This window comes from Seriola lalandi, unplaced genomic scaffold (assembly GCF_002814215.2).
Source record: "Seriola lalandi dorsalis isolate HSWRI2012SDOR001 ecotype SW California unplaced genomic scaffold, Sedor1 jcf7180002054412, whole genome shotgun sequence".
NCBI lineage: Eukaryota > Metazoa > Chordata > Actinopteri > Carangiformes > Carangidae > Seriola > Seriola lalandi.
Window position 1 is genome coordinate 791,188 of NW_019524965.1, and position 144,179 is coordinate 935,366.

The window sequence follows — 144,179 nt, forward strand, 5'->3', positions numbered from 1 at the left end:
CATTATTGATTACTCTCCTGATTAGTTTTTCTATTAATTCATTAATCATTTGATTTATTATATATAGCAAAATAAAAATCCTCTGTTTTGTCCAATAATCATTCCAAAACTCAAAAATATTCAATTTACTGTAATAAAAGATAAAGAAAACAAAGCAAATGTGTACATTTAGGAAGCTGGAAACATCGGATGTTTGACATCTTTGCTTGAAAATGCTTCAAAATAGTTAATTTTCTGTTTATCAGCTCATCATTTTATTATTCTCATTATTAATTAATCTGTTGATTATTTTTGATTAATGATCATCGGAAAATGTCAACAAAATATAGCTACAGAACAACAACACCGATTTAATGATGAGTTGGTAATGTAAACTGAGTCACTTGAGCAATAGTTTATAGTATATCAAATTAGGACTGTTAACATTAGGTGTTACTGGTGCTACAGCCATCTGATTGGGAGTTTCCTGATTTACCTGTTCATAGGTACCGTCCCCTCATTGTCACTGAACGGGCTCCTCCCAGCATCCACGTTGACAAAGTGCAGTGGAGGCCACATGATATTCACCCAACCTTAAGACTGGCTACTTCCTTCCTTGTTTAATGTTTTACCTGGCATACACTAACTTGTGTGAGCTCTTACTGGAATTTAAAGTAATATTTAAGATAGAGGCTTGGATGAAGGATCTGCTGACCATCTGGATTGATTTAGAGGTGGAGATAGTCTTCTGATGGACAGTACGTAAATAGGATTACATGGAGTTTTATTATTTAAATGTCAGTGGTGCTTTGGTGTTGCCATGTTGTAGGCTAAGTTAGAGAAGGATTGAAGAGAAACTTGTTTGTTTTCAGACAACTTACACTATTCAAAAGTTTAGTTGAGTTTACTTTTCTTTACATTATAGCCTACTGCCTTATTATGCATTTTTTTGTTTTCACAGTTAAGGGGCATGTACTACAGGATTAAGGAATATTGAATGTTGTTCTGTCAAATTGTGGTATTAGCTCACAAGGTAAAAGCAGGTGTAACAAGTGTTTACTGCCAAGTTGAGTAGCCCAGCGTTATCTCTAACACTCAACCTTCTATGAATGATGAACTGTATTTTAGACAAGAATTACCATATTAAAGCGCGACTGTGTAAACACTTGAAAAAAGAAATAACACATTATTTCTTTTACAAATAAAAAAGAAATGTATTCATAAGCAGGAAAACACATCAATATTCAATTCAGTACACACAGGCGGTTTGCTGCTACAGCCCTACTTGGCCTGGTATGACCATTATTTTCAGTTGCAAAATGATGGATAATGTAATATAAAGATATTACTCTTTAACAGATCTTACTTTGTGACTCTTGACTTTTCCTGTTGTTACATTAATTTTGGCATTTACCATTGTTCTGTAATTGTTACAAACCGTGTGACATTTACTCTGGAAGAGGCTTGGTAAGGAACCATATATGACAAAATCTTTTTTAGACAAATGGACATAGTTTAGATTTAGTTGTTGTTGTTGAGAGCAAAATGTTCCTACTTGCAGAGCTATGGTGGGACCTTAAATATAGATAAGTAAAAACTGTAATCTACCACAAATGAGGCTTCACCTTTTCTTTTTGACAACCTGCTGCTTTCTTGAATGATCTACAAGTGGACATTACTTACATCCTCTCTCTCTTTTTCCTTAAGGTCAGTCCAGACCTCCGTCCTCCATGCCTGCTCCCCCAGGCTTCACGCGACTGGAGCAGAATGAGCCTATGAACTCCCTGCGTATCTCTGTAGGAGGCCTCCCCATGCTGGCTTCCATGGCCAACGGCACTGACCCTCGTTTCCGCCTTAAGTGGAGGCCAATCGTGGCCGTGGTCGGCTCCCTTACCTTGCTCCTGCTGCTCTTCATGCACTTGAGCTCAGGCTTTCGTTCCCACTCCTCCAACTCACACGGCTGGAAGGCCAGTCACAGTGACACAAGCCAGTCCGATTCCCATTACAACGACACCTACCCTCTCAGTACGCCTGAGCGCACGCCGCAGGGCACCCGCTACCGCATTGGAGTCATTGCCGACCTGGACACAAGCTCTCTTAGTGACAAGAAGCTGACGTGGTTCAGCTACATGCGGCGAGGGTACCTGATGGTGTCCCAGAGTGGTGACAAGGTGGCGGTTGAATGGGACACGGACAGAGTGCTGCTGGAAAGCCACTTGTCGGAGAAAGGCAGGGGTATGGAGCTATCTGAGCTGGTAGTGTTCAACGGGAAACTCTACAGCGTTGATGACAGAACGGGTGTAGTCTATAACATTGATGGCAATAAAGCTGTACCCTGGGTCATCTTACCTGACGGTGATGGCAGCGTTGCCAAAGGTCAGAAACATACATTGTATTTTATGCATTTATTTGACTGTAAAAAATGTTACTTTGAAACAGTGGTTTCTGTTAAGAGATCCTTTCAGATGTCTATGAATTGTTAGTGGTTTGACCTCTAAACATTTCAGATGGTTTCATTTAAATAACTGTTAAAGGCCTAATGAGGTGAAGTTATTGAGATTAGAGTACTGTCTAAAAGATGAACACATGAATATGAATGATGCTTACATTATATATTCTGCCTGTCATACTTTTGAACTTTAACTTTTGAATGCCGGACTCATGCTTGAAGTAATTTTACCACAATGCAATGGTACTTTTACTTTCTCCTGTTAGGGTTCAAAGCTGAGTGGCTGGCAGTGAAGGACGAGCACCTATACGTCGGTGGTCTGGGGAAGGAGTGGACCACCACTGAAGGCGAGTTCGTCAACAACAACCCAGAGTGGGTGAAAGTAGTTGGCTTCAGAGGGGATGTACAACATGAGAACTGGGTCCCCAGGTACAATTCGCTGAAGTCTGCTGCAGGGATAGAGCCTCCAGGTGAGGATGTTACTCTGGTCTCACTCAGAGTGGCTTCCATTTCTTTCACTTTGCTTTATTCTTTACCATATTCCTCTGGATCTCCGCAGGTTATCTGATCCACGAGTCAGCGGCGTGGAGCGACACCCTGCAGCGCTGGTTTTTCCTCCCCCGCCGCGCCAGCAAGGAGCGCTATGAGGAGACGGCGGACGAGCGCCGCGGCACGAACCTCGCCCTTAGCTGCTCGCCAGATTTCAAAAACATCATTGTAAGTCGAGTGGGTCCGCTTAACCCCACTCACGGTTTCTCTTCCTTCAAGTTTGTCCCCAACACGGACGACCAGATCATTCTGGCTCTCAAGTCAGAGGAGGACGCAGGAAAGATCGCGACATACATCATGGCCTTCACACTTGACGGACGCATCCTCTTACCTGAAACTAAGATTGGGGATGTAAAATATGAGGGCTTGGAGTTCATATAGAGGGCACAGAGACTGCAGGACTTGCTCTTGAGGCCACTGCACCGTGGTTCTATTTTGTTTACAAACCAGTCACTGTTGAAGTTAATGTACTTGCTGCTTTCTCATAGGGTTTGTAAAAGACACAACTCCAGCTCATAAAGGATCATCTTCAGTACAAGCAGAAGAACGACTGACTGAGACTGAAATGTTGTCCAGTTTTGGGTTTTGAGAAACTGTTGGTCAGACTGAAGAATGCCAGCATGTCTTGTGGCGCATCATCTCCTTCCCAGGCCAAATGTGGCCCTCAACAGTACTGTAGCCTTTCTTATAATGAATGTACAAAAGACTGATTTATCAGACTGTGATTTTTTTTTTTTTTTTTTTTTTCCTAAAGCATACATATTCATGCACATACTGTACACTCTCAAAAGGTCAAAGGTTTTCCCCTTTGCTCCATGTTAAACAGCATCATTCTGTACACACCAATCGTGTTATTTTCAGTGGAATAACAAAAGCCTGTTTTTATTCTCCAGAATAATCATTATCTGAAGGATGTTGTGGTGAATAATGAATTGCTATGTGTAATGTTTTTTGGAAGGTAGGGGGCCTGACTAAGTAAACCATTGATTCCTATATCTGAGTCTTGTCATGTAATTCACATTGGGATTGTGCTACAAAACTGGTTCAACAAAACTCACATATTGTCCTCAAGCAAGTCTTGACTGGACCAAGAAGAGTTGTGCAACAGCCCAATTTCCTCTTTAATGTAAAACGAAACTTAGGCAAAGCAACAAGAGAGGAAAAGTGAAGCATACACTCCCACTCCTCACCCCCTCCCTATGTAGCAAGACCTCAAAAGGAGGTACATTTGTGTCACAGGCTTCAAACAAGAGATCACATTTGAGGACAACACTTTATAACCAAAGAGAAGAAGGTAATGGGGCTTCATTAAATTGTCTTTCAAGTTTGACCTATTCGTTTTTGTGCACATGTTCAGTGTAGTCATTTTCAGTTGCGGTAGATGCTGCATTAAATCTTGCATTGATCTTTATGCAAAAAAGCCAAACAAACAAAACTACAGGTCTAGGTTTGGTGCAGCTCAAAAACATGCAAGGCATAATTTTATGCATATTTGTGATTCTATTTCTCACACTTCTTTTTATTATCGTCTGTCTGTGTCAGAGTCCATAAAGTGGCGAATGGAAATGCTCACATATCGAAATGTACGCACCCTGTGGCTGCTGCTACTTCTCAATGTCTCTGGAAATGCAAGCAAATTCAACCTGTTCAGTGAGTCATCTCAAGCACTTTGTGTGAAAACTAAGAAAATACTTATAACTTTGCCTTGAAAATAATACATGCAAATGAAACGATGCTTATACTGTAGTCATGTAAATATTAATGATTGTGTGAGTACACTATGCCATGCCTATGTTATGCACTTTTACAAATTTATTCTAGCCATGCTCATTTAAAACGATGATCTGGAGATTATGTGAATGTTTGTATAACCTTGGAGACCTTGGTGGTGACCTGCCATGTCCTTTGTGAATATTTTACCCGTCTCTGCATATAGGACGAAACCCTGAGGCGCAGGAAGGTGACATAAGGCTGTTTGGCTCTAAGAGCATTTCAGAGGGCCGTGTGGAGGTCTACCATGACGGGAAATGGGGAACAGTGTGTGATGACGGCTGGGACTTGGCTGAGGCCCAGGTGGTGTGTCGTCAGCTCCACTTCCCCGGAGCAAGATCTGTTGTCATTGGACAAGACTATGGAGAAGGTGCACTTTACTTCCAAGTATTCCCCACCAGAGGGCAGTGAAATTATTGTTATTGATGAGGAATTGTGATTTGAGTTTCAACATACAAACACCACAAATTCAGCTGAATGGGCTCTGTTTAATGTGTTAATCACTATGACAATTAACAAATGCATTCCCTTTCATTTTACATCATACAGTAAAGTCTGGACTCATTTGGCTGGATGATATCAATTGTAATGGAACAGAGTATCATCTGTTGACTTGTGGTTTCAAAAACTGGGGAGTAACTGACTGCACCCACAAAGAGGATGTTGGAGTTATCTGTGAAACAGAAAGTAGGTATTTAAACAAAAGTAGATTCTGTGTGATTGTTGCTCTTCATACTCATTTTCTATTAAATATTCATCCCAATGATTTGTTATTCCAGGCACTAATGTGACCAGCAGTGATTCTACGCACACGCTGGACCACAGTTTCAGTCTGTCTAATGACCTTGGCCAAATATTTGACAGTGGAAATGGCTGTGACTTCCTGATCTCAGTCAAGAGTGCCACTGGAAACAGACTGGAGGATGGGAATATGGAAATGGAGGAAACAACAATCTGTGTACACAAAATGATCCTCTTGAATTTCCCGCTCTTTAATGCCCTGGAGGGGATTAGCAATATCAGTGTCAACATCAGAGAGTCCTGCCAACCATATGTCACCCCCTTCATCAGGTATACTGAAACTACAATGATTTGTATTGTTTCGAGATATAGAATTCATATTTATATCACCCAACATAGATAAAATCTAATAAATATTCTACTATTTTCTTCTCAACAGGTACCTTTACACCCACAAGATAGATGTGACCTTCTCCTCTGTGCAGTGCCTCCACTGGATGGCTTCTAAGTTTGGGGTGAAGCAGCTAATGGAGGACACAGGCCGGCTTCTCTCTAAAGTCCTTCCAGAGGACGCTTCATTCTTCACCCAGGTGTCCATTTACAAATATGCAGAGGAGACTGGGGACATGGTTCTTCAGGAGAACTGTATCCAGTACCTGGCCTGGAACTTCGAAAGCCTGACCAAATCTCCAGTTTGGGCCGACCTATCTGTGGAAATCATAGGAGCCCTTCTAACCCGCTCAGACCTGGTGGTGCCAGATGAGTATTTTCTCCTCCAGACAGTAGAGAGCTGGATCACAAAGAAGAGCGAGTTCGTCAGTTTGGAAACCCAGGTTTACCTGTTGAATCGCATTCGTTTCCCTATGATCCCTGTGGAGAAACTGTACGAAATTGAGTCCAACTCCACTGTTTACAGCACTAATAAGAAAATGTATCAAGAAAACATGTTGAAAGCATACCAGTTTAATGTTCTGCTCTTCAGCAATCTTTTGTCCAACCCAAAGTTCAACAGAGATGATGACTACCTGCCCAGGATCTACACTGCTAAACCATGGAGCACTGTTATTGGCCCTCCAACCTCACCGGAGCCAACCCGAACCGTGTATCGAAATTCGTACAACAGGAGACAGTATGGCTATGATAATCCCCGTTCCTATGTATATGGTCAGACCACAACTAAGTCTTTCCACACACCTGTCCACAACAGCCTTATCTTTAAGGACAACAAGATTAACTGGGAGGCAAATGTCTTCAAGAGTAACTATGAATGTTCAAACCGAGGGGTGAGATGCATTTCGCTCCCAATGGCAAGGCTGGTTCCCCAAAGCCACCTCTCGCAGAGCAACGTCCTCTTTCGTAACCGGCTCCTGCTGTTGTGCCAAGGCAGGTACATCTGTCAGGTTCAGGACTTCAAGGACAATCTGGTTCATATTGCTTCAAATAATACCCTGCTTGCCTATCCCTGTCCTGATGACCAGTACGACTATCACTTTGTAGTGAGACCAGAGTATGTCTGAATCTGATTATTTCTCCCACTGGGTGGTCATTCAATAGATTGCAGTCAAATGCTTACAAGATTATCTGTGTGACTGATTTTTCTTTCATGAATCTCTTGTTGATTAACTACAAATGTATCACCTGGTAATGATTTCATTCATATCACATCAATCAATCATATCTTTATCTGCCTTCTTAAAAAAATAAAAAAATAAAAATTGTTATAGTGATTTCAAGATCTCTCTAGATTTTTGTGTGTGTCAGCACTTTTCTTTTAAAAGACCCAATCTGTCCCTCACAAGACCAGCAATTTATCCAGATAGGAGACGGATGAAAAGACAAGTGTAAATGGGGCCAAGTTAAATTAATCATCAGTCTGATTTATAACTTTTCTCCCCTGGATGTTCGCTGCATTAACATTGTAATATATACCAGTCTGCCAGAGGTTTTTGCCTGGTCCTGTTCAAAATATTAACCATACTGACTTTGACATGAACCCTGCTGCTTTAATAATATCTGCTGTCATAACCTCAACCATTTAGCTGCTGTCCAGCTCACTGAAGGGGAAGGGTTCATATGCATATATCATTACTATGAGTAGTGGAATGATAAAAAGGAGATAAAATGCCTTGCAGTTAAGTGTTGGAAGGAGAGTTAGATGATACAATCAATATCACTGTAGTGTCCAGTCTGCTCTAAAGAAGTGCTCATCAAAGGGTTATTATTGTAGGGCTATTGTAAACACAAGAATGGTTGAAGCTCTTGGCAAGCAGCCATCACCACCATTACTCCTGGTAAGATATTCAGCATGGTTCGATGGCAGAGAAAACTTACAAATAGCCCCTTTAAAGTGTGAAAACAACAATACACCATGCAAGGGGTTATTTAAAGGACTATATCTTGGCTGCAGAGTCTCTGATGGTTGCCTGGCAACTGGTAACAGCCAAGAAATATTCTGGCATTTTCTCTATGTAACATGGTAACTAATTAGCTTTAGATATGCTGGTAGGCAGATGTAACTTTATGGGCAGAGCCAGTCTCCACTAAGGTAACTAGGTAATTGCTGTAGCCATATGTTTAAAAAGAAAATGAAAGTGGTATTCATCCTCTCATCTAACTCTTCACCAGGAAGTAAATAGGTGTATTTCCTAATATTTCACAGAAATATTCTTTTAATTAAGTTTTGGTTCTGGCTGCAATAATCTTCTTTTTGTGTGAAGTAACTAAAAGTCATGTTTATCATCACACTTACCCAGATGTATGAAAACAAACAGCATACTTCAAACATGTTGGCTTTAAGATACAGAATGTGAAAGGGGTTTGTGTTGAGAGGGTTTGATTTAGGATATGAAGTTAGTTTCCTTTTTATGAATCATGAAATCTTTCCAAGCAATTGTGTTTTTACCACACACCAGACAAGTGCCCCTGAATTTCCGCTTCGCATGACTGACAGTCACACTCTGACAACATGCAGGCCTGCGTGCCTGGGCAGGTGGACTAAACAGCCACATAATAATTCATAGTGACTCATGGGTTTCTGAGAAGTGTGTCCGTCTGTGATGGATCAGTTATAAAGATTACATGATAAGAATATATTTAAGATGATTCCTCCACATGCACTCATGGTTCAGTCTTGCACAAACTCACAGCATTGGTTTGGTTGGACACAGGAGTGAGTGCTTTCATTCACAAGTAATTTCATGTCATGCTGTGAGCTCAATGTAAAATAATGTGTTCATCATGAGGGAGCATTTAAATATTTCATCACAGGGTAGACTTGTTTTGTTGTGAGTAATATCTTGCTGTAATTTCATTGTTGTGTAATTTTACCAATTAAATAAACCCCACAAGTTAGAACATACTTTGTTTATTTGGTTTGCCCCAGAATTTTGAAATTCTACTTTGTGGGTTTATGAACAAATACTTAAACTCTCATTCAACCACTTAACCTCTGATGCCCTTCTGAAATTTCCCAGTTTCCCCTTATGTTGAAAAAAAAATAAGTTTGTTGTAATAACAAAAACATACAACAAAAAGTAGCAGAGTAAAGCCTTTAGTTCATTCATACACAAAGGGAACTGTGAGCGCTGGGTGATGTGGGGTCATGTATGGCGGAAGATGTATTATGTCTTGAGAGAGGGATTCTTAAGTGCAAATTAAAAAAAAAAGATGCCACTTTTCACAGATATGTTATTGTGCAGTAAAATGGAAACTTTTAATTGTTGTTTGTGTCCTTTTATAGTCATTTTATTTGATTTGGCATGATGTATTTGAAAAGTATGGGATATTAAAGCTGCACTGATGTCAACAATGCATCATGTGCAATGTGATAATGATGAGTCCACAAAGAACTGTTAACCAAATCTGCAGTTCTCCTCGAATTTACGAGTAGCATCTCTCAATGCAGAGTGTTGATTTTTAGACTTACAAGTTTACTGTTCTGTTTCTCTGTCACCACTCTCGCCAGGCTCTCTCGGCCACAGCAGGCAGCTGTAAAAGCAAAGAAAAAAAAAGCTCTGAACTTGAAACAGAGCTTAAAAGTGTGAGTGAATAATGGACTAAGATGGACTAAGGTGGACAGCAACACAACTTCAAATTATTTTTTTTTATCCATGTTTGCAATATCTTGTAGCACATTATCCACACGTTGCCCCAGACACCACAGTCACAGACTGGTAACATTGTGGCTGTACAATCACTTACTAGTTATTTAAAAGTAAGAGTTTACACATTTGTTACTCATAGTGTTCCAACAATTCCACTGAAACTTACTCTTATAATGTTCACTGGACAGTTAGCAGGAAACTCATGGTGACTGTCACACTGTGAAACCACGCTGTAGACAGTTTTCATTAAGTCATGAAGATGAAACAGGTTAACTCCTATTTCACTTTCTTCTTTAAGTCAATGCATTTTTTCCATAGGTCCCTCTGAAAAAGGAAACGTGTTCCTGTTCATTACGTTCCATTTTCTGAGACAAATCGGCTTCCACTAACACTTACTATAAGAAATTGAAATATTCATGATTTACCAAAGTTAAACATCAATTTCTTTATGAGCAGAGAAAAAAATTACAGCTCCCAGAAAAGACTACAAGCATGGTACTTATATCATTGTAACTTGGTTCCATTCATATCCATAAAACTCACCAACCCTCTCCTCTAAAGCAATTTTTTTCAACTTTCTATTTTTTAGTCCTCTCTGTTCTGCTGTGAAGAGGCAAGGAACAGACTTTCCTCCTCTTTCGAGCCATGATGTTTAGCCTGCAAATGTGTAGGCCTTATGGGAAACGGTGTTCGCTAAAGGTCGTTCACTTTGAACAATGGTGTGACTTAAATGTTTTCTTGTTTTTTTATGTCTTTCAAGCAGATGTTTTCCTCCCCCTCACTGTCCCTCAAGCGATTTCTGTAATGCTGATTCACTGTCTCACATTGTCACCAATGAAATGTGAATAGCTGTACTGATGAATGGAAAATGATGGGAATTACCAGTGGGCCGTGGCTGGGTCACATCAAAACAAAGATGGTAAAGTGGAGGAGGTGGACATGCATCAGGGGATAGATAGTCGAAAAGCTACGTGGTGGTCAGGTCATATGGGATGTGTGTGGGCAACAGGGCAGAGGAGGTGGGAGTCAAAGGATGTGGGTCATTGCCGCAGCACCCACCAGTTCCCACAATGAGACCCTCTTTTTCTGCCTTACCGGGCACTTCCTTTTAAGAGTATTCCTGGCCTTGCAAGTCTGTAATTTAGGGGATAGAGGTTCGGACCATTCCTAAGCCCCTTTTGACGTTTGTAGTGGGTAATGTACACAGGGGGGCTGCTTACATTGCACTTCTTTGACAATTTTGCCCTCTTTCAACAAATTAAAACCAAATGTTGATACAATAGTCCAGATCTTAACTGGCAAGTAAAAACCCTGTTCTAAAGGGAGAGTTGTAGTTTAGGAAATAGCTCAGAATGGTCATGCTGTGAGGTCATTTGAAATATGCTCAGGAGCTGGGGGCACGGCTTCAATCTGAGCAGAGCCCACCACATCAGTCAGCATCTCAGTGCAAAGGAAGCTGACTGTTTGGACAGGGGGCGGCAGGCTTTGCCCAGAAGAAGGCGCCTGCTGTTCCTCTCATGCTTTTTGGTAAATTGCAGAAAGAGACGGAAGCATATTTCCACCGGTTTCGTCTTGGATGTGTCACTTCCTTTCATGTGTCTTAATTGCTGTCCCACACCCAACATCTGCGCTGTTGTTGCTGTTACGTCTTTTGTGTCTGGTAACTTCCACTTTCCATTTAAGAGTCATACTGTCTTGCAAAATTTCTAACATTGTGGAAATTTCCTTATCTAACTCATGGTATTCTGACTCCAAGGTAAAGACGATCAAACGTCCAAATTCCCTTCAGCAAAAAGACGCAAGAGACTTTAGTCATTACAGATATGACATTAAATCGGGTGTCCCATTTTCCTCTCTGCTCCCTCTCTCTCTCCCGGCCTGTTTTTACACAGACATCAGAGACCTGTGGAAAAGCAACCAGGCAAAAATGCTCAACTATGGAAAAGAGTGGAAATATTTGCCAGAGTGGCCAGAAGACCAACAGTCGGTGGCCAAATATGATGTCAGGGAGCGAGGCAGCCACAGCAGATATAGTCCCTCACTCTCTCTCTCTCTCTCTCTCTCTCGCTCTCTCTCTCACTCCCTTTGGTCCTCTTCATTATTCAAAATCAGCTCTAATCATCAAACACACCATGCCCTCACTGTGATCTCTCCCTTCTAAGCCAGAATCAACACGGGAGGCCACAAACCCAGAGCTCTCGAGATCCACAGTTTCCTGAGGTGGCGTTGCTGTGGTGAACATTCCAACAGAACAGCTATCTATTTTTATGCAGGAGTGAGGGACAAGAAATAACGAAAGAATTTGACTATAGCATAATGTTTCTCTCACAGAAGGGCGGAGGAGTTTGGGTAGCTTACGCTGGGGGAAATGCCGCCAGATTGGATCTATTAAGTTTAAGGGGATGATGTCACTTTTCTCCATCCCGCCACACCTCCTCCACTCATCCTTCATTTTTCCTCAGTGTTTTCATGTGTTATAAAAAGTGTTTTGATAGTTACTGAAAGTGACTGTACATGCATAGCACTGAAATCAAACCACAGGTAACTGTGCAGTGTGATCTGAGGATTACTCAGCAACACTCACACCAGACTGTTTTCACTTGTGACTTATTGTTAGCACAAACGTTTAATTAATGTTTACCAGCCGCAACAGTGGGGCTGTAATTGCTTTGACCTTGTGAGTCTGTGTGTTATTATGACAAAATATGGTCCTGGGGACACCTACAGTAGCGGGAACTACCATAGAGTTCATAGGTCTGTGGACAATTTGTCATTGCGACAGCATCACACTGGGCAAGTTCCAAAATTTTACAAGTGATTATTAAGTGACACTGAGATCAAAATGACAGCCGAATTCAAAGATGGGTGTGGTCTGACCTATGACTACTGAGTATTCATGTGATGATATAGTAATAACTACTGGGTACTCATGGGTTGAATCATGGGTTGATGGTATCGTGGGTTGATGGTATCTATGTTATTATAAAAATGCATTTTTGTATGTATGTGAATGTGACAGTGGGACCCCAGCAGAAAGATGTTGGACTCCAATGACTCTAACATAATTTTGGTTGGAAATGAAAATTTGTTTGACATCAAAACCCAGTGCTGGCTACTTGACATTCTGATGGTAAGGAGACATTGGATTTTGCTCATGACTGGAATATTTTATATGTCAAGGTGCTGTTGGCATGAGACATTTGGAAGGTGTTGGATTTTGGTTATGTAACAACGCAACTTAAAACCAGCAAAATATAAATGTCAGCTGTCGTTTGGTTTCTTTGTCAAATTGAGGCTGGCTTTAGATGTTGTGTTGACATTGAATTTTGGTACCAAACGTCACAACCTACATTCAACCAAATATCACTAGCTGCTAAGCACCAAATGGCAGACAGACACAGTTAGCAACCAGCTGGTGAACATAGAGAAACATTTAGCAGCTAAAGAGCCAGATACTTCCCTCTAGAGTTGGTAGAGACCAAAATAGAGCTAAAAGAAAGTGTTTATTGGACTTAACATTCATCAGGTGACTGGGAATAAGAGTCCAAATGAATGATAATTACTGGATGGCTAAAAAGGCAACTCATTGATAACAAGTTCACCATGATGATATGTTCTCTGCCCCCATGTAGTCAAAAGATTCAGTTATTGCAGGGATTATATTGCAAAACTATTGAGAAAATACACACACACACAAACACACACACACACACACACACACACACAAACACACAAACAAATAAAAGAAATAAAGAAAATAAGGGAACTATCCTTTCTTTTGTAAAAGTGGTTCAACCTGCAGTGTGACCACAAGTATTCTGAAATACTGTGTAAAGTGTTGTAAAGATACTGTTACTTTTACTACAGTCAGTGAGGCCAAAGGATGAAGGTCAGATGGTGGTCAGTCCAGAATTCACCTTCACAGCCACTTGTCAAACTTCCATTAAAGGAATGGTTGAAACATGAAATTCGCTTATTTGCTCTTTGGGAGAGAGTTTGATAATAAGATTGATACCATTCTCTTGGCTCAGAGGAGCCTTCAGGTTAACAGACATGACATGTTAATTAGTGAGCTTTAGACCTGCAGGTATCCAGGTTTTGTTTCCTTTGGACAGAGCCAGACTAGCTGTTTCACTCTTTTTTTCCAAGCTTTAAGCTAAGCTAAGATAACTGGCTAACAACAGTAGCTTTATACTTTCTCATCCTCTATTTTCTATAATTTCACTTATTTTACTGCAGATGTCCAGGGAGCGCTCCTGACCTTGGTGATTATCCTGACCTTTACACTAGCTCAATCATGAGGCCAGATTTCTACACACACACACACGCACACACACACACACACAAACACACACACAAACACACACACACACACACACACACACACGTACACAAACCTACACACACACACACATACACACACACACACACACACACACACACACAAGAAACACAAAAGAAAAAGAAAAAGAAAATTAGAAGACCCACACCTTGTACAAAACAACACTTTCATAAATAAAGAAAATAAGGGAACTATCCTTTCTTTTGTAAAAGTGGTTCAACCTGCAGTGTGACCACAAGTATTCTGAAATACTGTGTAAAGTGTTGTAAAGATACTGTTACGTTTACTACAGTCAGTGAGGCCAAAGGATGAAGGTCAGATGGAGGTCAGCCCAGAGTTCACCTTCACAGCCACTTGTCAAACTTCCATTAAAGGAATGGTTGAAACATGAAATACGCTTATTTGCTCTTTGGGAGAGAGTTTGATAATAAGATTGATACCATTCTCTTGGCTCAGAGGAGCCTTCAGGTTAACAGACATGACATGTTAATTAGTGAGCTTTAGACCTGCAGGTATCCAGGTTTTGTTTCCTTTGGACAGAGCCAGACTAGCTGTTTCACTCTTTTTTTCCAAGCTTTAGGCTAAGCTAAGATAACTGGCTAACAACAGTAGCTTTATACTTTCTCATCCTCTATTTTCTATAATTTCACAAATTTTACTGCAGATGTCCAGAGAGCGCTCCTGACTGGTGATTATCCTGACCTTTATATTAGCTCAATCATGAAGCCAGATTTCTACACACATACGCGCGCACGCACGCACACACACACACACACACACACACACACACACACACACACAAATCTAAAACCGTGACTAATTTGCTATGAATTAAACTGAGCACATCCACAGTTTTTTTTTTTTTTTTTTTGCAATTTTCCTTTAATAGTTGTACTGGAGTGGCAAACCCACGGAATAGTTGTTTGCTGATTTTGTGAGCCCCAGATGTACTCACAAAGATAATAAGATAAGGAAATACCTCAGACATAATGACATTATTTCCCCAGTTTTACTAAGTAAGTTTGAGCTTATTATTTGTTAAGGGTTAGATTTTAATGTGAGGTTGAAAGTGAAGTTGATGTCAGATTTAAATCTAGTTGTTTTAGGGGATTGTGGATTCGGATTTGGGGAAAGTTAAGGTAAAAGTTGAGGTTAGTGACATTTTACGGGGGTGTAAGGAAATGAGTCAGTTCTCACGAAAAGAGAAGAACAAATGCATTTGTGTGTGTGTGTGTGTGTATGTGTGTGTGTGTGTGTGTGTGTGTGTGTGTGAGTGTGTGTGGCGGGGTGAGGGTGACTTAACAGTTGCATATACAGTATGACCCCCGTTTTATGATGTAAACACTTATCCATCTCTTCCTGCGATAGGATTGTGACAGACGGTGACGGGTTTGTGGGTAGATGTGTAAACTTTTGGGAGCCCCTGACCTCCACAGTCCCGCTGTGCTGACTGGCTGAGACCACAGCAGGGGAGGAGTCTGCTGCAGCCCGCAGGAATAAAAGCGGCTGCTACTGACGATAGTGGAAAACAGATCGAGAGGAGTTGTCAGGGTGTAGGCTTCAACAGGAATCCTCTCCCTCTCATACCTTGTGCATCTCATAGTTTGACAAGTAGACCGTCTTTTATTCTCTTATAGTTGGAGACTTTTTTAAGTTCATATCCTTTTAGGCGCACCGGACTGCTCAGCTGCACAACAGCCTTCATATTTTTCCCCCCTCTAACTCTTTAATTTAAACAGCGTAAATTTTCCAAGATGACCTGGACGGTGAACAGTTGTTTTGTCACGCTGGCCATCCTTTTTCTTTGGCGAGTGGAAGAAATTGCAGAGGCCTGCAGCTGCTCCCCAGCGCATCCTCAACAAGCGTTTTGCAGCGCAGACGTCGGTAAGTTGATTCTCTCACTAAAATGAATTAATACAAAGCAGCATTTAGACATTATTTGTTTGAATATAAAATGCAGACGATCAACGTGTTTATCCCTTTGACAAAGAAACTGTTGTTGAGAGGGAAACTTTGCAAACTTGCCCTACTCTTATGTTTACAATTACAGGGGGAGGAGGATGGAAATTTCTGTCTCTCAATCTTTCTTTCCACTGCCCTCCTCTCTTTCTCTGTAATCATCTATTGATATTCTTCAGTCTTAATATATAGCCACATAGCCTAATACTTCATGTACTTTTTTGCATTTAAAAAAAGAACCATAGTTTAGTCTACAGTTAGTTACTATAGTTTAATAGAAGTAAAAGAAAATAAAAAGAAAAGGAAAATAGGTTTTACAGTATTTCATTTGAAAGTTGTTTTTTTTTTTTTAATAACCAGGCATCCAATCAGATAAGCACTTTTAACACATCAGTGTCTGCTGCTGATCAGGGTGATCAGTTTTCTTCATTATTATTTGCACTTCTTTGATTATCATTCATGCAGTTTGTTTACCATCAAAACAGCATGTAAATATTAGAATTTGTAGTATTTTCCAACTCCTACATCCACATGACTAAACTTTGAAACTGATGACTGATGCACTTCCTCAAATCCTACTGAATGACCATTTAATTTACTCTTACTCAAAGGCCATGAAGATAGTTTCCCTCTTATTTTACCTATTACAAAACACTACTTGTTGCTGCCTTCAACATAGGCCTTAAGCTAACGAGAGTCTCAACAGTGACCAGCTTGTGTAGCTATTTAAATTGGGGTTTTGCTGAGGGTCTTTTTTCTTGGTTGTGAGCTGGCTGAGTGTGTGGCATGTCTACAGAAGCTGACTTATTCAAAGGTTTCTCTTTACCATTGGATTCCATGGCACTGGAGGGTGAAGAAACCACATTATCCTGCTGGAGAGTTTACTGTAAAGGAAAAGCAGAGTTTTTTTCTTTAACCTTCTTATTGAGATGATTTTAAGTTGACACATCTCAAATTCAGCCAGGTAGCTAATGTAAGAAACATAAAGAGAGTGAGGGAAATTAAAAATTCATTAGCTATTTTTGAAGGTTTCATACATCTTCCTTGCACCACAGTAGAAAGAGGAGCCTTTCAAATTAACTCTGGGTGCACTTTCAGTCATTTGGTCAGGTATACATGAGCAGGGCTCTGACTATATTGTGGATTGTTCAAACCTAGACTGAAGGTGCTGATACTCATCTGAACTTCCAGACTGATTCATTTTATCAGTCTTTGAGGTCAGGTCCTAACATGACCTTAACCTCCCTCTGCTCCTGCTTCAGCACCATGGATAGACCCTCCCACCAACACACACCAATATTTTGTCAAGGAGATCAGCCTTTTTGGCCAAAAGGCTTCTTGAATCTGCCTCACCAGTAGTCTTGATAGCCATATCAAACTGTTACTAACAGTGGGGTTCAAGTATTTAAAAAAAAAAAAAGAAAAAAGAAAAGACTATCTAGAGTTCACATTGTGTTTTTGTCACAGCAGAGTTCAGTGAACGTTTGTGAACTTGCACAACTCTAAAGCCAAGATTCTGTGATAAATCTATGTGATTCATTGGCGTATAAAGTCACTGGCTGCTACATAGACAATGAATGAGTGGATGAACTACTAGAGTGATAACATAGTAGGCTTATGTTGAGATGGCACATTCAAAATGAAGGTTATTATCTACCATTGTAGCGCCACCTTAATTTCTTATGCTTTTTTTGGTTTAGCTAAATTATGTTGATCTTAGTTTCTTTTCTACTCTTCTTTGATCTGTAGGCAGTTGGAAATTGTGTTATATTAAAGCCATGTTATTTGGATTAAACATAGAGAATGAAATATTCCCATGCTGTCTCTACATGGCAAGACACTGCTTTGAAGAACCCCTGCTTAGTGTGAAAGTACTACTTCAGTTGCACAGAAGTAGGGTCAGTTAGAGTGTCTGGAGTCAATGGAAAATTACTCAAGAAGAAGAGTAGCTTGCAGTTTCTGTTGCAGTGACTCAAGTGCAATTCTTTAAAAGTGGGAAGAACAGTCAATGTTTTTGTCACGTGTCAGCATGTCCATTTTGATGATGATTCACTGCATTCAGTTTTCTTTGTGTGAGGCACAGTCAAAATGCAGGGAATAACAGACGTTGAAACAGAGACTTTGAAAGATACTAATGGAAAGTTTAAGTGGGTAGCAGAGCAGAACCATTAATCTAAAAGTCTGATCAAAGCAGACTGTAGTTTTACAGTTCTCCTTTTCCTTTTTTTTCTAACTTTATTTTACAAGACCCCTGGCTCATTTCTCTCCCTATTCCTGTAAACAAAAAGAAAATAACCAGGTCAGCTTTAGTTGTAAACACGTAGTTCCATTTATCTTGTCAAAACAGACAGAGCAGGAACAAAAAAAAAAATCTTTCCTCATAAATCGAAATCCATCCCTTGGGTCTTTGGCTGAGGCAGAGGAATGCCGCGCAGTCATATGCTGTGCTCATTATGTATTTGCAGTTTATTTCACAATTCTTGGTGATTACAGAGCGTACCTGTTCTGCTTTTTTTTGAAGAAGGGAAAGCGAATCATTTGAGACCTTGAAAGGAAAGCTGGCTTTGACGTGACTTCCGGTATAAACACAGCCCTGCAAGCTGTGTAAACAGAGCTGACATTAAAACCAGATTTCCCTCCTTTGAGCCAGCCTGAGTGTGTGCAAGCTCTTGCAACAGCTGCTTTAAACTCCAGCATCACCGGCGATAATGCGTTGGATCTAGCAGGTTCATTTCAATGTGCCCACTGAAGCAGAAATCACTTTATTGCAGAGCAACTCACTTCTCGAACATTTGTGTGAACATTTGTACATCATCATAAATAAGTTTAATAGTATCATTTAGGTGCCAGAAGGATATTTAGGCTGATGAGAAGATGGTGGATTAATCTGCATATCATTTGAGTGGATCAGTTTGAATTTGTAGTTTAGTTTTTCTCATTCAAAGCCGGACTACGTTGTGGCTTCTCCAAGAGAAAAATGGATCTACAGGCCCTGCAATTACATGACATGCATTTGCTTTCTTCTCTTTCTCTTTTTGTTTTTTAAAGCACTCCCATGACCACAATACTACATACAAAATAATGTGTTTATTGTTTGAGTAACTGGAAAATTAGATGGTTCCCTCAGGGAAACTTATCATTTTTTTCTAAACTTTTTTTTATAGGGCTTGGTCAGCCTTTTCCAGCAAACATCATCATTTCCTGTGAGAATTAGGTATACACTGTATATCAGATCAGAAAATTAAGTTATTTTTCTCAGGTACTTCAACAAGAGGACACACACTGTTACCTTTTTAAAGGAGCTATTTGTAAGTTTTGCTATCGCTACATAGCTAGTGTTAGCATTAGCAACTCTTTACTTACCTGTCTAGAAAAAACATCGTTCAGCAACAAATGTCATTCCTTTACTCACCAAGAGCTGTCTCCAATGGTGGAGAGCAATGCCAATGTTAACTCTTGTCTCTATCATGTCTTTGCTTCTACTGAAGTTAACATGCTAACCAGCTGGCCCGGGCCCGTCTTGTCACGTTCCCATAGCGACTTGCTGTAGCCTCCAATCTGCTTTGAAGACATAGCACTGCTCAGAGGGCGTATTATAAACTCTTGACTTGTAAACGCAACAATGGCCAAAGCTCTTGTCAAGCGACAATGACCACCACCCGCTACCAGCAAGAAACCTCGTTCAGCAACAGAGAAAACTTACAAGTAGCCCCTTAAAGCAATAACAGTGAGTGCTTCAGTGGAGTGGGCGTGGCAAAATGGGAGCGTGTTTTGGACTTTTTCTGTTCCTCTTCAAATAATGAATGGGTGAAAAGACACATAACCTTAATCTGCATCTTCTTCTTGTAATTTGTTTATTTTTAGCATATTGAATACATTTTGAAGAGAACACTCTAACCCTCGCAAAGCTGTTTTTAAAACCCAAGTGCTCAAATGATATATTATCATTCACATAAGTTACATACTGTGCATATTTTCACCTGCCCTACTTTACACCAGTGGAAGGAGAAGTGATCTGTGTGTGATTCTGCACACTCAGGCAAAGGGGATTACCACTAATCCACTTTGTAGCCAGAGAAGTTGGAGAGTTTCTCAGCACCCGCTAACTCAGTGTGTATCAGAGTGTTTGAGGGAGTTTGTGATTTGTAAACCAGAAACATCTTGACTGGTGTAGATTATCACTGGGAGCAGTTTGTCATTCTAAATCATGACATGTAAATTATTTGTCAGTATATCTGCTACTTGACAGCAGCTCCAGCAGCACACAGAAAAGTTTGCAGCCTGCACAGCTCGGTGTTTTGCACATTTTCCTGGCTAAGAACTAACCCCCCCCCCCCTCCCTCTCTTGTGCTCTGTAACTCCTCCTCCCCCTGTCAACTTGTATGTTTGTGACAGTATTTCAGTATTGCTTTGAAGGGCTGTCTTAGACAGGACACTGTTAGGCTAATACTGCCTCTGCAAAATGCCTGCTGTTCCTGTCCGTTCCCTCCCTGTTTGCAGAATGCAGCCATCCTCATCACTCCATCACTCTCTCCTTCTGTGCACACACTCTCCTTTTTTCCCTGTTTTCCTTTTGTTAAAGGTCGACTCTTTAGACCCTTAAAAGGAGATGTTCTCTAAGCCTCTATTGTCATCGAATTAGGGCGCATATGGCTCGCAGCTTCATACCTCCATCATATAAAAAGCAAATAAAAAAAAAATAAAAAAAGAGGCTTGATCTTATTTGGTAAGGAAGCAGGCTCGTGATGGTCTGAGGCAGTCAGTCAGTAGCTGCCACCTTGGGAAAGAGAGGACTGAACTGGGACTCCAGAGGGAACATCTGGTTAACATTAGCTCTGTCGCTAGTCTCCTTCACTTAAAAGCTTGATTTTTGAATGGGATTTTGTAAACCTAATTCACAGAAGTAGTCATGTGAATTTACAGTAATCACTGCAACTCGCGTGATACAAATAATCCATAGGTATTTAGCTACGACCGGCACATGCTATACTGTACTTCAACATTTGGATTCACATGAAAGAAGCAGTGTTTGCGAAACACATGAGTCATTTTTTGTTGAACACTCAGTATTTGAGCTCAAAGGCTCATCCGTATGGCTCTGATAATGTTTTTCCACTTGAACTGTTATATTTTTTTCCCCCATCCAAACCTCTCTGAATCTGGGAGCTGGAACTTAAGAGCGCAAAAGAGAGAGAGAGAGAGAGAGAGAAAGACAGAGAGAGGGAGGGAGGGAGAAAGCAAGAGAGAGAAGGGGAAAGGCTGCAAACGAAAGAGAGGTTGATTTGCATGTCAGCACCTCTATCCAGACAGAGAGGCAGGCCGGCAGAGAGGCCTGGGGGCGAGGGGAGCGTTTCTAGTTCAGCTTTTCAAAGATTGCTGACTGGCTTCCTCCTGTGTCGGCCCAGGAGCCTGGGAGCAGGCAGCACACATTCCTCCCTCTGATTACAGCTGATGAAACACTCATGTGCCTCTCTGTCTTCCCAGCACCTGGCACATGCAAACTCCACGGATCCAAGCCGCAGCAATGTGTTGTGGCCAACTCCGGCATGCCAAACCTGGGCAGGGCTTAGATCAGACACAGAAAAACCCAGATAGAGTTCAGTTTTAACATGACAATAGTGTTTGAAACTCGGTCTTCAAACGCAATGAATTCAAATGTGGGTTGTTTTGTCTTTTTCCAGTTATCAGGGCAAAGGTGGTTGGACAGGAGGAGGTTGACGTCGGCAACAACATCTATGGAAACCCCATCAAACAGATCAAGTATGACATCAAACAGATCAAGGTACATGGTGTGAAGTTGTTTTTAATTCTCATTTTATGTTTGGGTATAAACCCAATTCCTATTTGAATTTGAATTTGAATTTTTTCCCTCTGTTTGAAATTTTCAGATGTTCAAAGGTCCCAGCCAGAATATTGACGCCATCTACACTGCTTCCTCCTCTGCAGTGTGTGGAGTGACTCTAGAGACTAATGGCAAGGAGTATCTCATCACAGGTAAAATTGCAACCACATTAGCAATCACACATTATGAAATAGAATAAAAATGGTTCCTTTAGGTCGGTTTTCACATCATCTCATTACCTCTGCTTTGCTGTCCCTCAAATGCAGGCAGACTGGAAGCTGACGGGAAGATGCATGTCACACTGTGCCAATTAATTGAGCCCTGGGATACCCTGACTGACACCCAGAAGAAGAGCTTGGTTCAGCGCTATGAAATGGGCTGTGATTGCAAGGTAGAAAAGTTAAAGGATAGTCAGTAGTTAAACTAGAATTTGCCACAAGCTAGAAGAGGAAATATAATCTTGGAAGATGCATTGCTTGTTGTAAGCTCACTCCCTGATCTTGGTCTCTTCTTCAATCCTCAGATCACTCACTGCACCTCCATCCCCTGCATGATCAGCAGCCCAGCGGAGTGCCTGTGGACGGACTGGGTGATTGAGAAGACAGTCAACGGAGAGCAGGCCAAACACTTTGCTTGTGTCAAGAGGAGTGATGACTCTTGTGCCTGGTATAGAGGAGCTGCGCCGCCCAAAAAGGACTTCCTGGACATCGAAGACCCATAACTCCACCACTGTCCTATTGTCTGAGGATGTCTGCAGTTGAAATATACTAAGATATAAATACCAAAAACAGAAATAAATACACGATTCAAATTGTTATTTTGTTTTCTTCTTATTAAGAAAGCTGCAGGGTGTGTGTGCTATGTGGTGAGGTTGGAAGAAAAATTGAATTGTTATGTGTTTTAGTTGCAGGACTCATTATGTTTTTATTCATCAGTCTTTTGAATTCAGCACCTTCTGAAGCTTCTACCCCAAAATCTAAAGCACTTCCTCATAAACCACTTCTCCCTCAGCTGAGATAAAGGGATAATCATCACAATTCAGTGTTAACTCCTCACAGTACTTTTGTTTCTGCGCTAGCGATTTTTGTTTTTTTTTTAACAAAAGCTATTGTTTGACATGAACTATAATTCTATATTGAAACACATACATGCCTAAAACTCAAAGTGTAACAATTCTGTGAATCTGTGTGTTGTTTAGTAACATTAGCTGGCAATCGGCATCCTGATTTGTGACAGCAGAGCTACCACAAGGAATTAATGCCACCTCTTGCCTGTCCTGCTTCATATTCTTTCTTGTGCTGAGTATGCATATCTTTTCACTTCTGTTTTTTTTTTTTTTTAAAGGTGTGGCAAACCTGTTTAGAGTAAGAGTGGCACGTCAATGGTCAGATTTCAGATGCCAGCCTGTGCACACAATCAGTGTTTTGTAATTGTTGTCTTTAAATAATCCTGAATAGACAAGAATGCACTTTGAACACAATGGTCACAGCAGTCATAATGTCTCTAATGAAAAATGTCTGAAAAAGAGGATTGAATCCTCCATTTTGTATTTTGTATTTTTTTATATTACAGTTCTTCTCTTTATAATGCTTTAGTAAGTGTAAGAGCATATTTTATTTAAGGAAGTTGTATGATTCATCATAATTATTGAAAAACTGCCCTCATTTTGATACTTTTTATGACAAATGACACATTTGGTTTTGTATAAAGAGAAGACCTAGTATTTTAACAGTATTAGCAAAATACACACATTTTACATGCATTAAAGGTCAAATTGTAGTCTGAACTGTTACCTGTCTAACTGGCTCATCCTTTGTGTCAGTGAATTAAAGAACACATTTTAACCAATTATCAGTTTATTGCAAGAGCAATGGGAGTGACCATAAAAGTGTTGAACAGATGTCATGTGACTTAATATGAAAATTAATATGAGAGTGTAAAAAAATTCTTCATTTGAAACTGTAGTCAAGTATAATGTCTTGTGCTGGTTTCACATGGGACTTTTGAGATAAGATGATTTTTGCATGCATGTCCAACTGAAACAATACTGTACATTTGACTATTATATTAAATGCCAAACCCTGTTTTGATTCACTTTGCACTGGTTATTTTCACATCAAAAGGCTCAGTATATGGAGACTGAGAAGACTCCAGCATAACAGGCAGCACATATTCTTAAAAACTTTAATCCAGCAAAGAATCGGAGTTGGTAAGTAGTTATGTAAATAAAAAAATATGTATTTTAAGTGAGTGCAGCAGAAGCATAACTCACATAGCATTGGTCCAAGCAGGCATACATGGTAGAGGAAGAACAAGACCTCACTTTTGTTCAAGGGAGGCAAAAGTCAGGCAACAGAATAAACAGTATAATACACTTAAGCATGAGGTATCATTTTATGTTTCTTAAGTAAGTGTTTAACATACTTTACATAGGCAAGGACAATAAAAGACTGCTTTGAGACACTTCAACAGCAATCTGCTGCCTTCTAGTGGAGACAACAACATGTGACATTCACTTACATTCCTTCACGGGCCTATCCATGTGAACAGATGTGCAATATCAAATCTGATACTCACACTCACTACAGGATGGCACAATAGCTACTTACAGTATATAACAGTGCAATTGCATTTAAATCTGTTCAATGTTGAAGTGCAATTACAGTAAACTACTAATATTTTTTTCTTTGATGGACTCCAGCAGCATAAAGTTAAATTACAAGCCTTTATGGGAAGTGATATCTAATATGGATGAAATCTGCTGACATTTTACTTGAATTAAATATTTGCTAAATTCAGCAGCGATGGGGAAAATTACAGGATGGAGGCGATTTAATTTCTCAAGTTATTTTCATACGATCGAGCAGCGGCTTCATTCCAACACAATGATGCAGGTCTAACATGTACAATGCCATTTCAGCGCTTTTTGTTGGAACATTAACAATTATTAACATGTACCGTGTCGATTACATCAATGGTAAACAGCGCTGGCTGGAAGTCACGTGTGGTTCTCTCTCTACAGCTCTACGTCAATTGCAGTACTGATTGGCTGAACCCTTCAGCGACGGCATGGCCTGCTCTTTGATTGGTCTTTCATCCCTGTCAGTCAACGTCGTCACCGCCCTCTGATAATGCAGCATGGGCGAAAATACCAGACCCAAGAGCTACAGCTGAGGAAGCAGACCCCTCTACTGTCAACGATTTTGGACGACTGAACGAAAGGTAAGTGAACAAATGCCTACTGGATGTACCCGTCATGTGTTAGAATGCATTTCCAGGATGACGGTGTTAAACCAACAGGTAGGATGTGGCGGCTGGGGAATGTTAGCCACCTGGACGCCGAGATGCTAACACCACATTGCAGCATTGAGGGAGGCTGGAGGCTCTCGCCACGTTAAGTTAGCTCGCTTGCTAATTTGCTGCTGCCGCTGTCAAGCGTCAAAAGGCAAAACACGATACATTTGTCAGCAAGAAAAGGCAAATAATTAAATATCGAAAGGTTTACGTATTTGCCAAGGTTATAACGACGTTTTATTTCTGAACCTGAGACCCTTCGGGTCGTCATTAGCTGTGCTTAAGGTTAGCAACCTAGCATTTAAGCTATGATGACTGGCCCGAAGAGTTGAGTACTGCTGGTGTGGAAGAGGCGACCCAGCTACTGCATGGCGTTTATAATGGTAATTGCGGACCGGGAGAACTGAAACCCCGTGTAATCGAGCAGTTTACTAGTTGTCCAAACAAGCTAAAATGATGGAGGGTTTTTAGAAGTGACAGCAATACGGTGCTGCCTTCAGGTGCTCCCCCTAAAGTCCATCGTTCATATTTCTAATCCACGAGTGAATACTTGTAATTTGAGATTCGTGGTGGTTTTCATATAAATAAAGCACGTTGTAGGAATATGTTGGCTTTTTGGTTGCTGATAGATATAGATATTAAGTGTCCAGTAGCATTTGTACCAGAAAAATAGTTGATGATTAAATAATTTGCCAAAAGAAAGTTGTAGGCTACTCTTATAAATTAATCGAAATGCTAAACTCTTATATGTTCTGTGTCTGGACAAATGGTGTCTCTAAAAAAACTCGGGATCGCCATACACATGGTTCACTTTGTTCTGTTCTTAATCGTTATTGCAATATTTTTGGGAGCCCTTGAAGTCATCACATGTCTGCCATCCATCATTTAAGTCATCACTTTCCTGTATGATCTGAAGTGATATATACATAACTAAAAATAAAATGAAGTAAAATGTTTAAAATGCCCACCAGAATTTACCAAAGAGTCTTAAGTGACTCTTTGATGCTCTTGTTTGTCCAACCAACAGTTCCAAATAGATATTTAGTTTCCTGTCAAAATTTACAACTATGGATCAACTTATTGTTCTAGCTCTAATCACTACTACTCAATTTACTTGCCCAATTTTGCCAGCAGATTTATTGATACATATTGACTCTTGGAGGTATTACGTTTTAAATTAATTTTTAGCATGTAAAAAATGTGTTGCATATATGTTTGCAAATTATTTATGTTGCTCAGCTGCTATGGTTGAGTTACAGGGTAGAGAATTGTGACATCCAACACGCAAGAGTTGGGCTTCTATAAAGCACTGTATTTGTTGAGATAACTTCGGTTTGCACACAAACACACCATTCTACCGGTCTTCTCACACTTTCAGATGCATTTTCACATTTCACACTTCAAAAGGGAATTATATAAAAAAAATACAAAGTAAAAAAAAAAAAAAGTCTTCTTGGGTATAAGCAGATGTATTTGGTTTTGCCACTAAAATAAAATCTATATATCGGAAACACACTTGCACCATTTAAAACTAATTATAATTAATATTTTTGCTCTTCTAGTAGAGCGGTTCCGAGTCAGACATTGATAATGAAGCTCCATGAACATTTCTCTAAGATTAACATTTAGCCTGTCTCATTTAGCTTGATACGCCCACGCTGTCACTTTCTTTACCACCCATTTCTGTGTATTTTACCTACTCATACACTGTATATAGGTCCTGCTGTGATGCACCTATGCACCTTTACATTTACCAATATTATCTGTACCTCGAAAGAAACTGGCAGTTTGGTTTGCTAATGTTTGGCCTCTATCTTCTTCATCAGATGTAGGATTTAGGGTGATAGCTAGCGCATTTCTACAAGACAAGTATAGTATTGACACCCAGCTAGCTAAAACAGTGGAAGATACAATGCAACATTTAAAAAAAAAAAAAAAAAATATCAAGACAGGTGAATAACTCGCATCACTTTACAATATTAAAAAGTTGGAACCTGTAGTGACAGGACTTCAGATAATTGCTCATTGTCAGCCTAAAATGCAAATGTAAACATTAGAAAGTTTCAGTGTGAAATAAAAATGACAAATAGTTAAGGCACAATAATCAGATTAATCACCTGTGTTTATTGTCATGACATAATAATCAGATTAAACACCTTTGTTGTGGTAAGTGTATCAACATTGCTGCCTGGTCTAGCAGTTGCATCACTGCGGTTAGCTGTGTCCCTGCGGGCTGTGTCGTTTTTGGTTCTATCAGTATCAGCAGCACACGAAGGTCACAATGCCCTTGTGCATACAATGCATTTTCAGCCCTCCTTCTCTCCTCATGACGTCACAGGCCACTCTGATTAGCTCGACTCTCATGGCACTCCATGCCTTTGGTGTTTTTATTGTGGTACTGTAACATCTGGATGATGTAATGCTTTCACTCTGAGGAGGGTGTGCTGTGTTTGGGGCACCTCGGATACATCCTGAGTAAATTGAGGCGATAGGTGAATGAATGATTGGTTTACTCACTACCCGGTCAGCACCAAACACATTTTGCCAGCTGCTGCCTTTTGTAGAAAATACCACGTCAGAAGTCATTCACTGGGCTGACTCTGGCAGAGGGTTGTTGTGGAAATGTGCACACACTATTATCTATACTGAACTGGTCCTTTTTAGTACTCTCAGCTCCAGTGTATTTAAAGGGACAGCAGACAGCCAATGCAAATATATTTTTTTCAATTAACATTTATCGTTGAGTTGATTATCTTTTTTATCTCTCACATCACCAATGACAAAATTTGATGAAGAAACGTGCCACGTTACAGAGTTAAGATGACAATGGAAACACTGATGCAGGCATAAAATGATATGTATGAGAATTTGACTTGGCAGTTAACAGCAGCTGCTTACACCTCATGTGCTCTAAACACTCATCCTCTCCTATCTCATACACACTCCACCACCCTCTGTTACCAACGTCTGATGTCTTGCATAACTGTGGGGACAGCTGCCAAGACCCAGCTGGCTCCTCAGATGCACTCAGTCCCTGTATCTATTGTGGAGCCATGTCAGGATATGTGGCCTGCAGAGGTACATATTGAAGCACAAACACACAGGGGTGTTAATAGGCACTTAGCTGGGGGATAAATTCAACATTTATTTGATTCACATGTTTACTGTTGCTCTTTGACAGAGACAGTAAAGGTACTGAGGTGCCTTTGAATAGGGTGTAGATGTGTTCAGGTGACATGTTATTGTTCACTTTGGAGAAATTGGGTGAACAAGTTTTATTAGATGTTTTGTGCAGCCTCCTCTGTTCGAACAATTTACAATACTGACACCCAATCTGTGTTTCTCCGCAGTGATGTTCCAACAATGCCGATAGTGGATAAACTCAAGGAGGCATTAAAACCCGGTCGAAAGGAGACAGGCGATGAGGGTGACCTCAACAAATTGTTGGCTTCTTCTGCCAAGAAGGTCCTTTTGCAGAAGATAGAGTTTGAGCCTGCCAGCAAGGGTTTCTCCTATCAACTGGACAGCTTAAAGAACAAGTATGTGATCCTCAATCCCAGGAATGAGGGTGCTACAGGGCAGAAGGCCACAGAGCCTGCCCAAATAAAGAGGCAAGGTAAGCTTTAAAATTGAACTGAAAAATTAGCAGAGTTTGATAGTTATACATTTTCCATATTTATCTTTTATCCTTTGATTCTAGCTCTAAAAGCTCAGATCCTGTGTTCTTGTGATTAATGTCACAAAATTGACTGCACTCCTCATTCAGTCTCAGAGAACGTGGTCGGGGGCCAGAGCGATGGGATCCCTGCCCCACAGAAGATGCTCTTTCCAGGGAACAAGCTTACCCTCAAATGGGAGCGTGTATACAGGGTGGGAGCTGGCCTCCACAACCTCGGAAACACCTGCTTCCTCAACTCCACGGTGCAGTGTCTCACCTACACCCCGCCACTTGCCAACTACTTACTCTCAAAGGAGCACAGCCGTGCCTGTGAGTACCTGAGTCATGCTCTTAAAAGCTGCCAGAGTCACAGAATTTACACTGCCATTCATTTAAATTTTTACTAACACTGCGCTCACCCAAACAGTTTTAAGGTTGGGGAAATGACTGTAACCCCACTACGGTTACTCTAAGCGCAGACACATGTGCCTGAAAGTCACTGTGGAATGCAAGCCAAGGCAGCTGAAGAAGAAACACAAACAGCTGCTTCAGTGTGTTCACAATAAGTTGTATTCAGGCTCTGACACACTTAGCAGTCTATGATCATTTTTAAGAACCAAAGATAAGAAAGACTCATTGACCTCTAAATAACAGAGCTGAAAGTTAATTTGTAGTAGTATGGAACACTCTAAATGGACAAAAAATTTCTACTACTACTAAGACTACTTTGGTCCAGACCAAGCTGCAGATGCATAAATTAAATACTCCTTTAATTCATCCAGACTTATTACAGGTGACACAGACATTGAGATCTTTAAACCTTTGAAACTGCATCAAAATTGCCCATATGAGGGACAAAACGGCTTGATATAGGCTTGTCAACTATTGCATTGTCATACATAAAATGCAAATGTGAGTGTCATTATTTTCAGTTTTTACCAATTATCACTGAAATAATGTTTTTTAGTTATTTTAGTTCCTGATTTCCAAAAGTTTTTGCTTTTTGTTTTTTTTCTCTGCTGCAACAATACGCTGTTCAATAGATATTACAGTAATTGAGGTGCTCTTGCAGCAGGCACAGCTCACAATATGTTTCAGATAATAGAATGTGAAAAGATGAATTGTGAAAAAACGAAAATAAGCTGCTGATCTCTTCGAGTAATTATCATTAGTCCTTCAAACTGAATTTTGCAAATCATTATTTTACATCCAGTTGTCACCTTTTAAGTGCCAATACATTTTGGAATATTGTTATGAAAAAATAAAATCAGAGAATGATCAGCGTGTTGTTGCATGTCTGTGCCATTATTCCTGTGGATACCATTACTGTGATTCTAACCTTCATTTTTAATCAGATGTTTTGACTCTGTAATTACTGTGGATTTTGAGTTGGCTACTGTGTGATAGAGCCACATCAAACACAGATTATTATCCCTTTGTGATGAACACTAATGTTTTTCTGAATCTGAACTGACTTTAAGTGATATAAAATTTTTCTTGGGATAGGAATTGAATAAAAAATATCTTTACCATTGTCTGCATAACACATTTTTGTGCTTTTCTTTTGTGAGTGACTCTGATTCCCTTATGCTGTTGTTTTCTGTGTTTCAGGTCACCAGTCAGGCTTTTGTATGATCTGTATAATGCAGAACCATATCATCCAAGCCTTTGCCAACACAGGCAATGCCATCAAGCCTGTCTCCTTCATCAGAGACCTGAAAAGTAAGAAAGCTACCATCCCTTAACGCTGTGTAATTGTGTGTGAGCAGTTTGTGCAGAGTTTCAATGTAGGTTGTGTCAGGAGTCGCAGCCACCTGGGTTTTTTTAATGGTTGAATATTGCCAGAGGCAGGGTGACGCAACGCTGGCCACAGTGTCCCATGTGACAGCAGGCAGTAACTGCAGTACATAAGTGGAGCGGTGAGGCTGCAGGCTGTGAATGAACATCATGTAGAGCGTAGGGATGAGTTGTGAGTAGCACCTTGACATGGTGAGGTACTGTGCTGTACTCCCAGAGGAGCCCTCCCTACCTGCCTGCTACTTTCTTATGTGCTGCTGCAATCATGTCTCCACCTCCTGCGCCTCTTTTTCTGTCTCTCCCACCCCCTCCCACACTCTCTTCTTCCCTCCCCAATGCCCTCTCTGTCTCCTTGTGACTGCAGGCTGAGAGGAGCAGCTTTAGCACAAAAATGTACAGTCTTTCTTTCCCCCTTTTTTTTTTTTTTCGTTAAAGCAGGACTTAGATATACACTGCATGTGTTTTCCCTCTACATTCATGTATTTGTTGGCCTCCCTGCGGTTAGAAATGTGCCACCACAGCTAGAACAATGTAAATGCATACAATGAAAATTCAACATCTGTGTCTCTTGCGCAGCACGCACACCCTCTCCCAAAAAATACAAATACAGCGCAATGTCATCACATAAAAATCGAAAGAGCTTACTGCAACTGATGCAGGAATCGCCCCAGGATCTCATAGCCGGGGTCTCACAAACACAATAAAACCACAACCCTCCAATATACAGGAATACCAACAGATTTCAAATCCTCAAGATGTCCTCGTCTTGTCTGAGAGGTGCCCTGAACAGGTCATTAGTGCGTGGTGTCTTATTCCTTTTTCCCACTCAAGGGTGACTCATTGTCGTAAATCTGCAAGGATACTATGCTGGGAATGTGGTGATGACCACATTATAATTCTAGCAGCTCATACTTTCCCCCTTTTCCATTAGGGAATAACAGTAGAGGCAAAGGGTTTAGAGCTACATTAGCTCTAATGTGACACTGTTAGATGAGACACCAGTCTGCTGAAGTCACTAAGTGACTGTAAGCTTTTTATTAGATCATTATTGAACCGCTTGTCTGAGTTGCATGAGGAACCAAGTTTAGACGGCAGTAAACCATGAAAGAATACTCTTTAAACTTTACAACGTATTAAACTATCTTCACTGATTATTACTTTATAAATATGCTTATTGGCCATGTATACACATCTTAAATAGTTGAGACTAAGCCGCTACTCTATATTACTGCAGTATGAATTGTGTTTGAAATGAAGCTGTGCAATAAGTTGTCTAGAGGCCATAACTGTGTGGCCACTTGTTTACATACTTTTGCGTCCCAGGTTCTGAATTGGATCACTTGTCTTTTATTGAGCCTCTGTGTTGTTTTGCAGAAACATATTTTTAGAGAATACAAGTGTCAGCAGAACAAAGAGTTGGTAATAACGCTGCCTCTGGCTGCCACTTTGTTGTCAATGGATTGTCTGTCTGTGTTTGAGCTGCCAGTGGTTAACATTAATATAATAAACATTTGCCTCTGCTCTAAATAACACACTGTAACTCTTTATGAAACTCACTACAATGAAGATTAGTTGCCAGTTAGAGATAAATAAACATTGTTTCGCGCTGAACTCTTCTGTCTCAGTAAGTGGATGTGGCCAATAAATGAAGAACTGTCACAAAGCACTTAATGTTTCGGAAGCACTCAGTGTTGGAAACCTTGAACGAGCACAAAGCTAACATGCACTTGTGTCTCCAACAGAAATTGCCAGACATTTTCGCTTTGGAAGCCAGGAGGATGCCCATGAATTTTTGCGGTACACCATTGATGCCATGCAGAAAGCCTGTCTCAATGGCTACCCAAAGTAAGGCTTTTTTTAAATTGTTTCTCTTACATGTTAAAATATGATATGTTTTGTATGAATATTGTTTTTATGGTCTTTTTTTCTGTTTCCTTCCTGTGTGTAGGCTTGACAGGCAGACCCAGGCCACAACACTGGTTCACCAGATCTTTGGAGGTTACCTCAGGTCAAGAGGTATTTGGCTGTTTTTTTTTTTTTTTTGACAGGGAGAAATGTAGAAAAAAATGTTTTCTGTTTTTGGTATTGCCTTATTGATCCATTTCCCAGCAGACTGGACTAAGTCTAATGTCAGTGTCAGCAAAATTTATATCGCTAAAACAGCCGGATGTAGTTCAGTGCTCTTAATCACAATGCATAGAAAAAGAGGTGCCATACTGTACATCTGTATCTTTTCATGGCTTAAGATGCCTCTGGTAAAAATGTTGTTAGCAAGGCTTTAGGGGAAAAAAATAAGAAGTTATTCTCTAAGCTCCATATGCTTTTACTGCTACCAAACCAAATGTGAGGTATTTTTTCAGATGCTCAAGATTATTTTAGTATCACCTGTAAATCTTAGAAATCACATTGTGTATGGTGTGTTGACTGATGAAATTCACTATTTGAATTATTTCAATTTCTTCAGTCTAAATGAAGTTGATTGTAAGTTTAAGCTTAAACCTGTTTGTACGATGCTACTTGTAAAGATATTGCATAATAATTATATCAAACTAGGATATTTACCTGGTTGCAGTGGTGTTAGTTTTGTGCAGAAACTAATGACACTCAAAAATGTCACTGGTGAAATGGAAAGAGTGTTGAATGCAAAGGTAATTTCCCTAGATGTTTGATCTGAGAGTCAGAGGCAGTTTTTGAGGTTTGTGATCGTTTTGTGTTTACAGGAAGTGGAGCAGGTGCTTGTTTGAAATACTCCAGTAATGGCTGTTACATTGATGATTGTAGGATTGTTGTTCTGCAGAAATATGCCCCAAGTACAGGAGTCAGATTGTGTTTTTGTTTTTTTTCTTTCAGTGAAATGCTCTATTTGTAAAAGTGTGTCTGACACATATGACCCGTACCTGGACATTGCTGTGGAGATTCGGGTAGGTTACAAGATCTTAATGTGTCTTTTATTTCCATGGAAATATTAAATGTATATTGTTTCTCTAAACGTCAGCTGTGCTGAGTAGATTTCTGTCGTTGTCTTTTAGCAAGCAGCAAACATCGTGCGAGCCCTGGAACTGTTTGTTAAACCAGATGTATTAAGTGGAGAGAATGCCTACATGTGTGCCAAGTGAGTGCCACTTGTCTTGTCTGGCAACATACATTCATAACTAAAACGGCAAGACATCACTCTTTCTGTTCTTCTCTCCAGGTGCAAAAAGAAAGTGCCAGCAACCAAGCGTTTCACAGTCCATCGAACATCTAATGTACTGACCCTTTCGCTGAAGAGGTTTGCCAACTTCAGCGGAGGCAAAATAACAAAGGTTAACAAAGAATTCTCACACCAATGGCTGTTTGAAAGAGCTGCCTGATTTCTCAGTGTTTCTCATTTTTCCATCTGTCTTTTGTTTCTTTTCTTAGGATGTTGGATACCCAGAATTTCTGAACATCCGCCCCTACATGTCTCAGAGCTCAGGTGATCCTGTTATGTACGGCCTCTATGCTGTTCTGGTGCACTCTGGGTACAGTTGTCACGCTGGACACTACTACTGCTATGTCAAGGTAAGGCGACCAGATGCAAATCTTATTTCAAGATCTAAGGATAAACACATTGAGATGAGCCACCTTGTTTTCGTCCTCTGCCACAGAAACATTGACATTAACACACCAACACACCAAAGGCAGATAGAAACAAAGAAAGAAAAAAATGGCTCCACCATACCTGGTCATACTATTATTAGTTGCTTAAATGTTGCTTTAATTTGATATCTTTTTTTAAAATATCTGCTTTTAAAGGTAAGTGTAGAAATCTGCAGTATGGATATAATTTTCCATCTCTGCATTCATAATTTAAATAATTTTAATTCAATAATTTTATATCACAATATCAACATCTATACTAAATTTATTGAAAATGTTTATATTATAGTAACTAGTCTGCTTCTGGTTAATACCTGTAAAAGTCAGTGTACTGTATCACATTGTTGCATCCTGTATTGCCATAAAGCTGTCCTTTTCATTAATGTGCTCATGGCTTAATATATAGCCACTTATATTAATGACTCTGTATCAATGTCTCTGTGACTCTCAGACTGTGTCAGGGCCGTAAAGTCCCTGTCATTGCATTCCTCTTTTATTGATATGATTGATATTGTTATGGTGTGAAAACATCTTAAATTAAACGACATTTACCTGCATGTAAATGCTTTCATCTGAACTTCTTTCTTTTTTTTTTTTTTTTTTTTTTTTTTTTTTTTTTTTTTACTTTTTCATAGGGTAACTGTAAATAAATAAAAGTTAAATACATTTCACAGCTAAGTACTATAAAAGGTTAGAGTTATGGTAGCCCTTTTGTTATCTTTATTTTAAATGTTGATCTCTTCCTTGTTTCCTCTTAGGCGAGCAATGGACAATGGTACCAGATGAATGATTCAATGGTGCACTCTAGTAACATCAAAGTGGTCTTGAATCAGCAGGCTTATGTCCTTTTCTACCTGAGGTAAGACACAGGAGTCCTGCAAGAGATCAAAACAGGTGTTGTCTGTTCCTCCTCGACTTAAGTCTTTATTTGTATATTAAAGGATTCCTGAAACCAAGAAGAATGCTGATGGGCAGACCACCAAGCAGGGGATGTTGCACCCTGGGAAGAACAGTGTGTCGTCTGAACAGATAAAGCGGGCCAACCTGAACGGGCCTCTCTCCTCCCCGCAGGTCACAAAGGTATAAGACAAGATTTTTAATATGACACATATTGTAAAATGATGAATCCAGTTTTATAACCTTCAACATTTTGGTCAAATATAATTTTACTACAAGTTCCCCTCCTCTTCCCCTCACAGAAAATTGAACCTGCACAACTGCGAAAGATCCAGTCTGTGGATGGTGGCTTGGGCCTGCCTATTTCCAGGAACGGTGTAAACACTCAGCCACAAGCCAGACTTTCCAACTGGACGTCATCCTCCAATGGCCCACCGAAGCTGCCAGGTGGACCCACGGTTATCGAGGAACCTTTCAAGAAGCTGAAGAAGCCCTCCCCACAGAGCCAAGTGCAGTCCCGCAGCACCACTCCGACCCCTTCCAACAACGGGCTGAGCAGGACGGAGGGAGATAAAAAGCAAGGTGGCGAGGGCAGAGGCATTGCAGCATCTACCTCATTTAAGTCTTTGTCTGACTCTTCCTCTGCCGACACCACTGACTCAAAGGTAACACTAGAAGAATTGATTGATTGTTGATCCGCACAAATGCATACGAGCTATTTAACGACACAGGGAATAGTGAAAAAGCAATGCTGACAAAAACTGTCCAAACTTAATTATCAAGCCATCTTCAATGTAAAGTCTGATTTGCTTAGTACATGAGGTAAAATGTGTTAGTGGCTCAGACATTAATACAGATTTTGATTGTGGAGTTTAATGAGATGCATAACAGCCATTTCAGGCCACATGTGCGTGCACAGAAGTGTAACCACAGCCTATGATTCACTTCAGGACTCCGTGGGTACCAAGAGCGCGCCAGTAGGAGAGACGCCCTCCACCCCTCGAAAAAGCTCCAATGGCCTGGCATCTCCAGCCAAGAGCGTGGAGCGCTCTCAGAGCACGGAGGAGCAGAAGACGGCGAAAGTAAAACCCCCAGCCCTCAACAACATCACATCTGAAGCCACCAGCACCATGTCACCTCCACCTGCCAAGAAACTGGCCCTGTCAGCCAAGAAGGTGAACTTCATTCCCATCCACAGCAGCAGCACCACTTCCTGTCTTAGCGCAGGCTCATGATACCTTAGTTTCCTGTTGCCCCACTCCACACTGCTATCCCAGATTTGACCATTGATTTCACTGAGTAGTTTTATTAAGGCAAGTAAACTCTCCTTTTCTAGTTTATTTTCTGCATTATGTAACATGTTGTTTATCCAGTGTGCCTGTCTAATCAACCACATGGTAGCACTTGTTTAGAGTTTGTCTTCTTTTCCTTTAGTTTGTTCTTTTTTTCTAACCATTTCTAATTCTTCTCTGCCATACCCTTTCCTCCTTGTTTTCCTCCTTCCATCTTTTCCTGCCATCCCTTTTAATCACCCCCTTTTCCTTATTTGATTCTCTTCCTTATTTTTGTCACATTCATGGCTATTTTCTTTTAGACCACCAAGTTTTTATTTATGTCGATAACTGCAGGCTCGCAGCCGGAGTCCGAGCAACATTGATGCTCTGCCCCCTTTGTCACGCCAGCTGTCCAGTGACCCCACACATCAAAATCAACTTAACCCCCTCACCTTCGCCTCACCTTCTCACACTCACAGGTATGAAGTATGAACCTTACATCACATTGGAAATTCAAATAAAAATGTGAAATGACGATGGCAGTGTAAATCCAGATGTTTTCTTTTGTTCTGTCCCCAGAGCTGGTCCATTCCATTCACCTAAAGTCCAGTCATCGCCTTTTGCCCACTCAAGTGGATCCTTCAAACAGCAGAGCCCTCAGAAACAGTCCCTTCTCTCCACACTGCAAAAACCAAACGCCAGCCTTTCTCTTAAAACCAACGGGCTTCACAGTCCCAGCCCAAAGAGCCCCAAGTCTTCCAACAACCTCAGCTCCGCGGTCCAAGAACCAGACCTCAGCAGCCCTTCAGCTCAAAAGATCAACCAAAAGAAGAAGAAGAAAAAGAAGCGGCGCCATTCTGAAGTGGAAGGTGACGCAGAGCCAATCAAATCCCCAGCTACGGTGACGCAGGCCAACTTTGCGGAATCAGCGAGTGAGAAGAAGCGCAAGAAGAAAAAGAAAAAGCGAAAGAGGGATGCAGAGGATGGAGAGAAAGCGAAGGAGAGGGAGTGTGTCCCGTCTCATCTGGACACATCAAACCAGGAAGAGGATTGGTGTCAGGGTGGCATATGGAGTCTAACATCCAACCCAGAAGCTAAGCAAAAGCCTCAGTTAGCTTCTACAACCCCAACGCAGTGTGAGGCAAATCAGAAAGAACAGGGAAGGGACTCTGTGTCGTTGAAGAAAAAGAAGAAAAAAAATAAGAAGATGAAACTGTTGGAGGCTCTGCAGGAAACAACATCAGCATGCTCTGCATCAGAAAGGTTGGTTGAGGGTTTGCAAGTGTAGTTACATGTCTGTCTTTGTGTCTCTGGAACGATATATATCCATGATTCTTCATTTTGGTTCAAAAAGTGCTGTCACAAGTTAAAAAAAAAAGACAGGGCATATGACCTCAGGCTCTTTGATTGAACTGTGCTTATGTCCAACTGTCAGACACTTATAGAAACTGTCACAATGCAGCCCATGTGCTACATCCTTACAACAGTATAAGAAACAAATATGTAACAAACAAGTATGTGTTACTAAAAGTGTTTTCATTATTAGTCGGCTTTCTGTAAAAAAAAGATTTGACAGAAGATTTGCTCAGCCTTGTAAAAATTTAGGGTAAAGTGCAGGTAAAGCAGGTGCTTCATTACCTTTTCATCTATGAACAAACCCGCTGTGTGCAAAAAGAACATTTACTCAGCTGAGTTAAATTTTCTTTTGTTCCCCAACAGCAATTCTGAGATGAAGGCCACAGCCGTTCAGAATGACGCAGGAGATTTGATAATGTTGAAAAAGAAATTAAAGATGAAGAAAAAGAAGAGGCTGAAAGAAGAGGTGAGACTGTGGGAGGAGAGCAGGCGATGTTCTGACGGGCAGAATGATAAGCCTGAAGCAGCGGAGCCCCCTTCAAAACAGAGCACCACAGAGAACGACAAAATAAGCAAACGAAGCACAGGTACGTGGACATGGATTTGCATGCACATGTAGTAAATGCAATAAATGAATGAGCATTCATGCTATGCAAGCTGCAGTGAGAAATGCGCGATCTTGCTCCCATGCCAACACGAAACATACCAGCACCCTTCTATATGGATTGGACCTATTTGCAGAAAATCACTGTGCACCACCACAGCCTTTCAGCCTTTCCTTTGAGTGACCAGTCATTGCACCAGTATACTGAGGGAGCATGACTCATTGTATTTTGAGAATACTGTATTTAATCACCATTTTATTTCTGTCTACTGATTGTTTTTCCACATCCAGCCACAGTGGTAGTGTGGGACAGCCAAGTGAAGGATGGCTACAAACGCAGCCAGGCTCCAGCAGCTGATGGAAGTGCATTAGGAGACAACACCCCGGCCTGCGCTGCTCCTGTGGCCTGGGATGGAAAAAAGACAAGTGGTGTGGTAGAGGAGCTGCTCAGGAACGCCACAGATAAGGCCTACGGAGCCAACGGTGAGACACTGAGTTTCTTTGTGCATTCACACCTTTTGTATTTGTTGCAAAAAATTAGCATTTATAGATTTTGTTTGTCTTGTCTAGTTCTCAGTTGGGATGGTGAGGTCTCTGCAATCAGTAGAGATGCCATTGAAGATGTCCGCCTTGCAAAGAATGACACTGTCATCGATGAGTGGGATGAAGACTTTGATAGGGGAAAGGTGAGGAAACGATGAACACAACATATAATGCCTTAAATGTTGGTGCTTCTTAGGTATTAAAGCACAAATGTATTACTGCCAGTCTTATTCCTCATTGTCCATGCTCTACAACTTTCCCCTTTTCTCACTTCTCAATCTACAGGTGAAGAAAATGAAAAACTATAAAAGAGAAAAGTGGAGAAGTGGCAGCAGCATCTTCCAGAAGATCCAGGACAGGAAGAACAAGTGGTCTGTAACACCCGGAGGGAAGAGAGTTTTTGGAGTGCGTCGCTGAGAGTCCAGAGTGCTGTTAAGGTCATGCTGACTGGAAGTCAAGACAATACTGTATACCAAACTTTTTCTCTTTTTTTAATTTTTTTTTTTTTTTTTTTATCCATCTTGTGTTCACTTCAGACCCAAATTCAAAAATAGGATTGAGCCAAAAACAGCACAGCAGACTGCATTAGCTGTTTGACTGACAGACCCTTCAATCCTAGGTTACTAACCAACAAGAAATGTTGTCTTCATTGGCCATCTGGATTTGACCACTCATATCCCTTTTTAATTCAAACGCCACAGTAAGTGGCATAAGCTTTTCTATGCATGCAGTATTTAACAGAAAGCCCTTACACATCCATGTCACGTGTATTACTGTATGTTGGCATCCTTACGGCCTTAGTTGTTGCCCTGGAACTCTGAGCTACTATGAAATTAATTACAGTTTACCATATTTGTGAAAGATATTGCTAATAATGAGGAAGTATATCTGCAACTCTTTGGTGTGTTTTATCAAAACCAGTGCACAATCTCAGAGCATACTATGCTGCTTTTGCAGACATAAGGGCTCAGTAAGTTGGACATTAAAGAAGTGACCTTTTATTCTGAAATTACTCTATACTAAATTACAAAGATCCAAAATTGTTAGTCATTAAAACTATATATTTTTATTTTATTTTATACCTTTATCTCCTACGTGGCTTGTTTTTAAGGACCAAATTTTGCCTGCGTATTGTTGGTAAAATTAAGGTTTAAAATTGCCACCGTTTTCTAAATGTGCATGTTTAAATTGGTTCAAAAATGTAATACGATAAATTTTGTTTTTAGTTCTGCCATCTTGGTTGTGCACCATTTTTTGTTTTATAAACACCACAGTTAATTTCAAACATAATGCCAATACATTTAAGACCACAAATAAGTGCTCAGCTGATTTGTATAAACATTTTGACTGTGGAAGCGTTGACGTGGATAGACTTCACATTGGAAACTTTTACTTTAATCATATCTGTATGTTTACCTGGAAACTTTGAGAGCTCCTAGTGCAATATGCATTTGCAGAGTAGAGGTTGTGGTTGTTTGAGGAAATCAGACAAAAGCAGTTATTTTCTACTGTGCAGCTATTAAACTCTGTAGCTCATCTCATCAGTCCAATGTTCAGAAGCTCTCAGTCTGGAGATTTGACCTTTCCATTCTCTGTAACAAACCTCACCACATACTGTTCTTTACCAATGTACTGAAATAAAAGGGTTGAATTTTATACTTCAGGCACTGTGTTAGAATGGGACTGCCACATGCTAATAATTTCTTTTCCCCTTGTATCTTATATCTCTATGCAATTTTCTGATGGTCATGCTGGTCACCGACAAACTGGGCTAAGACTCAGGAACCCAGACATCCTGTATCCCATCTTCATCTCTGATCAGACTCCCCTGTTTCATATCAGAGTAGTCCCTCTGCCTGGACCACCATTTTGCATCCTGTACATCTTGTAGAAACTATTTTATACAAACTATTTCAGGTGTTGAAACCATGGGATCATCTTGCACCAATCCGGGCACAGATGCATAGAGAAACTAACGTTATAACAAAACGCTTTGCTGGTGTAGAAGACTGTACAGTCCATCTTGTGCTACCTGTGTCTCCCTCAACGCTGTAAAGATCTGCCCATGCATTTCTTTTCATTCTAGAGATGTTGCCTTGAATTGGCTATAAAAAAGCATAGGATTTAATGTTATAAATATATAATTTAAAGAAGAAAAGACACAGATCTTTAATGTGCTACTAATACTTGGATCAGTTGGTGGATGTTAACATGAGAATTTATCTGCAAATGTGTTTGTTCATTTGTGTAAAAGAGAGTTGTCTGTTTTCATGCAAGACCTTCCCTATGTCACTGTAGTGTGTACAGTACAAGAGAGGCGACGACAGTCTAATTTTCATAGGACGTGTTTGTCGGCTGTGAAATCGACATAGGGTGTTGCTCTCAAACTGACACGGAGGAACATTAACCGATGTGAATGGACGGTCCACATGTTTGCATTCATGGTTCTATATTTTGCACCACCTTTTCTGACCAGGCAAGAGACCTTTCATAATGAAAGTGGCTCTTACCACACTATAGTTAACTATAAAGGTGCAATAAAGTTGTGACTTTTGGGAGCTGATTGTGCATTTTTCTGTCTTCTACTGCTTTGAATTGATTTTTTTGTTCTCGTTTTAATTTAGATATTGTAAATTTAGGATGGCAGTTGGCGTAGTAGAAATGAGCTAATTTGATATTTTACTGCAATGCAGACTCAAAACCTTATTTGGTCATTGTGAACTATGGTGAAATAGAGAGGGGTAAATCCATTATTTGTTGCATTATTGTTGCACCAGTTGAGCTGGATTAAGCTAGCATTACATTTACACCATGAGCTGATTCAGAAGGATGAAAACTGCTTCTACACTGTTAACTGTCTGTAATTTGCCTTTGGCCACAGCCAATTCATTGACGTCACCACAGGAAATTGAGTCCAAACACCTCATTCAACATCACTGATTGGTCAGAGGTGCAAGAGATGATGGATACAGAAATTTTAAAGCGTCTATGATCAATATTTTTATAATAACTATCAAATGACTTAGAACGATATGGCTAAAAGCTGTTGTTTGTAGTGATGAGCTGATGAATAATCTGCAGTTCCTCTCAGTTTGCAGCAGCTTTATAGCAACTTTATAGCCTGCAGCTTTAAAGTTTTGTGTCACTCTCACTGCTCTCATATTGTTGTTTTTCGGACAACAGGTTTTTTCTTTCAGAGAAAAAGCTCTAAAAACCCACTATTCATTTCCTGCTTAACACTAAATGGCAGACAGACAAAGGTAGTGACTGGCTGGTGAACACAGTTCCGCATTTAGCAACTAGAAAACAATAACAGAGCTAAAAGAAAGTGAACATTGGACTTGAGCTCGGACACGACCAGAGGGTAGGTAGGTACAGGCTGCCAAGGTCATCTACTAATGTGATGTCACAATTTGTTTGTGCTGCCCTTAAGTGGGAAAAAAAACAGGTTTTAAGGGCAATGCAGCATTTTCTGCCCATTCTTAAATTGGTGTGGACTTTTAGAGTAAAAATTGGTCATTTTTCTGAAAGTGTATAGATTTTGTTAAACAAAACTTTAATCAAACGTCTTTATTTGGCTTTAAAGCTTATGGAAAGTGAGTTTTTCTCTCACGTTTAACATAAATACAAAATATTATATTGCTTCCAGGTTTTTTGAGCAGTGTCTTCAGTCTACACTGTAAATCACATAAATCGCACCAATATTCAGTAAAGTTGTTGGTCGAAGAGAAGTTAGAGCGTGACATCACATCTGGGATGGGAGGGGCCAGCATGTGCACAGGCTTCTCTGGATGCGTATCAACTGCAAGCAGCCAGCATACACACTCACACGGCAAACACACTCGCACATGCAAACACATCCTGAACGGCAGCTGCGGGGGACAAACAAAACAGCAACAAGCTAGAAAGTAGCACCTTAGAGTGAGCCTGCAATCAAGTTGAATCCTGGAAGGAGGGCGAGGGCAGGGCGAAGAAGAGCCGAGAAAGGGAGGAAGGAAGGAGGAAGGTATCCGGATTACTGCGGGCGCTTGGCGAGAGAGACATCCCCGGACAGTGACGCCTGCAGCAGCATCAGGACCACCAGGATGGAGGGGGAGAATTACGGTATGTCTTCATCTCACCCTTACATAGACTGCATGGCATTTAGTGGATGCTGTGATCCAAGCTCCTGCTTCTACCATGAGTTCATGTTTTTTTTTTTTTTTTTTTTTTTTGTCTTTTTTTTTTTTTTAGCATTGGTGTCTAGTGTTCGTGCTCTGCTGTGCCAAGTGATCAGAAACGACAGACTGTAGTCCACCGACTGAGCATAGATGTTCATACTCCTGCCAGTCATGTTGCTTTGTGGGAGTGTTGAAATGAGAAGTTGAAATGACATACAGCAGACTTAGCTCCTGCACTACATTATGTCATAATTTACCACGTGTTTATCTGATTTACATGCATGCACATGAAAGGATGTAGCCTACCCCTGTTGGATTTTTTATAAACCAGCTCAAAAACAGGTGGCCTCTGTGGTTCTCACAGCCAAACGGATATAAAAAGATATGTGTGATGAATTATTAAGCAACACACTGCAGCTATGGCAGCACCATGGGCACCATACAAATCCACATATTTACACGGCGGTATGCAGTGAGATACAGAAAAGTTCCTGCTCTTATGGGAATGATCCAAACTGATGTTGGCGTCTATTCTGAGATGCATAGGCTCGTTAGATGACAGGTTTTTCCTTTTTACGAAATGCCTTCTTACAAACCTGCCCTCATTGCCAAAATCAACCATCTTTACAGGAAATTCAATGTCCTGACATCATCTAAGCTCATGATGTCAGGCCACGATGAGCTCGCTGATGGGTAGCTTGGGCTGTGATAGAGTCTTCATCTCAATTATTTAGCAGTTTAGTTTTTTCTGTGATCTTAATGCATCTCAAAATAGAACCACCAGCAATGGCCTCATTGCAAGAACTCATGCTCTGTTAGAAGGAGGGAGGGCTTTCTGTGAGTCACGTATAAGAGATAAAAAAAAAGTTTTAGTCTAATCTAAGTAGAAATACACCTTTGAGATTATTGATCTGCACTCAACCTCTGTCAAAAGAGAAACGTATACAAATGCTTCCCTTGCAAATCTACAGTCTTGGCCTTTTCATTGAGTCTTTGTCATGTCAGACACTACGCTGTAGGGTGCACAGTAGTCCACTCTGAACAGCCTATACAACATGTTTGCTCTCAGTCCCACAGCTGGATATTCATATTTATTTGCAGTCGTCTTCCCTCGTCTGTACTTTCCTATTTGCAATTCAGCTGAAGAATCAGTGGACGATTATGTAATTATCTGCTAAAGTGCGAGGCATAAGAGAAGGGACGTGCCGAAGCTCCCAGCACAGTCAAATAACACTCTCACTGTCCCTGACACCTCCTTAGTCAAATCGACTGCTTGTGGATCTGAATGAGTAAGTACAAGTCATATCATCTCTCCTGTCCCTGAGCACCGTGACTGTTCTGCATAATTGAAGTCTGAGGAGGAGAGAGGATAGAAGTAATCCATCCGCTGTCAAGACTTGACTCTGACAGACTTTATTTTGGTACAGCCTTGTTTTTTTTCTTTATTTATTTTATTATTACTGTAGACTAGACTTATGCAACAAAAACTGTCATATTCGTGTGTTTGAAGATAATCTGTATATTTTATAGCCTTGCTGTGATATATGTGCAGTAACCTTCTGAAATTTAGGACAGGATTAACATACAGTGTTTTTTCCACTCTGTTCCTGTGATGTTGCTAGGTGTTGGTGCCCGAAACCAGCTATCTTGGGATTCAGTGGGTGCAGCTCTGTTTCAAGACTCACTTCAAAAGCTTTGAGCTGCAGGGTGTCAAAATATCTTTGTTTTATCTACTTTTTTTTCCCTCTGCACTTTTGCCATCTACCTGCACCTGTCAGTGCAGCTCAGCTTCTCCTTGCATAATGACATGAGTACACACAAAGGAAACAGTGTGCCTGTTCGCAGGCGTGGTGCACTACAACGCACGTACGTGTGGTTGCTGTGGTTATGGGTGTCATCTCTCCTCTCAGTCTGACCCCTCCTCCTCTGCGGAGTGATTGACATGTCAGAGGTATCGTTGTTATCTTGTTTTCTTGCTGTGTCCTGTTACTCTCAACCCATGTGATGATGAGACAGGTTTACTCCAACACTAAGCTGCTCTCATGTTAGTACACTCGGAGACAGACAGCGAAATCTCAGTGGACTTATGCAGTCATATCTTTTTTTAAGAGTAGAAAAAAAAGAAAGAAATGTGACATCAAAATCCCCAAAAAAAGAAAAAAAAAGAAGAGAAGTTGAAATCTGTCACTTCAAAGTCAATGCAAATGTGCACTGATGCTGAAATTCATCTTCTTACTCAATTGTGCAAGATATCAATCTAAAAATAGACATTTTTAGAACAGTGATAACAAACTTAACCCTTTGTTTGTCATCATTAAATCTACAGCAATCACAAAGGGAGGCAGACAAGGAGACGTAGACAAACGAGGGATATGAAACCTTTTAACATTAAAAGCAGCTGAAAAGGAAAATTGGGCAATGAGTGCTGAAACTTTATCAGGAAGATGTTGCAAGGTACAGTCGGTCTATATTGAGGTTGATAAACCTCATTCTTTGTGGAGATTATATTCAGTTGAGCTGTACCAGCTGAGGTGCTTGTTCTGCTCCCACCCCAGCCAGTTGTTAGTCACTGAAGGTGATGCTAACATTAGGCTGCTATGTAGGAGTTCCACCAACACAGATCAGCAAGCTCTCTTAAGGTTTATATCCAACCGGGGAAACGCTTTCATCACAGAGGACTTGTCTGCCTACCTGACAAACGTATAGCTGATTTTCAGCTCTCAGTCTCAGACTGTCCTCTCTGGCAGCTGAAGGTTTTCTGATTGTAATATTTGTACATGGGTCCTCCACTTTTAGTCGTTCTACCCACGTAAATTTCACAGCTGAATTAAAGCCAAGTCTGCTGTTCGGTAAACTCCAAAAACCTTCTGGCCTCTTTAGTGAACTAAGAATAAAGGTGCTGTTGCGTGCTATGTCCACCTGGTGGCATGTATGCATAACTGCTAAAGGAGAGTTTATTTGGGTCCGGTTCAAGGCTCTACTGTACACAGCACCACGCAGAGGAAATCACGTATCTCATCAGCCACTGTTCCTGCTGAATGATGATGTTTGCACCACGATAATGGTGCACATTCAATCTCATACAATAGTTGTGGCTGCACCAAATGATTTTTGTAATGTGAAACTTTATTGATTGCTATGGGAAAATTATTTTTACACCAACCTCCCTCCACCTGGAAGCACAGATTGCGGAGTCAGCTAATAGAACAGCAACTGTTAAAAGTTGAGCTCATACAGTATTAATGCTGTATTCGTAATATGTTACTGTGATATAAGTGGCTTTTATAGATATTATGCTATGCTAGGGAATAGACAGAAGTATTTCCCCTTGAGTTTCTTTCTTCTTCTTAGTTCCATTGGAAAGCTGTTGACCTTTTACACTATTTTGTGTGTGAATGTGCCCAAAAGCAGTAGTCTGTAACTTTAGAGGCTGTTTAAATTTAAACCCAACAGTTTTTTTAACACTGTGTTTGGACAGTGGTGGAGTTCCAGAGCAACATGAACTCTGTGTGATTTAATAGTCATTCAGAAGTCCAATAACAGACCTATTGTACTGAATAATTGATCATTGTGTATGGGCAGTTTAGGCACCTTTGGGCCCTCTCCTTAAGGGCTGTCCAAGCTGTTCCAAGTGAGTACTACTGGTGCTGTAAGTCTCTAAGAGTGTTCTGCACTTTACTTGAAATAACACATAAGTCCTTATGGTAATATTAAGCATAATGAATTGAAATTTGCCTATATTGCTTTCAACTGCCTTTATTGCAGTTTTATCTTTTTTCAACTTTGCATGCAGGGAGAACCAGGTACAAGGCTGCAGAGTGCACTCTACACACCTACTCTCTATCTATCTATCTATCTATCTATCTATCTATCTATCTATCTATCTATCTATCTATCTATCTATCTATCTATCTGTCTGTCTATCTGTCTGTCTATCTATTTGTCTATCTATTTGTCTATCTATCTATCTATCTATCTATCTATCTATCTATCTATCTATCTATCTATCTATCTATCTATCTATCTATCTATCTATCTACACCCACCTGTTTACAAGTTAATATTCTCTGGGGGTTCTCTGTGAGTTGCTGATAACACACTCGACACTCATTCAGAGAGGTACATTAAGGTGGAGCTGAGCAGTGGGGGAAGAATATGCATACTAAAAAAGAGAAGAGGCACATTTGTGCTGACTTCACTGTGTCCTCTGCTGCTGTTCCTCCCGTGACAGAGCTGCTCCTCTGGGTGATGTGCAGCTGCAACATTTTAAAGTGGCCAGGACTGACTTTGCAGTTCAGGCAGGGGTCACTATGAGGCGCTCGGCCCTGTAGCAATGAATGGGGCAATGATGGCTACATCAAAAGTGATTTCGCAGCCATGCAAAACCTATATGAAGCAAGTGCCAGATCCACCTTATCACAACATTCAGCTATTGCCACCTAGTCTGTTGCTAACATGCCGCGCCGCCCTTGATGGCGTGAATGATTGACAGAGAGGGCGGAGTTAAAGAGCTTATTAATGACTGACATTGAATGAGAGATTGTTGTTGAGGAGTGAGAGACACTTTGTGTGATTGACATGTAGGCTAATTCAGAGTGGCAGACGGAGTGGTGCTGGTTCAGGAGTGGAGGTAAATATTTCCGCTTTATTCCACAAGAGGAAGTGATCGATTGTCGCTGGTTATGAACACATCTGTGGCAGAACCAGGCCAATTTATTTTGTTGTAAGACTGTGTGTGTATATGTGTGCGTGAAGAAGAAACCCATGTGTGTTACGTGACTCCAAGACCACAAAATGTGATTTTGTGGTGGTGAATAACTCTCAATAGGTGTGAAAATAATCTAATCAAAACAAATGGCTCACAGTGTTTTGCCCAGGAGCAATTCATTTCTTCCACTCCGTTGCCAAGCAACAATGAAATCTTGACTTTATGTACAAGGCTTTTGAAGCCAAAACTGATGAGTGACTGGAAGCTAAAAGAAACAGAGGGTAGAGATGGAACTCAAAAACTGCACCACACAAAACAAAGCGACATGCTGTTGACAGGCCGCCATGATTCTCGCGCGCAGTAAAACTTTGAATTTCTCCTTATTCTCCCATTGTTTCTTTAGTTGATTTTCCCAATGATGGTGGTTTTTAAATGGTGCCAGGCACACTTGGTTGCAGCAAAAGGAAAACAGACATTTGTCTTGGGGGTACATTAATAAATGATTTGAAATACAGCCTGGCTTTTGTATTTGTATGTGCAATGTGTTAGGTCTAAGAATATCTGCTTGAATTAATATGTAAAGTAGCAAGAGAGTGCAAGTGGGAGAGAAGGAGACAGAGAGAGAGAGAGAGAGAGAGAGAGAGAGAGAGAGCAGAGGAGGATAGAGGGAGGCTGAGATAGCGCAAAAGGGGAAGAAGGAGAAAGCAGAAGTGATTTCAGCGTCCTAGCAAGTTGCACATTCCAGTCAGGGGGAAGAGAAAGTAGGTGAGTTTGAGAGACTGGCCTCTGGGAGTGGAGAATTCATCCAACTGGGAGATTAGGTGGAGCAGAGTGACACATAGCAGGACCTGACAGTTGGAGTCTCTCTGTGGACAAGGGCGGCTGGGAGCTCAGTGACTGCCAGCAGCCTCAGCGGGGGAGTCTGGGCCTTCGCAACTTCCCCTTGTTCTCCATCTCAGTCAGACTCGTCGAGAGGGAGCAGCTTTGGACGTTGGCACAGCCACTGACAGAGACAGACCTTCACACACAACACACACATTACACACTGGAGCTATGGGGACAGTGAGTGAACTTTGCGTGTCAAGCCTTCAAACATTCTTGTGTCCAGCTGTGAAGCCGCCCCAGCAAGGTCCAGGTAAAGTAAAGTTGGGACTGTGGGCCTTGTAGTGCATGTTCCATTGAAGTTTTTTGTTGTTATTGTTGTTGTTGTTGTTTGTTTGGTTGTTGCCATGTGTTTTAGCATTACTGTCACCTTATAGCACTGAACACTGTGGCTAGAGCTGATCATTACAATTACACTTGACTGACTTCTCTCTGTTAGATAACCTGTTGACTGACAGTGTCATTGTGTTTAGAGCGTACTTGTGTGGCCGCTGGCACAAACGCACGGCTCCGACAGAGATGAAAACAAACAGTTGGACAGAAATAGCGGGAGCTTCTTGCGGCTTAAGGAGGCTCTCTCATTTAGCACAAGTTAAAACCTCTGCCCCGTGCACACACACACACACACACACACACACACACTGAGAGAGGGTGAGCTAATGTTATTACTTACTGAGCGGCTCTAATCTTCAGCAGGTCTCACACACATCCACAGCAGCCAAACTACTTTGAACTGACTGTGTTCATGATCATCTCACATCTGTATTCACACACATATAGCAGATCCACAAACTGACCAAAGTGAAACCTCCTGTTTCTGCTCCTCTTCCAGTCGCAAGTTGTTGCATCCTTCAATAACTGGGACAGCAGTGTTGTGTTTACTGGAGATCACCTCATAAACCTGGATAAACAGCTCTCAGTACTTCCCTGTTTAATTACAGATGGAGGAGTAGGCAGGAGTGGAGCTGTTTAGGACTGTGTTTATACTCACCATCTGTCTCCATTTGTCCAGATTTGTTCCTTCATTCTGTGTGTGTGTGTGTGTGTGTATGCAGTTCATTGTTTTGGGCTGGTTGTTAAGTGTTGCGATTGTATTACACTGCACTGCAGGGTAGCGTGCGGGTTCCCATTGGAAATGTTGACATGACTAAAGCGGCTTCACTGGGTCCTGGTGAATCAGCTGACTGAGTGTGTGGCTAGGGGAAGCGGTGCTGTCTCAGTAGTTTCAAAACACCTGAATCAGCACCGGGGACGTGTGTGAAAAGACAGGACTTCAGTTTTGTTATGAATATTCAAGAGGGGAAGTAATCTGGATCGTTCTGGTGACAGCAGAGTTTCACAGATTTCTGTCAAGCAAACAAAAAGTGGCTGACATGTTGGGTGGAAGTGAGGAAAAAGCATGATGAGTTCTAGTTAAATGTTGGTTTGTTATTTGAATATTCAGCCTCCAGTCCTGCACATGAAGCAATACATTCCCAGGCTTCACTTCATCTGTCACCCGCCCGCTCATGTCAGGTTTTTTTTTTTTTTTTTTTGTTGTTGCTTAAACTCTAATAACACTCATGTTGTGATGGCAGCCATTACATTCTGGGCCCCTAGTGGTGGGAAGAGATTGGGCGGTGTACTGGAAGTGTTGGTGTTTCTGTTTTTAATCATGAATCACACAAGTGATTCATGCGTGACTCATCTAATGGTCGTCCAGCAAGTTCCCATTGTATCAGCAGAGCTATTTCATCACTCCTAAAATATAGCCGAATGCTGTTTGACATGAGCTAGTGCAAACATGAGTGAGGAGATTTAAGAAAAAAAGTCACTTGACTTCTTCAATGTCTGACCTCAGCTAGTGACATCTTATTTCTTAAAGTCGTCATGTTTCTCAGGGGACACAACCTGATGTTTCAATCTGCTCCTTTGCATCTCAAATAAATGAAGCACATGTCCAGTGTTATGTTCCTTCACACCTTCAAATGTTACTGTGAATCTAACATTCTCACTCACTGTGAGTGTGATTCAACATGCCATATTAATCTTCCCAGGACACAGACGGACACTGATGGCGGGCAGTGTATCACTTAAAACGCACGTGATAGTTATTTAGCTGATTGATATCAGAGCAGCTACATGTTGTCAGTCATGCAAGTGAGGCAGGTGTGCGTGTCCGGGTTTTTCCGGGGCTCTCTGACATGTAAAATTAGTCATGTGGGCTCCATGCGCAGTTGAGGACACACTGATCTGTTTGGGAGCATAAACAGTTTATAAAGTGTTTGAGAATATATGCAAAATCAGCTTGTTGTGAGGGAAAGTGTGGTACACTGATGGTTGGTGATGATGCTGAGCCAGTTTGGTTTGTGAGTATTTGAGGGTTGTTTTCTTCTTCTTCCTATCTTGTGATCCCCCAGATTTTCATTACAAGGACAAAGTAAAGCGCAGAATCATCTGTGCACTGATTATCAGTAAGCTTGTGTGCACACTTACATGAAAGAAGATTTTGGTGAGACTCAACTTTTTTTCTTTTTTTTTTCCCTCTGGTAACACACACTTGTGATCTCTGGTAAACACACAGTTTGACGCGTTTTGGATGCTGAACCACACCAGACAGACTCTGCCAGTGAGCTGCTTCCAAGAGGAGTGTGTGGGAATCCAAATAGAGAGGCAGATAAAATCCATACAGCCATGAAAGCCAAATGAGTTATCTCTTTTCTGTTGGCATGGGAGGATTCGCTTTGTTTTTTTTTTTTATCTTGATAAAAATGGCATGAGATGCAGCACGGCTGTTGGTGGACTGAGACATATTGTTTTTGCTTGTGTTTTTTTTTTTGGCTGTCTCAGACATATTGTGCTGTAAGTGCCGTTGTTATACTGTACATGTGCAGACATGCTCATCAGCTTTCATGCCTGCAGACACACTCCGTCTATGAGCAGCAGGGATTTTATTTTGCCATTCCTCAGGACTGCTTATTACTCAGTCTTATGCATAATTAATTACAGATGAGCAATTTCTTCATCACCCTGTAGTCTCCCAAGGCAGTGATAGTGCTTGTTGCAGTGACCATGTCAAGTACAGGAATGAGAGCAGTGCAAAATGCTGTGAGCCTAGCATGTGGAAGAGTGACTTCTCCTGGACATACAGGCTGTCAGCTGTCCTACTACATCGCGTGCTCTCTCTGCATTTCATACCCTCTTTCTAAAACTGATTTGCAAAGTCACAGTTTCTGACAGCAGTATTTCTGCATGTATATGTGTGGAAGTGGAAGTGAGTTCTGCTGTAGGCTGCTATAAAGGAAATTTGCTGTTCAGAGAATGTGGAGAGCATTCTATTTTTAAAGCAGAGCTGGCCAAGTATATTTTTTTCACCATCACAAACACACACACACACACACACACACACACACACACACACACACACTAGAGAAGTGACATGAAAGCTAGAGGTATTCTTGTATTTATTATATAACTCATGTCAGTAATTGCTCAGGTGTGGACTCCCTCTCAACCAGAAAATCATAGGGTCTATCGATCCAAAGGTGTCATTACCTCTGACTGCACCTGTAAAAAGAGAGCAGTGGTTTCAAAATCAGCTTGTGCAAATTAGTCATGCATGGAGCAACAAAACTCCAGCCAAAGCTTATGCCAAAGAATGTCTACCATGCATGCTGTAATCTTAACAGAGCCATTTTTCAAGCCTGCTTGTTTCAAGGAGGTGTGGGGACACTAACCTCCTATTTCTCAATAAGCCTTTTTCTGCGGCTGAATTTTGTTTAGATGTCAGAGAGGCAGAGAAAAAAAAAAAACAGGCATACCATTGCATAACATGACCCAACACCCTGCAGCTAACTAACCTCTAAATGTTTCGAAATGCCAGGCAAATATGTAAGTAATTGTTTGACAATGTCTGGGCCTGTGTGCAATGTGCGTGTCCTGATATTATTTATGAACTCAGTTAATGTAAAAAAAAAAGTTACATTTCCTTGCATGTTTCTTATTTCTGCAGGTAGTAACTGTAATTATTGTAAATGACCAGGAGGGGTCACTCTCAGCATCTCTTCTCATAGGATACAAGTTATTTTCATACACAGAAGAAGAAGAAGAAGAAGAAGAAGAAAGTTAGATTTAAACACAGCTTTACTATTCTATTCAGGCGAGTATCATCATGTTAAAGGTTCATTCCACTAACTGTTACAGATCATCATCACTTTACTGTTTCTTCGTCAGGAGGGTGCTCTCTAAAGTTTGAGAACATAACCCTAATGATATAATTAGATTTAGCTTGTGTTTGGAGACTACATGTTTTCAATAGAAAGCCTGCATTGTAAATGCAAGGAGTTCAAAAGACATTTAGAAAACATGGGGGAAATGACTGATGATTTTGGGAAGAGTCTCGGTCTCTGCTGCATCAATTTTGAATATTACATATATATATATAATCTGTGTCCCACAAGTCCCAAAAACATTATGGAGGTTAAGCACTAAATTACTGGAATTCCCCTTTAACTGCTGAATTTAGTAGCTCTCATCATTTTAAGTCAGAGTTGTCTCTGCGGGAACACATCATTAAAGTGTATGGATGTGACGTAGCCAGCAACACATTTTATATTTTTAATTATTTCCTCTTAGTCTCTCGTGCTGTTTTGCTGTTTAAAGTTAGAAGGCAGGGAGAGGCAGAGGCTTGTTACACTTTGCTTGGTGGAAGGCATCTTTCCCTGTGGCTGTGTCACTTCGAAACACACTGTAATCCAAAGGCTTAACATAGTACACTACTTTAGCTATTTCATATTATGAGTAAGGCCTCTGTCAAAATGTTCTCAGGTGTTAGTGAGCTACTTTCATCTTATGCAGGTTTAGCTGCTTAAAGATGTTTGCTTCCCATTGCTGCTGGAAAGTTTTAAAGAAAAGAGTCTTTCTCTTGGTTTTTTAACCAAATTACCATTCCCTTATTGCAGAGCAAATTCTCTATGTCCTTAAATAACAAAGAAGGGAATAATAGCACAGATATGGACAAAATAATAGCATCATCTGACAGTGATATCCAATCCAGACCTTGGATAAGGAAAAAAAGGTGTTGATCCATATTTTTGTAAAATTTGAGTTCATGGTGTTGTTGTTGTATTGTATTACTTTAAATTATCAGGTGTTCCTGTTATTTTCAAACTGATGCACACTGATTCATGAATAAAGCAGAAGAAAACTTTTAAAGAATTTCTCCAGCTCACTGAATCGCCTAATCAGCTGCATCTTTTAACATGCAGGAACCAAAACCTCTTTACACTCTGCAATCCAGTATGACGTTGATGTGATGTTTGCATAAACACTCCATTAACATCACCATTATTCGAGGATTACTTCTACGTCTTTGTGTAGATCAGGAAGTTGCAGACAACAATAACTTCATGTGTTGATATCAATGATGATCAGTTAAAAGGTCAAACAGCTCTTTGGCTTCACTTGCTCTAGGTTCTTTAGCACAGATTTGCAGCGGTGCTCATGGGGACGGATGAACTCATAACAATGAATTGAAACTTTGTGTGTACAGGGTTCAGTGCACAAAGGCTGCATTGTCAGTTGTTGAGTTTGGGCCACACAACTGAGCCATTCATGTCCCACAGCTTGAAGACAAGCCCCTTAAAATGAAGTGGCCGTGCAGACTGTTGGACTTTACAAAGATGTCTTAATGATTTTACTCTCTGGGCCAATATGGTCTTCAAACAAGGGGTGAATCCCAGTATTTGGTCTTGATTCCTGTGCTAGTACGCAACACAATTAAAGTGCATCCAGACCTGAAATCTTTTGCACATTTTTTCTCCTAGTGCATCCAATAGAATTGGAGAGAGAGAAAGATAGACAGAGAGGAGCTGTTTTCTCCCTCTACCTGGCCTCTTTCACTGGCTGTGAGCGCAGCATTCCTCTTGGCCCTCCTGTATTTATCAACAGGAAGGTTCAGGCTCTGCCCTCTCCTGTCTGACAGCAGCACAGTCGTGCAGGTGTTATACAAACAGCAGGCTGATTTATTTACTTTTAACAAGGTGATGGAAAGCTGAGTAGCTCTTCTGTTTGCCCTTACAGTTTTTCCTTAAAATATGCAGCCAAGAAATGTCTCCCTGCGAGAACAAAGAGACCCCGGTCAGATGCGTCTTTGATCACCGGCAGCATAAAATGTGAATATACTGTGTGTTGATGGGCCATGCTGAAATATGAAAGTAATAAATCCAGAAAGATGAGGCTTTCATCTCTGAGAAGATGATGGTTTGGTGGAGAGGAAAGTTGCATCAGACATAAAACAAGTTGCTCACTCTCACCAGGATTTGGTAGAACCAGTTTCGCCATTAATGACAAATCCAACTGAAAGTGTTGATCTGAAACTTTTACTTGTGTCATAATGTCAGTGTAATGTCAAGCAATTCTTTAGCTGAACCACTGAAAAACCCATAATGATAAAAAAAAAGAGCAGTATTTGCATTATAGCTTTTAGAATGATAGCTTTCAAAATTTCCACATGCAATTTCAAGTGCAAATAAATAATAAATGTACAAAATACCATAAAGGCCAAAAAAAAAAAATCATAGTTTAATGAGTTTCTGTGTTGATATGAGGCCTATAGGAATTTCAGTATTCAACAGGTGTTTGAAAGTATTATGCGTTTCCTCTGCAACAGACAGGTGTTGTTGCTATTTTCTAAAACGATGTTTTACATTTGTTTCTTGGGTAAAACTGACTGCACACACACACACGTCTACTTTCGGCGGATGTGGTGAATCAAATGCAGCAATATGCGCAAGATCAGCAGCAGTGAACTGTATCTGTGTGTGTCAGTCACACTCCCTGCCCCCACTCGGCCCAGTCCCAACAACGGTGTAGTGTGTGCGTGTGTGTGTGTGTGTCAGAGAGAAAGAGTGCGTGAGAGTGCCCAAGGCAACAGGGTGGAATCGCAGGCGGCGGACGCGTCATCTGGTCCATTTGCTGCACCTTCAGCCTGAGCTGCGTCAAGTCAGCAAAGACGGGACTGTTACCGGATATGGAGCACGCTTTCCATCACAATAAGTCTATAACTACACTTAAATAATGTTAAATGAGCCGTATTTGTAGTAGGCTACACCAACAGAACCTGTTTAGTCTTAATTTGTTGAGGAGGCAACTGTTGCTTCAGTGTAGTTTCACTAATGCAATTAAATGGGAATCTGGGTCAATTTGAGTATTTTATTTTAATCCCTATTTTTAATGGATATAATTTACAATACATGCAGAGTTGTTGTTGTTGAACTCATAACACTCACAGTAATGCAAAGTCAATTTCTCAACTCAAGATTTATTGAACTTACTGAGCAGCTGCCATTTTCCTTGACTGCAGGTCAAATTTCAATACACCACTGACTTTAATAATCTGCAAGGGTTTCATTTTACCACACATATTCTGTTTTCAAGGGAGGGTCATCATGGGACACATGGGTTACTCAGTGACTAGATTTAACCCCTGTGCAGCCAATAAAATTTATCTCAGTTGCATTTTAAAGCAAAATTTGGCAAATTTTTAAAATCACAGAATATTGAATTGCATCAGCTCATTTCTGGAGATGAAAGTGAGTTTTTTGTGCTTTCTAAAGTGTCTTGATGCAGATCACTAAAGTATCTAATTTGTAGCCCCAGACAAAAATGTGCAAAAAAAAGAGGAAAAAATCAAAATAGTAATTCTGATAAACTTAAATAGAGCACCCATCTTTTCCCGTCCTCATTGCAGTCAGGATGAACGTGCTACGTTTTATTATGAAAGTCTGGACGGGAAGCTCGTTGTGTATAACGCACGTGTTTTGACGGAGAACCGCGCGCAGGAAAGCTTGGCTGGTTAAAGTCCTCCTCCGACTCTTCAGACCACTCCTTTGAGCAGTCGACAGAGCCACCCTTCATTTACCGAAGATACCATTCCCTAGAGTGTTTGTTAATTTCGACACTAAAAACTAAAACAGGTCAATATATTAATAGATAGTTGTAACTGTTGTTGTAACAGTCAAAGTTTTGACGTTGTGGAAACTTTCTGGACTGGGACCTGCGAGGCAAAGACAGCATGGTGTTAAAATCAGAAGACGGGATAGGTGAGTGAAACAGTCGAGGAAATACATTTTACGTCGTGTGAATATCGTTCAAGTCTTCACGGGAGTGTGTGTAGTTGAAAACCGTCTTTATTAGACGTTTATTTGGCAGTATTAAACTGTGAGCCGTTATTTAAAAAGTTTTTCAAAGTAAATCTCAGGAACCAACTGTGTGTAGTGAAGGCTGGCTCGTCTGGCTGGCCTTGTTTACAGTGTTTACTACGCTGCAATTTGTACCATCACTGTTGTATATACTGAGTCAGCTTTGTTTTATATTTTATCAACCCCTGTGGTTTCCCAAAACGACTACACTTCCTTTGCCTCCTCTAGAAACATAAACAAAAAATTACAACGTTAGAATATAAAATATATTGTAATTTGTATTGTCAGTTCACAGTAAGATACTCTAAAGATACAAGTGGATCCAATTTAAACAATCATGGAATATTAAGATATTTAAAAAGAAAGTCATTTCTATTTGTTTTATGCATATTACATTAACTCTTCCTTTTCTATTTATTTTTTTTTAATAGGTCACTGCAGTTAAATATTTGTGAGTCTGTTCAGATATCTGTATTTCTAGATTTATTTTTTTAGTGCTGTGGGTGTCATTTCTTAACCACATGAATAAACAATTCAGTAACACATTTAAAGCATAGTCTTTCATGCAGTGGTCTGTCACACTGGTCTATCAGTTTAATAGCCTTTGGCTCAGAGGGAACATCATCAGTGTCATTTTTCAGTCTCAGCAGCAACAGGTGTGAGAGCAGACAGTTAACTCCTCCAGTGTCAGCAACGAGGCAACACATGATTTTCTATGTTGCATTCAAGTTTTCTTTATTATATCTGCCTTTGGGTAGATTTTCTTAATTAAAATCACTATATTATCCACGTAAGCCCTTTCTAATAGCTGTTATATTGTTCTGTCTTGTTTTGACACATGTAATTCTTCTTCATAAGGTTATTATTGACTGTATTATTGTATTGGCATAAATGCCTTTGAAGTCTGACAGAAAGCCTTTGTTTGTGAGCATGACACTTTCCTCTCTATGGCTTGGTTAGCTTGCAGTATTAATTAGCACCCTTAACTTGCGTCACTGTTAATCGTTTTAGAGAGCAGTCTGACTGACTGATCCTGTTACATGCTGCTGCTCCTTTGTTCTGCTGATGGATATAGGGAGAACCTTACACACTATCTCGCCTCAGTGGCCCTGCGTGAGCCTGGCTGGCACACAGCTGCATTGTTTGCGCCGGCAGAGAGATGAGAGAGAGGGGAACAGTCGATTCTCTTCGAGTCCATTTGTCTCTGCCACTTAGAGGTGGGTGGTCTGGGAAGTTAAAGTAGTTGTCACTAATGGTTCCCTAATGAGTGGCGCTGAGAGCTCTAATGGGCCCTCCAGAACAATGTGCCCTGCCTGGCACTAATGCCCCGGTGGTTTGATAATCGCCATCCTATCCCCATAATCATATTTTAGTCTTCTTTGTGCATCAGTTGCAGCCCTCCTTTCCACTCAGACCAGTCTTCATTCTGTATAGTTACTGCTTTAATGCAACTGGACAAAAAGTATCTACAGTTCAATGCATTGGGGTGTTGTTGTTGCTTCATGTTGTTGTAAGTTTTATGTTTGGTAGCTCAGCAACACCCAGTAGACTGCATTGCTGACATTTTTCAGGGCAGTATCACTAGTCAATGAAAAAGGCAATAAAACAAAGTTATAGTGCATTTTAACCACAGTGGCTTGTCACAGTAACAATAAGCTAAATGTAAGACTTTGACCATGCTATTCTATTATTCACCTTTTATTTATATTATTGTTTTCTTTTATTACTAATAATTGCCAATCATGGGTTGTCAGAGTCCAAAGTTTTCTCTTAAGACGTTTCATTAGCAGATAGATTAATGTATACATTTCATAACAATGGTGTTATCAGCAAATATTAGTGTTTATAGTTTCTAGAAGATTTAAAACTAGTTGATTAATTGTTCATGTCAAGCTGTAAGCCACAAGCAAGTATAGAAAAATAATTTCCGTGATCATATTATCAAGGCAGTTGCTATTAAGATTTCCTGTCCACAATCTATTCAAGTCTAAACTTGAGAGAAAACATTTAATCAATTAGTCTATGGTCAGTAAGTTGAATATCTTTGAGTTTGAAGTGTTTGTCAGACAAAACAATAGAAACAATTGATTTTCTAATCTAAATTATTAATTGATTAATCAAAGAAATACTTGACAGATTAAATGTTAATGAACATAACTGTTAGTTAGCCCAATACCTAGACTTCCTGTTTTCTCTCATGATGCGGCCTGTCAGGCAAACAGTAAGATGTACCTAAGGAGCTTTAAATGTCACTACATTACTGTTAACACAGTCAACAGTTATGGCCGATTTGCATTGAAGTTGTATAAACCTATCGTCATACAGGCCTGTCACAAGCCATATCCTCTGTGTTCCACAAATAGATCAGCTGTCCCCAAACATTTAAGTACATGAGAGGATACGGTAGATAAGAGTTTGCCAGCGACTCAGTCAGAAACGTATCAAGTCGCACAGCTTTTCTTTTCTCTGGGAGTCAAAATTGTATCAGTGTCTTCACTCTACTCATGTCTTTCTCTTTCTGTCTTGCACAGTTTAGCCTTCGGTTTATTTTCCCCTCTTTTCTTCCAGCACTGATTTGAGTGTCTTCCAGGTTTGTCTGCAGCAGGTATAGACATGCCTGGTTCAGGACAAACCTCTGTTATCAGGAAATTCAAAATGGCAGCAGGCGCGAGCTCTACAGTGAGCGCATTATCAAGGAGTGTGCTGATTTGCCTATCAAACAAATGCAGCTCAGGTGCCGGTCGGCTTTGGTTATGCTCTAGTAGTGCTTGCATTGTCTGCTCAGCAGTATTTGTTTACAAGTTGTCTTGGTTGCAGGGAAGTGATGTTAAACTGACAACATCATTGCACGAATATACATGCTTTTTTCTGTACATGGAGTAGCAGACATTTATCAGGTTTTTACAAATGATAAGGGATAGTTACAACTTATCTGTTTGTGTGTTATCTCTTTCAACAAAAGCAAAGAATACACTGTATTATGAGAAAGATCTGGCACCATTGTCAAAGAGGTGAACAATTGAGCCCTGCATGCTGAGTTCTATAGTTGCTTTGTTGGAGCAGCATTTTGCAACCCCTGGTTTTTGTCAACTATTCAAATCATGTTGTGATAGAGTTGAAGGATTTAAGTTGGACAGAATGGCTATGTTATTGCGTTTCCCACAGGATGGGTGGGTTTAGCCACAGTTTTCACTCCTCCGCTGATCTATCTACCAGTTCACAAACAGGAAGCTGAGAGTTTGACAATATATTTGACAGGAAGTGACATCCCACAGTTTGTGTGTGGGCTAAAATTTGTACACCGCTTTGCCCCAGAAAAGAGAACATAAAATAAAGAAAATATAAGAGAAGTGGAGATGAAAACTGAATAAGAAATTGATTCGAAGCACCTTCAGCTTTCCCATCATGTGTTTTCTAAACGTGTGTGTGCTATGTGTGTGTGTGTTTTACTGGCGAGAGAGGATGTTGACAGTAGGACAGCCCCGATAAGAATCAAGGCCAACAGCATCAGAGGACAAAAGCATGCATTGTGGGTAGAAATAGCACTTCCGCTTTTTAGGAAAAACAACGAGAAGCCTCCACATTGGCCTATCAAAACAATTAATGTTGATTTGCCTATAAAATGGAGATTATTAAAGAAAGCTGATCTTTTGTGTATATAATGTTGGATTGCATGTGTGTGTGTGCAGCTGCAGGATGTTTGAGCTGTGGAGTTGTCTGTATGTTTGCTTTACACTGAGGCAGTGTGTACGGTGGTAGGCCCAGCTATACGTTCTTCAGTCCCAGTTCCCACCAAGTTATATCCTCTGGTCCCAGCATTCCTGCGCAGCAGCTTTAACACTGCTGGCAGACTGACTGTGCTCTCTGTCGGGGATGTCGATGTGTTCCTGGGGTGAGACAGGTTCATGTTTGAGCAGCCTTCCTTTCTGTCCCCAGTGACTATATAGTGTGACTTACCTCCACTCATGTTAATTCAACAAGGCTAAATAGTTGATGTTATTTAATGCTGTAAAAACATGTTATGTTGTAATATTGACAATAATAATGAAACTAGCACGGCACTCTGACCAACCACCAACCACCAGACTTCAGACAAAAAAAGATCATAGTAAATTATCTGGATCTGCCCCAAACTTTAATGGGATCTTCCCTGGCCCATTCTCCATCCCTCCACCAGGTTCACTGCAAATTGGTTCAGTACTTTTTGTGTAATCCTGCTGACAAATAAACAGAAATGGATGAAAAAATAGTCGCCTTGGCCGGGGTTAAAAAAATTGTCTAGCTCTAACCCTAATGACAGTTAAGAGTGAAATACCAGTTACCTTCATCTTCTCAGACCGCTGTATTAAAACAATACATTGATGAAGACATGTTGTGTCCGGTGCCCCTGTCTTTGGTCTCAATGATTGTGAGGAAAAATGGTAGAAATGCAGCATTCATGTTAGGGAGTAATTCACAAGGAATGTGTGATTGTATGTATTTGATTGGCCAAATGCAGTGTGTCCCCAGGTGACGTTGTATTGTGTTCTTGTACTTCACCTTGTTTTTTCCTGCATTTCCCAGAACAACACACAGACGAATATGCCTGATCTTGAACTGCAGGGTTTTTTTTTTTTTATATACCTTTTTACAAATGTAAAGGCAATTCTGACAGTGATAGCAGGACAAAATCAACGGGTTTTTCCGATCTTATCCTTTTCTCAAAACACAACTCTTTACTTCTGTATTAGATTATTGTGTGTAGAGATGTCTGTAGAGAAATAGGTTCTTCAGCCTCTTCTAATGAATTTTTTCCTGAATTAATATGCACTGTCGGCCCAAGATGGAATTTTTTTTATCTTTCTGAGGTTTGTGTCTTTACTGTTGTCCATTTTGAGACCTTCTGTAGAAAGGCGTATTTCCACATAAATATCCTCCCTAATGCAGAATATTAATCATCACTTGTCATCTTCAACTCCACAAACACATGTATCCCACACTGAGACTAGTCAGAGGAAGCTCTGTCACTGTGGGACTGCAAAGTGCAGCCAGCACAGCAGAGGGCTCCAGGTTGACTCATCCAACTCCACACAGACATGAGTCTGCTCTGAGCTGCAGACATACCTGAGGCAAGTGCACACTCATGCTGTAAAAACACAACGCTTGGTACACGACAAGGAGGAATGCTTGGAATATCATAATCTTTTGGACAAGCATCATTGGCAATAGGATAATGCTCATGCGCTATACTCACCATAAAAATACATGTTTGTCTTCAGCACAGACTCCATTGTTAAACTGGAGTTTGGGGGTGATAATGATAGTATGACTGGTCATATGACTGGTCAGGACTGAGAAAACCTGACTTGAAGTGTTGACTCATAACAATAGCTCATACTAGAGCTTATGACTTCCTCTTTGTCTCTCTGGGAGATAATGGGGTGAATTCCTTGTATATATAGTTTACCTTCAAGCTTCTGTACTGTTTTATTTGTATTTTTTTTTAATATTAGCTCTGGGGTAACTGAGGGAAGATGTTTTTTAACTAGCTACATGTGACTTTGAATAAATCCTTTTTGAAAATGACCCATTTCATACATAAGGCAGTCTTTATGATATATCTGTTGGGCCTGTGGCTCTGGGTCACCTGATGTAGCATCTTGCCCTCTAAAACACTATGTGTGTCTGTAAATGTGGGTTAGAGCTCTGTGTCAAAATCAATACTTCTCGAGTAGTAAATTGTGTCCAGATTTGTGTTAGTTTCATGAATTCATGAAGGTTTCTCCCAAAAAAAATATACTTAGGAAAACATATGAAAATGGCAACTCCTGTAAGCTCAACAACATATACATCAGCACAGGACAACAGTCGTGGTTATTGACTTATATAGGCTCATATATCTTGCCCATATTGCCCTTCCCTTGTGTGTGTGTGTGTGTGTGTGTGTGTGTGTGTGTGTGTGTGTGTGTGTGTGTGTGAGGAGGAGGAGGAGGAGGAGGAGGAGGCGGCGGCAGCAGCAGAGAAGGGGATGTCCACTGGGTGGAGCCTCCATGGTAGTGACAGCAAAACAGAAAGAGAGGGAGAGGAGGGAGTGAGATAGTGAGTAAGGCTCCTTCCCCAATTGGACTGTGTCAGTGTCCGTGTGCTGTGCGCAGGCCGGGAGCTGATATTTGTGCTGTATATCTGAAACACCCAGCAGTATCTCTCTGCCTGACTGGAGGAGCAGGCTCCTTTTCTTGACATGTTGAGGTCCGGCTCGCCTGCATTAAACAGGAGCTGACAGAAGAAGGGACTGCTGGTCTTTTTTATATTTACATGAAGGTGGAGCAGGAAAAGAGAAGGCGCTCTCTGGAAAGACAGAAAAGTGACACTTTGGAGGATTTCTCAGTCAGGTTAGCAACTCAATTTGCCGATGCTTGTGTGATTTTGTGTAACACTCCACAAGGCTGTTTGTGTCGCTTTTAGTTATTGGAACTTGCTGTCATGTGGGACTTTGGTCAGTTTCCATTGACTCTATATCCACCCCCTCCACACTTTAACTGTATTGAAGATTAAATCAGTGAAGCTGGAGACAATGCATGCTACCGAGACTAAAAAGAGCTAGGATGAACGCCATATAAAGTTAAAATCAAATCATATAAATCAAACCAGGGGTGGTTTGACTTTCTGTGCCATGGAGGTATCTTCTGGGGTGCCATGTCATTCTCCTGCACTGGGCTATGGCTTGTTGCCTTTAAGGGCAATGAATGTAGCTCCTGACTGACAGTTGACATGATTGAGTACTGGTGCAGCAGGCCAGTGACAGGGCAGTATGGTAATGTCAGCGGGGGGTGAAGGGGGTGGCCAAAAGGGCATGTATTTGTTTGACTCTCTAGGATCATGTATCTAAGCAATTAAAGTGAGGAAGTTCATCCAGTGGTGGATTTTATGTTCATGGCTGACATTTTGATTTGAGATTTGAAATTTCACTTCATCAGGTGACTTCATGCGACAAAAGGGATGATTTTGATGTTTTCAGGAAGCTGCGATGGCCAACAAATGAATGTTAAGCCTGAACTTTGAGGTACAGCCAAGGATGCTTAAGCCATCAGTCCCTGTGCCTGGGCCTTGTTGAGGAATGTCCTGAGAGGCCACTTGCAGACACAAAGGGAGAGCTGTGATCGTCCCACTGCTCTTCCCACTGTCTCTGTGTTCTCCTGCCATTTGCCGTCCCACGCCTCCCCGGCCAAACACAGGGCTCCTTCTCCTGTTATCTCCCTTCCTCTGTCCCCCTTCACCTCCTCCTACCCTCGGGCCAGGTCAGGTTGGACGCTTTGTGGCTTTTTGATCCATAAATGGTAGTCCTTTTTGGTCTAGTTTGGGTTCTGTTTTTGTGTGCGGCAGCTTTGGACCGGGAGGTGAAAGGTGAACAAGTTCTTTTGGGTGCATGATGCCCATGTTACCAACTGGCATTCCTTCACAGCCCCTGCTCTGCTTTGTTATAGGCTGTCTGGTTCAGAGGCTGAAGGGGTGAGCGTGTGTGTGGGTGTGTGGTTTCAAATATATATGAGGGAGAGTCCCCTTGAGATTTGCCGTAGTAATGACATTCAGTCCCAGATCAGAGATCAGCAGATTAGGCAGTTGTGTTTTAAATGACCTTTTTTTTCTCAAGGAGCAAACAGCAGTAAAGATCAGAAACCTTAGAGCTATTTAATAGACCTTGGTGTGCCTATTTGTGTGTGTGTGTGTGTGTGTGTGTGTGTGTGTGTGTGTGTGTGTGTGTGTGTGTGTGTGTGTGTGTGTGTGTGTGTGTGTGTGAGTGCATGTATGTTTGCCCATCTTAGCTCACATAATCGATTATTTGTATGGGTGAGTTTTGTGCTGAATGTATTAAACCTCATCATGAAGTAGACTGCTTCATATTACAGCAGGCGCTCGTATTGGTTCGGGCAAGAGGTCGATTCATTGGAGACTAAAGGGACCTTGGGGGTGGAGGTTGTGTTTTAGCAAGTTTAAAGGGAGCTATCCATGTAACTATTAGGACAAAGGGTGTACAGCAGCAACAACAACAGCCTTGAGGCACTTGGGGGAGGGGAGAAGGTGGAGGAGAGCTGAAGAAGTGATGTTCTTGATTGTGTTTTAGAGATAGAATTGGCTAGAAAGGTGAGAGGAGAGATGATGGAGGAGCAAGAGGTGGAGGGTAGTGAAGTCTAATGGAAAATGTGCGAGGACCAAATGGATGCAGTTTTTTCCGCATAAAGATACAGAGGGGGGGAAAAAAGCTGTAGACACAGAACAGACGAAGAGCCTTATGCGGGGAGAGACTGCTGCTACCAGTGTCATTCATCTGCCCCGATCAGTCCGTGCACTTCATCAAAATGTAATTATGTTTCGGCACAGAAACACGTGGCTACAGAAATGGATGTGTATCACTTTGCATATACCCATAGTCAGCAGATCACAGGCCGCATTGTGGTGTAAATATATTCATTGATGTCTCCATCTGCTGCTGTGAAGTAGCAAGATCCCACTTTTGTGTAAAACCTCCATAGAGCGTCTACCCTGTAAAACATGAGGATATACAATAGGTGGAGAGAGAATACATCCTATGTCACAATAAACTGTCATTTCACCATTTAGATCGTGTTGAGCATAGAGATGTTTATAAGTACACCTGTGTGTGTATATTGTGACCCTCTTCACTCAGGCCACTGGGGGTGGCTTAGGTGAGGAGCTTATTTAGTTAGTAAGTTTTTTTTTTGGTCCTTGTATGCTGAGAGGAGCTCCCTAAATTGGGTCACATTTGCAGGGAGGAGGGGCAAGGTCTGAGAGATCCTCAGAATCCTAATTTCCTTATTTTCCAAGGAGACTTCTTCGGTGATCTGGGTGGAAATGAGACATCAGCCTCTTCTGCCAGGATGGCAATCACAATGTGTATTAGTGGGCCCTGCCGCTGTGGGAGAGGGAGCTATAATTGGTATCTCCCTCGATGTCACCTTCCCAGAGCTCTCTGCTGACCCAGCCCTCACTAAAAACTGCTTTGCCCATCAGTGAACTCAGCAGACACTCTTAAAGGCAAAAGATAAGGACACACATGATCAAAATATTAAACAAGATTTTGGACTCAAGCGAAGCAGAAACCTTAAATGCACCAAAGTTTCACAAGAAGAGGTTATGTAAATAAAATGTAGTTGTTGAAGGGGATGTGGATGCACCAGCTCAGGAGTGGGCACCGTGATTATACTCAAAGGGAGCGTATTGAATGTTTCAAGTGATAACTTCAGGTTAAACAGCACTCAGAAGTAATAAGGGCCAGGGCACGGCAAAACAAAGCTCAGATTATACTGTCCTGGATTTGGCAAAAGAGCACCTATGTCAGTACCTTACTGCAGGGGTATTGTCATATCTGCTCTCTAGTCACACATTTTCAAATCACTTTACACTACCTTGCTCTAGGCAAAGTTATTCAATTCAGTAAAAGACTTCATGTATTACTGCTCTTTCAAAAAAGCTAATGGGATGGGGTAATTTTAGGCTTCAAATGCAAATCATTTTTTTCATTTTCTGATACTTGAAGTGTCCTTCCCAGTTTCCTGATCCCGACTTTGGTTTAATAATCCCTTTGATTGAAAGTGAATAGACTAAGTGATTAAAGATTGACATTATTGCAGTGATATAATGAATTAGAGTCTGAATATCACGGTCTGGACAATCCATTCAGATGGCATTAGTATTGAAAGTTGAAACAAAAAGCAAGTTGCCAAGACACGACACCGGGGACAGTGGGAAAGTTATTGTGTCAGCCCTGGGCATCGGTGTGTGAATGTTACGCGAGTGCTTGTGACTGTGTGCGTGTAATATTTGTTCACCACTGCCACCGTTGCATGCACGCCTCCATGTGCATGTGTATGAATGACCTTTTTTCCAGGCAACGTGAGTCCCCGAGGTAGTGAAGATGTGGGCGGCACATATATGTCTTTCGGCCTGTGGATATAACTACATAAAGGCTCACCCCAGCCAGATTGCTGTAGGAGCCCTCTGCTTTTAAGAGGCTCCTGAAGTAGGATATAGACAGGGCAGATGAGGAGTATTGCATCTTAAGAGTATGGAGCAGAAAACACCACATTTCCTCTCATATCATTTAATCTTCAAACTTTTTAGTCATATCACTGCATCAAAGATGCAGTGAGATATAGGGTATCAGTATATCTGTCTTTGCAGATACTCTTGTCACTTTATCTTAACCTTATTTGCCCTCTCTCTCTTCTGTCTTTCTCACTTCCTGTCTTTTTCTGATGACAGCCTCTTTCCATTGGCTCTGGCACTGCAGAGGTTTGCTGAATAACAGCCAAGCAAGCGCTCCCAGACAGAAGGGAAACAAGCAGCTCTCAGCATTTACTTAAGTGGATGGGTTCTCCCCTCTTCTGCTGTATTCTGGGAAATGACACCCACTTGGTGCCCACCTCTGGCATAACCATAGCTGGGGCCTTTCCCTTCCCTTATGTGGTCTTGATTATTTTGGGTGGAGTCAGGAAGGCAGTGACGCGTGTACCTGATTGGCTCCAAGAATAACTCCAATTATGTGGGTGAAGTCAGATGACGTGTGAGGCGGCAGAGTGGCCCGTTTAGTAGAAAACGTGTTATCATGCATCTGCCCTACTGATTGTATGAAAGGCTGCTCCATGCCCTTTTCACGATTCCATGATCCCTCACATTATCATTGTTTTGTCATTATCATTATTATTTAATCAACATTTTAGTCGGATGTTTCTATTCATTTTTCAGGTTCAGTTATTCAATACATTGGTTGTGAGATGTGGTTGATCTTTGTAGGTTTGGTTTGTTGGCAGGGTCAGCCCACTTTGTATGTTTTCTGAGTTTTTCTTCTAGGTTGGTGGGGTTGATCAGCAGCTCAATTAGAGAAAGGGGAAACAGGTGTGTGTAATTAGGTCCTCTTAGTAGTAGTGAAGGAAAGAGCAATTGGCAGCTTGCTGTGATGCTGCATATTTTTATTTCTTGGTTTATGGTTTATGTTAGTTTTTTGTTGAATTTGAGTTTGGTAATATTTTTGTTAATAAAATCAGATCAAATCAATTTTTTTAGCACCTACTCCGGTCTGCTGACCTGCTTCCTTTGGAACATCCCTTTTAAAGTTTCCAGTGACCAAACAACATCATCTGCCCTTTTTATGGGGTGGTGGCACTACAGATGGGTAAGATATTGAAGAGCTCCTTGTTTGTGCTCTCGAAGGAGGCAAATGACAGACAGTTTCCATCCCCAAATGATTACGTTCCTTTGCTCTGTTTCCTTCTGTTTCCTCCTCTGTGTAAAATTATAGTCCTTTTTGTCGCTCTTCTCCCCTGTCAGTCCTTCACTTTGTGGTCCTCTTCTATGTCAAGAATGCTGTGGTTGTCTTGCGTTAGGTCCTGATGTCCTGCACTATGTGGCGTTGCCCAACCTGACATCAAGTTACCAGAAAGAGGAATTGACTCCCTCTTTTAAGCCTGTTCTATTTTTCACTCTTGTTTGTGCTGGTAAACACACAGCCCAGCCCTGGGTTTGCCAGCCGTGACATTAATTCACTCGATCGGGAGACAGAGTCAATAAACGCAAGAAGACCTGTGCATTCTCAGCCCCAGCAGCACTTTTGTGTTTGTGAATGCATTTGTGCCTTTTTGGTGCTTCCCAGTCTGTTTGTTAAACAACACATCTTCCTTGATATGAGAGGCTCTCGAGGGAGGTCTGAGAAGGTGAAAAAATAAATCTTGTGCAACATTTATTTTGATGTCTGTCTTTGCTCTGCAATATACTGTCAGCTCAGTATATTGTGAGAACCGAGCTAAACATGGTTTCCATGGATACCCATAAAATTTGGGATGGATGCGGCTGGTTTGCCAGGGATACTGTAGGCTGTGAGGTATGATGTGTGAAAGGTCAACCTTGAATGGACTGCTGTGCTCTCCCAGCTGTCTGAACAGGAAGACAACATTGGTTTGTTTTGGAGCTCCTTAATAGACTCCTATGAGGCTCCTGTATTGGGCTTCCATTGTCCATTATCCCTGTGTTAAATATTAGCAGAAATTCCAGTGAATATCATGGGTATTTGCCTCAGGATGTTTAGGTTAACATGCCTGCTGTTATTGAAATAAATGGTCTCTATTTTGCAGCATGCATTGTCACTTTATATCTGTTTAATGCTGGACAGCCAAAATGCATTATATTTGGATTAAATCTTCCTTGCAGGAAAATTCAAATTAGCTGATCTTTGTATTTTTTGAATTGTGAAAATATGTTTGTGTATGTTTCTCAAAGCACTATGAAGCGCATCATTTCTGGATGCCTGGATGTGTCCTTGCTTTATTGCTTGCTGTGCTAGATTTTTTCTAAGCGTTTGTAACCTTTCATTCTGTTGACCCTTTTCTGCAGCTACACTGTGTCCACAGTTTACTGTGGGACCAATGCTGAATTAATGATTTCACATAGGAAAGTAAAAAAAAAAAAAAAAAAAAGTTGGAGCGAAAAGGAACTTTGTTTTTGTGGGGGGGTCATTGGTGGTATCATGGGAAGTTGTGGAAGGAGTAGTATAAGACAATATAGGGCCCTGTGTTGAAGATTCCTCTGTCCTCAGCTTCCATCACTCTATAACCATGCCTTGTTAACCGTTTGCAAACATTCACAGAGTCGGCCGAGCCTCGACCCCTTTAACCTTTGAACCCTGTTGCTGAGGTAATGACGAGAGGAGGGGAGGTCACTGGAGGGGCCTTGTGCTTGGCCACTGGGGGAATCAGAGAAAGAGCCACTGAGTGACAGAGATGATCTTCTAACGTAACAACCGCTTTGATTTGAGCAGCACATGACACTGTTTGGGTTCAGGGGGTTTGACTGCCACTTGGCTCAGACTTGCAGCATCACAAGACTAGAGATATTTAGCAGTCTTTCAGTGTACATGTCTATGCAGCAGTTATTTTGCAGCAGAGCGGCCAAATGGTTGGTGTCTTACACCTCAGAGTTCAGCAAATAACTAAAATTGTGCAGAAAATTTGAATATTGTATTTTTGTTACAGTGTCACCATGTGTTTAGTTTCCAAAAGTGGATCTACTATACAACATTGCCTGGTTTGCAGACATCTCACAAGATGCTTCAGTTTATTACTAGTACTTGTACTGAAATATTGAGTACTACATTGTTTCTAACAGTCCACACTCATAAATGATCGTTCTTGTTGCATGTTGTATCATGTATCGTATCATGCAGTTCTTCAACAGGTGAAAACATAGTATCAAAAGTAATTTCCTCCTGGCATCACTTGGTTTAAAGATGCACAGAAAGTTACTTATATACAAGATGTGTTCAGTACTGGCTACTGACAAACATTACTTGCAACCAAGCAATTATTGCCTTATTTTAAGGTCATAAGACACTTATTTACCAGGAGATCTGATGCAAAAAGCACCTGTTTTTTAAATGGCGATGTAAAAAGAGTAAGGTGGAAATACTTCAATGCAGTGCTAAAGGACTGCTGTTATTATTAGTGTGCAGGTAGGCAAACCCTACCTGTACTCAAAGCATAAAAGGGACACCTCTACTATGGTGTCCCTTTTTATGCTTTGAGTGCAGGTAGGGTTTGCGCTCACACAAAGACATTATCCATCAATCAGGACACATTGCTTGGCACTCAGTCCTTGGCACAGACAAAGCTAATTATAGCAGCCTGTAGTGTGAATGACAGGAGGAATGGCAGTGCTTTGAGACCCGTCACATTTGTGCTACTCTGGCACTGATACTCAGTGCTGTTTGGCTGACCTGAGCTGTTTCATTTAGTCACACAAGTTAAATCCTCTTGTGTGCCTGGTTGCTGCAGACTTGGTGTAGGTGTTTTGCACACTTTGTGTTTGTACTGATTGTAAAGGCTTGTCTGATTTATCACCAATGCTGTGACAAAGAAAAGAACTGCTCTCCTCTACCCTGCTCTGAAAAACTTATTTTATGACTGTAATTTTGTTTTCTCTGTGGCTCCACACCTATTGCTGTGGGCATTTAAAGTCCCCTTGTGATATCAAATATTAGAGAATAATAATGTTATTCCTGCAATGCAATACTCTCAGGGATATGCCTCATGGGATAGATGGGCATAGAAAAGTGTAAAGGTTCCTTATATTTCAGGCACCACCATCCTAATCCTTTGTCTTCTCTCTCATTTCTCCGCAGTGCCGGACGACCTCACCCCAGAGGAGCAGCAGGAGCTGGAGAATATCCGCCGGCGCAAGCAGGAGCTGCTGGAGGACATTCAGGTAATACTGGAACAGGATATGAGTACTGTTGTAAATTTGTATGTGCAGGTCTTAAAACAGTAGACGGGTACAGTTTTCAGTTTTGCTGACCTAATTAAAATAAACTGAGACATTCATCATCTTTTTAGAAGTTTGTAGTACTGAAATGTCAGTGATTGGAAAAATGCTACACAGAAGTAAACTAATTGATTTTCACTGGTATTAAGTATTTTACCCATCTGAAACATATTTTAGGTTTTAACTTTGTCTGAGCTTGTATGTCTAATGCAAGCTATCCTCCTTGCTGCCAAATATACTTATATATGACACTAGAACTAACCATAGTAAAATATATAGTGAATGATGACCAAGCTTAAGTTTTTAGTGGCTCAAAGGCGGGTGTGATTTTTTTATTTTTTTATTTTAATTGACCTAGAAGGTCAGGACACTATGCTTCCTCCTCTGCTTTTTGATTAAACATTTACCTCATATCTAGTGTTAACTGCCTTTGTACAAATTCTTCTTTTCCAAGAAGTCCTTCGAACATTTCACTGGAAGGGGAATTTGGGGTATTTCCTACCAAGTGCTCACTTCCTCAACAAACCATTTGTGTTTATTCTTCAGCCATTTGATTTTTTTGTAGATCTAATGTGTCAACAGAGACCTTTATTTATGGATACAAGTTGTCTCTTTTGGGTGTCTTTATTGAAATGTGGTTTTGAATATAAAGTGACTGTAAAAAATCAGACCAGCAAATGATTCTGCATACAGATGAAATGGCATTATACTCTTATGAGGAATGTGCTCATGGAGCCAGTAGAATAATCTCGTATACTCTGTGATGTCCAAAGAGTGCCAGGATTCAAATCAGCTCAGCTGTATTTCCCTAAAGTGGTTTGTTTGATTCCATGTCCATGGCCCATGATGATGTTTTGGTCGTGCTTTAACCCAAGAGCACAGCTGATTATTCTAGCTCGGGTCAGTGCTGTCACTCAATAGCCAGCTCCATAAGCAAATTACACGCAGCCTGTCATGCCCTGGCAGAGAGTTGGCCTTCAGATGTCCCAGTGGGTGACTCAACTTCCGCTGGCCCTGACAAATATTGGAGGCGTGATCCGACACCCTCTTTTTTATGAGCTTGGGCCACCGTTGCTGCCCTCCCCCCTCTTTTCTGACCACCACTACTGCCCCCCCATCCTCTCCTCCTCTGTGGGCTGCACACTGGCGCTTCTCCTCCTTTCTGACACCCACACGCAGGTCCAGCATGCCAGAACCCCCCCACAACAACCACCCGCTTTCCTGTATGAGCACAGGCTTTGTTTGCAGAGACAAGCATCTGAAGAATGTGTTGTGACTGCGCAGGCAGACACACAGATGTTCCCTTTGTGGTTTGGCCTATAGTAAATTGGTATTATGCATGAGAAATTATATACTAATACTGTGGCTGGATATGAATGGAGAGGTTCAATGATTGTAACCTTTACTTGGAGTGTTGAAACCTCTTATGATCAATAGTAACCACGCTCTGACTGTATACAGGACTTAGCTTATGCTACAGTCTATTATTCCAGGCTTTCATCAACCTGACGTCACCTTCTCCATCCTTCTACCGTCTGCAATAGCCTTACCGCGCCAGCCTGGCACCAAGGAGCTTGGCTTGATCGACTAAATCTGCCTCTAAGGCCATTAATCACTAAAAAGCCACATAAACTATAATCCACTTTTATGCTTTCTTTCTTCATTGGTATTGAGGTTATCCCAGACTGTTCTCCACCTAATCAAATTCAGAATGAAAGGATTGTTTGGGAAAGCAAACACAAACACACACTGTCTGATATGTCCTATAGATGGTTACTATCAGTTTTTAGTTTAAGAGAACTGAGGAGAGCTGAACTGGCAGCAGTCTGTATGAAGTTTCAGCTTACCAGCAGCCGGAAAACTGACTCTGCTCTCTTTGTTGATCGAATCACTCTGACGTAAGTATGTATGTGATAAAAGGCCACCTGGCTTACAGATAAACAAGGGTGATTCAGAGATGATAGCCTCTCAACACTGTTTAATAGAGCCTTCAAGTTTTTTTTTTTTTTTTTTTTTTTTTTTTTTTTTGGGGGGGGGGGTGTTAACAAATACTTTGCATGTAGTTTGTGTTGGTCACACCCATCCACACTTCCTGATATCAGGGACATTGGTGGATAAATGATGAATTTGTTCTCTCGTCATACTGATAACATTTTATAACTAACCCTCCTGTTTTTTGTTTTTTTTTTTTGTAGCGGCTGAAGGATGAGATAGCAGAAGTGACAAGTGAGATCGAGAACCTGGGTTCCACTGAGGAGAGGTAAGAAAACGGGGCCTGACTCCCCTCCCCTACACACATTTCCCTCTCTTTTGCCTGAATTGGCTAGTAGTTGTTTGCCTTCTATTAACTTAGCAAATTAAGCTGTCAATTATTCATGTTTGATGGCCAAGTTGGATCATGCAATCACACCAGATACCCTCCCCAAATTGGCTATGCTTTTAAGGCAGTTTAAATGTTTCATCAGGCACACCCCCCATGATGGGAGGCCTCATTGAATAATGCAGTGGGTGTACGGGCAGAAGCAGACAATGGATGGTCTCAGGGGAGGGAGTACTCGGGTTTGGTCTACTCAAGTGGATAGGGATCCCATCAGCTACCGAATATTCCTAAAGCACTCACTTGCATCTAAAACCCATTATGGGTTACAGCACCTTCTTGTGATCAAAGTTTCCTGTGATTCACTTGAAGACATGATAGTCAGTCTGTGCTGTCGCCCCCTGTGCATCATCTGTTTAGCTGAGTGTTGGATTTTGGCAGACAAAAGCCAAAGGAATGCTGGTGTGAGTGAATCAGTGGGAAGAAGTGGTGACCTCTCACTGGCTGGGGATGGAGATGTAACCATGGTGACGGTGGACTTTTGGAGTATACTTTGACCCCTGATTAACTCAAGGCCTGAGAAATGAGACTTTCCCATATGCACGATGTTAACGCTTTATCAACGCTTTGTCATCACAGTTGGGTTGGGGGGGGTGAGGGGTTGGGGGGTGCAGTTCCTGCCAAACACATGAAAAATGTTAATGGGAAAGACACTTTCAGGAAATGAAGTGAATGCATTTATTGTAATGCTCTCAGCTGTAGTACAATGATGGGCCATCAATTTGTTGCATTTGCATGCAATTTGATTTGTGTGAGTCACATCTAAAAGGCAAAGAAATCTAAACATCTGCACAATAGAACAATGATCATTGTCATTTATCAAGCCCAAAAAGCACTGGTTCCAGCATCTCAAATGAGAATACTTTCTGGTTTTCTTAGTCTTTGATAGGCCTGCGTGATATGATGAAAATTTGTGATGACACTGTTCAATTTGCAATGACAATATTACTTGTGATAAATAAACAAATATAGAAGTATGCATACACCATTTTGCTGAGAGAAGCTGAATGAAGAACACAGACAAAAGTCACTATCGGTCCTCTCCTCTGTCCTCCCTCTGCTGCAGGTAACTCTGCTGAGAGGGGGGGGCTGCTGTCTCAGACTGTAGCTTTAACTTTACAAAAGTTTGTGGCAAAAAAAGCTGCAGTCTACACACAGAAAGCTTTCCTTTTAGCTTGTTTATAACAGTTCACTACTAGGTTAACATTAGCGTGCTGTATCATGTTAAAAAAAAAAAAAAAAAAAAAAAAAACTGCAGTGGAGAGATGTTGAAAATGTAGCTTTTTCTTCATGTTTAAATCTTATTGAACAGGTGGTGTGATGAAGGACACTATTGCTTTTTTACTCGCAAAGGTTGCGATGACACTTTTTTGCGACGTGTTGACTGCACGTTTAGATTGTGATGATGATGAAGATAAGCTTCATCGGTCAGCACTAGTATGCGTCTACAGTGATGAGATCACAAGTGGACAGCTCTAAGTACGTCAGTTCACACCTGACTTTAAAATGCGTCTCCATATGCGTCTTGATTGACCACTTGTGATCAGATTGCTTTATATACAAATAATCCCTTGCTCTCTCTCTCTCTCACTCGCTCGCTCTCACACACACCTTAGACTTTAAATTAAGGTAGCCTCTGTGACATCACCCATAGGTTTCTGGTTTTGAAGCTCGGAGTGGGCTGTTCAATCATCGCCATATTGTCACCTACTGACCCCGCCCAATCCAGAAATGGGCAAAGAGGAGGAGCGCGTGTCGAGCTGAGCCTTCAGTACATGCCGGTTTGTGGCCATCTGTCACTCAAAGCGGCACGTCCTCCATTATGCAGACCTTTAAGCCTTTATAAAATTTAAACGAGTTTCATTTTTTTCATTTTCAATTCACCCCCTGTACAGTTGTCATGAAGGAGGAAATTAGAGACCAAAACAGTTTTTTGCACCAGGCTGTAAACATGTTTAATTCTGTTGTAAAGTTAGTCATTTTGCCATGGGGGTCTATGGGTATTGACTCGCTTCTAGAGCCAGCCTCAGGCGGCTATTCGAAGAATTGCATTCATTTTTCAGCCTCGGAGCAATTGACCTATCTGTGGATTGGCTAAAAACAATACATACCTTTTTATTTGCCTATAAAGCGGGGAAGTGAGATCCGATCACAAGTGGTCAATCAAGACGCATGTGGAGACGCATTTTAAATGCAGGTGTGAACTGACGAACTGAGAGCTGTCCACTTGTGTCCGGATCACCCGAGATGTTAAAACCAGGTCTGAACAGGGCCTATCAAACGGTGGCAGGACTAATCAGACTGTGTCAGAGGTCGCAGTAGAGTAGGCAGTCCTTCAATGTGGCCCAGGACGCATTTGCGTTCATACTGCTAAAAGAATGTGGACACATGTGGCCCAGATCACCTCCGGATGTGCTCTGAGTGATCAGATCTCAAATGTGTCTTCAATGCATCTTGGGTGCGTTCACACCAGGGTTGTGCTGATGGACAATGATCATTAGAACTATCGCTGATTGCTCATGCCTATGTCAGGACAATATTCGACTTGTTTTCCCATTAATGTGGTTAATTATTATTTGTAGTCTTAAATTAATACTAATTTGATTTGGCCTGCCACAGTTTAACAGATATTCCCGCATATAACGGTACGCAACACGAGCACACACACACTCCAAAGAGATCAACAGACAGACGGAACACGTCATTTTGTTCAGTTTCTGATCGTGCTGCTTTACTTGGAGGTAAATGGAACTTCTGGAGTCAATGAGGGACACACTCACTTTTTTTGGTCACTCCTCTTTCTCTCTCACTAAGAGTGTAGCATAATGTTAACGTAACACACACTTTTTTACCAGGATGAAATAAAATGTCCAAAGTTCACATAATCCGGTTGATATTTATATACATTTAAAGCACTTGAAGATCTGATCATCACTAAAGCCTGTGTCATGTAGAGAACTAATAAAAACAAATGAAATAAGAGTTGTCATATTGACATTTAAGGTGTATTGTTTGATTTCAAGAAGGTAATCGTGCACGCAAGAAGACATTCTTAATTATATTAGATTTAATATCTTTGGCTTTTGGACTGTTTGTCGTATTAAACAAGCAATTTGAAGACATCACCATGGCTTCTGGGCATTATTTTTTAATTTTCTGATGTTTTATAGACAAAATGCTTAATTAATTTATCAATTCAAAAGTTGGCAGATTAATCAGCAATGAAAATAACTGCTAGTTGTAGGACTTATTTATAACAGTATTCATATTCAACATTATGTTCACTTGAAGAGCAACTAAAAACTGACTTTCTGATGTTTCAGGAAAAATATGCAGAGGAATAAACAGGTGGCTATGGGCCGTAAGAAATTCAACATGGACCCCAAAAAGGTTGGAAGAAGAAACTGTCATGACTCTGAAGAAATGTGATTTGTCCCACATGTTTTCATAAGCAGCATGTAACCTGGGGCCCTGTCTCTTTCTCAGGGGATCCAGTTCCTGATTGAGAATGACTTGCTGAAGAATACCAGTGACGACATTGCTCAGTTCCTCTACAAGGGCGAGGGCCTCAACAAAACAGCCATTGGCGATTACCTCGGAGAGAGGTCTGGATCGAGATTGACTCAGTGTTTTTTTTCCTCTTTCTCACCTCCTCCCTCTCTCACATACTCATCCACCAGCACTCATCCATGTGGTTGATAAAAGCATAGAATAGCGAGTGCATATTTTCCGTATTGCTCCGCTTCCTCTTGGTCAGGCACACACCCATCCTTTCCCAAACACAGTTTATTGGTTCCACATTTAGACCGTCCTGTCAAGACGATGTCTGTTGCTCAATAGCCTCCTGTCTTTGATTATCTTACTCATTCATAAGTAACAATGACAACACAACTTGGGAATGCATGTTAGAAGGCGATTAAAGTTTTCACTCGAGAACATCCTTGATAGAGTAAACGCATAATACAGGAATTAATGATGGGCCTACAGTCAGGGTGTGGTCTGTGAGGTCAAACCAGGAAATGTAGTGCAGGCTGTGGATGGATGCTCTCTGTTTGACGGCTATCAAGATCTCAGAGGGTTTCTGATTCTGTAAGGAGGGGGCTGAGAAGTGTGGGAGGTTTCAGGCACAATTGGTTTCTTGTCCAGTGGGAATAGTAGTGACTGTATATGACCCTTATGAACGAGAGCTCTTTAGACCCATCCCATGATCCCACAGGCTAGATCATTTACTCTGAAGGGCATAAAGGTCAAGAATGATGTCATGTTTGAGATTAGATGATAAATAAAAGGGGTACAGGATGTTTGTCCTCCTCCATTGGGGTTGATTGGAGAATGCAGCATGTCACTGACCTCTGAAGCCAACGTGAGCCAGACCACGCCCTGAGCTGAGTCCTCAGACATGTTCCTGATGGGGTCCACTTTTTGTGGACCAATTAGTTTACCTAGAAAATAATTTTCAGATTAATTCATTGTTAGTTGAAAATAACTGTTATTTGAAGACCTAATATTTTGTATATTTATTTTGTTTTGCTTATGCAGACTATAACTTATATAACTTTTACACTTTTACCAGTAAGAAAATGTACCATGTTTTGTCTCCTACAGAGATGAGTTCAATATCCAAGTCCTCCATGCCTTTGTGGAGCTTCATGAGTTCACAGACCTCAACCTGGTTCAGGCCCTAAGGTAAGACGGCATGATCCCAGAGTCTGCTACATAGTCATCAAGTTCTTGGCTAGATCTCCATACCCCCCCCCCCCCCCCCCCTTTTATGTCACTCATGGGTGATTGTGTCCATTTTTAAAGTTTCACCTTATTTGCACTTTGTGAGAATGCAGTTGTCATTTTCAGTCTTTTGCCCAAACAGAATAAACTCAGCTTTTTCAAGAGGAAGTGAATCTGTGGCTGACTACTGAGCTTTTACCCCGACAGACAGTTCCTGTGGAGTTTTCGACTGCCGGGAGAAGCTCAGAAGATTGACCGCATGATGGAGGCCTTCGCTCAGCGTTACTGCCAATGCAACTCTGGTGTTTTCCAGTCCACAGGTAGTGCCGTCATGCTTTACAGCCTGACTTTCAGTGTCCTCATAAAAAGCCAAAGAGCTGTAAATGTGTGAGCAGTGAAACACAGGATAAAATGACTTCAGCTTTTCTTGTCTTCCTCAAATAAAGGCAAAAACAGATATGAACTACATTTAAAGGTTCAATAGGGGTTTATCAATCAACCTAAACCATAATTTTTTTTTTTTTTGATTAAGTCTATAATGTCATGACCTCTCACCTTTTAATATACATTTAGTTTTTTTTTTTTTTTTAAAGGAACTTTAGCAGATGAACATTTGTCTTCTGTTATTGTATGCAGTGTTTTTTCCATATTGCACTGAGATCTGATGGCATGTCTGTGGAACTCATATCTAGACTTCTTTATTTATTTTTAGTATACTTTTACTATGGCAACCCACAAAACCATGCTGTGGTCAGTTAAGGAGGTGCAGACTATTCTGTTTGGTATCCCTTCGATGAAGTCCATTGTTTTTGTGTCACGTTAAAGATGATCGTCACTATAGTAATAACGCAGTGAGGGGGTACTCTGCAGTGGAAAAAGGAGGACCTGGTACCAAAAGCAAGTAGTTGAGTTGTCTGTACCACGCAGTGGAAAAACGCTACGAGTCTGCTGAGGTGAACTGTGTTATGGAAGAGTGTCTGGCTTTTAGGAAATAATGCCCCTAGCAGACAGTCGACTGCCTCTAACATGGATGCAGATGGATGTGAATAATGCATGGGACTTCTCAACAGCCTAACGGGCCAGATAAAGTGCTGCTGCGTCAGCCGTGTGTTTGCCACATTGTCTTTTAGTTTACACACAGACATGCACTTTCAGATACATACGTGCATACTTAGCTGCCCACAAGTAGCCTTTCACTCCCACCCACTCCCCTTGCTAACAAAGCTTCTCCAATCTGATCTTCTCGGTTTGTCTGCAACCCCCAAAGAGCAGTGTTTTCAGCTCGGCTAATTTACATTCATATTTAAACACCACATTAAACACTGGCAGCAATTTTATGGTAAACAGCAACCTTTCGCTATCTCGTAAAGCTCATCCCTCCTTCATAGTGTGACCACTGTGTGTGTGTGTGTGTGTGTGTGTGTGTGTGTGTGTGTGTGTGTGTGTGTGTGTGTGTTACAGACACCTGTTACATCTTGTCGTTTGCCATCATCATGCTAAACACCAGCCTCCACAACCCCAATGTGAAGGACAAGCCTTCTGTGGAACGATTCATCTCCATGAACAGAGGCATCAACGATGGAGGAGACCTGCCTGAAGACCTGCTCAGGGTAAGTAGAGCTTCCAGACTCATCTGAGATTCCTCCACTGTGGCCTCTATGGTCATGGTCCACTCTCTTTGTTGTAGAACCTGTATGAGAGCATCAAGAACGAGCCTTTCAAAATCCCAGAGGATGATGGCAACGACCTCACACACACTTTCTTCAACCCTGACAGAGAGGGCTGGCTGCTAAAACTGGGTGAGTGACACTGGAAATATGTGTGCACAGTTACTTGGGCACATAATAAATTGCCAAAATGATGGTTCTCATCACTGTGCCTGTGCTGACAGATAACTGTGTTTTCATAGCAGCAGATATTATTGTCTTATCTAACATTTAGGCTATCAGGCTTTCTCTATCAGAAAATCAGGCTACATAAAATAATAACCAATGTCACCTCTGAGGTCAATAACCTGCCAATGTGTATGTGAAAGTGTGAGCATGTGTGAATTTGTGTGTTCACACTTTTATCCCAAGGCATCTGAAGACATTACTGTCCGCTTTAATGTATTATGAATGTGGCCTTGAGATCAGACCACCACATGAGGCGACTTTTAAATTATTTAAGACAGGTCATATTCATACACTGACATGCACACACACACAAATACTGTCTTTTAAGGTTTTATAAATCAAGTGTGTACATATTTTCTGTAAATACTCTATGGTTAGAAATTGATTTTGTTTCCCTTCAATCAGAGTTCTGTGGGACATTTTTGGTCCTCTGGGGAATTTTTAGAGGAGATTTAAAATGAATACTTTGTCCCACTGTGGAAACTCACATCAGGTCTTTTTAATAATAAATGGTGTGTCTTGGTATTTCTAGTAATATTTCCTGAATGAACCCTTTGCTAATTTCTGTCCCGACCACATGTTCAGACACACAAACGTGTATACACACACACACACACACACACACACACACACACACACAAAGTGTATCATAACAAATGTTTCGCAGGAGGAGGAAAGCACAACCCTGGACCCCTAAACTTTTCATCCTCTGTTTCCTCTGAGTCCTTTCTCTGTTGTACAGATTCACAATGAATTTTGTAAAACAGCATGAAGTCATTGAACATTCCTGTGAATCTTTACAACCACCTACACCAAGGAAGTGAAGGAATTACTTTTTCTCCAATGACTCCAAATTGACAGATTTGAGTAAAACAATCGGGGTGGAAGATAAATTACTGGATATATCAGAAATGGACCCAAGTGGAGGTGATATTTCATGTAGTGCTTTACAGTAGCTCTCACAAGTTCACATTGAGTAAAACTCCCCCTTGTGGGCTGATATATAATAACAGACTTGTAAAAATCTGTGGGCCCTCATTTGTTAAGTATTTTAAAATGAAACGCTGTGAAGCAGTACATCAAAGGCTCCCTGGAACCAAAATTAACAGGACTGTGGTGGTATAATTCTTTATCATTTAATTTGATTTTTTTTTGTTTCCTTTTCCTCTTCGTTTGTTTGTTCCCATGATTTTGGCTGTTGTCTTTCCTCAGGAGGTATGTACACCTGCTCTTCCCAAACGCTAGTCCATCTCTCAGCTTTCAGGTGCTTTTGGTGGTCGTCCATGCTTTTGTTCTCTTCCTCATTTTATTTATTTATTTTTTTTACATTTGTACAGGGTTTTTTTTTTTCTCATTTTTGTCTGTAGATTTTTATTTTTTATTTTTGTTTGTCTCGCCACTGACTCATTTGAACTTCAGATGTTTGTCTGTTCAGTCTCTCATTGAGCTGGTGGTTTGCCACACACTTTTATCTCTGTGGGTGGTTGCCGAGCGGCCGCTGGGGACATTTGCCGCCCCGGGGGCTTGGCTCGGGGAGCTGATGCTTTGTGACCACTCTACTGAGCAGTCTGATCCTCTTTTCTCTGTATGCTGTGGTGGTCACTCTCTTTGATCTTTGTTTTTTGGAAGCTGCATTATACCTTTTTGCCATACAGTGAGCACAACAAAGGAATTTTGCCTAACTGTCCAATTTGATCATGAACCCATTTACCCATTGGCTTATTGTTGTTTGCTCCCTGGTTGCATGGAAAGGGAATATTGCACCTTTTCAATAAAGTGGCTCTGCTCTCCTTATCTCATGCTGTAAATGAATCTGAAGGGTAACAGTGTGGTTGAGGACTTGTGCTGGACCGGACTGGACCAAACTGTGGGAGAGAAGCATGGACAGGGGAGTGTCCCCGAAAAGGGATTCATGGAGGCTTAATATACAGAGTGCACACAGTTAATAAATTGACAGCAATTTTGTAAAAAGTGCAGCTTTTCTATTAATTACAAAAAAGTTTTTACATTGGTGCAGTGCATTTCGTTTGCACACAAATTTTAAAACAAAAATGAATCCATTAAGTAAGAAAAGCCAGTTGCAAATTCATCCTGGGGAGATAAATCATTTCCAAAAAACATCAACAACTGGATATGATTTACAAGAAAACACGTTCCCTCTCAACCTCCACTTGACCAGCCTCCCACAGTTCTGTCTTGCATGGGTGACTCCCTCTACTCAGCTCCAGTCCAGTCTAGCAGCGTCCACGTGCACCCCCAGCAATAGTCTGCTGGGACGTCCCACGCTGTCAAAGACACTCTTTGCATGGGAGGAGGTCATCTCTCTTCTCTCGGAGTGACAGGAACTGACATTGACCATCAAACCAATCACAAATCTCCAACCAACCCAATCAACTTTCAGGCCGTTCAGCTGTGTGATTCTGCCATCGCGTCTGTGTTTTCTGTTTGTCTGCTTCTTTGTTGCGACACGCTGACGAGTCGAGATGTGGCAAGGAGCTCTCCATCTCTGCCCGTCGATTGAAGCGTGTCGATGGCGTCCGTAAATGATGACAAGCATAGTCTGAATTGTTGGACCTATCATGACATCTGTGAAATGATGGGCTATCATATACAGTGCTGATGCTGTTATATGATACTAAAAGTGTGTTCTGTATGTCTGTATAAACATCCTCAAAGCCTCCTATGCTGGTAGATGGGTTTTCACAATGCAGCTTCTTACTAACATGTGGTGGGATAGCCTAGTCTAGTCAAAGCTGATGTCTTCATGTCATGATTAGAAAGAAACATTCCCTCACTCACTGAGCCCTGCTCCTATAAACCTTAGAAGTTACTTAACAGAGCTGAGAGAGGAAATTCAAGTCTGAAATGCCTGTAGAGTTGCTGAACATAGCTCCAGGCTCTTAGCTTCCTGCCCCACTCAGTTTGTTGGCATCCCATCCTCCCAGAGCGAGGCTGCCATCTGCTACTGTGATCAGGTTTCCCCTCCCAGGAAGTATGGGTGAAAAGGGGGGGTCAGAGGTCAGGTACAGATCAGCGATTGCAGAGTTAACCAGAGAGCCCCCACTGGGCTTGAAAGAGGGGGGAACTTAATCCTCTAACTCCTAATTTTCCACATTTAGCCCTCAAATAGACATTTAAGTGCCTTCCACATTTCTTCCAGTAACTTAATTTGGGCAGTAGTTCATTAAGTTCAGTGAGCACATAGATCTCCATCTTGTCTATTGATCCTGCCTTTCCAGATTATTCCTCTGTCAGCAAAAAAGGAAGGAGAAACAGCCAAGTAAGGAGAGTTTCCAGGTACACCAAGACATTAGTGTAGCTTTATCCAATAGCAGCTTCACATTTATTCCAATGAGCATAAAACACATAAAAGGGAAAAGGAAGAATTAATAAATTGTTATAAAGTCAAGATTGTCGGTGCATGGTGCAATATATGTGCAAATGGTGAATAGCAGGGTGTTCTGGGTAAAAGGAGTCCTCTGGAGCCGTCATCTGTCTGTCTGCCCATACATATGTCTGCCTGTCTGCTGCTCGACCCGGTGCTTTGGTGCTTGTTTCTCTCTCTCTCTCCGTTTCCTTGTTGAGCCTCTCTGACACTGGATGTTTGCTCCACAGGGGGACGAGTAAAAACCTGGAAGAGGAGGTGGTTCATCCTCACTGACAACTGCCTGTACTACTTTGAGTACACCACAGTGAGTACAGCTCATTTTCTTGGTCACAGTGGGAAAAAAAGCTGCTGTTGTTCCCTGTGTGCATTATACACATTTTATATTTGTGCAGGACAAAGAGCCCAGAGGAATCATCCCCCTGGAGAACCTGAGCATCAAGGAGGTGGAGGATAAGAAACCAGTAAGTGTAGCGCCCTCTGCTGGTTTATTCTGGGATTACATAGATTCAGATAAATGGATTTTTAAATTGTTAGGAAAGACGGGCTCTCTCCAGTGCTGCCTATTTAGAAAATTGACAGCCTGGATTAATTCAGCAGAATATCCACAGCTATGGTGTGTACAAGTCACAGCTTTGACATTTGAAGATTACTATAAATCAATAAAACTGACAGGGATTTGCATAGGAAAATACAGTATGTAAATATTTTTTTAAATATGTCTTTAAGGTAGTTTACTGTCTATAATGTCTAACCCCCATCCACTTTACTTCTGTAGAACTGCTTTGAGCTTTTCATTCCTGACAACAAGGACCAAGTAATAAAAGCTTGCAAGACCGAGGCTGATGGACGTGTTGTGGAGGGCAACCACACCTTCTACCGTATCTCTGCCCCCACTGCTGAGGAGAAAGAGGAATGGATGAACAGCATCAAGTAAGTGTTTTTTTCCCCCTATTTTTTTTTTGTTTTTTTCAGGGGGAAGAAGTATAATGTTGTTTATTTCATATTTCCAGAAAGTTTATGTCAGTCAGTCTCAAAATACCTATGTATGGGGGAGATATGACGTCTCTCCCTCCACACCTATGATTTGAGAACCTCTGCTGTAGGTTTTTATTGATTTTCACCCAAAACTGTTCAAATGATTTCAGTTGGAGCAGCTGATCATGCCGAGTACTTAGTTTAAAAAAGTTTAAAAAAAAAAAAGTCAAGTACTGGCCGTGCAGATGTTTTTACAATTTTATTTAAAGGTTGACTTTAACACAGATCCACAGATAAATTCTAAGAATTTTTTTAGATAAAAAATGTCCCACTTACTTGTGTAAAGTAAATGTACTATGTCTAACATAACAGAGTTGTGCAGCAATTTGCACGCTTAAGCCATTATACTTTCCTCTGACATTTTTCTCTGTGTCTGTGCCCACAGGGCTGCCATCAGCAGGGATCCCTTTTACGAGATGCTGGCAGCCAGGAAAAAGAAGGTGTCGTCCATGAAGAGACACTAGAGCTGCTCAGCACTCCTGACATTGCACTTGACAGAGCAGGGGGTCTGGGTATCTGTTTGCCCTCTCTGGGCCCGTGCAGAGGCCACGGTTAAGGTCTGTCTCAGACCCTTTCAAGGGGATTTCTCTAGGATACATACTAGCTCTGGCTTTGGGACTCTATGGGCCAGAAAAACAGGAAGCATGCTGGGGTGTCTAGATAAGAGTCAGGGCCAAAGCCTCCTGTCTGAATGTCTCTTTCTCTCTCAGCTTTGTGTGTGCTCTCTGTCTCAGAAGCCGAAAAGGGATTCTTGCTGCAGCAAATTCCCCTTCGAAGATGCTAAAAAAAAAACAAAAAAAAAAAAAACAAAACAATTTCCATATACATTGCATACATACATACATACATATAACATGCATACACTCATGCAGTCCCCTGTAGCACACATCATTTTAACTCAGCAGGTCTGACCGAGTGTGGTGCCCCAACCAAAATATTCCTCGCTTTATGAAAGAAAAGTTAAGACCTTTTCTGATGTGCTTTAATATGTTTGGGTAATTTGTGTCTATTTTTACAGCTTTTACTGTCAATTCCTTTTGAGTCTTTTTTTTTTTTTTTTCGTTTGTTTGCTTTTGTAAACTAAAATGGTCTTGCAACAGAAACTGCAGGGGGAGGTAGGGGGTATAATTTGCCAACTGTTAGTAATTTTATAGAAAAAAAAACAAAAACTTGTTTTTAAAAAAAAAAAAAAAAAAAAAAAGAAAAAAAAAGTTGCCACTCAGGAGATTGTTATGATGTTCTGAAACTTTTTATGTCAGCGCTGATGTGGACCCTGTTCACAACACAACAGCCATGCGAGGAATGAAAACCTCGTCTGTGTCCTAGACTGAACTGTTTTTGTAAATGTGAAGCTGCAGCATGGGGACGTACCGCTGCAGGTGAGGGTGTCTGCTTGTCTGGACAGGGTCTCAGTGTTGGATCTGGCTCTTACTGTTCATTTCCTGAAGGTCCTGGAGATGCATCCTGGGGATTAGTGTCTATTAAAGGGACAAGTGTCCATCACCCTGGGCCTCATTTTATGGTCTTAGGTTGTCTGGAAAACGTATATGTTGGACCTTTTCCATTTTCTCTCCCCATACATTTTGTTCTTGCTCTCCCCTTGTCTCAAACACAACACCACTTTCTATTACTGTGTGATGGAAAAAAAAAGCAATTCATTTGTTATAGAAGTTACTTTAATGCTGCACAGTGCCTGGCGCTCTAGATGAAACGTGATGAGAAATGCTGCTGGTTAGCGACAGTAACTCAGTTTTTTTCCCACTCGAACAACATTTAATCTTTTTTTCCTGCCTTCGATATGCTTTTTATTTGTGGAGGGTTACCTATTAAATGGTAAAACAAATCTCATGACATTTTAGCCTTCGCCCAACCTCCTGATCATTGTACAATATAGTGTGCTTCAGGTTGTTTATGTATAAGACATTATATATGACATATTGTTGCAAAGGCTTTAAAGCAGCACAAATAAATGTGTGGTGAAGCTATGCCTGGAAAGGAATGGGTGGTCCCCGTCTCAGGAAGCGCGATGTGAAACGATACAAAACTACTGCTACTGTGTATCAGGAATGTACTGTGGTGAACCAAAAGATGGAGTGCAGGGTGGCTGATCGGTCACGCTAAGGCAGTGACGGTCATCTTGTCAAATAACAAAAACTGCGCTGAGAGGTACAATTTTGCGAATGCAGTATGAGTTGTGCATCAAGCGTATGTCTTTTCTACTCTTGTCTACAGTCGTCTATCTCTCTCTCTCTCTCTCTCTTTCATCTGTGCCTGCTGGTCATTATCCTCGCTCCCTTCCCGTTTTTTTTCCTGGTCCTATTCTTCTCTGCTCCTCTCAGCGCACTAATCCTAGAGAAATAAGGAAAAATGCTAAACAATCATAATTCTAGACAGTATTGGTTTATTTATCAAGTTGTACATACTTAAATGTATAGTGGGTATTTTGTCTTAATTTTGTTTATTAGTTGTGCCATTTTCTTTTATTATTCAGTATAGTAATGTCTGATTTGAGGTTTCTATCATTGCCATTTAATCAAGCTGAAATAAAGATTTGTCACAAACACTGGCTGTAAATGGCTTTTACACCACTGCAAGTCAATAAACTCATGCTATATATTCCTCCAGCAGGTGGCAGTATGTGATAAGGACTGTAGAGGAACTCTGCTGCAAAGACAGTAACGGTATTGCAGCAAAGTTTTACATGCATTATTATACTACATATTACAGTAGAATTACTGTCAGGTCTGCAAATTAATCACTAATAAAATTAAAGGTTAGGCTCTTCAATGTTCATGAATATTGAAGAGCCTGCTACTTCAATTTGGGAGTAGCTTTTGATTGAATCATTCTATTCTGTTCCAACTGTGCCCACAACTACCAAAGTTTGTATTATTCCAACCACATTCATTGTACCCGCTACAAAAAAAACCCCAAATTCCTGTTACTGTTTATATCCAGCCTTTATCTACAGCCTCATAACTTTTCATATCTTTTCACAAGCTTGCTATTAAAGTATTTATGGCACAAATGTCGGGGCATCAAGGAAAGGTCGATATTTACAAGTGAATGTGTATCATATTAAATGATGCCTGGAAAAGCAATCAATAGAAATGACTTTTTCTCAATGGAACGGGCGGGCAGGCAGAAAACATTTCATGTGGATTAAACACACGTATGCATTTCTTTGGATTTATCTTTGTGTCTACTCAGACTAACACATTTTGGGTTATATCAAGTGGCTTTATGACCTCACCTGGAGGTACGGGGTTGTGCCATCTGTCATTGAAATGAGAAACAGTGAATGCCTTATTTAGAATGATATGAAAACACTATTTTAATATTGCAATATAAGTGATGGATGGGCTACAAGGTTGCAGCAGTTGCTCTTTAATTTGACTCAGATTTTTTTATTGTCTACGCTGAACTCCACATTTTCTATCAGACGCTGAATAGTCTGCAAAAATTTGCTGATAAATACAGATCAGCTTTTCAGCCTTTTTATAAATCTTTCGGCTATAAAACCGGTTTTCAGAATAAAAAAATTGGCTAAATTGTACAGACACATGTTAGGCCTACACTGTAGTCAAAGGGCTGCAGAGAACCTTGGGTAATGCTCAGCAGATAGTTGTAAGTACAACAACAAACCAACAACAACAGTTCAATTCTTGGAATAGAAAGGGTTATGAATACCTGAGCTTGTTCAAGTTGAGACATGTTTATCTGAGCAGTAGAAGGCAAGAAAAACAATTACTTTCAAAAGCCCTTTGATCTGTGAAAGATTAAAATCAGTTTTTTTTTTTTTTTTCAGCAAAACCAAATTATGCCAAAAAACAGGGCGAAATGAGGGTGTTTATTTGTATGATATTTCCCTCCGAGCCATTGCCTGCGGTGATTTGGGGGAACATGGGTACAAATTATGAAACAATTTGTTCCACATGTGCATTAAAAAGGTAAAATTCCTGGTTTGCATTTTTGCATTTGGACTTTGATATTAAATGAGTAGAGGTTTCAGAGTGGATAAGAAATTGCCTGTAATTGTGTTTGCACAACTGCAGTCAAATAATATTTTGCACCTCTGCTTCAAAACACAATGATAATGACGTTTTTGAGAATTAGACAGGGCCAAGGAGGTTGACCGTGACTGATGGGAAATGAGAGGCATGTTGCCAAGACAAAAAAAAAAAAAAAAAGTGAGAAAAAAAGCTATAGAGAATGTGTGGTTATGGTGGTGAGGCAGCAGCAGCAGCAGGAAAGTCTTTGTTTTTTACCATCTGCACTGTTCTTCAGTTCTCGTATTTGTCACTGCAGCGTGGATAAGCAGGCACATGAAAAGACTGTGTACTTGTACATAATTCTTTGTGAGGTTGAGATTTCTGTGCGTGAGAAAGGGGAACGTGATATACTGTACAGTAAGGAGGGCAGGTTCCATCAGTCATGACGCAGAATGAGTGAAGTGGGAACAATAGGAGGAGGGCGCACACACTGTACAGGAGGAGATCCTTGGAACAAAATGTACCTGGAGGGATTTATTAAGGTCAGATATTCTTTTAAAAACACAATAAAAAAAAAAAGTGGCACCATTCAGTATAGCATGCCTGACCTCACTGCACTGAAACATACTCGACCACACCACTCAGTCATGCTGTCATGTCAGGTCTGCTTGGAGAGTTCGCTTCTCTGTGGTTATGCTGATGAAGGGGGGGGGGAGGCCTGGGCCTGTAGCGGCTCTCATAGGCCCAGGCAGCGGGATCCTCCGTCTCCTCCAGTAAGTGGAGACATGTGAGACCAGTCAGGCTCCAATTAGGCCCAGACTGTTTCCCAGAAGCGCTGGAGGCCTCCCCCTGCCTCTCGGCCCACCGTGGCGAGAGAAGGGTGCACCCCACGGTGTCCGGACCTGACCTCAGCTGGCATGAGAAGGGCTCTTTCTTGTATGGGCTCATGCAGTCAAAGAATGTTACACACAGACAGGCATGCACACACAGACACTGTCACGCAAAGCATAAGTGCAACACACAGCCTGGTGGACATTTTCATGCAAACCAGTTCACAGCTGCGTAGAATTTGCTTTAACAAAGACGATTTATTTTCTCTCGGTTTTAAGCTTTGCATACAATCACCAAGTTTATATAAGAATGGCGTTGCTTTGAAGTTGATATTTTAGGGTTAAAAGCTATCCATCATGTGAGTCTTAGACAATAACAAGAAAATGAGCTGTCAAGGCCAATTCAGAAAACGGCATCCCATCAGATCTCCTATAACACTACTGTCATGTTTATGCAAGTCCAAAAAGAAAATTATACACAGACAGGCTGGAGCCCTTTGCAGCTCATACTCAGAAATGTTTTTAGATGGTGCACACTGCAGTGATTTAGGTGCATGTACGCATTGTTGCTTTACTGGAAGAATAAACCCTGCTCAAATCACCTCAGGAATCTCATGCTCTGCCGAGAGACAGTGAATTCATCCTCGGGGCAGGATTTCTGAGAAAGGGAGTTAAAAGAGCAGCCACAACAAAGTCTCTCCCTCCCTTCACCCCAATCCACTATCTCTCCCTCGCTCTCTGCCTTACGCACACTCATATAACCGTGCAAACACCGTCTTTACAGTATATAACAACATCTTTGTTCATAAGCCAGCTGTTGATGATGAAGGTTATAGCAGTGATAGCGAAAAGCAGTGAAACTTTGGTTTGTGCCCAGCATGGAGAGTAAAATATTGTGGGGATGTGATTTGCTGATTTAGTTCAAAGTATTTTCCAACAAATGTGCAGTTGTGAAAGTTTGAAAACTGTCTGTGTCAAAAATCTTGCAAAACATTAAATGAAAACTGGCTGGAGCAGAAAATAAAATAAAGTTCTCTGGCCTGCAGTCACTGAATCTTCATCTGAATATTAAAATAGTGAAAAACCTGCTAGCTGTTGTTTGCATGTGAACTGTTGAGTGAATTGATCATTTTTGGCTTGTGTTTGAAATGAGATATGCCTAATAAATGTTCTATCTGAATGCAATTTTCCAATAAACTATTACCGTCTATAACTGCTGCACTTCTTGGCAGGAGGTGTTGTTCATTGGTGACATAGTAACCTTGATATGAGAGTGTTAAGGGAAAAATCAGGCTCTATCACATCTATGATTACAATCCTTCTGCCTGAAACTGAGGCATGCTTGAGTTTATGATTCAGTTATTAAGAAGAAAGGGTCACATGCAACTTACAAAAAACCTGTAAATGATTTAACCAACAGTCAGTTACTGGCATACTTGGATTACAGCCAAGAATAGATGCAGCCACCTTAAGTCTAATTCTGAGTACTTGTTCCTGAACGTAATCAGGTCAAAGAATTTAATTTGACTGAACAGAATTGAGTTGAGAGATAGATGCAGTCTGTATACCACATTAATTCGATTTACTGGAAAGAGAAATCAACTTTTTCTTTTTCTTGTATACAGTATATTTTGGAAGTGAACTTGCAGAAGAAGAGCTGCAGAAACACTGTGTGAACAACACAGAAGGTTGCTTGTCCCTGTGGGAACATGGTAATGTGGGACTTTTCTGCACATTCATTGAACTGTGGGTGGCTCTAATTCTAGGAAACTCAATTCAGTTTTTTCTTAATGCAGTGTGAGAAGAAGCACATTTTTTTTTCCCTGTGAGATTTTTGTGATTTATCTCATGTCTTAAAGTAACATCCTGTGTATTATCTGCAGCTTATTGTGCAGTTTAACAATCACAGGCACACAGTATCGCAGGAGTCGCAGATGAGATGTGCTGGATAAGCTGTACAGTGATTTTCTGGAACAGGCAGATTGTTTGTTTACAAGCAGGTCGAAGGTTGGGACAGAGTGCACCCTCCTTCCAAGATTTCTTGCCAAAGAACGGGAATATGAAGGAAAAAGGAGGACATGGTTTGGAGCGACTCCAGTAGAATTTCCTGTCTAGAGGGAGTGCCCAGTGAGAAGGGGGACAAAAGGAAATGCCTTGAGAAGAGAGAGAGGGGCCTGTAGAGCTCTTTTCTGATCTCTGATCCAGGACCTGTTTACTGCTGAACTCATATTTGTGATTAATCCCTTTGCTATTCTTGGAAAACAATGAAAACCTGCAGCATTTGAGGGTTTAAGTCAAAGTAAAAAGTCCCATTCAGCTCCTCTGTGTGGGGAGTGTAATCAGAATACACATCTGAAATATGTGGAAGAGGCCGTGCAGACAGGAGATCCCTCTGTTAGGCCTCTCGGGAACACTGAACTGCTCTTTTTAGAGGTCACAAACCTGTGTGAGTGTAGGAGTTGAATATATACAATGCAGGGCCAAAGAGAGAAAAATAGGACTTTTGCAGCCATCTGTCTGAAAACTAAGACAACAAAGGGAAAAATAAAGGAGAAGAAGAAATGATAGATATGATGATGGATACTGACTGATACTGCAGCTGCATTTTCATTAGAAGCTCAAACACAGAAACAAACACTAACAGATGATGAAAGCGTGCTCCTCGCTCTAGCCGAACAGGAACACACCTGCACCAGTATCAATAGGCTCTTCAATGACTTCATTGTGTCTGCCATGAGGAGATTTCGTGTAAGGTCATCGAAGTGCCCATTCATACTCTCGTATGGAATCATTCACTGGCTGAGGGAATAGCTCAGATGAAAGCTTTCCTCTGGATGACTGGTGCATTTTGGGTAGTATCCTCAAACATCTGTGACTGACTCAGACCTTTCAGACAATTTGGAGGATAACAGAAAAAAAAGGTGACTTATCAGTGAGCTCTCAAGGTCTGGTGCCTGTGGGGTATAATCCAGGTAAAATCTTCTCTGTCCTCTGCCTGACACATATCACAGGCAGCTATCAGCACTCTGATCTGAACAGCAACCACAAAACCGGTGTGTGAACGCTGCACGTACACAATAAATCTATCCGGAAATGTCAGACTTACTGGCACAGCTCAGGATCAAGTTACTACTACTGTACTATAGAGGAAGTGTGTGTGTCTTACGTTTGCATGTGTTCATGTGTGCAGATGCATATTGATAACCAGAACATTATTCAATTTGCATATAAGCACTGTATTCAGGCACAGGCATTATTGTGTTCTGTGCACAGACTCAACACATATGTACGTTCTGGCTGCACCCTTGCCCCGAGAGCATTCAACAAGGTGTTCTCAGTTAACAGCATCTCTTAGCCAGCCTGCTATTACAGTGCAAACAGATTTATTACCATCTGCACAATGACATCAGCAAGCTATTTTTGAGGTTTGTGGGAATCAAAGTCCATTTTGAAGATCCCGATTATGTCATTGGCTCCCTTTGTCTCCAAGCATTTGATACTGATAAAGTGATGGTGGCGGCAGCGGCAGGCGAGCCGAGATAGACGGGCAGCTTAAGATCAATCATATTATCTGCCATGATGTAGTCTGAATGTTGGAGGCAGAAGTTGATCGTGATGTGGACAGTGGGAACGTGGCAGATGTACATTCTCCAGATGCAGAGGTCATACCACCATCATGGTGGTATGCACTTACATACTTATTCCAGTCACAAAGTGCAGTGATCATAGAGGTGCTGATTGTAATCCTGGATGTGAGGGTTTCCTCCAAGGTGTCTAATTTGTGCATGACTCATACTTTGTAAAACATATCAAAGGATCAGGTTCAACATTTTGGGAAGCGTGCTTATTTGCTGAGTTGGACAAAAAGATGGATTCCCCTCCCATGTTTGTTCGCTAGATATGAGGCTACCGCCAGTTAGCTTAGCGTAGCATTCAGACAGGAAAGAGGGGGAAACAGCTCAGTCCAAAGGTAACAAAATCAACATGCTAAAAGTCACATAATAAAACGGATATGTGTAAAAATGGTAATTTGTTGTGTTACTGGGGGTTATGTGGCAGACTATTACTAACCCCTGATAAAATGGTAAACCGTTGTTGTCACACATTGGTTTTGTCAGTCAGTGAGCTATGAAGTTGCTGGAAGAGTGCAGGTTTTGTTCCCTTTGTACAGACCCAGGCTAGCTGTTTCTCCCTATTTCCAGTCTTTATGCTAAACTAAGCTTTAGCTGGCTGCTGGTGCAACAAATCCTCCAACTTAAATGACTATATAGGTCGTTTGTCCCTATCCTTTGATACAATACTATTATTGCAGCGGTTAAGGTTGTTGAAAGGTCACGGTTTGGTTTAGACACAAAAGTTTCTTGTTAAGGTTTAGGAAAAGATTTAGGTTTGGGTTAAGATAAGAACTTTAAGGTTAATGGATCATCATTATCATCATGATTACAATAAGCTCGAGGTTAAGGTTGTGGAACAGTGATAGCAAACAAACAGTGGTATACAGTAATTAATTTAGTTTGGGAAGTGGCAATGGTTGGGGGCTGGGGATAGATGGATAGGAGGGGGTTCTACAGAAAAAGAATTAAAAAAAAAAAACGGAAGAAATGAATGTGAACTTGTTTTTGTGACTTAGCTCAGAATTCAAGATTGTGAACTATGAATGTGAACTTGTTCATTTTAATCTGTGTGAACTGAATTTGCACAACACTGTCTCTTGCCATATACAGTATACTACATCACCAGACTTCCTCCTTTGCTCCCGTAATGATTACTACGGCAACTAGAGGTCGTCTAACAATAAAACAGATTGTCTCGCGGGCAGTGGCTTCGTATTTACTGTACAAACATGACAGTGGTATCAATCTTCTCATCTTACTCTTGGCGAGAAAGTGAATGAGCTTATGTCCCAGTATGTCAAACCATTCCTTCAAAAATAAATCATCATTGTACGCATTAGAATCTCCACAATTAACAAGATTATCTCATACTTATAATTGTCGACCTTTTCAGCCTTTCTCATGTCTATAATCCTTTAAAAATGAATAGTGGGATGTGGTTCACTCACATCAGCTGGCTTAACACTGTATAATGTCAAATATTTGAACTTCAGCTTTCCAGTAAATGTTGAGGTGCCATGTGTTTAGTAACCACATCTAGCACGATGTGGTTCACGGTGGAAAATAATGACACACTGGAATCAAGGATCTCATGACGTTAGTGCCATTTGCGTCTTTCTTTAACTTCTTCCTCAATGTCATGACTGTGCAGTCAAACTGACCGAATCACAGTGTGTGTTTCCTATATCCATTTTCACAAGTTAGCAGTAAATGTCTAAACAGCCACACTGTGTCAGCTATTTGTGATTTGGAAAGAAAGGGTTTTGAAATTTCATTGCAGGTCTCTGAGGGAGTCAGTCCTGTGTTGCTGGTGTCAATAACAGCCCCCCCCCACTGAAACCCCCAGCTCATTGTCATGTGCCTAAAATGTTGGTAACTTTCCCACGTGCTCTTCCAGTTGCAACTTATCACAACAGCACTAAACATTCCTTTTACCGTCTCATTGGCCCATGCCAGGAAAATACAAGCGGAGAGAATAAACCAGGCTGTAGATAATCATCCAGTGAATGACAACAACTCTGTTGTCACATCAAGGGCTTTTCTTTCCCTCTCATCCCATTAACCTTGAGTGTGGCGTAATGTAAATATTGGAGTAGTGTAGCTGAAAGGTTTGCTGATCATTTTCTGGCAGGGCCAACGTTCAAATAGTGCCAGAGAGGACATCACTTAGCATCATAATAGGGTGCTGTTAAACAGCTGTTTTGAGATAAAGATGTTTTTAAGATTTGATAATCTATGGATTGGTTACACAAGAAAAATAAAAATAAAATGTTAAAAACACAGGCTGTTTGAAATGAGCTAAGGAGGTCACATACTTAACTAGAATAGTTGTAACTGTCAAATATCTTTGAGGATTATTTTCTGGGTGTGAAAAGTACAAGATAATGGCTTTGTTCTGCTTTTAGCTCTTCTCAGTTGATAGCTGTGACAGTGCTGATATTAATGGCTGTAAAAACACTATGTGGTATGCACAGAAGAATTCAAACTCAACTGCATGTGCAAGGCATGTGTTTTCACTTATTGCACATAAGTGAAAACCATCTTATTATAATATAACCTGATGATTTAGATAAAAATAAACATCCATGTATTTCTCAGAAAAAAAGAAGTGGTTACATAACAAGTGTTACCTTTTGCATTTTAATATATTTGTAGAATTTAATGGCAAAGTCTGATTTCATATAAACTTTTGTATCAACATGTTTTTCTTTTTTTTGTGCTCTCACTTCCCATTAAGACACTAAGGGGTAAATGAGAAAATACATAATAAAAATAACAAAGCTTTCTTCCCTGTAAATTTACAGTAATGCTGGATGGAGTTACGCAATAAGTGGGAAGACAAGTCTCACAAATGTTCTAGACAATTCCTGGCATCAGTCATCAGTCAGCATACCATAGCAGACTACTCTAAAAAATATTTCTAGTCAAATACTATACACATTTTTCAAACCAATGCCACACTTTGAGTTTGTGATTTTTTTAAATTTTTTATTCTTTTGAAAAACGAATTGTGAAAAACAGTACTGTCACAAAACAGTACTGGCCTGTTGTTCATTCTCAACTGTGGTGATCACCCATGGCACTTCCCAAAATTCACAGAAACACACAAAGAACAGCATTCACAGCAACACAGTCAGAGAGAAAGAGAGACAGAGAGAGACAGAGAGAGTTACCAGGAAATTATCACTGGATGATTGGTAATGACAAAGTGGTCTTGCTCAACCAACAAGGAAGTTTTACAGTAATACAGTGATAAACGCTGTATGTTGTTTAGCAGACAAATGGAGGCGTGCAGGTAGAGGCATCAAGTGGCAATTACTGTATAGGACTATAGTACAAAGCTAACCGACTCACATTAACTGATATTCCAGTATATTGACTGCATATCTCAGTGACAGTTCCACAGGAGTTTTCCCTATTTGAATCACACACTTTAGTTTGTATTTCACAGCAGCAGCACCCTTTCCTCCTTTGTTGTATCATGTAAAGGTTTCAGTAAAAAAAAAAAAAAAAAAGTTTAAACTAATGTTTAAAAAAAAGAAAAAAAAAGACACTGCTGATGTTGTTGACTCAACCTGAATTCAGGGCTCACTATATACAGCTGTGCAAACAATAAGCGGCGCCTTTGTAATTGCCAACACCACAAATAATTTCATGAAATTGGCAAAACACGTAAAGCTTTTAAAAGATCTCCCTGTTCAGTGAATTTCTGCTAGACCAAGCAGCTCCAAAATATTTTGTTGAATAACATTTTTCTGCTTTTCACCTCTCTTTCCAGTCGAAAGGTCCGCTTTTTTCCCCCCTCATACCCAGTGGGTTTACGGGAACCATGAGCTAGAGTAAATTTCTGAGTCAGTGTGGGAAAACCTGAACAGCTGCCTTTTCCACTAAACAGTGGTTTAGACAAACAAGCTATCGTGCAAGGCCTTGTCTCTTGCGCTAAAATATAGGGAACAATTCATCAACTTTGCATGTGAATTTAAACTCATTCACTTCTAATGACAAGACATTCTAACAGTATTAGTGGGCAAAATACATCCAGTTGAGCCTGGACACACATTTAGAAAAACATAAAAACATGGCCATAAGGTGTTTTTTTGATTTACTATTTACATTATGTAAATCTACTATAAATGAAAGACACAGAAAAGCACATGCACACACGGCCTACAGAGCCAAGTCTGTCACTGCCAAGCCTCACACCCTGAGCCTCAGATGTTTGGCTGGAGTCCCACGGTGCGCTACAACAACAGAGCAGAAAGCCCTCTCAGTTCCAGGTCACTTAGTTCGCCTTGCCTGATCAAACATTTCTGGGTTGACCTCTGGGTAAGTACACACTGTCTTTGGTTTGTTTAGTTTATTTTATTTTACTTTATTTTATTATAATCATTACTTTATAAATCTTGATGTCTTGGGACACTTAGGTCCTCCTCCTCACTGCACTTAAAGGTCGGTGTATTCCACTTTATCAAAAGTGCAATTGATGTGGGAATTTACAGTAGACATGCTAAAAAGCAAAGTCAGCATGCTGTAATAATATGCGTAGTGGTTTCCAAGGAAACGTGGTGAGCTAAAACATGTTGCAAGGATTTCGCCCTCCAAGCTTGAGCCAACTTACTGCTCCTCTTCTCTCCATTGATTCCCATTAGGAACCCAGGGGAGACTTTGAATGCTAAATACATGCCTCACAAGGATGACACAATAGATTTTCTGGGAACAAGTGGACTGTTACAAGGCTATCCCAGTGATTTCCCTTCCCCCCTTATCCTAATGATGGCCTGAATCAGACAACACCTGACTCACCTCTGTGGACACAGCTGGCTTTTACCAAAGGCCATCCGGCTCTGTGGCGTCAATTTGTTTCCCACAAGCCCCTCCTTCTGTCCTGTTCCCAGCTGAGCTTTGGTAAAACTAACACCAAAACAGATGCCGAGTATCTTTTTAAGCACTGAACTGATCTGTTTTTCTTTTTTTATTCTCATTTTTAGGTTTTCAATTACAGGCAACAGCAATTGTAAAACTCTGACTGTTACTGATGAGTAAAATCAATGAGTTGTTTAAAGGAAGGCAAAGTCTGACATGACACCATAGCCTGGTGTTAATCTACAACACAATAACTACCTGAGGCTTGTGGTGGTCATAGCTGAGTCAGCAGGGAGGGCGCTGATGTGGACTGTCTGAGCAGTCTATCAGTCACACGCATGTTGCCAAAGATTTGACTGTCTTTACATGACGATCTGAAGTCACACTTCCTGTAGACAGCCGTACGCTGATGTAGAAATTGTTGATGATAAAGAAAGTCTCACTATAGGGAGTAGGAGGTAGGGTCACCACAGAGGAGAAATTTACTTTTTGTAATCATATTGTTGACACTCAACACTGTACTATTCTAATGGAGTGTTACAAGGTCTAAGATAAGGCTAAACCCAATTATTAAGATCTTCTGCTTGTATGATAAATCAATGGATTATAACTCACTATAGCAGATATAAGGCATTCAAGTTTCTATCAAAATACAGTGTTTTACTATATTGTCATTCATGTTTAGGTGCTGATCCGTCCATGTGGGCTCTGTAGCTGTAAATCCAAGACACAATTTAAAAAAACACTACTAATTATATTAGTAAAACATTAAAGTATGCATTTTAATGTTTAATGAGGTGTATTTGAAGAGAGAACTTTTAGATCTTAGCGTAATAATAGATTTTGGGAACTTTACAGCAATCATTAAAATATTCTCATGATCACTGCAAGGAAAACATATAAATAATAACCTGTTGCCCCTGGATACCAGCTGCTGTTGTTGGGAAATAATGGTCTTGATGAAGTTACCCAAGATCTGGCGCCCTCTAAGGGAACTGGTACTCAGTGTTTGTGAGACACTGTTGCTGTGAATTTCTCAGAAACTGATTACACAAACCGCTTCAGCTAAGACTGAATGATTACCTCACACTTGACGCTTACAAGGAACCTTTACCAAAAAATAAGATTGAAATGATATGATTTTGTAATTCTTCAGCTGGTTCTAAAAATCTGAAAAAAAAAATAATGAAAAAGTGTTTACAAAACACTAAAGAGAAAAAACTAGGTTACTAGAGGTAAGTAAGTATTGCTTGGAATTCCTCACTAACTTCATTTAGGAGGAGCAGTAGGGGGAGGGCACTTCGCATGGCAGGAATAAATACATTCTTCCTGTCCGCCAAGAGAGGCTTTACTGGAAAGAGGGGGGCGGAGTCTCCTCTCAGTTATAGGGCTCGAATCCTCTGCACTTCTTCCACTTAAAACCCTGAGCTCAGTGGGGTAGCTTACAGTCTGTAACAGACCGAGAGAACTGCTTTACAAGTCTGGTCAAACTTTAGAACATTTCAACCCTCCTGACAGACAACAGGATAACTGTAAACAACCTTCTATCCAGCGTTTGGATTTATTTGAAAAGAGCGAGTCTGGAGAAACATTGAAGGTAAGAATCTTTGAGTTGTATGTGTGTGTGTCACATCATTATTATTATGAGTCTAACAAAGATTCAAAAGTGAATAAAAATGTCTTGGGCTTTTATCTAAGTGAGGTAGTTTGTTTAGTAAAGCCGGTCACTGCATGTAAATTGCGCAATCAGGATTACGCCGTTTTTACTGGAACTGACCGTGGTGCCTGGGTCCCGAGGGCAGATTACACACACACAAAAAAAGTTTCCCCGAAATAGCTAGAAGTTAATCTAAGTTAACATATTGTGAAAACCAACATTCTTGTCCAACAGAGGAGAGGAGTCATACAAGCTGGGTGACTGTTCTTTGGTTTTTAGATGACAATTTAAAAAAAAAGAAAAAAAAAAAACTGCTGGCGCTGTGGGACAATCTCCCACACATCACCAGAGATGTTTAAAGGCATGATGCACACAACCTCCACATCTGGAAAACTAGTTTCCAGTGGAGCTGCAGCAGTTGAAGAGTATTGCATGAATAAAACAGATCTGGGATATTATGGCAGTGTGTACTTAAACTTTTAAACAGCATTGTATTGACAGGTTAATCTTTTCCACACTGAGCTCTAACTCACTCATCTCTTTTTTTTCTCCTCAGGTGTTTCATTTCCAGAGAGCTGACCTCTTCATGCCCTCCCAGACATCCCTCTGAACCTCTGTTTAACTCCACCTCTTCTTCTCTCCTCTGTGTGGCGCCCGGTGCTCCCCAGGCTACTTAGAGAGCGGGCACAGCGCCATGGTAACTCACAGCAAGTTTGACTCCGCAATGAGCAGCAGCCTCTTGGACTCCAACATGCGGCTGCCTTACCGTTACAAGACTTTCACCTCCAAGACGCAGTACCAGATGATCCTCACCACGCTCCAAAAGCTCCAGGAGAGTGGCTTCTACTGGGGTGCCATCACTGGGAAGGAGGCCAACGCCATGCTGGCAGCCGAGACCACCGGCACCTTCCTCATCCGTGACAGCTCCGACAACCGTCACCTGTTCACCCTCAGTGTTAAGACGGCGTCAGGCACCAAGAATCTGCGGATCCAGTGCGACACTGCGTCTTTTTACCTGCAAACAGACCCTAAGAACATTCAGTCCGTTCCCCACTTCGACTGCGTCCTGAAGCTGGTGCATTACTACATGCCACAGAGCAAGGGGAACACTCGCAGTGGGAATATGTACTACATTTACTCTGGAGGAGAGAAAATCCCCCTGGAGCTCATCAAACCTCTCTCCTGCAGCTTGTCCACCTTGCAGCACCTGTGCAGGAAAACAGTCAACGGGCATTTGGACATTTCCTCTAAAAGAGATCAGCTTCCTCATCCTCTTAAGGAGTTCCTCCAGGAGTATGATGCTCCTATCTAGAGGTGTTGGACTAATGCTCTTGAAGGAGCAGACACTTAAAAGTGTAATGAAGACGGTGGATGGTTTTGGTACAACTACATGTGTTTTGTCTGGAGGAATGATTAAGCAGAGAACAAGAGAGTCAAACCCAGGACTGAGCTTGTGAAAAGGAGCCGTTTTGTTCTGACAAGATGTGCCTACTTCTCAGAGAAAAGTGAGCTTGCGTCCACATTTCAGGAAAGAGACACTGGATTGATGAGGACTAACCCACAAAGAGGGCCAAGAGAAATAGCTCTGCTGTAGTCTGGTGGTATGAAAGAGAGATAACCCCCGTCGTCCTCCTCCGTCTCACTGATGACGTACAACTTACTGAAAACTGAAGTGAGGCTCACAGTCAGCTGTCTGCACTCTGATGACACACAGGTTCCCTCTGCTGCTGCTAACCAATGTGCTGCGAGGCTGTCAAGCTCGCGCACATCAGCCTCAGAAAATCATCTACCCATTAAAGCTGGACTGGCTTTATTTTGATCAGACTGGCTTTTTTGTTTCTGCTGACATTGGATGATAATCTTGGACAGATTAGACATGTCCGTTCAGCGACCAAGCATCTCTGACCAAGTGTACGCTGGAGATTCACAGACAGTGGAAACTGTGCCAGCCATGATGGGAAAGGGCTGAACTTTTTTTTTTTTTTTTTTTTTTTAAATCTGAATCTATTTTAAGACCATAAAATGTGGAAAGAGGATATGTTTCTGATATTCTGGTGAGGGGAAGGGTTTATGCCAAACTTGCCTGAACTAGACAACAGTTTGTTGGAACACCAACATGACTGAATCCTACAGGATCTTAATTTAGAGAACAGTACCACTGCTGTGAGTCAGAAGTTTGTATGGCATCAGTGGTGAGGAAGTATGTACCATAAGATGTGGTACTATCTGTGGTGCAACACAGGATCGCCACTGCTTGCAAATGAATGTATTAAAACATGGTATCTTTCCTTTCCTAATAAGGAAAAGAGTCAAAATGTGTCCTTTCCTTAAAACAATGTTTACATGAGTGAAGATGAAATGGTAAACCTGTCATTGTGCTGTCTTTTGTAAAGATGTACCTTTGCCAGCCAAACCACTGGCTGTGGATGCTTGAAGATATTTGAGAAGTTTGACGAAGCAAGCAGACTGATACAACTTTGCACTTATTTATATTTGTAAGAACATTTCATTAATTTATAATAAAGATCACTATTTTTCTATGAAATGAGATCTCATTGATTGATTTGCTTCTTGATGACTTTGTTCTTTTGGGGATTTACTTCACTCATAGTGAAACAGACCACAAGCTCACTTAAAGATTACTAAGCACCAGCTCTTGCTTTGAACCCAGATGGGTAACCACTGCTCTACGTATCGCTGCATTTTTAAAGATACTCTAAACACAAACATGCTTCAGTATTTTATCAGTTTCTTATCATATAGCAAGAGCTTTGAAGTTTATCTTTTAATGGGTAGTTTCTTAGAAGACACTACAAGCTTAATTTCATCTTATTCTTCCTCTTACAAAGAAGTTGAGAAGCTGCTTTAGACAAAATACACCAGAACTGTGAAATAACAATCCAGTCTTCTAGAGAAGTGCAAGGAGACTCCTTTGTTCTGGTGTGACACATTGGATTGTGGGTGTAAGCGTGACCTAACATGTTCTCACATGCAGATAAATAATGATGCAGCAGTCTGCAAGAATGGCATACGAATTCTCAGAAATGCTCTCCACCCTGTACACAAATACGCACTCAGGTAAAGTATGCCAACCGGTCTATTTCAGTACACAGGAATTCGAAGACACAATGTATTCACTCGGTGCATGTGGTGCAACCCTATCCAGTAATCAAGTAGAGTGCTGCCAGGTCTCTGGAACAATTTGATCATAAGTTTAACAATAATGGGTCCTACATGTGTTCTGTTTACCTGCACGCCAGGCTCTGAGACAACAGTCTGAGACAACAGTCAGACTTCAACCAAAACAGCAATACTACACTACACAACTGCCTTTTATCAGGAATCACTTCCCCTCCAACCGGCTGCACAATGAGTCACATCAGTTTTCTCCTGCAGCTTGAATTATTGTTTAGGGATTATTTTTAGTACAAGACATCCTGTGTTTCTTGGCTGTCTGTCCTTTGAAAAAGTGGCCTGGTTTCCAGCTGTATACCTGAGTGAGAAAGGGTTTGAGGGCTTTTTTGTATTCACCGTGAAATCTGGAAAAACCTTCCAAATGTTTTCTGCGCTAAACAGCGCTAAACCTTTTTTTGTTTTTTTTGTTGTTGTTTTTTTTGTTTTTTTTAGCAAAAATTAATTCATTTAACTTTGGGAGTCCTGGAGAGGACCAAAAAAAAAAATCTATATTTGTTCATGCATCAATCATATAACATATAAAACATGTTTTCCTTTGGTGTAATAACAACACTTTCATCAAATGTGCAAGCCTAGGTTGGTCAATACTTTTCTACATATTATGTTTCAATAAGGATAAAAGAAAAAAAAGAGACATTTGAAATTTGAAAATTTTGCAGTTATTATAATTTTTACACATCCATCTGTGGGGTCTGTGGGATGCCAAACAATGAGGAATAAAAGCAGATGTCAACAAAACGCAAGGGTTAAACAATTCCTGATTTAATGGTTATGATTTCTACAATAAACGTTTCCCAGATGTACTGTAGCTTCCTCATTGCAAAGCCCTGTGAAAGCACGGATCACCTCATGTTTACTGCACAGTAACATTAAAAGAGACTACCGCCAGGAACACATGAACATTCACTGCAAACTGTTTAAATGATGGATAAACAGGAATCTGCAATAACCTTCATATTACGGGAAGGCGCTCCAGCTCTACCTGCTTCCACAGCACTTAGCTGTTTGCTTTCAGCCAATGGGGCTCAGGGCAGAGGCTTCAATAAGATAAAGGGCCTCTGAGGTGATTTGTACTCTGTGAGTGGTTCAGAACAATGTTGTTTTTTCCAGAAATGTGTTGATATGAAATACATATTCTATTAAAATACACATTCATAAATGTAATTTACGTCACAGGGAGTGCCACAAGACGGTTTGGGAAAGTCTTTGCTTTCTTAGTGAAATATAAAACATTCCAGAAAGGCACAGTAGTCCTTTAATTACTCAGAACTGAACAATTGGAGGATCTGGATAACAACATGAATCATTTTTCTGGCTTAATTCATTTTAAGGAGGTCAGTACAGGATGTAGCTGAGGGTATTAAATACACCCTTTGTGTGTAATAATACCAAATAAGTCCAGGCTGCTGCAAAATTGCTGAGCATAAAAATATCATCCCATCATTCCTGTTTGCTAGTAAGCCTGAGGTCTATGTACACAAGTGAAAGAGGTGCAGGTAGATGGGGAAGCACAAGAAATAAAATGACGTATACTATTCTGTATATATGGGAAGTGTTTTATGTGATTGTGTACACTCTGCGCAGGGTTTATGTGAAGTGTACATTTTGCTCGATAAAAGCCTTTTGAACATCTGTCACTGCTCTGTGTTGCTTTACCTGGTAGCCTATTTAATTGGAAGTCTAAAGAAGGCATTTAAATAGGAAACTCAAACACCTTTAAGGCCTAATTGATGGCTGAAAACAGACTGACCTTCAGTGTTGCTCAGGAGAAATTCTCTGGTAGTCTCTGATCATGTGATTCTAGAGAACTGTCATTATAGTGCAACACTCCCCTCCCCCCTCCCTCCCACAAGCCACTCACTGTGTCTAAATCTGAAACCATTACAGCTCCCACATCAGGTTTTTCTGAGGAAGAGCCAGCATGTTCTCCATAGCTGTACTCAAACCTGCCTCATAGTTTACACAAAGAACTCATAGGTACACTTATTTAGAGACTTTATGTTTGATACAAATACCATGCAGTGTGTACTATTTTGGGGATTGTACATAAATTTGCAACTTCAGGTACTTTTTGTAACACACTGTATTGCTAGTATTGCTTAGAATTGAAGCTGTATCATGTCATTTAGGTAGCTTTGTAAAATTTAAATGTGAAAAATGAAAGCTTTTCAGCCACTATGTGCAAAATACAGTTCTTGTGCTTCATGTAACCTGAAAAATTATGGCTTTGTTATTCAAATTACTGCTTGTCTACTTACTTATCTGCCCGGAATGGAGACTGTTCTTTTTAACTGTGTAATAGCAATCTTTTTTAATATGACACATGAGATATTACCTTAACATTGTGTTGGAATCCCACTGCAGTAAAGTGCAGTAAAATGGTTGTATAAAAATTAGATAATGGGTTTATCTGATTTGTCCTCGAGCACAATGTCCCAGTATTCAGCCATAGTGACATATTATGGCACAGTGAAGTGCCTAATATGATGCTGGATTCATGATAAATACAACCTGCTGACTGGGAAAATCCATTCACGTCAGCCTCTCAGAAATAATTACAAGTAGGATGTGGGATTTTGTGGAGGTCCCCTTACAAAATGGATAATCTGTAATCTGTTGAAATCACTGATAACAAGCAGTCAGATATAAGATTTCTTGAAACTAGAACCACAAAGCACTGTCTGACCGGAGAAGTAAAGCATCAAGCATTTTTAACTTGATGAAAATTCAGAAATTCACAAAACATCAACCAGTCCCACTAGATTTTAAGTATCTGATATAAGATTAAACCACTTACTTAGTGTTATAATCTCATTCATCCACATTTTACAATGTTACACAAATGGTCTATAAAGTGATAGAGAGCTCATAGGAAATGGACTTTGGCCATGTGTTCATGAGAAACTGCGGTTAAAAATAACCCAAATAAAGACAGAAGTAGAATAGAATAGAATAGAATAGAATAGAGTAGAATAGAATGGAATTGAATAGAATATCTTTGCTGTCATTATAGTGATGCACTACATCAGAGTTCTTAAGAAGAGAAATATACAAGCATTATAAATTCAAGGAGTATACAGATATAAATAAAAGAGTGCGAGTAATATAGAACTGTATATGCAAAAACTGACACACACACACACACACACACACACACACACACACACACACACACACACACACCCATTTTGCCTATATAGCACCACATGAATCAACAGAAGTTGCCTCAGGGCAATTTTCATACAGAGCAAATTGAGGCCATACTCCTTTCAGTCAGCTTTTCTTATTGTTGTATGTCAAAATGTCTCTTTTGAAAAAGGCCCATCACGGAGTCATCATTACTTTTCCACTGAGAGAGATACTGTAAACACCACATTTTACACGAACTAAGTTTCCTGCACTGCAGGGCTTAGCTTTTAGTATTAGCACGTGGTACAGCTAATGTCTAAGTATTAGCACCAGAAATGATTGCTGTCAGCACTGAATCAAAGCCGCACAGTTTTTCCTTTAAAGTATCACTAAGACTTAAAGTGATACAATGAAGTTTTACATGGGGTTACTGGTAGTTCCTTAAAGAGGGGAACTACCATTTAGGGAACTACTGCTATGTTGTTTAGTGATTCTTCCAACTTAAAGTATCGATTTGACCTTTGCAAGAAATGAGGAAGGTCACAGAAGCTAAACAACTTACAGCAAGTTGCATAGTTAAATTCAACGAAATAAAGCAGTTTGTTGCCGTAAAGAGGAAGCAGGATTGTTTAATTTTCAGGTAATCTTCTGAAATGTCACTCTTAGATTCAGATTTTGTTCACAAGCAAGATAAACATTTTTGGTTGTCTCACAAGTGTGCAATGTATTCTAAGTTAAAATACTGTAAGCATTTATTGTCATGCTGAATTCATTTTTTACAGTGGCAAAAGTAACTTAAGGCTCACTGACCAATGAAAGCTGCCATAAGTTGCATATGATACTCCTACTGTGCAACAGGGCAGGCCTGTTTGTGTCTGTGCCTACTCATTTTGCCTAATTTGCCCACTTTGAACTCAGCACGTGCGTATACAGTAAGCTGACGTCCCTATTGGAGCTCTTGAGCGCATGGTGAATAAACAGCGAAAGCCCGATTCCCACTCATCTTTCCAGTCTCTCAGTCTGTTTACAATTCCACAACTGCTGGTCGCCATGGAGCTAATGTCAATGAGCTCCAGATGCCAGTTATCTTAGCCAACCAGGGAGAAGCTTTGAGTCATCACAGCCCGCAAGTCCCTCCCTCCAAGACTCTTCTCCCGGCATGCCCCTCCTGTTCCTCCTCCGGGCCTTCAGATTTACTGTAAGCACTCCACAACCCTGTGCTATACTCCACTTCAGGCTATCATTCTATAAATCTGCATCTTCGAACCTGGATCCTCTGCCATTTCAGCAACTCTGTGCAGGGGGGTGGGGTTTCCAAGCAGAGAATAGAAAAAGCACATAAAGTAGGAATATGAGCGAATATGACAAAATTAGACTTTTACGCCATTGCCACTGACAGGATTGTACTTTCTGGCAGCTCTCAAATGCAACTTGGCTATTTTAGTCTTATCACACGTTAAGCAGATCCCAGATTCCAAGGAAAATGTATACAAGTGACATAACTATTAATATTCAGATTGTGCAAGACGTCTCCTGCACAAGGCCCACTTTTCCACGCATTAATTTGAATTATAGCATCTTTCAGTAACTGTGGTTGCACTATACTGCCAACTTCTGATGTCCCTGCTTCATGTCAAATTCACAAGGAGTGTGATATACACTCCTTGGCCACTTTATTAGGTACAACCATACAACCTAATACAATTCAGTGCAACATCTCTGCCACGCATTCTTCCACTACAAAGCTTATAATGACCAGTTTTTACTTAAATGTCCAAAGGGGTGTTAATTCAACTCTTTATTACTGAGCTCATAGTTTTTGTGTTGTACTGGACAATATTATATTCTACATATATATCAACACCACTGCAAACTACAACCTGAAAATGAACATTATTATCTTTCTAAAGGGAGAATCTATGGTTGAGCTGTTGTATTGGATCACATTAGATTTTACAGGTGTATCCAATAAGGTGTTGTTACCTTTTCAGCTGTGGCAATTTAGTGCTTTTACATAAGTTTTCAGTTGAGGGTGGAATTATGTAGAGATGTTTTGAATCATTTGTGTATTACTCCTACTATAGCTCCTGTTGTAGTGTGAAAACCTACCTACACTTTTACTGGAAACCAACCATACAAGTAACAAAAGGGCACTTAGAAATATTTACATTTCCTTGGTAATGTGATCCATGTTGTACAATTTGTCATTCTGTAGTAAAAATGCTACTTTGAGTCATACAGGAACCAGAATTAGGCCATGTCACAGTGTGGTTCCACACACCTACACAGTGAGCTAACAATAGTCGGCAGGTGATAGATACAGTACGTTTATATAAACCATTAATTGTGCTAGTTCACAGGTGCAAAAGTGAACTGGAAAAAGAGTGGTGTGTCTTTGAACCAGATAAAGCTGTTTGGGTGCTCCACTCATGAAATTACTGAAATCCTGCTGGTTCAGGTAAGTCATTGATAGTTTTTCTTTCTTTTCTGCATTTACTGAAACCAGTCGGAGTGATTTCAACTGTCAATCAGGTACTGAATGTAAACAAATGCCAGCTGAAGAGAAATCCCTAACAGTCCTCCCGCACTGCTGGGAAACACCCTCTGAGTCACCGCTGCAAAAGAGTAGGCTGCACAAGATAGTTCAATGCACTGTGCTAACACAGCCTTCATTACGCAGGTCACCCATACTCATGTAATCAGCAGCCAAACGGCGCCGAACGCATAGTGTACAATGGAAAGAAAAAAGTGGCAACACCTTTAACAAGCCTGTTGCCGCGTAGCCCTCTGATGATGCCCTGACTCACTTCCTGATCATCTTGTCTGAGTGGGAAGCACTTGTACAATCAACATTTGTTCACTAGCTTTGGTTATCATACGCTCAAACTAATAAGCAGAAAATACAGATGCTGTACGCTGCAGGGATACTTTGCTCTCTGGTGTAGCCTGTGCTGTTGTGAAAAATATATACAGCCAGTTTTCTTCTGAATCATAAACAATGTCTTTTGATACACACGTCACTTTGTCCTGAAAACAGTGTCTGTTGACAAAACAAGCTGAACAGTTTGTTCTATAAATAATCTATATATCACCAGGACAGTTTTCAGCTTGTATTGGGCTATTATATAACAACACTGTGCATGTGTGTGTGTGTGTGTGTGTGTGTGTGTGTGTGTGTGTGTGTGTGTGAGTGTGTGTATGTGTAATCTTTTATTTCACCAAGGTGTGTCTCTCTCACATCAGGACACCTGATTACGTTTGTGCTGTGACATAATTGGGAAATGCGACACTTTTACGCAAATACTCTTCCCATTCATTGTAGAGCACAGGTTGTCATCACCATGGGAACCAAATAATACGGTATTTGTCCGTGAACATTATACTTTATGCAATCTGTGTGTAGACACGTATCAAGAGGCAGTATGCATGTTGTTCAGGGTACATGCTGCTCACATTAATCACAAGTGGGAATTGGCTGTGATAACAGTGGTTCTATAATGTTTATTACTATTATTTATTACTTTACATTTGCATCATATTGTTATTACTCAGCATTAATTCCGCAAATAAAACATTGTTTATACCAAAGATATTACATCAGTACCAGAAAACTTGGATATTAAAGCAACAAATATACACAAACTTCCTCTTCTTGCGAAACCATCCAGTTTTGCAAGAAGAGCCAAATACTTTTTCCCCAGAAGTACTCAAGTACTCAAAATTCCAGGGATTTCCTCTTAACTCTTCTTGGGTATCAGTTCAGTTGTCAAGCTTTAAAAGCGATTTTAGATCATGTGGTGTGTAGAGGTAACAACTGTGTTTACAAAGTAGGTCTACCACCCACGCCACCCAAAAGGAGAAATCTACAGCTGTCTGGCTGTGGCGTACCGTATCAAACAGAAAGTAACAGCTGGCAGATAAACAGGCGTGACACAGGGGTGTGACTAGTAGTTCCTCAGAAATTTCCTCTGAATTAGACTTTCTATAGATGGCGTTATGGTACGTAAAAGATGAACAGATAAGTTTATCGGCTCTGTGTTCTTTGTCACTATCAGTCTGTGTAGATGTGTTGTGCCGATCAGTGTGTTGAGATATGCTATTTGTGAGGCTCTTTAAAGTCAATGACGCATGACATGTACAAACACATTTACTTCTGTCATTCCATCAGTCTTTTAAACCCAATGCACAATCCACAGTACATATAAAATGATGTTAACAAGAGATACATTCAATAATGATTAGGAGAGTAAACAATGGTGTGCATGTCAACATATCATTGATTGTTATTTTGCAGGTTAGTGTTTGTCAGTGTGGTGATAAGTTATATTGTTTTTACATGAAAAGACCAAAACCAACAATGAATTTAACCCATAAACTATCATCAGAGCAGCCAGAGACTGATATAACCTATACTGTCCAAACACTATTAAAAACTGGACTGGGTTAGTTCCTACATTATGATTAACATGGGAACTATAGTTTATTATTTATTTAGTATATTTTTGTGACAAACTTTTAAAGATTTACATCTTCAGTAGGAAACGATGAGAGTCACATTCAGGCTGGGAAATTATTGGCATTTATTGAAATAGATTGTTGGTTTTGGTCTTTTCATGGTATTAGTTGAAATTAAGAAGAAAATTGAAGCAACGGCCTGTAATATGCAAAGTTGATCTTATTTGCCTTTGGCAATCAGAATTCAACTAAAGTCTGTTGTTTGTTCTTTGTTTGTTCTTTGTTTCTTCAACAATTCCAATTCTATTTGCCAGCTGTAGCTATCCTGACTTTCATCAGCTGAAACAAAACAGAGGTTTTGCAAAGAATAGGGGTGAGCTGCATTTCCCTGGAAGCCATGTGGCAGATGCCTGCAGGCACTGATCCAACTGAACATCTTCATACTCCTAGCACTCAGTGGGACTAGTTAGCACCACCTCTTTATGCAGCATGTCCTCACTTTAAAGCAACAGCCGTGAGTCATGTCCATGGGTATAACTATGTATTAGATTAGATTCCAGGTGAACTTTTTACTTCCTGCATAATGAGGTTGTTATCAGGTGTATGATACTTTATATGCTTCTTCTCTGCAAGTGGCAATAATGAACATGTGAGTGACTGTCCAATATCAAAGTGTTCCTGTTAAAAGTATCTGCCGCTTCACGATAATTGCCTTAACAGTTAGTGTCATTTAAAGTAAAGCAAACCAGCTTGGATTAAAAACAGAAGTAAATAGAGTTAAGTACAACAATATGAATGCACTGTCAAGCTTATTCACTTCTTTTTCATGCACATAGGGAACCTTATTATGCCCTTGCTTTTGGCAGCTATCTGATGTTTCACCTTCATGCAAAAGGTAAACCTTCTAAATCAGGTTAAAGGAGTAATCTGCCAATTTAGCATTGCATTTCCATAACAGTCAGACTTGCAAGGTATCAAAGTATCAAGGCAACCTCTCTCTTACTCCTGAGGTTTTTTTCATTTTCAAACCTGCAGTCTTCAGTCCCAGCCAGTATCAAATCAGACCTCCTGCAGCTCCTTATGGAGCCACAAAAGGTCACACACATTTTTTCCACACGTGCAGGAGTACTCCCCAACCACTGTAAACAGACTTTGATGTGCTAAACCAGTATAGTTCAGATTAAGACAAACCCAATAAACAGACTTCTACTGAAACTGGATGTGGTGCTGGCATTTATGTGAACACAGATGTTGCTGCGTGCTGTTTTCTGCCGTTCCACAAGTCAGCTTGGCTCTCAGGGGAAAGACAGAGTTTCTTTTTGATTGGCCAGTGTGGAACGTGCAATGTGACCAAACACTGGAATTCATCACTTGAAAGATAGAGAGAGAGAGAGAGAGAGAGAGAGAGAGAGAGAGAGAGAGAGAGAGAGAAATAGATCCAAAGCCACATTTTTGGATCATGTGTGGATCATAAGCCAGTAGCAGAAGCTTTACTGGAAAGCCTCTGATAATGTGACATCTAGCTGAGCCATTCAATACATCAAGTCACGTACTCAGTATACTATGACAACTGTTTGTATGTATGTGTGTGTGTATGTGTGTGTGTCTGTCTGTGTGTGTGTGTGTGTGTGTGTGTATGTGTGGGGGGTCTGACAGCTTTGTGGGGACCAAACTGCTGGATGCCACGAATTTAAATGCGAGTTTGAGGGTTGAGATTGAGACGTAAAAGACAAAGAGATAAAGAGAGAACTTGCCCATATGTGTCTACAATATTTCTATATTGTATTTACACTGAGCGTAAGTAAGCTAAATATGCACATTAGGCAACTATGTTTTGATAAGAGAACAAAAATCTGAACCCAGAGCTTTGTCAGATGGTGTGAACAGAAGACATTTCCTGTAGCAGAGGTCATCAGTTGACCAGAAATTACTTTGAATACCCTCGAGGAGTGCCGGGATGGTGCGTCACCAAACAATGATAAAATCTATGATAGTAAATCTATGATAATGATACACCAGAATTCATTTATAAAGCAGCTTAAATATTTGTCTCTGAAAAGTGGTTGTAGAAAATTTAAAGTTGCATAATATGGAACCATTTAAGTAAAGAACCTAAAAAGTGCTTGAGTAAATGTACTTTGTTACTTTGATGTATGTTATATGTACAGTATGTTATATCTGGACTTGCATGAAAAAGTACATTTTACATTGTAAATAGAATCGTGCATGAGTGAGGCCTAAAACCTGGAAAGTTAATCATTTTTGCACCTCTGGTTCCCACACACTGAAGTCTCTGGGTTTTTGGTTAGATGCCTGAAATTAGGTCTGGTGTTAACACAAGCTGAAGATATTTTTTTAATTCTACAACATAAAAGAGACAGAGACGTTTAACATCATGACACTGAACACAAAAAACGATCTACTCACCACTGTGCTTTTACAGTCTTGTTGTGTTTATATTTGCACTCTTGCAAACTATAACTAACTTTATAAGAGGAAAGGCTTTTGCAGAAGAGGTAAAAACACTAAACAAAATTACAAGTTGGAAGTTCAGTGGTGCTGACACTGAAGTCATGCAACCATGGTGTAGTTCGTTTATAGTCTAACATGACCTTTTTACCTTTTAACTTCAAAAATCAGAAAAGTGGTGTTCATTTGCTAAGATTATCTTGCTGAACATAACATGTAAATATTATAGACTTGTTAAGGGAACCAGGGTGATGCTAACTTTCAGGTTGGCCTACAAAAACACATCATCCCTGTGGCACTGTATAAGGCTCATAAGGATGTTTTATGCAAGAAATAATACTAAACAAGATGCAAGTTCCAGGATTGTAATGGATGATGTGGCGGCTAAGAACCACCTGACGCAAAAATGGTATGTATGTCTGGATTCATGCAACAATCAAACACATTTGAAATCAAATTTGTGTAGATCTTACTGAAGAGTAATTTGAAATCTTATTTCATTGGTTTCACAAAATAGCCCTGCTTCACCTGAGCTTCACTGTTACACCCAATATCCATTCTAAGTAAACATGCAAACAGTAATGATATACAGAGACCACAAGCACAGCACGATGTAGACTTTTTGCTAATTATTTAGATTAGACTTTTGTTATCATATGATCAGCTTTTAATTAATTAAATTTTACTGGCTTTAACATTATACAGTGTGTTTTACTATGAGATCTCACCAACAGGTAGCATGCATAAGACAAAAAAAAAAAAACAAAAGCACAAAAAAAACAAAAACAAAAACAAACAAAAAGGAAGCAGCATGCTCAGGGTCACAGAGGGCATCCATTTCAAAAGACGCTGTTTTAAATCCTTCCCAGCTCTTGGCTGTGTTAGTTAGTGAACAGTGTTGTTCTGTAGTCAATCCAAGTAAAACTCTGTTGTTCAAAAAACAACAACATTTGGCTAAACATTAATGCGTTACTTAAATTTGAAACATTGTCAGCATGTGGGCTCCAACAGTGTGCTTCTTTTGTTTTGTTTTAGGAGTGTCACTTCGCTTGAAAATATCTTTGACTAATGGCAGGTCCTCACTTGTGCTTTTGAAAGATTTTAGGCAACATAGGGAATTTTGCCTTGGGAACACAAGTACAAACTTAGACCGGTTGGGGCTCTCTGCAGAAAATATCTGGGAGTGAATAAAGAGAATTACTCATGCAACCTTTTCAAAACATTTTGACACAAGCTGTCCCTTGTTTTGGTCACAACAGGGATCTACAGAGATATTCCCCCCACTTTCATATCAGAAGAGACAAGGAAAAATGTATTGGTGTTGTATTTCTAATCCTTTTTGATCCTTAAAATCCAATGGGGGTGGGGTGGGGGGCTATTAAGGTTTTTAGTAGGGAATTCCTGTTAGGACTCGAAAGGTGTCTCAGGAAAAACAAGCGGTTGCCATGGAGATGTCTGCTGAAGACACGTCACAGGAAACCGCACGGCACAGAGAATGCTCCAGAAACAGATCCTGCCACTTCCATGGAAACTCAGCGCGGCGGGCAGGGAACAATCTGATACTGTGCACTGTTCACTCTGTCCCAGCAGGCCTCACACAGCACCACACACCGACTCAAAAGCAGGTCCTGCCGCACGCTGACTCTCACAACACAACACAACAAACCTCAACCTCAAATGTCACTGTCATGATCATAAAGCCCACCATTATGGGCTCAGTGGCCTGTAGAGGAAATAAACTTTTTTTTTCTGGTGCTTTTTTCTTGATGGGAAAACCCTTCTATAAATGGACCCACATCTCATGGCTTTCCATTACCATGAAAAGTTTGTTTTCAAATTTAACTTACATTATAAATAATAAGTTAATGAATGTTTTTGATTTACGCTCATAACCCTTCTTTGTTTTGTGTTTTATGTCTCTGCATGTGTGGAAATGAGAGTTTCATCTGCATCTGTGAATCTCAAAAAACTTTAATGATCATCAAAAATGCAGCTGGTTTTTATTTTCAGTTTATGTTTATTTAAAAAGTCATACAGTGTAAAGTGTATTTACTGTGTTTTAGTTGAATGAATTCAGTATGAAGTACAATGACAGGGTGAAGAAGTTCATTTTCCAATTAAGCTTTACAAGGGGAAGGCTTGATCTAAGTTGCTTTGAACATTGATGCCTGATGTTCTGGGTCAAATAATTGGGATTAGTGTGCACCAAGGTTAATTAAGAATTGTGTTATATCCACTACAAAAAACCCAGTATGTGGCACTTCCGTAAAATATAATGAGAGAAAAAGGGAGGTTTGCAAGCATGATAGTAACAACTTGGGCAAGACTGTTATCTGTGCAAGACTATAGGCTAGTATATTGAAAGTGGAAGAACATATTTTGATTATAACTGTTTTATATAAATTTATATAAAGGTCAGTAATTGAGGCTACGTTACAGCAGGATCACCAAAGCTGAATGACTGAAAGGTGAAGAAAAAACACATGTGTAACTAATTCAATTTTTGTTGCAATACGCTAATGCCAAAGGCTCAAACTGTCATAAACATAATAACACAGACTCTGGGAATAGCCATGTGTCAGTGCAGGTTCAGTGTGAGGTGTCATGGTGCAGGGAGTGCTTATATGCCAGTTTGTGTAACAACTGGACCACATTTGCATATGTATGCATAATTAAACATTACAGCCAGCCATGGCGCAGGTCTCATCATGTGATAAATTCACATTTTGCCCAGATTTTTTCTCATGATCATTGGCTTAATTTTCTCTGCAGAGGGTGGTGAATTTGCCAGATACCAGCCCAACACAGGATTTATACAGCTGAGCTGGATGTTTGTGCCATGAGTGTGCTACATGAGTGAGCATGGACCAAGATTTCTTGAACCCAATTGTATACGGCTTTGTGAATGTCAAAGATTTTGTTCTGTTCTGAAGGGGAAAGTGGACTTTGCCTTAAAAATGAAGTATATGATTAATTATTATTGAAGTATGAGCCCTTACAGACTATGACAGAGCATGTAAAGTGGAGTAATGTGCATTAATGTAAGACTCCACTTGGAAATATAATAATATAATAATCGCATTTGAACTGAACTGACTCACAGTATTGGAAAAAGCCGGTCCAAAGCGTTGCTTAGTAACAAACTGGGAGAAAAATAAGACGTACAGATGGAACTTCGGCAATATGTGTTGAATATTTCAACTTTATTGAATGCCATTTCCACGCCTGGGATAGTAACTTTTAGAACACAGTTTTAGACACAGTTTAGAAAAATGAGCTCACAGGTCAATAGAGGACAGGATACATGCAGGAAGACTCATTTTCACTGGGCTGACTCATATGTTTAATATATAGAGATTTAGAGGAAGAGGAAACTTGTATTCAACAGATTGTCTCTCCCACCATATCTCTCTTGGTAATTTTTTATTTTTATTAATTTCACTGCAGGGATCATTATCTGCATTAATTACAAGCCATTATAGTTTACATAATGATCACAATAGTGTTCCTGGTTGTGCCTCTGTGTTCATTTTGTGGTGTTGGTGGTTGTTCAAGCTGGTTTACCAGTATGTTACAAGAATAAAGTACTCATTCTTCCTGTTTTTTTGACAAAAAAAAACATTTTACCCTATTGTACTTACCACAGAACCTTGGGACAAACCGATAGATGTTACAGAGAAGCTACAATAAAACACCAGTGTGCGGTACTCCCTGAGGACATTATTATCAAGGCTCCTAATGTGTCTGTGACTATAATTGGTCAAGTGATTATTTCTCAGTGTAAGGAGGAACTTAAGCAGTGCGCTGAGATAGCTCGTAAAACCTTTGAATGAACAAAGGTGATTATTAGAATAATAAAGGTTGAGTCACAAAGTACACACAGTGACTATAAACTGGGATGGATCACTGTTCCCATCATCTACACACACACACACACACACACACACACACACACACACACACACACACACACACAATTTATCATGTTAGTTCATCTTCATACCCGAATGAGAGTTCACCACTGTTCTGAGTTGTTCATGGTCTTTTACATCTTGTTCAGTTAAGATAGCCCTCAGCTGTAATGAATATTCAATTTGGGAAGTGCAACTACAGAAATACTGGAACTAATGTAATAATTGCAACATTGGTCAAACCAGGAAAAAAAAAACAAAAACATTGCTGCATGCAGTATTTGCTGTATATCCTGGCACCAAGATGCTATGATGTACAGTACACGCTTTCAAAATGCCTCTAACTAGAAACACATTTGCTCAATTTAAATACCAGAGGAAGTGCTGAAATAGCCCTGTGTATTAAGTATGAAATAGTGACTGATTGCACAGGTGCAAATGTAAAAAAAAACCAAACAAACAAAAAAAGAAAAAAAAAAACACAGATGCCATATCTTGCAGTGAACGGATCACTGAGAAACACAGCTGCAGGAAGGACATTTGTGAACATTTACACTACTGGGAAGTTCATTATCAGTGATCACGTATGTGGTCATGAGGTTTGCCTTGCAGTTTTGGAACTTTCTGACACAGAGAGAGAGGAAGTGGATTTTTTTTTTTTTTTCCAGTTGATATGATGAAAGGCTGCCAAAATATTCCGCAATGGTCACACTGAGTTGGTGTGGCTGTAATTAGCTGGAAATAGACATCTGTGTTATAATGAACCTGTCCCTGAATCACTTCCATTCTGATAAAAATGAGTGATTTTGAAGAGATGACTGGTGTGCTGCTTTCATGATTTCCTATGAAATAACGTGTACTAACTCATATGTTTCTAAGTGTTTTTTTTTCCATGGAACTGGGTGTATTTATGTGATTGTATCTATCTCAGTGTAATTTGTCATCATTAAATTATACAGTAGTTCAAAAGGGCGTAATGTTTGTGGTTCATATGAACTGGCCTGTGTGTTAAACCCCAATAATGGACTATATTTAAGCCAGCTGTAGTTTGTTTGAGAAATGTAGGGGAAGTGAGCGATTGATTCTCATTCACTCAGTATTTTTGTGGTAATTGGTAAATGGTCTTTGGGAAAAGAACATGATACAAGTTACAAAACATGTTTCCACACAATTACAGGTGTGAGATATACAGAGAAATGACTAAGTGGATGAGTGATTTAGAGGTGGAACAAAAAAACAAAAAAAACAACAAAAAAAAGCAATGAAACCTGTGTAACATGAAGGGTCAGTCGCTATCAGAACAGCTTGTCTAGATACACTTTGTATGAATGAGAAAATGACTCCCATAGATAGAAGAATGGGAGGAGACGAGGGAGAGCAGGGGTGGGGAGGGGAGGGAAGTTGCTCTCTTAGTAACAATTCAGGGAACTGATTGTGGCCTCTGAGAAGTGTGAGTCATCCTGTGTCGCACCAGGAAACCCTTCAGATGTTGCTCACAACCTGTGCCTTGAGCAAAATGCAACTACATTTTATGCAAAACGATCACACTCCTCCTAACCTCTCTCTCTCTCTCTCTCTCTCTCTCTCTCTCTCTCTTCGTTCTCTTTTTTTGTTTTTTAAACTTACACCATCTATGTGTGGGCACAGCATTCCCCACTTTCTGCCCCCACATAGCGTGTTCTCTCTCTCCCCACTGCAGTTTTACTTTACTCTAAAACTCATGCAGGATATTGACACATTGGTGATTGGAAGTAGCAACGTAGGAACACAAATGACTTCACATGCCAGACTGCTCACGTCAGTTGTATTTGTTTAAAAACCTCATCCCTGTTTCCCATAAAAGAGAGACATATAATGTAGTCAGCCTGAGTTATTGGCTGTAAACTGTGTATAAGTAAATACTGAAACTTATAAAAGCAATATAAATGATGAATTGCTCAACCAAAAGAAAAAGAAAAAATATATATATTTGGAAAGAACAAATGAATCAGGAGTCAGGACATGTAGCTTCAGCCAACATCTGACTCACTCATCTGGAATCTGTGTATGTAAGCCCCACCAGAAGTTTTTACCAAGCTCTAGTGGACTTTTTATGTCCTTTGCTGAAAAATCAAGCAAACTTCATTCTTTTGAAATGCAGCTATTTCTAATAAAACACCAGTGTTGAAAGGTAGAGAAACTTCCCCCATGTTTCTCTCTCTCTCTCTCTCTCTCTCTCTCTCTCTCACTCTCTCTCTCTCTCTCTCTCTCTCTCTCTCTCTCTCTCTTTCATAATGTGTGACATCAGGTCGAGAGAGCAGAAAACCCTCCCCCTCCTCTCACCCCACAGCAGTGATAGGAAGTGACACTGCCGGGACCCCTGTGTCTCAGCTGTGGTGATGATAACACCTGAGGCCCACTCCTGCCAGACGATTCGTTTCCTCTAAACTCTGCCTCTTTTACCACGAATGTACCAGTGTCATGTTTAGTCAGAAGAATCTAAAGGCATTATCCACTCAGATTGAACAATTCCATTGCTTTGTTGTTGGGTGGGCAAAGTAAGTGTGATTACTCGCAGTTCCTGTAAGATTTACGAAGTTTCACTGTGGTGGTAGATAGAGGTGTGAGGAACTCACTGTCATGTAGTAATAAGCCCCCTCAGAGTGACATTGAGTACTTTTTGATTTTTATGATTAAACACAGTTTTTTTCCCATCACAGTGACATGTAATGAGAATACATTCATAAACCAAATGGAAACATAATCTTCATTTTATTTTATCATCACCTTCTTTTAATCATTTATTGTGTGTGGGATTTTTACAGCTAGCTATTATATTCACATATATATTTACTCCCAAAAATTATTTTAAAATTCTTGTATGACACATACAATTTGAATTTTGTTAAGACACAAATTCACAGGTTAGAAGGTGTAGTTTATTTTTTTATTTAAAGAAACAGCAGATGCTGTTGCTTCACCACGTCTGGGATAGTTTTTCTCTAGTATGCTACGTCTTCATCCGGTGTGTTTGTGTGTTTGTGTGTTTGTGTGTGTGTGTGTGTGTGTGTGTGTGTGTGTGTGTGTGTGTGTGTGTGGGCTGTGTGTGTGTGTGTGTGTGGAGGGGGAGTCAGAGAACAGAGAAAATGACACAAAGGAGACAGCGAGAGAGAGAGAGAGAGAGAGAGAGAGAGAGAGAGAGAGAGAGACACAGTGCAATAAACTCACACTTGCACAGCAAATTGTGGGAAGTGAGAGTGAAACACTTCTGGCTTTGGACATCAAAGATGTAAACCTCATATCTTTATGTTAATCTGACTCAGGTGAGCTGTGTCAAAGAAGTCCTCTCCCTGCTTCCTGGAAAAGCCTGTTGCAAAACTAAGAGTTTTTTTTTCTTAACACATCAGATAACCAGAAAGCATAAGCTTCCCATAAACTACAGGCTTGCAACATCATAAAACCACAGACTCTCACGAAAAGAAAACACAAGAAAAGAGAAACATATAAAATGCCATGACAACTTAAAAAAAAAAAAAAAGTTGGATTAAGTCAGTATGCTACATTTTTAAGATTTAGAACAGCTTAAATTCACTTTAGGATTCTGCTCTCCCTGATGTGGCCTTCCTGGAAATCAAATGGATGGCCTTATTTGGAAGCCAAATAACATATGCGCCATTCAAATGTCCATTTGTTCCAGTAATTCAGATATGACACATGGAAATGCCTCATTACACTCCGCTGCACATCACATGTACGCTCCTGTATACAGCATTTCCTGACATTCATTAGTTCTATTTGAAAATTTCCCACTTAGATATGGTTTTCACTCATTCCTTTTCCAAGTCAATACATACAAATAAAGCATTATTAGTAACTCATACTTACTGTCACATGTACCCCTGCCAGAATATGTCTATAAATATATTGACTCTTCATCACTCTTTTAAAGTCTCCGTCAGTTTTTCCGTCCAGTGGTGCAAGGGCACAAAGACCAGCTGCTTGTTAACTGGTGTGTGTAGAAGGGGATAACAACATGCAAATGTTTAACAAATAGGACCCAAGGGTCAACAACCCCTCATTTTGTCTTTGGGTAAAAATATTACAATCATACATACTACAAACATCATATCTGGGAAGCCGACTGAAGCAGTCAGCAATAGCTCTGTGTGTGCTGTACCTGTGCTGGTGACACTCTCAGGGGCAAGTTTGTCTTTTGATTTATACACTCTGAGGTGTTTTACTTGAATTCATTACATAGGTTTAGCTTTTATAGTCATGTTGAAGTCTCAATACAATTAAAATATTATTGATTTACTTTCAAATGTTGCTGTCAAACATATATATCTTAGATGGTAGATAAGCTGCTTTCCCAAAAAGAGCCATTCCCATGAAACTCATTAGACCCAGTAAAAAATTGTGTGTTTTTGCACTGAAACACAGAAAAAAGATTGCTTTCCCATATGCTATGACTATTCCCAAAAAACGATTCAACTTGCTAAATAGCTTGTGAAATTATGAAACAGGCAGTTAAGAATGATACATGAGTGTCCTATCATCAAAAGTAACTCTGGCATCTGTTTCCACACAGAAAAACAGTCTGGTCATTTAAGGTTCATATGGGAAAGGATCTTAAGTCATAACATCTTTCCATTAGCTATGAATGTGAAGTCAGACACAGACAAGACTGAATTTACAAAAGCAGCTGCTTTGTTTCTCTTTTGTTTTTGTTTTTTATACAGACACCAATTTGTAATTTTGTAACAATGCATTTGGTCTTAGATTATTATTGTCCACATGATTTCCTCCAGTAAAAGACAGCTGGCAGCAGGTTCGTCCCGCACAACCGAAGAGTTACAGTAAGTGCATATCAGTGAGGGAGAGGTCTATGCATGCAAACACTGCATGTGTGCACAGGGTGTGCAGCTTGAAACTGATAACTCACATCTTCTGTGGAAACCGTAGTACAGTGGTCAGTATTGCTTACTTCAGTTTTCTTTGTAATCAAGACAGAGCCTCTTATTCCTGAGAAGTCTGTGCTGCTACCATTTCCTTTGAAGTTTATTTGCTTGATATAACAAAGTATTATGACATGGTACTTAAGATAGATAAAGCAACACAATTGGATAACTATGAATTTTGTGATGTGGAACTGCTTCGTCAGTTGGTCATTGTCTGCTTTAGTCAATGTCTGCTCAGTCATGTGAAAGTTTTACAGTAGATAACACAGAGTGGAAACGTTTTTTGTTTTTTTTTTACACATAAGCCACAAAAGGTCAGTGTGTTGAGGTGTGTGAAATGCAGATAATAATTTGTTAGAATGAAGCCCTGAAAACAGATGCCACACATGGACCCCCATGAGGTCAATAACAAACAGAACGGTGTGGCATGCAAAAGCACCACATTCCCAGAGGAGGGACATTCATGGATATCAAGAAGCTGAGGTGAAATATTAAACACAGGGAGGATGAAAGAGACAAAAAGAGAAAGAAAGACAGGTGGACAAGTTGTGCAGCTGTAGAAGAAAAACAGGCTAAACACACATGCACACAAAAAGAGAGTAACAATCCTCTAATTCAAATGCTACAGGGCTCTTTGTGATGCAGGATATGGATCTGTTGTTCCACTCTTTACAGGAAGGGCTGACCGCACTGTTCCTATGGCAACCAGGTGACATGGTACGCAGAACCCTTACTCGCTGAGCAAATAGGTCCAGCGGTCAGGCTGCCTATGGAGACCACAGCTCATGACCCTGACCAGATCACATCAACGGTGACGCCAACCAAAGCCCTGCATTCACCCATCTGCCACTATTGAGTCATTCAAACATTTCCAGTCAAATAAGCTCAGATACAATCATGCACATGCAAGTCTATACGGATAAACAGACAAATGCATGCACACAGACAGAGACACAGGCAGATTGATGCACAACTGGCAGGCAGGAGAAGAAATTTGGCGCAGTGTAGTGAAAACCTCCCCAGCTTGAATAAATCAACCTCAGTAATAAGATGAAGGATCTGTGCCATAGTTTGCCTGCAGAAAGAAAGAGTGAAATGAGACTTGAGGGTCAGTAGACACTAAATCAATTTGTCCAATTATCAAATCATTCAGGTTTCATTTTCAGCGCTCAAAAGCGCAACGTTAGAAAAATGTTCAGCCAGAGCTGTGCACATTGATTTTTACTTTTTATGGGTGACTGGTGTGTTAGTTGAAAATGAGTTTCCAAAGAATACCGCATGTATTTTTCTGTATTGTTTCACACTTTATGGGCACGGACTTCAGAGCAGTGCGAAAATCTACTTGCAGAGACTTGCTCGAGCAAGTAAACATTGAAATGCTTCTAGTTGGTACCAACACTGAAAGCATGGTAGCAGGTTACGTGCTGGAGTATGTATTTAATTTCTTATAGTCACTTCTGTTCACTTCAGTATGGTATCATCTTGCAGAGACCTGCTTGAGATGATTAATCTATTGCTGTGAACATTTTTGTAGCATTAATTCATTATCGATTTGTGAAAACTAAATTCAAAGTTTTAGATGTCAGATTTATCCTCTTGTACTTGAACACCAACCTGGAAGACTTTTTAAATGAATGACTATTTGCTACTGTATTACAGCAATAATATACAAATCGTTAACTCACTGAGTCAGGATTAGGCTTCCCACATATGTCAAACAAATTTTCAAGTAAGCAAGTTGATTTTAAAAATGTGCATAAATACAAAGATAAAAATCAGATGCAGATACTTTTTTAAAAATTTTTTTATTTGGGAGCGAGATAAAATGACTGTGTTATGATGGATATCCCTTGAGCGCATTTTTGAATTATTATCTGGGGATGCTGTGAATGGTGGATAAAGAGCTGCTGTGGCACAATAGGCCAGACTCCATTTGTCCTGCCTGAGAAACCCAAGCTCCTCCGGTCTTAGGTAATGCCATAGTGTTGGTATATGACTGCACGAGTGGATCAGATGACAGCAGAGAGACCAGGGAGAGACACTTCCATTTTTAATCAACTCGCTGACAGACACATCCTCTCTCTCTCTCTCTCTCTCTCTCTCTGTCTGTTTCTCTCTCTCTCTCTATCTCTATCCCTCTCTCGCTTACTCTCTTAGAGCTGAAAATAGCAATGAAGTCCCATCAAACAATGTCCTGGGCCTATAGATCAGGCTGCATTATTTTGTCGGGATGGGAGCTTGGTCTAAAATTGGTTTCACTTTTGTCATCTATCAGAAGCTTCAAGCTGAGTTTAGTGCTACAGCAGAGAGTAGTCTACTGAGCTTTCATGACAAACTGAAGAACTGAGAGGTGCTGTGCAGAATAGATGGATGAGATATGCAGCGACAGTGACCAACATAGATAGACTTTTCTGTAAGTGTGTATATGTAGTAGTTTAGATAGTTAATCGATTAAAGACAGATTGATAAGAGAGAGTATATTTCCTACAGTTTTGCTAGTTTTGCTGCATAAGTGCATAAAAGCAGTTCATATTAGTAAATATGAGGCCTCTTCACACTTCATAGTTTCTGAGCAACAGAAAGCAACAGATTGATTCTGCTCCTACAATTCATTTTCTCAAATGGCAGCAAAGTGTTAATATTAAGAATTGTACTACACATTCCACTGGATATTGGGTAACCACTTACATAAAATTCCCTCAGGGCGCAGACAGACTTCATTGTTGACACCTATGGCTGGTGGGATTCTTTTACCACACACTCACATGCCATGAGTATGAATACTATTCATGGCAATGAAATGTCACTGGAAGGATTAGGTACTGTAACTGAGGTACTAAAGTCTGACTGCGTCACTTTGAATGAAGAACAAAGGGCTAACATTTTCCACATTATGTGGGAGGAAAGTTAAAGGGAAATCGTGTGTGTATGTGTGTGTGTGTTGGTGTGTTTGTGTGTTTGTGGTTAGATTATATCTGGATTTGTGACAGATTATATTTGTCATTCCCCTATGAGGATGTAGTTTTAGGGTTAAGAGAATTATGATTAGACCTTGCCATTTCCTTCTTTGTAATTCCCTCCAGTAACAAGTGTTGTTGTAGTAAAGAGTTTGTACATAGGCAGTATCCAATGGATCATATCATGGGGACCATGTATTTAAAGCAGTGGTTGCAAACTCTGAACATTTACTTCATCAGTCCCAGTGGACTTGTGGTTCCTTCTCACTCTTTGAGTTAGGCTTGCATGCAAACTGATTGGTCTATCTCACTGCCAATCAAAATATCAATAGCCCTGGTCCTGATGAGTAAATGAGCCATCATGCATGCTTTTAACACCTTGTGTGTGTCAATATGGCAATCCAATCTATGTGTGAGCATTCAAGGTACTGTAGGTTGTGCGCAACTCTACTTAATGGTGAAAGTCAGTATGAGAAGTTCTGTTTTTCATTGATTTTCCTTTTGTAAATAATTTCTAGAAGTAAATCTTTTACTTTGTTTATTTTCATCTATACTATTTATTGTTTATCAGTTATTGGTCATTGGTTATCAGTTGTTGGTTATGGGTGAGGCTTTTGGAAGTCCATAATTCCTGTCAGTTTCACCCAAAATCTCACAGATTCCACTGATGAGTTGGATTACTGTTCTAAACTTTCATACTTGGCAACTTCACTTCTGATAAAATGCATTTTGTAACATTTTTGTTGAATTTTGTTTTGGTGAACCTAAATTATACATGTTTATATGTCTATATGCATCATAAATCTTTAGTGCAACTATTCACATAAAATAAATCTTCTTATGCAAGTAATTCTGAATTCTGAATAAGTTAATATACAATGCACCTCTATTTGAGACAAATGAGAGACGCAAGTTGGACAAACAAATGTTTTAGGGCGAAAGGGTGAATTACAGCAAAAAGTCTAAATTGCACAAGATATGTAAAAGTACAGCTGTATTTTTAGCAATATACACTTTGTGTTTAAAACTTCCTCAGAAAAAAAATTCTTTTACTGTGGAATTGATCTTAATGTGTAATGGGTAATAACTCATTTAGCATTCTGAATTTCATATGAATCCTGGCCACATGCCTCAATAAGAAAATGTTGTGTGGAATTTTGTCAGTGACACAATATAAATGATTAGGTCAACCGTTTCCTCTTTCCTAGTAACATGAACAACAGGTTTGGTGTTTGACCTGCAGTATCAGCAGACGAGTAGTTCCCACCCTATCAGAATGAATTTAACAGAAAGTCAGACTGTTAATCATTAACTTCTGAAATAATATGGGATCTGCAGGAGCATGAATTTGTTACTGAGCTGGTGGTTATGTGTGCATAGCCTGAGGTGACCTTTACTGTTAAAGGTTTGGTAGACAGGCTGTCTCTATTCTTGTGTCTTTGTTGTGACGCCCATCTTGCTGTTGTAATATTTCCACACCAATGAGTATTTCACTAAGGCAAATAAATTGTAAAATTTATGTCAAGCTTTCTCTGTTTCCTAGATGTGGAAGGGAGAAAGGATGACACAAGAGAATAAGAGCAGAGAGAAAGGTTGGACAGAGGTGTGGAAACAGGCTATGGAAAAAAAAAAAAAGTTAAATGTTTTTGGCATTCAACGTTCTTTACTCCAACACCTGGCTGCAATATGGAGTTCACTTGCATCAATCCTCTGACCACCTCGTCTAACCCAAACCCAAGCTCCTGTCTGTTTTCATTGGAAGATAGCGGAGAGAAAGGAAAGGAGGGGTAGGGGTGCAGAGAGATTGGGTATGTGTGGCGGGCAGAAGCGTTGGCAGGAACACCAACAATGAGCTCATGTTAGCCCTTCCCATCTTGGCTTGACTTCTGCTTCATCCCCCACGATGAGCTTCACTGTGAGGTGTTTATGGCCCCTTTGCTGAATCCCAGTGGGAGGGACCTTGTCCTGCTAGTGGAGGGCACAGGCCGAGCAGATTAAGATGGAAAAGGGCACATAGTGACCATGCCACAGCGCTGTTTGTTTTGGCAGCAAAGCCATGTCTACGGGAATGAACACACACATCTCAGCTAAGCTAAACTGATGGCACTAAATCCAGAATTGGAACTCTGCAGACATAGCAGTCAGCAGATGTTAGCTGTGTAAATGGAAATGAGTTCTATCCTTGGAGACACTGCATGATTGCTTGTTTGTTTACCATGTGAGTATATGACTCAGAGAAGCTTTGAGAGGGAGATGTTGTTCACCCACACACACACACACACACACACACACACACACACAGCACCACAAAGGGGGGCTTTGTTCTGCCCCCACATGAAGAGATCAAAAATGGGTCAAAAAGGCATTCCAAACACTGGACAAAGGACTTTTCCTGCTACAAGACATGGGCGTTGACATTATCCACATGAAAGCCCCCAGCCAAGTTTCTGGTTAAAAGCCTCTGCAGAAAGAGATTGGGACAAACTTGAACCTTTAAGACAATAAATCCCTCCTCATGGTTATTCTCATAAAAAGCAGGATGAGAAAACAGCTGCAAGGTCATTTGAGTGCAAGCCAACAAACACTTGAAAATAAAAAAAATACTTTGCAAATGTATGGAGAGTGTTCAGGTCAGATGGGAAACACTTCAGAGGTCTCTGCATCCAATAATCTAGTTGGATCCAGTAACAATCTTCTGAATCAACATGCAAACCTTAGGGAAGTTGCCATTATTAATGCAAACAACTGGTATTCAAAAAATAAGAAGTGTTTGCATAGATTTTGTTTGAGACTGCAGGACCTTACTGTAACTAACACAATAGAATAGGAGGAAACAGTGCCAGCACCCAGCCGAGCCTTACTGGAAGCACAGTGCCCTCTGGATTACCTTATGACACATATGTGTCACTTCTTGCCAGAAAGGAGTGATTGAGTAGCTGGCACAGAGACAAAATAGATTATATCAATGCCTTAATAGTACTGTTACTGCAACTGTACAGAGTGTACCTGTACACCTTGTTGTGTGTCATTATGGTAATCCAATCTATATGTGAGTATTAAAGGTAATTTAAGTTGTGTCCCACTCTACTTAATGGCGAAAGTCAGTAATAAATCTTTTACTTTGTTCATTTTCGTCTATACTATTTACCGGTTATTGTTCATTGGTTATCGGTTGTTGGTTATCGGTGAGGCTTTTTTGAGGTCCATTTTTTCCTCTCAGTTTCACCAGAAACCTCACAGATTCCACGGATGAGTTGGATTACTGTTCTAAGCTCTCATACTTGGCAACTTCACTTCTGATGAAATGCATTTTGTTTTGGTGAACCTAAATTCTGCATGTTTATATGTTTATATGCATCATAAATCTTTAAGTGCAACTATTCACATCATTCCAAACAATGGACAAAGGACTTATAAGACATGGGCAGTGACAAACTCTGGGTTGAAGTCTGTGCGTGACTAGTGTAGAAAATGGAAGAATGCTGACACCTGGTGGATGATGGGATACCACTCTACAACACTGTGTGTCTGTCTGGATGATTGATTACTCGCTTACAGGCTCGCTGCATGCATAATGAGTTTGTGATAAAGCTCAGGGAAGCTCCTGCTTATCACAAAGAAACCATTTGGACATATTTACCACCGGGGTTTATTGTAAATGGGTTTGGTTTTGGCTACTGCACGATTTCAGATACTTTATTACATGGGTGTAGTTACATTTATTAATGAAATAAAATGATCCAGATCTGCAGGTTTCTACACAGTGTTAGTGTACTTTGATCTTCAATTTTCCTTTCAAACCATGTTAGGAGCTTGGCTAAGGCAATGTTACTCTGTCATCCACATATCTGATCCTGAGTGAAACATTTTAGTAGCTACTGGATGGACTGTCATCATGACTTTGGTGATCCCTATTTATTAGACATCAACAGGTTAAATAAGAGATTGGAAGGATGACTTTAATTTAATTAAGTTTTAGTTCTAATTCAAGGTTGGTCTAATCAATGTTTTTACTGTATAAAACAAAAGGTCAAATGGATAAGTTTAATGTCAAAGGTGTCATTCACAATGACAAATCCAATTTTAAAACCCAAATTTATTTCCCATCCCTGCAGTACTCCTCAGATCTGCTGAGTGTTTCATCATCTTTCAGCTCTGTGTTTTAGTTTTTACAGTTTTGAGTCAGTGTCGCTGCTCTCATCAGTTGTTGATTCAGTGCACACTGGGCAGCTGCATTCTCTGGAGAAGGTCTGCACACTTTCCTGCCCAGCATCAAACATCAGGTAAAGTCAGTGAAAGCTTGGTAAAAATAAATTGGAGCATTTAGCTTCTGAAAAGTTTTGTATTTCCCTCAGGACCAACAAAGAGAGTGAGTACTGGACTTCTATTCATTGTATTGTCAGAGACACAACTCCAAATGAATTCTAATGTTGCCCTGTGCCAGTTGGATGTGTAAATAGGCTGGATGTGTTTGACATATACCACTTGCTACCTGCATATATGGTAATATTCTTCCTTAAGTTTGATTTACATAAGTGCATGAAACTGTTGTAGGTTTAAATATTTTTTTTTTCCTCCAAGTGTTTTATGTGGATTCATGTTTGACTCACCAAAGGAAAGGAAACATGTTGTCACTTAATCAGTGATGCTGCAGGATTTCTATGTGTGCGATAAAATCTTTCCAGCTAGACAATCTGTACAGAAAGCAGCATTCTAATTTTGAAATCTGTTCTGCTTTGTAAGCTTCTTGTTGTCTTTCATAGCAGCCCTTGCAGCACACTGTGGTTTAATCACAGCATCAACTGCAGTTATTGCTGCTTATTTCGGGAGTTTTAAGAATTTTTCCACATGGACAAAGAAAAGCTTCTGTCCCTCTATGCTTAGTGGAAAAGAAAAGAAAAAAAAACTATAATTTCATCCTTATAGGTTTATATAAGCTTAGTCAGAGAATGTCATGAAGATTCAGGTGGCGACTTGAATCAAATTAGAGGCCACGTGTATCATAGTTTATTGGGTTACCATGACTCTGGAAGGCATGACGCCATCACAGCTGCCGCAGCCACACTGCATGATGTTTCCAGGCAGCAAGGGACATGAAGCCTGTTTCTCACTGACAATTTGCTTCATTCCCTCTTTGCATTATTTGTTGGCTTCATTTAACCTTATTAGCCTCACATGGACTGTGGCTTCTGGCAATTTGGTAGTGCAATGAAGGAAGCTGCACAGTAGAGATAAGAATACATTTGGCTCCAACAGGAACAATTTATCTTTGTCTTTTGAAATAGACCCATTACGGCAGAGAAAGTGGAAGAGCGTGGCAGAGGTGCAGGAGAAATATAGCTATTTATGCAGCGCTCTCCTGGACCTCTCTCTGCTTTCCTTTCTCCTGGGTTATGGACGACAGCATTGTGCAGCTTTCAGGAAGTGGGACTATTCTATTCAGAGAGGGGAATAAGTGATTCATCTTACTATTCATTATGTTTGTTCTCTCCATTTCTGCTTCGATCCGCCTCTGAAATAATTATTCCACGTTCTTTATGTTGACGCATTAAATAATTTCTCTTTACAAACTTCTAAACTGCCAGGGAAGTTTTCGAGTTTTCTTCCCTCTCAGCTGAAAGGACACGTTTTTTTTAATAGGCTTTTTTTTGCTGAATGAATTTTAAAAAATCAACAGAAAAAACGAACTACTCTGGCTAACACTGGTTATGGTTAGTTCAACAGTGAATAGAGCCACAAGGCCTGGCATAAACATTCAAAATGAGTCATACACTTGCCTGGTCTATGGTCTGATAAAACACTGTTTCTGTTCATCTTTTGGTACAATATATAATTGGAGAAGCATCAATAACAATTTGTAATAATTTCAGATAACCCAATCACAACAATACAATGAGCAAAACTAAGAATTGCAGGTTGTGTGGCTGCAGTGGGGCATGTAATAACATTACTCAAAACTTGCTGAACATAAAGACTTTAATAATATATTCAGCTTCTCATTTTATTCCATTGAGTGATTTTAATTCAGCCACCATTACAGGCCTAATGAAAAATGGAACATGTAGCATAACTAAGGTATATACTGTATATACACTGTTGCCCATAAAGTTGGAATAATTTTGTTTTCAGACACAATCCTCTGTTTATTCCTATTCAAATGCATCAGTAATCACTTTGGAAGAGATTGACTACTAAAGTTTTGAGAAGATATACACTTTATCTGTCAAGAATAAATCACATTGTCACAATCATTTCATGGAAAGAGGTAAAAAATATTTTATTCCAACTATATGAGCAACAGTGTATATTTGTAAATATATATATTTATATATATATATATATATATATATAGATATACACCACACACACTTTTTTATTTATCATTTATCCTTGTGTGAACTATTCCCTCTGTTTCATCACTTACCTGATTTTCAACAGACGAACCAAATGAAAAGGAGATCCATGGCACCTTCAATTTCCTGAATGATCCCATTACCATTGGTGTTCACTGAGCAACAGACAGGTCTAATTAACTTTTCAAGTGCTTTCTAGGTAAGAGAAAACACATCTTATTCACGTTCCTCCAGGGATTGAGTCCCTTCTCGGTTTATGAGACCACTCAATCCTGAGACATCAGCTCCACACACCCCTCAACTGCAGTGCTAGACTGAAGCAATGTGATTTGGTGTGAAGTGTCCAAACAGGTTAAAGATTTAAGCAGCTACCACAACACGGAAGAACGATAGTTTGAATCAGAATGTGGAGATGAAAATGTTGGAGAAACGACCCTTGTAACCCTGCTTCCCTGTGAGAAAATGTGAGAAAGTTAGCTGAATCGGCTACATGAATCACTCTATCCTCACTTCCAATAATAATATATTATATATGACTACAATTATATACAGTAATAGTAGTGGCAAAAAAAAAAAAAAAAATCTGTCAAAGAATAAGAAAATAAATGTGGAAATATAAAGAAAACGAACAAATATAAAATAATAATTATAAGCATTTTAATTTATTTTAACATTATTTTGTTCATTTATTTCTGTATATATTTATTTATATATTTGTAAAAATATATATGAATCTGTTTTTTTGGATATTACTCCATATTTAGGTTTTTTTTTAAGTGTATTTATTTTTCATATAAAGTCATTTATTTATTCTTCTCCCTTTATTTTTGCTAATAATTCTCCCTATTGTTTTTCCTTTTCAATCAACTGGATTTCAGCAAGCCCTGCTCAGCCTGAGCAATTCCTGAACCCGCTTTTAAGCACAGACAATAGGAAGTATGTGCCAAGGACTGTGCGAGTGCAGTGCTTGTATGTAAGGGCTATACTGTACAACTATATGGGTGTGCTTTTTAGATCTGACGGGCTGTAAAGTAGCTCTCCTTTAGGTCCCTCTTCAAGGGTTATTTTTGTATGATTTCTACACAATCATACATACTCTACCATGTCATGCATCTGTTCAGAGCCTTTCATGTAAGAATTGTTGGTTCAAGATTGCAGATACAAAACACTGCTTTTCCTGGAAATCTAAATGGACCTGAATGCAAGCAATGTCGTCAGCAGCTCATTATCTATGATAGAATGTTAAGGGAAATTTTAAAAAAAAAAATTACAAAAGTCATAGTCATAGCAGTATAATGAGTCTTGCTCCCAGTTCCAAAAATAGTTCTTAATAATGTGTAATCTCAGATGTGATCTACTTAATTCAAAGTGTTGACAATGTTTTTATGTGACTTCAATATAAAATATGAAATCAAATGTGCTGATAAAAACCTTGTAGAGCACAAACTTGGACTTATATTTTTCATTGTGCTGTTCTTGAATCTGCTTTAATTTATGTACACTTCATCAGTCCTGCAACATGGATCAGGATTGATGCCCTTGAGGCAGTGATATAGTCACTTTCTGTAACATTTCAGTGAGTGGCCTATTCATCATAATGATGACAGAGCTACTGACAGAAACCTGATGGCACCCACTAACATGCTTACATACAGTAAATCACTAGATGATTGTATGGCTTACACCAGTATTGAGATAATTATTTTAGACAATAACATGGTTTCCAACCTTTGCCCAATGTAATCTTCTTTTTTTTTCTGTAGTATATATGTTGTATAATGGGAATGTTGTATGGCCATATATACACACATACAGTAAAAACACATTAAGGTCCAGTCCACACTGAGTGCTGATGTCAACAACTGTCTGATGGAGAAATAGCTACAGTATCATGTTCACAGACTTTAGTTGAGGTGAGCATAAGCAACGCTAACTGAATTGGACTGAATCAAAATGTGTTTGAGAAATCCCAGAAAAGATAAGCATCTAGTTAAGCTTGGTATCATAGGCTGTGCAGGAGTCCAAAACTTTAGGGTGTTCTCCAACAACAAGAGGATTGATTTATAAATGCATTGATTATTACATGGTCCAGAGTTTTAAAAACAGCTGCCCAGGGAAAGGTTTTGAGTGAGGTAAGTAGTTCTGACAAAATAAGTTGTGTTTCTTCAATAAAGTCTTAAAGCTGAGAGCCTAGAGGTTGTCCAAGTCAAAATTACTGCACTCTGTCAAGGACAAGGCCACAAACTAAAGAGTAATGGCTTAGCACCAACTTTGGTGTTCTTCTGCCAAAGCGGATTGAATTATTATGTTTCATAAAAGTTTAACGGGATTTCAGCAGGCCTAATATATAAAAGGGGGGCTGCAAGACTCAGCCACTGCACTTTGGTCCTTCCTTTATAGCTCTCTGCTCTCTGTACCATCTGAGAGAGGATTACTGGGCAGGAAGCTGCCAAACAAACAGCTGAGTGGACACAATATTTCATGGTTTGGATTCTGATTCACAAGCTGAGTCACATTAAATCATGTTGCAAATCACATTTAGGCCATGAGCACCCTTGGCAAAACATTGCTGTTCCCCCTGCAGTGTGGAACAGTGCACTTTAGAAGTGCCTTTATTGCAGGCTCACATCTTGGGGTCACAAATTCCACTTAGAACACTATTAGTTGAAAGTGCATCTCACATTTTGGCCTGCAACTCTTAAATGTCCCATATTTTGCACTTTTCTGGTGTTTTATTTAAAGTGTTGATATCCATAAGAAGATATACTTATACCACAAACCATCCAATTTACATCTCCTTTCTCTGGCTTCTCTCTGGAGCTCTAGCAACAACAGGTCAGTAAGCCAATCAGAAGCGAGGCTCGGAGCCTCTCCTCTGAGTGGCTGCCTGTTTTCTGAGTGATTGAATAAAAATATAGCAGATTTTATTTTAACACTCAGAGAAACCAAATCCTGCAAGGTTGGATAGTGGGGCATGGCTGAGAGCAGGGCATGTGTAGTTGTGACAGACAGTCCTGACAGCTTGTTTTAAGGCTCAGTTTCTGAATACAGACTGTGTGGATTTCTCTGTGGACTGAACATTTTGATACTTTCACAGTATTAATATATAACCTAGACCTGCTTTATAATCAAAAAAGACACAAACCTCTCACTTTTTATAATATGGGACCTTTAAACTATCCTATGTGTCAAATGTTTTTGCCAAATGACAAAATCATGGATGTAGTCTAGACAGTTTCAGTCAATTCAGTTAGTCAGCACTCTTCTTCATATATAACAAGTGGTTTCTTAGCAGAATTTTTATAAAACTAAGGCATGGGCTGAATTGAGATTTCTTAGACTGCTGCTACTGCTACATACAGTCATTGCTCATGAATTACAATGTATGAAAGTTGAATAAGCGTATCAGTTTCTTGGAAAATTCCTGTACAGCTGTCAGGAACTCTCGCATCATACACTATGGATCATTCAGCTCTATGACAAAATTGTCAGTGAACAAAAACAAAAGGAGGTAGGCCTATCATTGCAAGCGCCTCCTCCAATTATGATCAAAATTGATCAAAATTGATCATTATGTCCGTGTGCAGTATTCTCTGCTTCAAACACTTTCCCCTCAACCCTGCATTATTGCTCACATTCTCACTTGTGTTTTGCATAGCAAATAAAAATTGTACTAAATTCAGTCATATGAAAAAGAATATGGGAAGGTTAAAAACAACAAATTGTTTCTCCTGGATTACCTAAACTTATACAAAAACACTGCACTGTGCAAATTCATATTAAAAACAACCAGCAGAAAAGCCTGGATGTGAGTGATGTTTATGGATGGCAAAGGCCACTAGTATTGGAATGGCTAAAGTTTAATGAGTTCCCTGTAGAGTTTTCTTTCTTTTTTTTTAGTTTTTTTTTAATGTTCCCTCTTTAAATGCATGCGCTTGGATGCTTTGGAACCTGCATGATCTTATTTCACCTTTTTTATTGGCACATTCCCACCTTTTACTGCATGGTACAACACAAAAGATAGTAATATAGTGAATATTATGAGCCCATCTTTGTGTTAAATTTCACTATTGTCACAGCGTTTCCAAAGGTTTGAATGTTATAAACATATAAATTTTGGAAAGGATGTAACTTTTATAGGCAGCAGTGTTAAAACATATTAAGCCGACACTTTTGAATTCTTCTAGGCTGTGAGTGGCTACTCTTTACACAATCGCTTTTCTGTCTGGCCTGACTCCTGGTGCACTTCATGTACATTCAGAGGCAGGCAATTTAACCTGAGGCTCAGTGGCTGGGTATTGTAGTCAACAGCAAAATTGTGTTGTAAATAGAAAATACACACAGTGCATGACAAACACATCTCCATAATGTTTTAGATGATCTTATTGTCTCACAACACAAAAATCTTCAGGACACGGGAAATTTCATTACAGAGTCAGAGCGTGTCACTGATATTGGGAATCATTTGATCAATGCGTTCTTTTTCCATACAGTATGTATTCACGCTGCAGCTGGATGGATGTTTCATTGCTTTTCTGTCACAGCTAACAATAAAAAGAATCAGTTATGAAAGCATAAGCAAGGTCTTGTAATCATTGGGAAACGAGAACAACAACAACAACAACAACAACAAAAACAACCACAGCAGCAATACATACTATGGCATTCCAAAGTGCTAAAAGTTGCATTTTTACAGTGCTCTTTTTACTGCCAGTATGCAGAGAGGAAACGTCTCATTTTGGACAGCACAGAGAGAATAGTACAATATCTAGCTGTTAACTACAGCTAAGAAGGCAGCACATGCACAAATTCTGTACTGCCGAAACAGCTTGCATGATCCCCAAGAGTGCACTTATCTTCAGCCCAGTTCCCATGATTAATGGATTCACCAGTCGATGGGTACAGAAGGTTGTTAGCAGTAGGGACAAACTAACATTTTAGATGTTTCTCTAAAAGTCACGACACTCAGCAGCCAACATGGTCTTAACTTCCACATAAAGCAAATGCTAACTGTTTTTTAAAAGCTGTAAAATGCAAATTACTCCGGAATATGGAGCAACAGTGCAGCAGCTGGTCTATTATGAAATACTACACTTACCACCTCTGATTTTGCTGAGTCTGTGTGGCTCTATTGCTTGCTGCAGAATCAGCAATGTTTTCACTTGAATGATATACTGGGATATGTATTCAAATACAGTACAACACATCTCACAGAAAACATATTATTTAATAAAATGTGAACCCCAGACTCTGACAGAATTGCCTTTGCAATATCATAGTCATTAGCTACACAAATATATGGACTCGAATATGGCAACACAAGGCTGAAATTACTGAAACACATTAAAAGAAGAACCAAATAATAATTCTGCATTCATCTAATCTGCAGCAATTACTCTGTGAAAGGTTAGCCTCTTTTTTATGTGTTTCTGTGACCACATCTATAACACCATTGTGGACTGGGACAATGGACAGAAATTGATACTAAAAGGATGAAAGGTAGCCAGCGACACAACAAACCAGAGAAAACAATGAAGAACAGATGTACAGCAGTGGTACTTATTCAGCATCTATGTATCTATGGCTGCAGTTACGCAAAGCCAGCTTGCATCTACATTTTTTTGTCTTGGTCCTCGACCCACTTGTTGGACTACAATACTCTTCTAAGCCGTACCAAAAATAAATGAATAACAACAGCAATAAAATACTATCCAACCTGTGGGCCTTTTAGCTTCACTCACTCCACAATCTATAACATGGCGATGGCTACACCAGAGTCATAATGTCCCTTCATTTGAGTTATCCTGGCAGCGAGCATGAGCAGGAGTCCCGTGGCCACTTCCAGGCTGTAGGAGAGCCAGGCTGTGGCTAAGGACCAGCCGAAGGACACGTCCACATAGGCGAGGTTCTCCGGGGACACGGTCTGCTGGAACTCCTCCATGGCCTGGTTGGAGTATTTGATGTAAATGCTGACCCCGGAAAGCGTGAAAAGACCTGTTGGTGCACAAAGACAGACAGATGGTACCACTGGAGAAACCCTCCAGATTTCAACACATTCTCGTGTACCTGTAATATGAAAATGGATCCATCTTGAGGCACTGAAATGAAGAACGAGGCTCACACCATAATTGCCATTAACAACCTTTTGCAATGAGGTCATTAAGGTAATAATGCATTACGCAAATAATCTTTTACAGTCCAATTTTCTTCACACAACCAAGTGGATAGTATTAGATGATGTAGACTTAAACCTGTTAGCCCATTAATGAGAAACAATTAGTATAATCTTCAAGCATTAATGATTTAAAGCACTTTTAAGAAAAGCTATTTTTCTCATTCATTTGCAAATTATTCCTGCAAGATGCTTCTACATTTAATCAGATCCTTTACTCTACAGGAGGAAGGTGTGGTGTAAGTATGAACCCTTTTCACTGTGTTTTGTTTTTGATTTTTATGGTTCCCAAACAAACAGATGAAACGTTACACATGACAATTATCACAGAGGTGAGATGACAACAATAACTTAATTAACGCTATCGAATGTCAATTGCAAAATACCTTAAATGCAGAGTGTTGTGCCGAATGGTACAACATGTACAATTCAGACTGACCTTTAGTGTGGCACCATGGAAGGCAGAACCACTGCACACTGTGTCCTGCAGCATTTAACTGCTCTTAATTACAGATCGTTTTAAATTGCAACAGGGGGCTTTCTCATTGTCCATCAAGTAGTGTGCTTTATATGTCAGTAAGAAAGACAGAAAGAAAGAAAGAAAGAAAGAATGAAAGAAAGAAAGAAAGTACATGAGCAAGTCGTTTGTATATATAGACCTAAACTGATGATTGTAGTTGAAGAACACTTCTTTGTGCAAGTACCAATGAACACAGTCTTTCTTGCAGGATATTATTGCTCCGGAATGGGCCAGATTTCAGATGACATCCATTTTGTATGTATAATCTCCAACATACTTGTATGATAACCAGATGGAAGGCATACTTCCCCACTGCATCACCTTACCCAGATTGGGGAAACCAGGACATCTTCCTGGAGCCACACCTTAGAGAGGAACATCTGATGACCGGGTCTTAGCGTATAAGGTCTGGTTGGGTACAGCCTGAAGAATTTATATGGAACTACCACGGTGAGGGACCACCACCTGGACAGGCACTGGGTTGGAGTGCACTGTAAACTGGGTGGCAGGGACCTGAGCGGGCCAATCCCTGGTGTCACAGACTAGGTCTCGGGACCTGGGTGCCTCCCATTGGAGGTCTCGTCCAATCTTGGATTTGCTATACATCTATCCTGCTCACTTAGAAATTTAAACATTTCAATAGGCTGAAGGCTGCATTTCAAAACAACCCTCAGTTGCAGAGTCTGAGCTGAGGAAGTAGTAAATATTGTCCAAGGTGGAAATGTCAGTTTTTTCCAGATCTCAAATTCACAGAGGCCTGTGCATCAGTGCTGCAGTACGTGATGCGAGTGTTCAGAGTGGGATTTCAAAGAACTATTGATAACATAGCTCAACATAAAACTTGTGTTTGGATATACCATCTCTCATACTAAAATTTCAAGCTCAGAAATAGATAGCTCATGCATTAAATAAGAAGGAATAAAAGCAGAACAAAACATTGAAATCCATTATCTCTTTCTGTTTGCCTACTATCAGGGGTGGTTTGAAAGTGCAAGAGCTTAGTGCTCGCAGGTCCTTTGAAGTAGAGATGTGGACAGGACATTCTGTGCAAAGCATGAAATTAGCTGTCTCTACTGTGGGGCATGGGAGGCTTGGTCTGTCAGCAGAGGTGGCGCAGAACACAATGAGCCCCTCAACTTCTGTGACAGACTCATGCATTCACTCTCAACCTTACACAAACAGATATACAAACTCATTCCCTTTGAGTTCAGACCTAAGCAAATGCATTATTTGATAGATTCTATATTTCTATATTTATTGTGACTGCCCAGCAGCTGAACCCTTCCCAGTCAAGGAAAGAGAGCAATCTTTTTGTTACTGTATTGCTGATGAAAGCGTGTCCTGCTGTTTAAGGAAACAGCTGATCAGGTCACGGTTCGGTCAAACCAAGGGCATTTTCTGCTCAGTGTCAGTTTTATCTTGGAACTCCATTTATATTGGTTCAATTTATAATTTTCAGCATTCAATATTCTCTTGTATGGTCTGATACAAAATCATATGAACTATTTCAAGGGCAATCACAATTACACTTTGGAAAGATGTATATCTAATGTGCCATTTGCTCACAATCAATTTCTACAAAAAGAGAGTTTCCTTTTTGTTATTTTCTTGATATTTTATAGGGAATAGCACAAGAGAGAGTCTACTGATGATTCCACAGGGGAAGTCTGACTGAATTGTTCAATCAAGGACAAGCTCTTTGTGGCATTTCAGTAGATCAGCAATCACTCCACCTGCTGTGATCAATAATGTAAATGTTTGCAGTCTAAAATGATACTCAGGCTCACCAGGAACCAGCTTGCAATTATGATTTATTTTATGCATATCTGATTGCTATATGCTAAGAAGTCAACTATTTTTATTCACACCATTCTGGTTACCATCTGGAAAAAGATGTCAAAACTGACTATAATTGCATCTGAATGCCACGAGTCCATCTTGGAGAGTCTATTCTCAACTTCAGGCAAAAGTGTTGCACATGTCACACGAGTCTAACAGTGTTATGTGTGTTATTTCCTTTTCACCATAAAATCCCCATCACCACCGACTCTAACTGTGTGAGAACACAAGGATCATTACCTAACTCGACTCAACTAAGTCATTTGGGGCTTTTAATGTCCAAACAGAGATATTTAATATGTAGCTGCAGATACGAAAGTATTTTCAAGTCAACTGCAAGATATAATATTTACACAATAAGTATAGCTGTTCAATTATACTGTTGATATCTAGAAAGGCTGAAATGAGCCTCTAGTTGTTGCCTTTAGTCTGAAGTGAATCAGAAGTGAGTGAGAGCAGCTGAAATGGAATTTCCAAGGTTTTTTAAGTGAAGTTAAGACACACACACACACACACACACACATACACATGTATGATGAGCCACCCACGCACTTTCTCTTGCGTTCTACATCTTACTTACATACCAAGCAAAGGATATGCTTCAGACCAGCCAAGCACAGAGCATATGCCATTGCTACAGAAGGCTAAGGAAAAAAACAGAACAAAAATCAAACAAAAGGAAAACAAAGACAACAGCAATTCTGTGTGAACTTACTGCAGAAGAGAAAGTACGTTGCTGATCCAGCCAGCAAGTTGGGGCTGTAGGCCAACGAACTGACAAGTCCAAAGATCCAGCCAAACACCAGCAGGACCAGGCTAAGGGGCAGCACGATGACCACCACCCTGTGTAAGCCTGCAGACACACATGTGCTACATACAATCAAGAAAAGGTTACAGTGCTTAAAGATTTTAAAGGAATAACCTGTGATTTTTTCTCTCTTGTCAATTCAGGATTTGGATTTTACAATACTGCTGCGTGCAATCATGTGCAAAGGCAGTTGAGATTTTCAGATTGATTTCTATCATCTAAGGAGCTATTGGTTTTCATTTTCATTGTCAGTGGGGTATGAAAATCTGCCTACAGTGGACATCTCTGTCGAGGTGGCAAATACATACTATGTTTTTTTTTAACTCTAAGGACACTGTCATCCAAAATTTGTTTTTCTTTTTATTAAAAAAAACAAAAAAAAAACAAACTCACAGTGTTCTTTGCAAAATGACAATGTTTTCTCAATGTTTGTCTCCTGGATGTGACTGTCTGACAGCAAAGCTTATAAATGCAACGGCTACCCAGACCTGTCAATTACCACTGCCAGAAATCACTTTCTTCCTTATAAATTTCACTATACCTCAGCTGATAAACAAAGCCACTCACCAAGAAGGTGCCTTTCTGCCTCTGACAGGCAGGATATATTTGCCGTGAAAGAAGGGATGACAGAACTCCTGTTTGCTCCTGAAAATGTCAAGGGAAAAGGTTACACATGACAGGACCGCATGGACCGAGCTGGAGGACTCTGCAAAACTAGATAAGGATACCAAATGTGATACCAAATGATATTTTGTCTTAGAGCAGTACAAATAATTATCAGTATCTTGGGAAATATAACATACTGCATGAAACAAATTAAAGACACCTCTGGCGGACACGTTGCACCTGACCCCTGCATGTGTTGACAGTTTTGCATTTGTGATAGTGACTGTTTCGCTTTTGCCAGCATGTCACAGGTGAGCACTGCTTGAAGTGCCTCAAACACTATGTTCTCTCATTACTTGCCATTAACTAGGTGGACTATTGTGTGCCACTATAGCAATGAATTGGTTCTCAAGCTGGGCAGCCAACAAACAGATAATTTTGCAGCTGTGACTCCAAAAAATAACCTTTTCAATCTGCAACCTCCTGTGTGTTCGCCTGCAGCTGCCTGCAGGAGCTGATACAGTTGCTACAGTTACTAATGCTAATTAGAAAAAAAATGGACATCATGGATCTATTATTGCACATTTACGCAGCAACTGTGTTTCATTATCAGAAACTGAAATTTTAAGAATCTTATTTAGGAGTCAATAATTCTGCATATGGCTGTCTGTGTCATTTATTTCTTCAAGCAAAACTCACTGGGATGTCACCTCCTCTGTGCATCAGTGTCGCAAAACTAAGAATCACTTGCACCCGAGTTCTCCACTCCCCTGAGAGTGGAGTGATGAGGGGAAAAAAACAAGGCACATTAAGCTTCTGCCATGGACTGCTGCTGGCAATCGAAGACTCATGATCCATGACAAATGCACTGTATGAACAATATTAGAGCTAAGCAGCATCACACGGTATCTTTCCTTTTTGTCCACATCAGAGAAGATCAATAGTACTGGTATTCGCACGAATCAAAACAAGCCTGCAATCACACGCGGAATTACAGTTATTGCAAGTTAATTCGAAACAATAAACCTTAAGAACCCTCAGGGCGTTTTACGCACAACAGTATTAATGCCATATGATAAATGTTTCTCAAAATTACCCCGGCGAAACAGTGCAAAAGTTATTCTGGAAAAATAAGGATTGCAATTTTTATTACAGCTCACACACCATACTTGAGGCATACCCTCTGAATAAAAGCTCACACAAACTGGGTTTATGTTGAATTGACATACCTTCATTAATTCTCCACAGTCCAGAATGTGAACTCAGATCGTCTGAACCTGTGTAGTTGGGCTTATTCACGTCGATGATGTACCAGTAATCAGTCCCAATTGCCACAGCGAGGAGGCAAAAACTGAGCAAACCTGTAAACCCAGCAGAAAGAACCACCACTCCGTACCTCATTATATATGGTCCACACGCAGAGCGCATTAACTCTGATCTTCAGTGGAGTGTTTTTTTTCTTCTTTTCTACACTGTAATCTCCATCAACGCTCCAAGATGTGCGATGCGTAAAAGCTGTCCAGCTGGATCCTTCCTCATAAAGTGCTGGTTCCCCATGGCTACCATGGCCAAAATGTAGTTTAGGGTGGAAACTGAGAAACGCCACATTTCATTTTATTGTTTCCAGTTTAAAAAAAAAAAGAATAAATAAATAAATAAATAAAAATAATATAAGAGAAATGCGCATTTCTCTGCGCTAGTATTAAACACACTGACTGTGGCTGACCGCAGCTGTGGCGCTCCTGGATTGATCCAGTGTCTTGCTGTTGGAATAAAACACCACTCTTCCGGTGCTGTGTTTCAAAATAAATCTCTAACCGATGAACGTGTTGTGAGGGTGCTTATATATTTTACATATAAAATAGCCCGTATCCGGCCATAGTTTAGTAATTTCAAGTATTTGACTACTTCACTGTAGCCTAACCCAATTGTATCCTGTTTCTAACGGTGACTGTGGCTGCTACTGTGACCAGATATAGCCTAGACAACTACTGACCCTACCCTTTTGTCACTATACTACCCATATAGTAGCACGCTAAACGAAAAGGCAGTTTACGATGAGGTCAAACCAGACTTAATAAATTAAAATAAACATTGAAGCCTTATGTGCCTACACATAATAACAATAACATAAAAGTCCACATGGCTTAAAAGATTATTGCTTTTCTTAATTATTACTATTAATAAATTCGGTTAGCATGACCTTGGTTACATCAAATAATTAATTAATTAAAGTACTTACACCTGTACTTAATGAGCAGGCACTGACAGCTGTCATACCGGAGGAGTCCTGTAGGCGGAGTAGCATTGATAATTGACGATCCTCTAAATGGAAAGAAGACAGTTCGGTGTTGTGTCGGTGGTAAAGTGGCCAGTAACCCGATTGGGATATAAGCTAAGAAAACGTTTAAAAGATTTGAGTTGGACAGTTAACGTTATATGATGAACAATAACGCAAAAATAACGAGAGACGCAGAGATGAACATCTGAACTAACAAGCTAACTTTAACATCAAGCTCCAAGGTAGGCTACGTGTTTAACAGTTGAAATCGATGTGATTAAGCCCTTTTTTTTTTTTTTGTCATTGTTGCACCTAAAAACAGACATACACACAATGAAATGAATTAAGCAGCCTTGCAACAAAAATACACCAGTGTATCATAAGTATGTACCCCTTTAGCCTGGAGTCTGTATGAGGGTAGATTTATGAGTCTTGCAAATTTGGACACTACACCCCCCATGTCTCATTGTTTCTTGTAGTATAACTGCTCAATCTCTCTCAGGTTGCACGGGGACCATGGGTGAAAAGTAATTTCTGCCAGAAAATTCTCAATTGTTCTGAGGTCTGGACTCTGACTTGGTCACTACTCCAGGATATTTTGAAGCTATTACTGCATGTGTTAGATTCTTGGCTTTATGTTGTGTGTTGTTGTCTGACAGGAAATTAAATCTTTTACCAAGTTTTGTTGTAGATTGGATCTGGTTTTACCTATTTGATTGCACTGTGCAGAGACCCACAAAACCTTTCAGTGTAATTCTACACTTTTTGGTGTAATAGTTTTTCATGCTAAACAAGACTGAAGCAAACTAGGCAAGCAACTAGGTTTTAAAATTCCTCAGACCTCAGGTTAGTACACATGGAAGGTAATTATTTTACCTTCCATGTGTCCACCGTCTCATTGTATACTTATATCAGAACTGGTAAGAACAATGGACATGAAATCATAAAACTCAGATCTTAATTTGTCATGTATAGGGGGTTCACATTATGTTGTACAGCTGTAGCACAATATTGTTTCAGTGTTGTAATTTTCACTGTTTGATACAAAAGGAAAACTTGCATGGTTCTCATTTGCCATGACTAATCTACAGGAAAAGTCTGTCTGATACAACAGTCTCTGCACATACAGTCAACCACCAATCACAATCAATCTTGA

General features: G+C 40.2%; 7 protein-coding genes across 12 annotated transcripts in view; 6 read left to right on the forward strand and 1 right to left on the reverse strand.

The window, feature by feature from the left end:
* cant1a (calcium activated nucleotidase 1a) overlaps window positions 1–3,970 on the forward strand; it is a 6,401-nt gene extending 2,431 nt beyond the window's left edge. For 2 of the 3 annotated variants that reach the window (XM_023410093.2, XM_023410091.2), the window contains exons 2-4: window positions 1,687–2,355; window positions 2,695–2,898; window positions 2,988–3,970. In XM_023410093.2, the coding sequence (XP_023265861.1) occupies window positions 1,710–2,355; window positions 2,695–2,898; window positions 2,988–3,358 (1,221 nt within the window). In that variant the 5' untranslated portion in view covers window positions 1,687–1,709 and the 3' untranslated portion in view covers window positions 3,359–3,970. Of the gene's footprint in view, window positions 1–598; window positions 738–1,686; window positions 2,356–2,694; window positions 2,899–2,987 lie in introns of those variants that run through there. The other variant, XM_023410092.2, reaches the window with a different exon arrangement.
* An 86-nt stretch (window positions 3,971–4,056) lies between these two features.
* lgals3bp.1 (galectin 3 binding protein, tandem duplicate 1) lies at window positions 4,057–7,221 on the forward strand. The gene is made up of 6 exons (XM_023410090.2): window positions 4,057–4,271; window positions 4,520–4,627; window positions 4,914–5,117; window positions 5,297–5,434; window positions 5,527–5,818; window positions 5,928–7,221. Exons 2-6 carry the CDS (start codon window positions 4,537–4,539, stop codon window positions 7,003–7,005), a joined length of 1,803 nt encoding a protein of 600 aa, XP_023265858.1. The 5' UTR covers window positions 4,057–4,271; window positions 4,520–4,536; the 3' UTR covers window positions 7,006–7,221.
* An 8,226-nt stretch (window positions 7,222–15,447) lies between these two features.
* On the forward strand, window positions 15,448–23,818 carry timp2b (TIMP metallopeptidase inhibitor 2b). The gene is made up of 5 exons (XM_023410067.2): window positions 15,448–15,817; window positions 21,574–21,674; window positions 21,781–21,886; window positions 22,001–22,125; window positions 22,258–23,818. The coding sequence occupies exons 1-5, from the start codon at window positions 15,688–15,690 to the stop codon at window positions 22,453–22,455; spliced, it is 660 nt and encodes a 219-aa protein (XP_023265835.1). The 5' UTR covers window positions 15,448–15,687; the 3' UTR covers window positions 22,456–23,818.
* Window positions 23,819–24,851: 1,033 nt separating this feature from the next.
* Window positions 24,852–41,336, forward strand: usp36 (ubiquitin specific peptidase 36). The gene is made up of 20 exons (XM_023410042.2): window positions 24,852–24,956; window positions 28,379–28,644; window positions 28,795–29,016; window positions 30,298–30,408; window positions 32,226–32,328; window positions 32,432–32,499; window positions 33,334–33,404; window positions 33,513–33,595; window positions 33,677–33,788; window positions 33,886–34,026; window positions 34,863–34,963; window positions 35,046–35,184; window positions 35,304–35,666; window positions 35,952–36,176; window positions 36,630–36,754; window positions 36,855–37,538; window positions 37,995–38,218; window positions 38,527–38,718; window positions 38,806–38,921; window positions 39,064–41,336. The coding sequence occupies exons 2-20, from the start codon at window positions 28,392–28,394 to the stop codon at window positions 39,193–39,195; spliced, it is 3,465 nt and encodes a 1,154-aa protein (XP_023265810.1). The 5' UTR covers window positions 24,852–24,956; window positions 28,379–28,391; the 3' UTR covers window positions 39,196–41,336.
* A 1,295-nt stretch (window positions 41,337–42,631) lies between these two features.
* On the forward strand, window positions 42,632–86,998 carry cyth1a (cytohesin 1a). 4 transcript variants are annotated; one of them, XM_023410013.2, is made up of 13 exons: window positions 42,632–42,882; window positions 70,876–70,958; window positions 73,211–73,275; window positions 76,716–76,782; window positions 76,879–76,997; window positions 77,998–78,078; window positions 78,325–78,437; window positions 79,579–79,727; window positions 79,805–79,917; window positions 83,626–83,704; window positions 83,793–83,861; window positions 84,176–84,330; window positions 84,821–86,998. In XM_023410013.2, exons 1-13 carry the CDS (start codon window positions 42,864–42,866, stop codon window positions 84,897–84,899), a joined length of 1,191 nt encoding a protein of 396 aa, XP_023265781.1. In that variant the 5' UTR covers window positions 42,632–42,863; the 3' UTR covers window positions 84,900–86,998. The 4 variants fall into 4 exon arrangements, with proteins under 4 accessions (XP_023265781.1, XP_087031193.1, XP_087031194.1 ...); XM_087175067.1 differs by lacking the exon at window positions 42,632–42,882 and adding an exon at window positions 48,484–48,781 and having other exon boundaries at window positions 79,805–79,916; window positions 83,628–83,704; XM_087175068.1 differs by lacking the exon at window positions 42,632–42,882 and adding an exon at window positions 56,385–56,609.
* A 12,139-nt stretch (window positions 86,999–99,137) lies between these two features.
* Window positions 99,138–101,936, forward strand: socs3a (suppressor of cytokine signaling 3a). Its single transcript, XM_023410009.2, has 2 exons — window positions 99,138–99,331; window positions 99,948–101,936. Exon 2 carries the CDS (start codon window positions 100,086–100,088, stop codon window positions 100,701–100,703), a length of 618 nt encoding a protein of 205 aa, XP_023265777.1. The 5' UTR covers window positions 99,138–99,331; window positions 99,948–100,085; the 3' UTR covers window positions 100,704–101,936.
* Window positions 101,937–135,162: 33,226 nt separating this feature from the next.
* Window positions 135,163–142,448, reverse strand: LOC111657741 (transmembrane protein 235). Its single transcript, XM_023410037.2, has 4 exons — window positions 141,972–142,448; window positions 140,704–140,781; window positions 140,044–140,181; window positions 135,163–136,791 (listed from the first exon to the last, which is right to left on the reverse strand). The coding sequence occupies exons 1-4, from the start codon at window positions 142,168–142,170 to the stop codon at window positions 136,547–136,549; spliced, it is 660 nt and encodes a 219-aa protein (XP_023265805.1). The 5' UTR covers window positions 142,171–142,448; the 3' UTR covers window positions 135,163–136,546.
* Window positions 142,449–144,179: the final 1,731 nt, after the last annotated feature.

Coding starts and splice junctions, on each gene's coding strand:
- lgals3bp.1 (XM_023410090.2), top strand. CDS start 4,537: ATGGAAATGCTCACATATCGAAATGTACGCACCCTGTGGCTGCTGCTA. Junction 5,118..5,296: donor TGGACAAGACTATGGAGAAG/GTGCACTTTACT, acceptor TACATCATACAG/TAAAGTCTGGACTCATTTGG. Junction 5,819..5,927: donor TATGTCACCCCCTTCATCAG/GTATACTGAAAC, acceptor TCTTCTCAACAG/GTACCTTTACACCCACAAGA.
- timp2b (XM_023410067.2), top strand. CDS start 15,688: ATGACCTGGACGGTGAACAGTTGTTTTGTCACGCTGGCCATCCTTTTT. Junction 15,818..21,573: donor GTTTTGCAGCGCAGACGTCG/GTAAGTTGATTC, acceptor GTCTTTTTCCAG/TTATCAGGGCAAAGGTGGTT. Junction 21,675..21,780: donor ATGACATCAAACAGATCAAG/GTACATGGTGTG, acceptor TGAAATTTTCAG/ATGTTCAAAGGTCCCAGCCA.
- usp36 (XM_023410042.2), top strand. CDS start 28,392: ATGCCGATAGTGGATAAACTCAAGGAGGCATTAAAACCCGGTCGAAAG. Junction 30,409..32,225: donor CTTCATCAGAGACCTGAAAA/GTAAGAAAGCTA, acceptor TGTCTCCAACAG/AAATTGCCAGACATTTTCGC. Junction 33,596..33,676: donor AATGCCTACATGTGTGCCAA/GTGAGTGCCACT, acceptor TCTTCTCTCCAG/GTGCAAAAAGAAAGTGCCAG.
- cyth1a (XM_087175067.1), top strand. CDS start 48,700: ATGGGGACAGTGAGTGAACTTTGCGTGTCAAGCCTTCAAACATTCTTG. Junction 70,959..73,210: donor AGCTGCTGGAGGACATTCAG/GTAATACTGGAA, acceptor TTTTTTTTGTAG/CGGCTGAAGGATGAGATAGC. Junction 76,998..77,997: donor GGCGATTACCTCGGAGAGAG/GTCTGGATCGAG, acceptor TGTCTCCTACAG/AGATGAGTTCAATATCCAAG.
- socs3a (XM_023410009.2), top strand. CDS start 100,086: ATGGTAACTCACAGCAAGTTTGACTCCGCAATGAGCAGCAGCCTCTTG.
- LOC111657741 (XM_023410037.2), bottom strand. CDS start 142,170: ATGCGCTCTGCGTGTGGACCATATATAATGAGGTACGGAGTGGTGGTT. Junction 140,782..141,971: donor ACTGTGGAGAATTAATGAAG/GTATGTCAATTC, acceptor TGACATTTTCAG/GAGCAAACAGGAGTTCTGTC. Junction 140,182..140,703: donor GGCAGAAAGGCACCTTCTTG/GTGAGTGGCTTT, acceptor GTGTGTCTGCAG/GCTTACACAGGGTGGTGGTC.